This window comes from Ictalurus furcatus, chromosome 6 (assembly GCF_023375685.1).
Source record: "Ictalurus furcatus strain D&B chromosome 6, Billie_1.0, whole genome shotgun sequence".
NCBI classification, from domain to species: domain Eukaryota; kingdom Metazoa; phylum Chordata; class Actinopteri; order Siluriformes; family Ictaluridae; genus Ictalurus; species Ictalurus furcatus.
Genome location: NC_071260.1, coordinates 20623562 through 20753649, shown reverse-complemented (window position 1 = coordinate 20753649; position 130088 = coordinate 20623562). Strand labels below are relative to the sequence as shown.

Below are 130088 nucleotides of genomic sequence, written 5' to 3'. Positions count from 1 at the left end.
CTTCATGGCCACTAAGTGCTTTAGCTCTGAAAGATGATCAGGCTAGCATGGTTATGTGTGTGTGTGTGTGTGTGTGTGTGTGTGTGTGTGTGTGTGTCTGTGTCTGTGTGTGTGTATGTGTGTGTGTGAGAAAGCTGAGGACAGTTAAGGATTCTTGTTTTCCCGATAGATCCTCTCACAGCTATGGGATAAAGGCTCACTAGATGGTCCTATTTGTAGCAGTCAGTACCCGTTTGGCTAGAAAGCATTTCCCCCTTGCCATCATTCTCTTTCTTCACCTGGCCTTAGCTCTCGTCCTCTCTTATTAGTTCTTCCACCAGCGCTTACCCCCCCCCTTCTTTTTCCATCCTCCCACCAGCTTCGGCAACCAGACCCGCAACTTCCGCCTCTATTACGATGGCAAGCACTTTGTGGGAGAGAAACGGTTTGAGTCGATCCACGACTTGGTCACAGATGGCCTGATCACATTGTACATCGAGACCAAAGCAGCTGAGTACATCTCTAAGATGACCATTAACCCCATTTATGAGCACGTGGGCTACACCACGCTGAACTGCGAGCCAGCGCTGAAGAAACCTGCACCTGTCAGCACAGACACACCTGACGGGAAGGAGCCACCTGGGGAGGAAAGCGGCCTGGATGAGAGGGTAAATCTGTCTTTATCACTCATCTATACTGTGTGGGTTTTAGTAAAGACTTATAAAACTGTACTGTATTAAAGGAACATGGGTAAACCTATGATTTCTTGGCGTGCACACACATTAGAAGGTGGGAGCTTGTGTGCTGTAGAGCGCCTGTTCCTGCATTTATTTATTTATTTATTTATTTATTTATTTATTGTTTATTTATTTATTTATATTCCATGGTTGAGTCAGTCATGAATGTCAAGAAAGAACTGCAGTACATATAGTTGTGGCTATGAAGTATGAGGGGTGCACAACAGAAATCTAGCTGACCAGACTAAAAAGTGATCGTTAATATAATGCCTTAGTCAGCTAGTTAAGTGCATTAATTCAGAGTAAGGGAAGCAAACTAATATCTGAGTTACAGTTACTTTTCTAGCACTTTTCAAAGCATGGAGGTGGGTGGGGGGAATCTCCTCAGAAACCACTAGTATGTAGCATCCACCTGGATGATGCGACAGCAGTGCACCAGAACACCCACAGCTATTAGTGGAGAGGATTCAGAGATGGGGATTATTAAGGCTGCATGATAGAGAAGGGGGGAATTTTGCCAGGACATCGGTGTATACACCTACTCTTTTACAATAAGTGTCCTGGGATTTTTAATGACCACAGAGAGTCTGGACCTCAGTTTAACGTCTCATGTGAAAGACGGTGCTGTTTTTACAGTATAGTGTCCCCATCACTATACTGGGACATTAGGCCCCACACAGACCACAGGGTGAGCACCCCCTGCTCGCTTCCTCCCACTTCCAACAGCAACCTTAGTTTTTCCCAGGAGGTCCCCCATCCAGGTACTGGCCAGGCTCAACCCTGCTTAGCTTCAATGGGAAACCAGGTGAGCACCGCAGGGTGATATGGCTCTGGCATATCCAGAAGAGGGGTGACTGTGTATCCATAGTCCTTATCCTCTCCTGAGGACGTGTTTGATGGAGCAACCTCGACAAAATGCAACCAAATTGTTTGAGAAAATTTTGGCTGTCAGATGCTTGGCAGGCAAAACTCTCCTTGAAACTGGTTAGTATAGTCATCGAATATATTCATATGTTTAGCTGCAAGGCCACATATTGTGCCCGTAGTTCTAGCAGGAGAGTTGTACGTCAGATTTGTGCTGCTCTTTATTTTTGCTTGATTCCGTTTGTGTTTCTGCATTCACGCTCCTGATTCTGTCACAAATCATGCACACAAATTAATCAATCTATAAAAAATTCAATCAGTTCAATCAGTCAAATTGTGCCTTGGCTGATGCGTGTAGTGCAGCAAGAAGTACTTACTTCATCAAGATGAGTCACATGATCATGAAGCACATTACATTTAAGTATACACTCAGCAGCCAGAACACCTGGGCAGTTGAAGATTGGACCAGGCAGTGTTTCTGCCAGTTTTCTCCCAAACTGTCCAGTATCGGTGAACGTATCCTGTTCTTAGCTGACAAGAGTGGAACCCGATGTGGTCTTCTGCCATTGTAGGTCGTCCGCCTGAAGGTGCATTCACACATGCAGCAACTCGCAGCGAATTTGGAGCGACTTGGTGCAGCGACTACCGATGGGAGTGAAGAAAGTAGAGCGCACGTGATCCGTAGCCACCCGTGCTCACTAGCAGAAGTAGCGCCATAGTGGCAGTAGCCAATTAGCTTAGCTTAGCTTAGCATTTTTGTGGGTTTCAAGCAAATAATAATAAAAATAATAATAATAATCAAAGAAATAATAATGATAATAATAAATAATAAAGTCCATAAATAAAGTTATGTGTAATAAAGAAGAATGACACAGGAAAAAAGTATTGAACACACTAAGAGAAAATCAAGGTAAGGCAAGGAACCAGCTGAAATCCGTAAGTAATTATACCCCCTATCCAGATTTCTTGATTTAATACAGATGCCTGGTGAAAATGTCATGTGAATAGCCTCACTGGAAATATATTTACTAAAAAAAAAAATGTTGACCCGTCCAATATTTATTTCCCCCACTATACACTGGTGAATTTTATAGAAGATCGCTCTCCTTCCAGAATGTTTAATTTTAGCGGCAAGAAAACTGGTTTGTTGTCAAAAGTGGAATGCTAGTTGTGCCACCCATGTTACTATGGCAACCAGCAGTAGGAACGCCTACTCGTGACTTCATATTACAGCGACTGGTGACTTGCAGCGATAAAATCGCTGTATGTGTGAACGCACCTTCAGAGCTCGACGTGTTGCTCATTCTGAGATCCCAGTCTACTCACCATGGTTGTAAAGAGTGATTATATGCATTCCCATAGATTTCTTGTCAGCTCAAACTAATCTGGCTGTTCTCCTCTGACCTCTCGACAAGGCATTTACACCCACAGATCTGCTCACTGGATATTGTCTTGTTTTTCACTCCATTCTTTGTAAACTTTAGAAAATCCCAGGAGATCTGTTGTTGTTTCTAAAATATTCAAACCATCCCATCTAGCGCTAACGGCGTGTTCAAGTCATGTCAGAAAGATTGTAGTTACGAGTTGAACCACAACGTCGTAATTACAAGTGGATTTTCTTTGCTCTCCGAGTTGGGGGCGTGTCAGTAAGAAAACATGGTGGCACATCTGTAGCTGATGGTAAATTTGTTGATTTCTGAGGAACATGACCAAAAAGAGAGAGAGAGAAAAAGATCTAATAAAATTAAAATATGCATCACACTACTTATGGGTATTTAGCAGTGACATGTCTTTGTTAGGCTTTTTTATTTACAATAAAACAAACTAATTGCCTGCATAAAATACAGTAGCATTGTACAATTACAATATAATATATAACGATAAAGTTTACAGTGGCTTCATAAAGTGATTGAAAACACAAAAATGTGAAACACACTACTTCTGTTTAGAAGTAGAGTTAAAGAAATCCTATATATTGTATCTTGCTATATATATATATATTTTTTTTTTGTAGTTAACTAATAGAAGGTACACCACCATCTTGCGCCAACCAGAGTGACTTGAATGCACCTGACGTTGTAATTGTGACTTCCCAACTTGTGAAAATGAACTTCTCAGGAGCACTTGAACACACAGTAATGACCATGCCATAATAACTGCATGGGCGAGCAGGTGTAGACGTGTTCCTATTAAAATGGCCGGTGAGTGTACATATCAAATGAAAGGCTGTGTTTTGCAAAAGTAAATGGGAAATAGGCTTTATTTACTTTTTCTGGTTCTTGACCCTACTTTCTCCACCGTGCAACTACGTATGAAAAACAGTAATAGCTGGCACACAGAATCAGACTTGTCCAGCCCTCGTTATTTATCTTTACGAGTAAAACAGATCCACTCCATATCTAGTGGATTTATCAACCTGCAGCAGAGATTGTCCTTTTAAACTTTCTTATCAGACAGTACTAAAATGTCTGATCCGAGTATTAAAAGGAATACAACTGATGTGTCATTCTCTCAGTGTTGAAGAAAAAAACAATGTTGAAGTGCTTTTGGCATTTAGATTAGATTGCACAGTAAACATCCATCACGATATTGGCCTTTGCGATTAGTCTAATATGAAGATGAGATTTCAAACAAATAACTAGTGTTTTTGTTGTGTACCGTGAACATTTTGTCCAGTCTCAGCTGTTACTAATGGACACTTAGTGTGGGTGTTTTGATGAGTCACAACATTTCACAATCCCAAAAAAACAAGCCAAAAAAATGATCCAAACGATCTGTGTTGGTGAACGTTTGTTATAAAATCGAGATGAACTACAAATACAAAAAAAAAATAACAAAAAGCATATTGTTGTTCAGAAAATGACCCCTTTTCCATCCGTCTTCCTTCTTTTAGCTTCATTAAAAGGGTTAAGGGTTAAAATGTACAGTTTTTGTGTTTTGTGTGCAGATGTAATTATTGTGTCATTATGCTAATGGTCTTGTGCACTATACTTCTCTTCAAATCAAATGAATTGTTTGTCGATCATGCCTGGGAGTGTTGTTTATCTGCAGGACATATCATGATATGGATTTGCCTCACAGTTTCTGTTATTTTTGCTGAGCAATAATTTCGGCACAAGTCTTCCATTTCTGATTCATTTAGCTTGTAACTTATGAGCCATGTACTGTAGACGTGCTGGAGGAGTTTGAAGTTGTTTACAGTGTTTTAGTCTGGCCTTCTGTCTCAGTGTTTCACTGTTACTCAGACACCGTGAGCTGTCCCTGCTTGGAGAAATGACATGACGTGGTGTGTTTACTTGTTTTGCATGTGTGCGCGTTTCCCATAAACCTTGTTTCCTTTTGTCCTCTTTTGTGCCAGTTGATGATGGTGATATTTCCCACCCTTGTCTGTGACTCAGCTGTTGACTCTGGAATATTTCCTCTGAAGAAAAGGAGGAAAGAATCTTATTTATTTATTTATTTATAGCCTTCTGACATGGAAAATGATGAGCAGGCTTACTGTAAGTGTAAGATGGATGAATAGATGAAAGAGAGACTCAGAAAAGAATATCTTCTTCTACAGTAATGTTTACTCTTTCGAAATAATTCAGCCAAAAATTAAAATCATGTCATTCCAAACCCATAACATTTTCATTCATCTTCGGAACACAAATGACGACTTTTTTTTTCATAAAGTTGGGATTAAACCACTGGAGTCACGTGGATTAACTTTTTCGATGCCTTTATGAACTTTTTGGAGCTTGAACGTTTTGGTTACTGGACTGTAAATGGAGGGACAGAAATCTCCCAGGTTTCATTACAAATATCTTCGTTTGTGTTCCGAAGATGAACAAAAGTCTTACTTGTCTATTCTTAATCTACTTAAGTCTACTCTTAATTGATGACAGAATTTTAATTTTTGGGTTAACTATCCCTTTAATGTAACCCGTGCATGATTTAAAAAAAATTTTTTTTGTACCTCAGCGCTTCTCAGTGGGCCCTGGTGACTGGTTTGAGCTCATCAGGAGCTGAAATGCTGTGGGAAGGGGCACTGCAGCTGCATTACACTGCACAACACAATCGGCTCAGTCGCACAATTAAGCAGCTAACTAAAGAGCAAATTAGCCCCGTTTTAAACATGCTCTAATTACACACAGTCATCATTCGAACTCTTAGCCTGAATTATTAGGGAGTATGAGATTCTAATCATGAGAAGGGAATTTTGTCGAGCTACAATGCCCTAATTGCTGTTTTGCTGTTTGGAACATTATCATTTGAGCTGTTTTGTTGGTCTTGCCAAACACATTTCCCACAGATATTTTAGATGGTGCGTTTCTTTAGTGATGCTAATGACTTGTAATTCATACAAAGATCTGTCTCTTAGAAGCAAGAAGAATTCACACAGGGAAGGACACAGCAGATAAAGATGTTTTTTTATGTCTGGTGCAAAGAAAAGGTAATAAAAATGTATTGCAGGTTGTGCTGACTGCGTGCCGTGTCCTGTACTGTTGTATGAATTGCTTTGTGTCTCTGTAGGTTTGTTTTTAATATAGAGGTGTTATCCCCTGAACAGGAAGTCAGAAAATCCCGGCCTTGTCTTGGCAGCATCAGCCATGTGATACTTCTAATATTACTGCAGTTATTGGGCCAGATATTGGCAAACAAATGCTGTGGGGAAAAAATGTTTTTTCTTTTATCTACTTCTGCAAATAATTTTTTATTTGGTATGGAAATTTAAATGTAACTCTACTAGCATGCTCTACTCTACACACATCAGCCTAGGATTTGGGCCATCAGTAGGAACTACAGTCCCCTCCGAAACTATTGGAATGGCAAGGCCAATTCATTTGTTTGCACTATACACCAAAGACATTTGGATACGAGATCAAAAGATGGCTATGAGACAAGAGTTTCATCTTTTATTTCCTTTTATTTGTGCAATGCCTCTGAGTTCACCGCTTTTCTCAGCCTCAAAATGGCTTGTTTTTCTTCTGTAGACAGCTCTCTGATCTTCATGTTGGCCTTTTTAACAACAAATGCAGTCTTCACAGGTGGAACTGGAGGCTAAAACCAAGCGTAGCTGTTCAGAGCTATTTATTGTATAAACAATCAATTTAACAGGACACACCTGGGCAACAAGAAATACCAAATATTTTTGCTTGTTTACAAATTGGGTGGTCTGATGCAAAATGTTCTGTCTTTTAACACAACTACATATAAATTAATAAATAAATTAATAAAACAAAAGCTGACATTCTAAACGTACTTCTCATATTCATCTTTTGATCTCTGAACCCAAATGACTTCAGTCTACAGCAAAACCAAATGAATTGGCCATGCCGTTCCAATAGTTTCAGAGGGGAATGTACTTTTAATCATTTGTTGCTTTTGTGAATCAGGAACAGTTTCTAAACTGAGCAAAATACAGAAGCGTGGAGTTCAAAACTGTCATGCAACATACAATGGTGGCTCAGAAGGGCTCTAGAGGTCTGATTTGAAGGTTGTGAGTTTGGATACCACCAAGCTGTCACTGATAAGTCCTTGAGAAAGGCTTGTGAGCTTCCACTGCTCAGCTAAATTGCACCTCGCTTTAGATAAAAGTGTCTGCCTTATAATTGAAGGAACGATGAATGGAGCCCTTTACTGGGAGATTCTTGAGAAGAATCTGCTGCTATCCGCCAGGATGATGAAGATGAGACCTTCCAGCAGGACAACGATCCAAAGCATACAGCAAAGGAAACTCTTAACTGGTTTCAGAGAAAAGAAATCAAGGTGTTAGAATGGCCCAGTCAATCACCTGACTTGAATCCAATTGAACAAGATTTAAAGACAATATGTTTAGCAGAATGGGCCAAAATCACACCTGAATACTGCGGCTGATTCATTTCTTCATACAGGAAGCATCTTGAAGCTGTCTTTACAAACAAAGGCTTCTCCATTAAGCATTAAATAAATTTCACTTAGTGTGTTCAATACTTTTTTCCTGTGTCATTCCTCTTTATTACACATAACTTTATTTATGGACTTTAATGTTGTGTATTTTTTATATTTCCGGATTTCTTAAGTTAATACTGATGTCTGGTGAAAATTTCGTGTGAATAACCTGATTAATGTATTTACTGAAATAATGTTGACGCGTTCGATACTTATTTCCCCCACTGTAAATGGAAATTCACCTCCACTAAACAGCATGTCGAATGAAAATAAAGTTGCAGCCAGATTCGAATAATTTGATTTTATATGTAATACGAAAAGACCATAACTCATAGCAAACTATTAGCCAGAGATTTGTTGACTGTAAAAACACGATGTGCTACATCTGTGTAACATCTTAGATCTCATCTGTTATCATGATCGGGAGAGGATTTTGGATGCACAGAGGAATTTGAGTACTCGCTAATTTTCATTACTGTGTATTAATACAATTAATTACCTCGTCATAGTTTGGGGTTCATTTTCATTTGCTGCATGAGACTGGGCAAGCACATCATAGCTTTCCTTTGGTGTATGGGTTATTGACAAATAATTAATTTGTCATGGATATCACATTTATTGAGATTTAAGGTCCATTTAAAATGTAAATAATACAAGGCAATACAAGGTTTATTTAAAATCATGGTTGGATAGTAACACTAAGCTGATTCCCGTTATACCTCATTAGCATAAAGTATGAATCTGTATATAAGTGAATCCAAGTAAGTCTTTAGAGAAGAGGCTAAAAGTGTATTAGGGTCAAATAGCCGTGCATTAGGGACAAAAGTATTATGCCGAAAACACAAAGTTTGTGGAATCAGTGTCTTTTTACTAGCAAGTACTAATTTTTTTCTGTATAATAAACCCCACTGTGTCATGAATGACATTTTCTTTTATCCATTTATAGGAAAGTTGCCTTGATGTCAATGCAACTGGAACTGTGATGTATTTCTGGGAATTTTTTCCCCCAACTCATATACGTAAGACTTGCTAGAAGACAAGGAAGAGTGTCTAGTCATGTGTTTGTCTACGTATTTGGCTATAAAAAGCACATTCACCCAGACACTCGGTAGTTGCAGGGAAGAAAGTGAAGCCTGGTTTCCAGTTAAAATCAGGTCAGACGAATCTGATGATGCTGCGTGAATGCTTTTTTTTTTTTTTTTTTTAGAGCTTTGTGAATAGTGTCTTTAAACGCTAATGGGCCCTTTCCTTCCTGAAAATTCCCCTGTTGATTGTTCTAGCTAAACATTGTGCAAGTGTCTGAGCCTCTAAGCTTGTGGCTTTGCTTTCTCAGAGATTTGATCGTTATAATTATGAAATTTACTTTCAGGAGATATTAACACTGGTGACATGCAGATTGATGTTTGCATGGGGAAGTGCATTATCTAAAAATGTAGACATATAGAAATTGCTATAAAAGATTTGAAATATCGTAATAATTCTTAAATTATTTATTATTATTAGCACAATTGTACTGTATATTAGACATTCACTCTACAGTAAGCTTAATTGAATTTGTTACATTTCATAATCCCTTTTTCCAAAGTTTCCAAAAATAGACTGTTTCATTAGACATGCAAGTCAGTAATGTGGCTTTGTGGTGACTGATATTACATAAAAGACATATGACCAGATCTTTGATTTTTGCCAGAAGGAGAAAACTGACACAGAGAACTTGGAGCATTCCATTCAGCCATGTTGTTGTTGTTGTTGCTGCTGCTGCTGCTGTTGCATCATTTGGGGACATTTGTTTGACAGTAATGTATAGAAAAAACTGAAACTGATGGCCACAGATAATAAATTCATATAATCAGGCCAGCATTGCTGAATGTCCTGTTTAAACTCTTTCTTGAAAACCTGTGAATGAGCGCTCTCATTTTGTTTCATAATTCATGTAACATGGACTTCTAATGACTTGGGCTACTGCTAGTTATTAGCCACTTTGGAAACGTATAAGCTTTCAGAAAGCAGCTAGCGATGCTAAATTTAATAACAACTCAACCTTTAAATCACACAATTTATTTATTTATTTATTTATTTATTTATTAGCAGAATTTAAATGTACAGATGTGTGGTTATAGCCTAATATGGATCTGTTTGGTTTAGGTGAGCTGAGAGATGAAATTAAATTACACATTAATTCATACACAAACATGTACACAAAAGTTACATCCTGAAAAAATGCCATCCGTATGTGTACAAGGAGCATGTTATTAAATAACTAAAAATCACAAAGTTAAATAAACTCTTCAATTGAGAATTTGGGAGCACAGAAAAATAAGAATATGACGTGATATTTTCAGCTGGGAGAATAAAAAAACAGTTAAGGCCTTGCATGTTCTTGCATGTCCTCATTTACATAGTTGAGAAACTTATGTCACATCGCCACTGTCTTTTGAAAATGCATTAATTTATATAATGAGGGAATTTAAAGTCCCCATGAAATCAAAATGGACGTTTTGTGGTTTTTAGTATGAATGTTAGCCTTAAGGTTATCTATAAGCTAGTGTGCTCCAAAACAATGACAAAATTCACATTTAGAAGATACATGCATTCAAAATTTACAGTCTCTCTTACCAGTCTCGCTTACAGTCTCCCACAAACTCAGATCAACAATTTTGATGACATCATTCTGCACTTCAGCTTCTCATCAGATTTTCTGTCCAATCAAATGCTCTCGAGAATCTGACGTGTCCCTCCCCCAACATTATAAAAATCCATGTTACTAAGTACTAAGTCAATTACGGCTTAGCCCGGGCTGTGAGATAAGCTAAATGCTATTGGCTACTTAAAAAAGGGAGCGGAACCTCTCAATATGTCCCACCCTGACTTCCTGTTTCATTGAAAATTGTGTCAATGCATCAAATAACACTGCGCATTTCAAGGTACTTCATGAGAACTTTAATGGTGTTTTCACATATATTTTGGTTTGCCAGTTATCCGAATCGGGGGAAAATGCTTATTTGCTTTTTAGTTTGGTTTTACACTGCACAATATTAAACCAACCAACCAGAAAAGGAAAAAAACTTTAGTCAAGCGGCTTGCAGGGTGAAATCATACTTGTCACTCGTTAGTCACAAATATGGCAGCTAAAAAATGTAAACAAACCTTTGCACATAAAGAAGATGAAGCCAGGGGTGAATATATGATTAATTATATAAATAACTAGTTTAAAACATTTTGTGTATTACATCCAGCATAACTATTTTCAGTTCTTCAGCATTACAGCTGTCCTTTGACTCAGTTTGTATTTGGAGGGTCTACAAAACAAAACAAAAAAAGCCACCTGCACTATAAAGCATCTGATGTAGGAGGTTCGAGTGGGAGGATTTTCTCCAGTGTAGGAGTGTTTAGTTTATGTGTATCAAATCAGTGTGAGTGTAAGAAGGATAAATAATTGAGGAAGCTAGTGGTGTGTAAGAACGTTGCCTTTTAAAGAATTCACCAAGCCCGTTTCAGCAAACAGGATAATCACTGATCCTACGCACCGGAAGCACACACAAGAGCTGTTCCTATGGAAACAGAGTTCCTTCCAGCAAACACCGTCAGACCCACGCACGTTCAGCGCGCACACAATTTTGATGCTTTTCGTCATCATATGGAACCATCAGCTACCGTTGCACTTAAAACACCTAAACACTTTAGAGTGACTCATACAGTTGCAATGAAAATGATTCAACCTGCATTGCAAAGCAGGTTTATTTATCTTTTGCATTTTCAGTTGTATTTGGGGAAACCACTTGAAGCAGTCGTTGTGTTGAACTATTTCAGTTGCTTTTGTTTGGTTTGTTCATTGCAAACAGCTGAAAGTCTGTACATTTTTGACAATAAACCTGATTTGCAACAGAGGTTGAGTAATTTTGATTGCAACTGTATGAGTCACTCTAAAGTGTTTTAGATGTTTTAGTGTGCTTTGTTATGGATGGATTTATTTCCATGTTCCATATCCACCTCCAGCTGCAGTAATCAGCAGTAAATGAACATTCATAGCATGTTAAATAAACACGGTGCTGCTCACTTAACTGAAACATCATCTGTTCTTCCGAAGAGGGGAAATTGGCACTGTAAAGTGTCATGGATCGTTAGTCTCCATTTTTCATTATTCATTTGTAAGTAACATAACAAAAATTATCTTCCATTTATCCCTTTTTCTATACACATGCTTGAATTATTATTTTTTTAAATATCTGAGCTAAAAATGAATTAAATGTTTTCTTTTAGTCGAGTCTATTTAAGTGTTCCCTCTTCCTGTCTTCCTTTTTTGACCATCCAAGCACCATCTAGTGATTTTCCATCTCTGTGCCTATGCAGTCGTTATGAAATGTTATCCCTCATAGCCAGAAATACATTTCATAGCGTCTTGATAAATATAGTGTCCTAATTTCGGCTGCTACTGAAATAAAAGTATCTTAATTAGCCTCTGTAGCCTGTGCGATTACTTATGCTTTCATCTCCTTCAAGCTAATGATGTTGATCTTTCCGTTCAGGTTTTTTACTGGTTGCAGTTTGGAGTTTCACTGCAGTGCTGCAGCTCCTCCTGAATGGGAGAAAGTTTGCTGTTACGTGTTTGTGGTTGTTGTTCTCTCATCATGCGGTGAAGAGAAGAATGCAGCTGGTTTACATAACGTCGATCAGAGATACAGCCTGAAACTCGGGCGTGATGGTTGACCCTTGGTTCTGCAGTGAACAAGAGGAATAGAAGAGTGTCCTGTACTGTGCTGCATTAAGCTTTCCAGCATAAGCACTAAATGACTATCAGCTATTCAAAGTATTTTTCCACCACAGAGTCTCGTGGACACTGTATATATTGTAGTAATTACAATAAGACGCACATAATTATGCCTGTAATCAACAATAATAATCATGGAGCCTCTACTATATGGTCATCATCCATGCGTTCAGTCTGGGGGGCAGTGTGTTAAGGGCAAAAATTAAACTGCTCTATCACAGCTGTCACGTAAGGTTCATTATTTTTGAAGGAAGCATCGTGCTTTTCCTCAAATAAGGCGATTGGTGTAAGATTGGTGCTATTCATGGTGGCCGATGTAACAAAAATATCACATCATATATGATTCTAGAATGCATTTCTATGATAATATATGCATTTGCTCACAAACGGCTGGGAATACAGTAGTGATGCATTTAAAATAACGGTTATAAATAATAATCATTTAGAAAAACTTGTTAAGAAAAAAATTTATAATAATACATATCATAAATTTGAAAACTAGCCATTTTATTATAAATGAAAAATTTAACACTGAAATTCTACCATTTTAAAGATTAAGTACTCAATAACATCACATTCGTTCCATCCTGTCAGTTTGTAATTACTATTTTAAATGTTTTAAATGTTTAATACAAAAAAAATTCACAACGTCCTTGATATCTCATAAAAGCGTATTGTGAAATAATTTATTGTGATATCATATTTTCCAGCCTTAGGTGCTATAAAAATAAAACATAATGTATTATTATTGCACCAATAAGGAAGCGACTGTGACCTGGGCGATAAAGGAATACTACAGCACTTGTTTACTTAATCGCAGACAGGAGTTTTCATACATTTCTCTGTATTGAGAAAAGAACGAAACAACTTGATTCACTCAAAAACTCACTTGTAATGGAAACTGAAAGGTAGAATGTAGAACTGCATAAATTAAAGTATTTAAAACATGTGACTATATTACACAAATTCGAAGGTTTTAGGATCAGACACACATGCACGAGAGATTTTGCTGAGATTTTTCACACCAGAACAATACAGTACGAAAGACTTCCAGTCACTTACACTTTCCTGAGGCTTTATAGTATCCATAAATGTTTAGGTTGAAACTGTTAGACAAATTCTACTCTGTGATTATTGTGTGCTACAGATTAGGCCATAAAATGATGGATTGTTCTTTTACTTTGATTGGTTTGGATTACGTTTACATACCACAACTACGCATATTAGGCAAACCGAAAATAATACAGTTTCTGTAATGTTGCCTTTTATACAAATGAATGCTATTTAAAATATATTAATACAGGCTGTCCCAACATTCTCCATACATAGGGATTATGTTTGCCAGCACCACGTCGGTTGTGCCTTCGTCAGTCTTTTTGAATTTGTTAATAAGTCTGAAAACAGTGTCGTGTGTGATGTGCTCGCCATGTTTCCTGTTAAAGTCCATCGCAACCTTGCGACAGCTTCCCGATCCAGCCATGAGAAGGATTTCAATACGATCTTCTTTTGTCAAAGGCATTCTTAAAGGCTATTTGAAAAAAATATATATCTCTCTCTCTCGATAAATGGATGGATGGATGGACTTAGTATGAAATTTTGGATGACATTTTGCTAAAAAGTGTTCATTTCCTCCATGTCTGAAGACTTTTTGGACACCCTGTAGATCAAAATATATGAAGGTCTGCATCCTGTTGGTAAACACTGGACAGCTGGACAGTGCATCATGCTCAAAGGATGAAATATTCATGTATACAGAGCTGAGCCTTTCTTTGCCTTAACCTGTGTGTGTGCGTGCACACGCCCGCCCGCTCGCACACACACACACACTTTCTAATGGATTTCTAGTGTATTCAATGATATGAAGTAATTATTTGTGCGTATTAGCTCATGTATCATGTATAGAGCGTGTCACCTTTATGTGTGTGTGTATAGGCATGCGCTCAATATGTGATAGTCACACCTCATTTATCATTGTCCAAGCCCCAGACAGAGCCTTATAATCTATTTATTTGGCCAAACAAACATGGTTATTTTTTCCCTTACCTTCTCGTCGAGTAAGTAAAAATGGGGGGAAAAAAAAGATAAAACAGGTAGATGTTTTACTATAAAATACATTTCCTAGGTAATGCAGTTTTTAGAGCCAATGTTTAAAAAGAGCTTGATAAAAAGATGTCACTGTATAATAGTGCTATTGATAATTATGCTTATTTTTTATTACTTTCACAGATAAATTTTGAGCACAAACATTTTTCGCTGATGATATGTAAGGCTTCACAATACTGGCTAAAATGATCATCTTGATAATTTGCTTAATATTGAAATCGTATAGTAATAATTTGATAGCTAATTCAGGAAGAAAATTGTTTTCTGTTTACTTTGTACATCTGCTCCTTAGTTGCATTGACTGGATCAGATGATGATGAATAAATAAGGGAGTTAATAAAATCTGATCTGATGCTATTCATCAGATATCAAATAATATAATTCAATATAAATGTCTGTTCCTTATAGGTTCGGTTTAGTTCATTTAAATGCATCATCCTATGGCAATTTTATAGCTTTCAGTCTTCCTGCTGTTCTCTTTATGTCTTTGTCAGGGTCTTACATAATCACAGGTCTTCAGGCTTTGTTCAGTATATAGAACGCTACTATAGTAACAGTTTCTCCAATACACCGTGTTCCTCTGCACTGTTCTCGGCTCGTCTTCTCCGTATTCAGCTGTGAATTTGAGGAGGAGGAGAATGATGAAGCTATGCGTGTGGATCCAGCCTGTACCTCAGCTGTGCGCTCTTAGCTCTAACAAAAGTAAAGGGATGTGCAGAGCGAGTGAATGGAACTTTCAGAGACCATTTCGAACCAGAGTCCTAGTTCTTTCTTTTTCAGTAATGACTAATCATGCGCTATGACTACAAATCACCAATGCAAGTTATATAACGTTACATAACTTGCGTAACCCAAGTGATTCGGCCCGATTGGTGTTGTTTCGTGGAAGCATAGAAAGCATCTGTGTGTTGATGGAATCGTAGTAGAACATATTTCTGTATTTATTTATTAAAAACCTGAACAAAATGACATCCTTGCTTCCAAGTCATTTGGCTTTTCTTCTCGGTGTATCTGAGAAAAGGCACCAAGAGCTTTGTTTCTGTAAGTATGAAATCATGAGCGGAGGAGAGGAAGTCAGGCCACCCTGGCAGTACTTTAAAGACTTTACAGATCTGCAGTGCATCTTACATAACAGCACTCTTGCCTACTCAAAAGTTCAGCTCCCTCTCTCTTCGTTCTTGTTCTCTCTCCATGTTTCTCTTTTGATCATATGAAATACATTACCATTTTACGTTGATCAGATTTCGGAAGGAAAATGTTTATTTGTCGCTTGAATGTTGCATTCAGATTTGTTTTGCAGAACTTCACCATGGTTGTTATGGTGCAGCTAATAGACACATAACCTGGATGCCTCTAAAAGCGTCAGACTCCTGTTAAACCATCAGGTGTGTTAAGTCAACAGACAAATGAGTAATTACACGGCCAGATGGACTTGCGCTTTTTCTCGCTTTTAGTAAAGGCTGAAAATGGTGTGGGGTTAACAGCACTTTGCTTCCATCCATTTTACGAGTGCAGTTTGGGTCCAGGCGCTGTTTGAGAAACAGGCAGATCAATCAGTGTCAATTAGTGGAGTGGCTATAAGCGGCCCCATCCTGAGAGCCAGACGCCAGCACTGCACTGAGCAGCAGGCTACGCTATTAAACTCCAAAGAGCCTGAACACGCAGCAGGCCGCACTATTACACTAACACAGCAGCAGCATGAGGGGAGGTGAGTATGAAACGTGCAGGGCTGCTGTGCCGAGCCACATGGCGCAGGTTTCTGTCACTGGGTGAGTGTGTCCCTGGGCATACAGCAGCGGCGGCTCCGTCGGAGTCCTGCGCTCACGGCCTTTCATCTCGGCTCCAGCAGTTACAGCCAGTCAGTCTGTGTTCGGCTCATTGATCTGGAAAGCAGCAGGCAGGAAGTTCTCTCTTATCCCAGCCACAATTTTTGCTCTGAACTGGAAGAGGCTAGCTTTAGTGGACTCTTCTGGTATTGATTAGAGGGAACCACACTGAGGGAGTGTCTGAGCATGTGTGTGTATAGGCAGAGCATGCATGCCACTCGCTCTGCCTTCGACTTCAGACCAAGGAGGCGGTCAAGCTGGAGAATCCATAATCATACAAGGATAAGAGAATGAAAGAAAGATGGGAAATGACTGAGAAGGTGGAGCTTCAGAATCTAGGTGAGGTGTCGATCTTCACTCACGGTGTTCAAAGTCTCAGCAAGAAACCAGTCTTTGATAAAGAGATACCCACTGTCATGTCAAGATATCGCTAGTGCTTTGTTTTGTTCACCAGCTTTACTCTTTTGAGCAGTAGTTGGGTTAAAATGTAGAGCGCTACAGTAAAACATGAACATGTGCCATTGCATTTTCATTCCTCCTTAGTAACCGCCTGGTCAGGGTTACTGTGGTTTAAATAAGGCTACTAGTTGTTTACATTCTGGGAAATAGAACCAAATAAATTTGTTGGAAAATATCATTGGCAGGTGCCACCGAAATTAATGGATTTAAAATAATAAAAAAAAAACACCTCTTGAGGTTGAGGAACTTTTAGAGGCAGAACTCACAGATCATGCTGACAGTGCTGACATTTCTATCTCTGGGTTTTTTCCCCCAAATGTTCCTGGAGGCATAGTGGTAGGGTTTATTTAAAAAAAAAAAAAAAAAACACACAAAAAAAACTTTCAGTTTAGGTCATGCCCACTTCAGGTTTAAATTCAAATACACAATGGCTGTGTCCAAAATTGTGTACTGTGACTGTGCCTACTTCATTTGATTCAGTGCCTACTGCTCAGCCGTTGATACAGTACGTACTGATGCAATCCAGACATACTACATCTACCATGTTGGCATTATCATGTGACCTACAGCTTAAAAAGCGCAGATGCGCTGCCTTCCACCATTTTTGATCACGACAGCCCTTCCGCGCCAGTCCAGTTGCCTTATGGGATAGCACAATGTCCATTGCTTCCATACTGCAAAATCTCGGTGGAAGCAGTAGGTCATCTGGGTATTTCTCGCCTCCTGTTTTATGAATACTTCCTATATAGTAGGTTAGCAGGGATATTCGGATGCAGCCATAGAGATATTTGGAGCACTAAACTGATGAATGTGGTGGTGCATGAAGATCCTTGTACAACACAATATTTTGAGCAGTTTTCAGATAATTTACATTTACATTTATTCATTTAGCAGACGCTTTTATCCAAAGCGACTTGCAAATGAGGAAATACAAGCAAAGCAATATATATCAAGCGGAGAACAATACAAGTAGTGCTACCATACAAGATCCATTAATTGAGTTCTAGAAAAAGCAAAGTGCGCAGAGTAAAGATGTAAGAGCCAGAGCAAGGTTTTTTCTTTGTGTGTTTTATTTTAAGTGGTTAGTTAAGTGCTCATGGAAGAGGTGGGTCTTTAGTTCTTTTTTGAAGATAGTGACAGATTCTGCTGTCCGGATTATAATATATAATAGATAATAAATACTAATAATTTTTTTTTTTTTTAAAGCGCTTCACACGACACCCAAGGTCAGTTCACAAATACAACATGCAAATACAATTCACAAAACACTAACACACAATATTATATATATACACACACACTATTATACATATGAATATGTAGACATTATACAATATTGTACATAAAACACATATTATAATGAAGTATTATCTAACCATGTCACAGAGAATATGCAAGCCTGAAGAGATGAGTTTTTAAAGAACCTTTGAATCCTGAAATGGATTCACAGTTGCGGATGTGATGGGAAAGTGATAATAATGTATTTAAGTGTCTGATACACAAAATACTTATAATTTTTATAATAATTATAATTCATTATCTATTTTTTAACAACAGTAACACTTACATTATGGTTGCGTCAATTACTATCTGGATATATTTTACTCGATGTTCATTAATGTAACAATGTATTAGTTATAGTTTATTACTGATTTTCAAATCAGGTTTTTTATTTAAATTTTTTTGCCCGAGTTTACAGGAATCATCATTGGCAGTCAGTCTAACGTGCAGCGTCTGTGAAAGGTCTGTGCTGGAGAGCAAAGCGTCGCCTCGTTAACTGAACACTTTAATTGGGTTTAGTGTTGGAAGCCAGGAAGCTGTGTGACAGGTGCTGCATTGTGTTGAAGCAGATTTAATTACACTACAATAAGCACATCAGACTGGAGCATCTCTGTATGGTCTGTGAGGATTTTCAGGCTGCTTCGATTCAGAAGGACATTCAGTTAAGATCACCCTCGGATTGTCTGCTCTATCAGAGTATTGTGTATTTAAAAATGCTGCCATTTTATATCGATGAAAATGTTCCTTTTTTTTTATTGGGCCACTTGAGTTGCTTCTTTGTTCTTTAGGGGGGGGAAAACGAGCTAATGGTTTGCTGAGTGTTCATGCGCTTGGAAATGACCATGCGATGCTATTAGCAAAGTGTTAGCGCTTAGCTCAGAGGTGATGGATGACTCACTCGCAGGCCGTTACGGGCCCACGCTTGTTCTCTGGTTCCTCCACATTTCTGTGCCTGCTACTGTCACTTTCTCCTCCCACACACTCGCTTACGCACAGCTCTGATGAACGGCCGAGCGGGAGGGGGAAGAGTGATCACGATGATAAAAAAAACCCTGGCCTGCTCTCCTCTGATTGGTGGATTTAAGCTGTGTAATCAGTGCCACTGTCACTGAATCCCTCCCCCACTTCTCTCCTCCACTCCCACCTCCCCGCGCTCTCTCTGAGGCAGTGTTCCAGAGAGGATATCTGCTGCTCACAGAGAGGAGAGGATTAACTCAACCACTCATCTCATCTGCATATAGATGCTCAGACAGACAGACTGAAGGGCTACACTCTCACACACTATTACACTTAACTGCGTTTCTGTTCCATTCCCGTTCAGGACTCGATGCTGTTGTTTTAAGGACACTTTTCCCATTCTTGGAGTTGAGCTCTTAGGGAAGTGGCTTGTTTTTGTTTATGTTCAGCTCTCAGAACTCTCAATACAGCAATGCAGGACGTTCTCAGCGTGGCTAGAGACCTCTGAGCGTCAGTGGCTTTATTTTCATCTCTCTGTGTTAGAGAGGTAGTCGTTCTCCCAGTGTAAAGCCGTTAGCGTGTGTGCGGGTATGCCGTCACGGGAGTCCTACACACTCAGTAAGGCTGAGAAGTCCCTAGTGCACAAGACCAAACAGGAAGGGAAGGAGCAGGAGCTGCTCGCAGCAGCGTTGGCCATGAGGATGCGTCCTCAGAAACCTCCAGCTACCTTCTGGCAGCCTCTTAAACTGTTTGCCTATTCACAGCTCAGCTCGCTGGTGCGCCGGGCCACACTGAAGGACAACGACCGCGTGCCCAAGTACGAGAAAGTCCACAACTTTAAGGTAAGACATTTTTGGTTTCTCTGCTACGTTGACCTACTACTACTGCGTGTGTGCATGCGCTGAAGATGTTCATTCCTTTATTGTTTATTCTGCGTTTATGTTTATAGCTTTGTTTTGGTCCAAAATATGACTAGTATTGGGACATGTATAGAAAGCATGAGCCAGTTGTGCAAATGTTTTTGAAAGATGCATTTTGGTCTGACATGTTAGAACAGAAAGGAGAGCTGGACAGTTTAAGATGTTCACTGAGTGCTTTTCAACAAGAAATGTCTTGTTTGTTTATACGTGTGTGTGTGTGTGTGTGTGTGGGAGACCCCATTGCTTCAGGGTGACAGATGGAAAGATTAAGGATTGATAGGCATCACGAGCAGAGCGTTGTATTCCCATTTGTCTTCTGTCAGCAGAATTGGCCTGCCTCCCTGTCCACCTTGTTTATTTCCTATTTTTTATATATCCTATTTATTTCCTATATATTTCTCCCTCTTCCTGTCTTCCTTTGAATCTTTCTTTCTTTCTTCTCTTTTTTGTTTCTCTTTCTGTGTGTACTATAGTCTAAACATCTCTCGTACTCTCTCCCTATTTCTCTGCTCTCTCTCTCTCTCTCTCTCTCTCTCTCTCTCTCTCTCTCTCTCTCTCTCTCTCTCTGTGTCTCTCTCTTTCTCTCTCTCACCATATCCTTTCTCTTTTCCCAACACTACCTCTCTACTTCTGATGCCTGACTTTCTGGGATTTTTTTTGTGTGTATGTTCAATTGTTGTTTGTTCCTGTTTGTGAAGTGTCCTTGAGCTATAGAGAGGTGCTATAGAAATAAAACATTATTATTATTATTATTATTATTATTATTATTATTATTATCTCACTCTCACTCTCTCCCTGACCTTCTCTCTTTCTCTCTCTCCCTCCCAATGTTGCCCTCTTTCTCTCCATCCCTCTACCTCTCTCCATCTCTCTCTCTCTCTCTCTCTCTCTATCCATTTCTCTCACTCTCCATCTCTGTCTCTTGTTTATTCCACTTTATTTTTTCCCCATCATACAGTGTGTGCTGTGTGTAATGTGACTCTAGAGGCAGTGATATCACACAGGCTCTGAAATTGCTGAATCTTTTTTTTCCTCTCTGTGTGTCTGGTCCTTATCTCCTCAGTCTCAGAGCATCATTCTCTCTCTCTCTCTCTCTCTCTCTCTCACACACACACACACACACACACACACACTCATTCTCTCTCTCTCGTCTCTCTCGTCTCTCTCACATACACAAACACACAGCTCTGCTGGCCTTTGGCTAGAACAGCAAAAGCATGACAAACAAATTAGGTTAAAATGCCAAAGACCAACATTTCATTGCTAAATGAATGAAACACAAATATTTTAATAGCAATTATCTTTATTAATAAAATGAATTCATGTGTCACATAGGTTCAATAACTACAAAAAAAATATTTGCTTCACTGTCCACACTTTTCACTTTGTTACGTTCGTTTCACCTCTGCTGATGTGTGTATAAAAGAAGCAGTTCGGTTGTAGGACCCTACTCGGTGTTCATTGAGGCCAGGCGTCGTTTCCAGCGGCCAGTCCCCCGCGCCTGTTCCCTAGAGAGCAGGCATGAGGCCTCCTGATTGGATGAGCTGTTACCTGGCGCAGAGGGGAACGAAAGCTGTGATAGCTCTGCTTTCTGCCTCAGAGAGCCGTTCGTCCATGGTCCAATGACACACTTGCTTTGTTCTTTCCTCTTTCTTGTGTACACGTCCTCTGTACCTCTGTGTGCCGATCTGCCTGTTAATTGTCTGAGTAGATTGAAACGGCCATTGGATTTGACCTAGCTGTAGCAGTTCTCGTATGAAGATCACAGATAATCCTCCAATTCTGCAGTTCTACATGAGTGTGCCATCCTAAAGATCAAGGGAGCTGTGTGTGTGTGTGTGTGTGTGTGTGTGTGTGTGTGTGTGTGTGTGTGTGTGTGTGTGTGTGGGTATGTGTGTACTTTTCATGGTGTTTTAACATCCCTGCTTTGTTTCTCTCTGCCCTGTAGGTACACACATTCAGAGGGCCTCACTGGTGCGAGTACTGTGCCAACTTTATGTGGGGGCTCATTGCTCAGGGGGTCAAATGTGCAGGTGAGCACACACACACACACACACCACACACACCGTTTCTAAAGCCATTTAAAAACAAGTTTAAACTGTTTTTCATATTTTTTTATATTGCATATTTCCAATTTCAGTGCAGTTAGATGATGACAGTCTAATGATAGTTTGCATGATTAAGCAACACTATCACATCACTTCTTTGTGTTACTCATACTCGTACTTAATTGCATTGAACATTGTATTGTGCAGAAATTGCAGTTAAAAGCACAATGTGTGCTTGTCTTATCATTTGTCTTTCCTTAAATATATATTTTATTGTAGCTACATTTCATTTTCTGCCTAAAATGGCAGTTTATTAGTATTTCATACAATTCAGCCAATGAGCTAGGACTTTTCTATACCTGTACATCACAGTTGATGTATGGTTATTAAGGACTACTTTACTATAGACTATATAACTCCCTCATCTCACTCTCTCACCTCCATGTGCTGAGAAACCTAACTGAAGACTCCCCTCTCGCTTAATGGATGTAGTGTTTATGTACCAGTAGATGTAGTTCATACTCATAATTCAGTGTGTAAGTGTGTAGACCTGTGTGTCAGGGATGAGAGAGTGATATACTGATTAATATCTTACACTGACTTTATTCAAGGCTGTCAAGTCATTCAAGCTAGTGTATGAATGCAGTGAGTGTTTTGTTTTGTTGTTGTTTATATCATGGTTGTGTTTTTTTTGTATGGAGGAGTTGACTTTACATTTGTGTCTGTTATGAGATGTCTGTTATAATATTAATGTGTAACGTGCTACACATTATTTCCTTCTTTCAGCTGCAGGTAATTGCTGCGACTCTTGTCTATATTCAGTGTAGTTAATCGCGTCCCATTTTCCTGATTAAAAGATGATTCTGTATTGCAGGTGTCGGTCAGTTAGTGGAAATAGGCTGCGGCGTGTTTTATTTGTAATGTTTTATTTATAGAACAAAGTGAGCCCCATACATGTTTTCAGGTTCTGATGCCATGAATAATACATGAATCGGTTTTGAAAGCAGCTTGAGTTCAAAGCCATTATTTTAAGATCCCGGTCTTGATTTTGTTTTTCCCCTCTTCTCTCTCGCTCTCTCTCTCTTTCTCTCTCTCTCTCTTGTGCTCTCTCTCTCGCTTACTCGTGCTCTCTCTCTCTCTCTCTCTCTCTCTCTCTCTCTCTCTCTCTTACTCGTGCTCTCTCTCTCTCTCTCTCTCTCTCTTACTCTCTCACGCGCTGTCTCTTACTCTCGCACTCCCTCTTCCTCTCGCTCTCTTTCTCTCTCTCTTTCTTACTCTCTCTCTTTCTCTCGCGCTCTCTCTCTTACTCTCTCTCTCTCGCTCTCTGTCTCACTCACTCTCCTTCTCACTCTCTCTGTCTATATCGTTCCTGTTCTCTTTTTATTAGTGATGCGACTAAGAACTAGGACAGCAAAGTCGCATTTGATGTTGAAATTTGCATTCTCTGCTGGGGGGGTGTTGGGGGAGGGGGGTGGTGGAAGGTTTGGTCAGGTGCCAGAATGCCAACCCCTGTGTCTGTGCATGTTGTGCCACATTGCTTCATCAGGGTACAGCCTCCCTCCTTCTGATACCCATTCCATCCACAAGCTCAAAACAAAGCTGGCATGTCTTCGTAAGAAAGCGTGAGGCTGAGAGCTCGGGGACACACACATTGAAATTCAGTCCCTATAACTCAATATGGGGAACTCTGTGAAATGCTCCCAGTCCTCATTGCGAGAAAGGAAATTCCAAGTGTATTGACTGACTGCGAGTAATAAATAGAGCAGGGATTTTGCCAGATATTACTGATCCAGCAGAGGACACATGCCATCCGAAGCCCAGTAGACGGGTGTTAAATCTAATATTTCAGACAAAGAATTGGCATCAGAAATCTATTGATGTATTGAGAGAGTATCTGTGTGTCCTGGAGTTGGAGCTCAGGTCTCATTCACTGATAAACAAACACACATGCAGTTTACTAATGAGGGTTTTTTTTAAGTATGTTGGTTTGTGTGTGTATATGCAGGTTAAGAGCTATCTGTGTCGTCTCCCCCAACCTGAGGGCTCGAGGGTCATCGAGCACTAGTATTCTGAACACGGGATCAGCAGACCTTAAAAAAAAGCGAATCTATTAACCGGCGCCCTCTATTACTGTGCCTGTCTCCCTCTCTTAAGAGATCCTTCGTTCTCTTTCATACAGTAATTACATTTCTCCATCAATGAATTTAAATGAAGGGAGCAATTCTCAAGGGGCCATTTTCAATCTTTAATGTCGAGTCTTTCGAATTGGTCTCACTATTGCCATATTCAGAACTTTTATTTTGAATAAGGGTGGACCATAACTGCTAAATGTAATTACAGAGGGGGTAATGGGGAAAATTGTTTTCTCCAGCTTTAGTCGGTTTAAAAAGACGGCATCCAGCAGGAGATTGAATTTAATGGTTGTTACGTTCAGTCAGTAAATGAAAGGGGTCGGAGTAATCGTGTTATTGGTGTCTAGTAGATGAATGTGCCGTGGCCATAGCGAGCAGGTTTTCAGCACCCTCACACTAATGTGGTTTCCAGTGTTTCTGTTGTTCAGTCCAGAATGAAAGGGACATGTGGTGCCAGCTATTTATCATGCCAGTATCATCATATAAATAATGTTGATTAACGATATCGTGTGGGTGTTTGTGTGCAAACCTAAAAGCTTGAGTCAGACAGACAAAGCAAAGAAGAGTGCTTTAAGATTCTGTCCCATTTTGAGCTGGAAATTAGGTCTAGTGTCGCCTGCAGCACAGAGAATATCTGCCTGCTTGATTATTGTGTGTGCAGGGTTTAAGGCTATCAGCGTGTGCTGCTCTCTCTCTCTCTTTCTCTCTCTCTCTCTCTCTCTCTCTCTCTCTCTCTCTCTCATATCCTTCAGGCCACATTGTTTTCAACGTAGCTCTAATTCCCTAATTCTCCCAGAGAGCTCTGCTCACACAAAGCAGCAGCGGTTGAGCGTCTGCCCTCAGCTCCAAACACGCCACTGCTCTGGCTTTCACTTCACTCAGCTCTTCTTTATCTTCTCTGTTTTTTTTTTTGTTTTTTTTTTCTGCCCACATGGTACCTGCTCCAGAGCAGCTGGCCTGTTTAGGGAGCCAGGCATCATATATTAATGAAGTCATTTGCCTATATTTGCATAACTCCTAGTACTGTCTGAATTTTGGGGTATAGGGAAGCGCTTCATGTCTGCAGCATTGGCTGTTTATTAACGCTTATTTAACAGGATGTGTTAACAATTTAGGATTTTAAAATGACCCAGCTGACTGATGAGCTGTTTCATGTTTAAGATGGACTGGTAAGATCTTATATTTTGATCTTTGGGTTTTTTTGTTTTTGTTTTTGTTTATTTGTTTTTTTATTTCACAATATTCTTTAATCCAGGTGTGTTTATTGGCTACTGCACACCTATCCATTTCCCGTAATCATATTTTCTGTTATTATAGCCCATAAAATGGGTGAATTAGCTCATGTATTTTTTATAAGATGCTGTTTATAGGACTAGCAGGTCACCAACAGCATGCCTAACAGCAGGAACCAATCAGAAAGTGATGACATCAGAGATCGAGGCTCATCGACAGTTTGGACAGATATTGATTTAGGGGAATGAAACCTCATCACACTCGGTTGAAAAAAATTAATTCAGTCTGCTCTAGGTAAAGGATATGGGGTATTTGCTCTGCAGGCAGTGCAGTTCTTTTAACTCACCCAGTGGTGCTGAAAAATTTATTTGCGCATATTACGCATGCTTATGTGTTCTTGCAGACTTCCTGAAAATGATTATGATCGTTCATTTTCAGGAAAATTATGATCAGTTATGTTTATTTCAGTTCTACCATGGACTTCAAGAACACATTTTTTTTTTCTGTTTTTGTTTGTTGCAGACTGTGGCTTGAACGTTCATAAGCAGTGCTCCAAGATGGTTCCCAATGACTGTAAGCCAGACCTGAAACACGTGAAGAAAGTGTACAGCTGTGATCTGACCACTTTGGTAAAAGCCCATAATTCCAAGCGACCCATGGTGGTGGATATGTGCATACGGGAGATCGAATCACGAGGTGAGCGCTCCACCTTTAAATTCATCCACGCTTATTAATAGGGGATCGGTGTTAAACTAGCACTTCAAGAGAGCTCGAAACAAAAAGTTATAGAGCTCTAAACAAAGCCGATTAATTCTTATTCGTATACCAGCATCACGACACAATGATATCACTTGGAACATACACGTTCATGTAGCAGAATATCTGTTTGTCTGGAATTGTTATAGAGAGTACGCTGTTCATTTTGTATTGCTTTCGAAATTAAATAATGCAGTTTATTTCATTCCAGTGGCAGTTTAGCAGCACGCCGTATTAATGAATGTCATTAAACAGATGGTTAATTGTTTGATTGGCTTTGGTTTACACTTCAAAAGAACTGCTCCATTAGACACACCATATGTTAAGTAATGTACAAATTAGTCTGATGTGAATCAGATCACTAATGAATTTCTGAATAAAGACTTGACGATAAACTCAACTCTGTTTTAGGTCTGAAGTCCGAAGGTCTCTACAGAGTGTCCGGCTTCAGCGATTTAATCGAAGATGTCAAGTTGTCCTTCGACAGAGGTATGCTCTTCGCTTTGTGCACATGGGACGTATTGAAAGCATCGTCAGTTTCATTCGTCGTCTGTTCATTGCATTTAGTTCTGATGAAATGCAGTAATTGCATGTGAAAGCTCCTGCATGCCTGTAAACAGCTCCCCATGCATAATCCTGCTAAGTGTTAAACACCCACGTGTGTTCCCAGTGCAGCTTTTTTAGGTCACGCTTTGTCTAGCAGCGGGAACACTGTGTGTTTTTGTTACCGCCTCGGCCGCCTTGAGCTGCTTTAATGTGAAAGCTGCACGTTTGCGTGAGGATTACGCTCCATCTGCACAGAAGCAGTGTGTGTGTGTGTCCTCTGGAGGCTGCAGTTCTGGCAATAGATACCCACACTCAGGACAAATGGACATCGTCGGAGACTGTTTAGCCTCTACACAGAGAGAGAGAGCATGTTGAGTTCATGAGGAAAGGCTTCTGAGGTGAGATTTGAATGGGAGGGAGAAAATACAGTTTTTCAAGTGGGGAAGAACATAGGTTTATGGTGCGTCAGAGGTAGAAGAAGAAGAAGAAACACCCTAGGTCCCTATTGGCATACTTATACTATGTACTAAAAGTATGTACTCTTTTTGTGAAGAAAAAGTACATACTTTTGACTAGCGCAACTAGCGTCTCGGATACCGATAATACGGATAAGATGCCAATTGGGACGCAGGGACAGATCGAAATAGACATGAAAAGACCAGTGAGAGAGGGAATGAGAGAAAGAACTGGGTTAGCCAGATGTGAAAGCAAGCAGGTTATAACCCACAGAAGTGTCCACTTGGCTTCTTTCTTCCGTCGTGACGAGAGGCCAGAAATCAAGTGGCAGAGAGCCTTGAAATGCAGCTACCACACACTAGTGCTGTCCAGCCGCTGCCAGGGTCACGTGACTTCACACAGAGCTATGCATGACAAATATCGCTCCATCCTCCCATGGTGCTTGGCATACTCTTATCTCCCTGGCCATATTTGTGGAAAAGCACTTTTTCGACAGCGAACCCTTGACAAAGTATGCATCACCAGTCAGTCTCTTTCCTGCTTTGTGTGTAGATGGGGAGAAGGCAGACATCTCAGTGAACACATATGAAGATATTAACATCATCACGGGTGCTCTTAAGCTCTACTTCAGGGAATTGCCCATTCCTGTTATCTCTTATGATGCATATCCACGCTTCATCGAGGCTGCCAGTAAGTCTTTTGTCTTTCTCTGACACTCACACACACACATGCGCACATTTACAGATAACAGTGATAACTCAGTCATTGCTCATGACATGTTTGTGTGCTGTGGATGAATGCAGATATGCTGAGTCGCATTTCTGTACAACTGAATGAGCAGCCCGTCAGTTTTCTCATCACTTCAGCCCGCAATTCACATTTGATTGAATCTTATCTATTGGATAGAATATCGAAAAATAGAGGCTTGAAAGCATTAATATATAGTATAAAGAGCCAGCAGGTCTCCCAGTCAGCCTCTGAGATGAGACGTTCATTAATAACTCTCGGTTTCATTGAAAGCGTGTTCTGTTTGCTTGTTTGTAGTACGAATGTGTAATAGAGCTTGTGTGTGTTTGCGGTCTCAGAACTGACAGACCCAGACGAGCGTCTCGAGGCGCTTCACGAAGCCCTGAAGCAACTGCCTCCTGCTCACTGTGAAACTCTGAGGCATCTGATGGGTCACTTAAAAAGGTGAGCAACGAAAGCCGTTATGTTCGGTGTCCTGCCATCATCTTTACCAAAGTGACATTGTGAAAGCATGTTTCTTATTGCTCCAGCTGGTAATTCTGACACATCGTACTGCGTGTGTGTGTGTTTACAGGGTGACCCAGAATGAGAAGGATAACCTGATGAACGCAGAGAATTTGGGGATCGTGTTTGGTCCCACTCTGATGCGTGCGCCGGATCTCGACGCCATGACGGCACTAAACGACATCCGCTACCAGAGGCAGGTGGTAGAGTCTCTGATAAAGAACGAAGATATCCTCTTCTAGCCTGTCCATCATTCCACCTCTTATATGAAGGAACAGGTTGTTTTTTTTGTTTGTTTTTTGTTTAGTTTTTTTAATCATGGACTGCAGCTTGTGCTGTGTTTCTTTTAGTGCAGAGACTTGAAACTGAATATGAAGGACCATTGTATAATAGTCCATTCTTTCCACATCTGGTGGACCAGGTTTAATTGGTTAACACTCTATTTTTTTGTCTTGTTTAATGGGCGTGGATTACGTACCTTAAATTTGCATGTCTTCCTCCCCATTTTTGTCGGGGGTTACGGTAACTGAACGGCGAGGTCTCTGCAGAGCCAGCATTGTTTATTTTGTGACAGTTTAGGGGTTACTGAGGAATAAACGTTTGCCTTGGCCTCTTTCTGCAGCATGTGTTGAAGCTCGTGAAATCTTTCGCGTCGTGACTGTATTTTTCTTTGTCCCATGTATGTACACTAGTTCCTTCTTGCCAAACGGGTTTTGTGTTTTGTGAAACTGTAAATGTGATCTTTCCCAGTGATTTTTGGTGACACTTTACTTGAAAAGCTCGAATTAAAAGCTGCTTTAGAAAACATCAAGTCATGAACAAGAAACTCCAGTAAACGTATTGTGGGCTTTATAGTTAACAGGTATAGTAGCAGTAACAGCATGTATTAATGTGGTGAAATCCTGCTAATCCCTGTTCTTCAACAGTTTTGATTTTGTACTTGCTGAGTTGCTATATATAATTTTGTATGCCCAGTGTTTTAATATCAGCTCAACTTTTTCCAGTTTTAAATTTGTACTGAGTATCTCATAATTGTCATGTAACCAACAGTTATCAATAGCTCTTCAGGTAAAGTGTCACTGTTGTTTTGTTGGGTTTTTTTTAATAAACTTGTGACTTTTTTTTTTTTTATCCTTTGTCTCTGCTTATAATCTGCCTTTTTCATGCAGTACCTCTTCAGATGACTCTTCAGAGTCTCTTCAGCTCTACTGATGGACATTACAATCTGTTTACTACTCAGTGTCTATCATAGTAGTTTGGCCTTTACAGAAATCTCTTGCACTCCGAACAGAACTGGCTGGTGTTTTTGGTTGTAATGTTTTTGTATTTGATTTGCTCATGGATTAATTTATTAAACGTTACTTTTAGAAGTATGGAGCTTGGAGTTTGTTTTTTTTATCAAGCTTTTCACAGAAAATTGCATAATATTGTATGGAGTGGCATTTTAAAAAAAATCTATGCAAAGGTCATAATTAGCCTTCTCATATGGTGACCTTAATGAAAGGTCTTGTATATACAGTGCCCTCCACTAATACTGGCACCCTCAGTAAATATGAGCAAAGAAGGCTGTGAAAAATTTTCTTAATTGTTTAACCTTTTGATCTTTTGTTCATAAAATCCACAAAAATACTCTGCTCTCATGGATATAAAACAATTGCAAACACAACACAGAATTTATATTTTTTTTAAAATCTCTGTTAAATATAGGTAAGAATTATCGGCACCCCTATGAATTCATATGAGAAAAATATATTTGAAGTGTGTGTGTGTGTGTGTGTGTGTGTATATTATATATATATATATATATATATATATATATATATATATATATATATATATATATACATTATATATATATATATATATATATATATATATATGTATATGTATGTGTGTGTGTGTGTATATATGTATATTTTAGTATACCTATGTGACTAGGAAAAGGAAATTGTTCAAGCATGGCTTCCGGTTTCACAGGGGTATAAATATGAGGTAACATAGGCCAAATTCCCTTAGTCATTCATAACAATGGGTAAGACCAAGGAATATAGCTGTGATGTGCAGCAAAAGGTTGTTGAGCTTCACAGAATGGGAAGTGACTATAAGAAAATAGCACAAGCATTGAAAATGCCCATTTCCACCATCAGGGCAATAATTAAGAAGTTCCAGTCAACTGGAAATGTTATGAATCAACCTGGAATTGGACGTGTGTCTGTATTGCCTCAACGCACTATGAAGAGGATGGTTCGAGTGACCAAAAACTCTCCAACGATCACAGCTGGAGAATTGCAGAAGTTAATCGTGTCTTGGGGTCAGAAAGTCTCCAAAACTACAATCTGAAGACACCTACATCACCACAAATTTTTTGGAAGGTTTTCAAGAAAAAAGCCTCTACTCTCATCCACAAACAAACTCAAGCGTCTTCAGTTTGTCAGACACTACTGGAATTTCAAATGGGGAAACTAAAATAGAGCTTTTTGGCAATAAACACCAGAGGTGGTTTTGGTGCACACAGAGAGGTAGCCATATGGAAAAGTACTTCATGCCCATGGTTAAATATGGTGGTGGCTCTTTAATGATTTGAGGCTGTTTTTCTGCTGGAGGACCTGGACATTTCAATACAATGAGCCATGGTTGGATCTTCCAGCAGGACAATGATCCAAAACATGCATCAAAATCAACACAAAAATGATTTACTGACCATAAAATCAAGGTCCTGCCATGGCCATCCCAGTCCCCTGACTTGAAACCTATAGAAAATCTATGGGGTGAACTGAAGAGGAGAGTCCACCAGCATCTGAAGAGATTCTGTATGGAGGAATGATCTCAGATCCCTTGCCATGTATTCTCCAACCTCACCAGGCATTATAGGAGAAGACTCAGAGCTGTTATCTTGGCAAAGGGAGGTAGCACAAAGTATTGACTAAAAGGGTGCCAATAATTGTTGCACATCTATATTAAACAAAGGTTTTTTTCGGATAAGCCTGTGTTTTGTTTGTAATTGTTCGATATCCATGAGAGCAGAGCATTTGTTAATATTGTTAATATGTTATTTATTAACAAAAGATCAGAAGTTTAAACAATAAAGATGATTTCTCACAGCCTTCTTTGCTCATATTTACCAAGGGTGCCAATAGTAGTGGAGGACACTGTATGTATAATGTTTGCTAGTTTACAGTGACATCTGACGATTGTGCTTTAATCCAGTAAGCCCTTCAGCCTGGCGTCAGTCACACTGATTAGCATAGAAGCAACAACACCTCAGGCAGCATCCATCCCCCAAATCACTGCAGTTGCTGGATGCATATGCAAACCGCATGAGGGAGGGATTCACATGTTTCATTTTTAATTACTGCTGATGGGTTACCCTGCCTGCAGCATCCAAAATACTGTAATGACTTTTCACACTCCGTCAGTGTTGCTCTGTTTTCAAACATTTTGCTTCTCTGCTATTATAATGCATATATTTGCTGAGTTTGGACATTCCCAAAGAAATTCCTTATCAGTGGTCCCAGACTGTGTGACCTGATTGGGATTTATTGTGATTCTGGTTTAGGGAGAAGACACATTTATTCATTTCCATGTTAGAAGCTGTTAATTTTCCATAAAATCTCATTAAATTGCTCCACACTGTTCCGTCAGTTACCCATAAAAGCAGTAGTCTAGGTTAGGTTATTAAAAGCCATGAAGCATTACAAGCCCTGACCAGTTCCCTTATTACTGACTTCGTGTCCGTTTATTCTGTCTGACAATCTACAAGGTCTCATGCTGATGCTGTCTGTTACTTTTTCCCCTGAAACTCTGAAACTGATCGATATGAATGTTATTTTCTCTCTGGTCATTTTGGAATGAACGAGTTTACTCATTGATTGTCCGAAGTCAAACCACAGATATTATCCAGATTCTCTAAGAGGAAGCCAATATATGAGTGTGTATGTGTGTGTGTGTGTGTGTGTGTGTGTGTGTATATATATATATATATATATATATATATATATATATATATATATATATATATATACATACACACACACACACATATACATACATATATATATATATATATATATGTGTGTGTGTGTGTGTGTGTTATGCTGTGTGTATCAGTTCAGATTTCCTTATTTAACACCATAGAATGTATGTATTATATATATATATATATATATATATATATATATATATATATATATATATATATATATATATAAATTTTTAATAAATAATGTTGGATTAACAATTAGATATCAGTCATAATACAATCCCTATCCTCGGCACCTCGACATCCACTGACATTATTTTTGATTTTCCAGTTTCCTCCTCGTTCTGTGTTAATATGCCCCCTGGAGCTTTGTGGCTTTGTGCTGCACTCCATTGACTCCTGAGTGAAGGCTGAAGCTTAGGGGGAAAGAAAATCACAGCAGTCTCATTTTTGAGAGAATGATTTATTGTTATTGTGCATCAGTAATCCATCTGTATTAATACTACGGGACGACAAAGCTAAAAGCCCATTTCAACCAGCCTGCCGCTGCGTCAATGCCACAGCGACTGAACACTCATCCACAGACATCTAATAACACACCAGATTAATTACAGGTCTACTGTGTCTTTTCACACTAATGAATTGGAATGCTGTGTTTGACGGCTGGTGTAACTGACCTTTTTGTGTCGAGTACATATGGAATTTCTATGTGCAGAGAGCTGCCCTAATGCTAATGTGGACTGAAAGGTTCGAACGAATCTTTGCATAATGCATTCTTGACCTCAATTGCTCCATTTTATTCCATTATTTATTAACGGAGTATCCACACATTTTTCTCCCTAATCTCTATCCATTTAACCGTTAGCATTTTTACTGCACTGAGAAATGAACTGAAAACCTACTTACTTAAAACTCACGTGTAATGGAAGCCTAAGCGCTTTATCCTGGTTGTGGTGGATCCAGGGTCTATCCCGGAAACATTAGGCAAGAAGCGGGAATCCATCCTGTATTGGACGCCAGTCTGAAAGACCAAATTATACAGGTTTAGTACTTTATTAACAAATATGTTTGATGAAAGTATTTTACAGTATTAAAATACAGTATACCGTGTATTGCATAAACATTCATTGTAAGTGATGAAATGAGGTTTCTTTGATTTCGCAACGCAGGGGAAGTATTACAATGTAATTATATATAACTGTATTTGGTTTTACATAGCCATAAGGGATTTGAGGCAGGGTAGAATTCTTGGTAATTATATAAAATATATGATTTCAGGGTCCTAGGCACAAAGCGTTAGGTATCTATGACTTTTAGTTTTGAGGGAAATAATGAATTTTGCCACATGTGAACGTTCTCTATAGGCTGCATGACGCAGGAAGTCCATGCTGGTGCTTTTCCTAGCAGAGAGGTGGAAAAGAGTGTCAGGATGGCGTGAGTTGGAGGTTTGGAAACACCAGCAAAAGTTACATTAGAGTGTCTGTGCTTGGACCGAGCTCTACCGTGACTATCCTGCATCAAGCTGAGACAGAGCAGGATTGGGACTCGGGCAGCACTGGATGGGCTCAGTGTGTCTGGACGAGTGTTTAGTCGTGCTGGCTGCACATTCTCATCATGGCTAGACTTTCACAATAGAGCTCTCCTCTACCTCTGCTCTCTCTGTCAAGGGCGAACGGGTTTAATCCTGCCAGGAGAGACACATGTGGGACTGAGATTCAGGTGGCAGTGTGTATGTATGTCTGTGTGTCTATGTGTGTGTGTATCTGTGTGGGTTGGGCAGTGGGTGTGTGGGATACTGATCTCTCTTAATTCTGCAGTTGCCAGATCTGCCACTCTGTCTCTAAATAAGATGAATGATTCAGGGCTGTGAGTAAAGGAGTGAAGGGGGAGGGAGGCAGGGGGAAATGGAGTCTGCTAGAGCATGGAGGGGGTCTCTGTGTGGGGAAATTATTCCTGTCTGTAGAATGGAAGGTTGTGTCAGGACAGGGGCTGTGGTTCAGCAAGGGCCGGGACTATTCAGAAGGAGCTAGCGATTAAATCCAGCCAATCATACCCGAGACACAAATGTGTGTCTGCTTGAAAATACTCTACAAACTGAATAGATAAAATGTGTTGAATCCTTCAGGAGGCATCAGAACTGCTAGAAGGGATGGGGCATTAAATTTGTGGATGAGGCAGGTGTGAAACCGAGAAAAGGCACAGCAATGTCAGGCTCAGCCATCTGGAAAAGTCAAATCCAAAGCTGTGGCCTCTCAGCACCAGCTTGTGAAAATTATGGCGTAGGTCATGATCTAATATAATAACCTCATGCTGACTGGGACTTTTGGCTCTAGTGTTTAAGTTTTAAGTTGTATTAATACAGCTGAAAAGATACCGCTAATGCAGGTGTGCAAAACTGTGACCTGGAACTGGTGGAACAGAAATAACACATTCTCAACCAGATCTGATCAATTCTTTCTTTCTTTTTCTTCTTTTTTTCTTTTTTCACTTTCTTTTAACAAATTTACAAATTGATGTGGTTGAATTGTGTTTAGATCAAATCTGAATTAAGTCATGAGAAAAGGTACAAACACTAAGCCTAGCCCTAACCCTAATTTGAAACTTTTTTTCATAAATTTAAGTTTTAAAAAATGCCAAATATTTCATATTATTACAAATTATTTCCCCAAAGGCAGATATTTAATGTATTTTTTTTTTCCTTTCTATTTTAAAAAGCTCAAATAACCATGTGTAAGAGTAAATAAGTTTTTTTCTGTGTTTAAATGTCACTTTATTATTTAATTCAGCTTGCATGCATATGCATATCCACCAATCAGCCAAAACAATAAAACCACCTGCCTAATATTGTGTATATCCCCCTTGTGCTGCCAAAACAGCTCTGACCCATCAAGGCATGGACTCCACAAGACCTCTGAAGGTGTGCTGTGAAGGATCCTTTAATTCCTGTAAGTTGCGAGGTGGAGTTACTTCTTCCCATAGTGCATGGGAAGCACGCCCCAAAGGGACGCTCACTCACGCAGTCATCCACATGATGTGGAAGAAAACATGATTTATCAGACCAGGCCACCGTCTTCCATTACTCCAATGTCCAGTTCTGATGCTCATGTGCCCATTGTTGGTGCTTTCGGCGGTGGACAGAGGCATGGGGGCAGCCCCATACACAGCGAGCTGCTATGCAGTGTGTTCTGACAACTTTTTCAGAAATTTGTGCCATAGTAGCTCTGTGGTATCGGACCAGACGGTCTGACTTTCGCTCCCCACATGCATCAATGAGCCTTCGGCGCCCATGACCCTGTTACCAGTTCACCACTGCTGGTAAGTACTAACCGCTGCATATCAGGAACACCCCACAAGACCTGCCGTTTTGGAGATGCTCTGACCCAGTCGTCTAGCCATCACAATTTGGCCCTTGTTAAAGTCACTCAGATCCTTATGCTTGTCCATTTTTCCTACTTCCAAACACATCAACTTTGAGAACTGACTGTTCACTTGCTGCCTAATATATCCTAACAGGTGCCACTGTAACAAGATAATCAGTGTTATTCACTTCACCTGTCAGTGGTTTTAATGTTATAGCTGATCTGTGTATGTGCTATATGTGAGTTACACAAGAGAGTCGGATTAGAGGTATTTGTCTCTGGTTTCATGTGCTACACAGCGGCTGAGTTTGACCCTGCAGTAGCATTAAGCAGAGCAGAGAGCTCAGTGAGAAACAAAGAAGCGACAGAAAGACAGGCAAAGGACTCGAATATCAAACCATCCAGACTAGATATGTAAAAAAAAAAAAAAAAAAGAGGCTTGAACATAGTAAACTAGTGTTTTGTTATGAGAGAGCAGGTTTTTCTATTTTTACATGAATACCAGTGACATGAAGTGGCTTCATTTGGTTTCTCTGCTTCTCGCTGTCTCTACAGGTACATTTTGGCATGCATTTATTAATCTACATTCAACATGCTGTGATGTAAATAATGTGCATGCATGATTGCATTTAAATGTACTGATTTTTTTTTAATGGTTGCAAAAATTTTACGGGTGTTCTAAACACATTTTTAGCTGTTTGTTTATAACTAATGGAAGCCCAAGCATATCAGATTTAACAAAATGCATCAAAAGCATAATGTGTGAATAATCAAACAGGAAGCTGGGGTCTAAACATTTTGTCACGTAGTTCATAGAATAGAATTATTACACAAGCTTGATCTTTTCCTCACATATTTCACATAACAGTAACTCTTTATCTGATGATCCATTTGTAGATATTAACTCATCTTCAACTAAAAATCTCTTTACATAATTACTTTTTTCATTTATCATTATATTACATACATACTGTATATCATGACACATTTATGCTAATTAATCCAGACATTACATTAACACAGAACCATAGTATTTACAATGTCAATGTGAGAATTTATAAACTCAGAGGTGAAAGAAGAGCTGTAATGTCCGTTTGCAGCACGAGAGGTGGAATATCACTCTGTTTTTAGCCTGCATGACATATTCATTTGATTGACAGCTTCAGATGTCCAAGTGACTCTTAGCGACTTTCTTTACTGCCCTTGTGGAGATTATTGCACATCTACAGACTGCTGTGACTGATTTATGTGAATGAACAGATCTCTTGATTAAAGAACAGGCAGTTAATAATAATGTAATCGTTTGTGCTTAATAATTAAATTGAAATAACCTTATTTAAATCATTTAAATCACTGCTTTATGTAAATGTATTTCATATAAAGGTAATTATTCAAATGTCACATTTGTCCCTGATCTAGTCAGGGAATTGAGATAAAAATGTTAATGGTATATTAAGGCTAGGAATTGCTGACATGAGATACCACTGGAAACTCAGAGAGCTTTTCCAGTAACTCGAACCCTAATGGAATTCTCACACGTTTGTTTTGGGCTCGTCTCCAGCGGCGTGAGAAATCAAGATGCCAGAATATCATCCATCATACACTAAATCTCCACCTCTGCTTCCACTTTACTTTGTTTACAGGGTCAAGATTAGCACTACCTAAATCTTACCCAGTAATATTTCTTTTAATCCATCACTTGCAGTTTTATTTGCATGACACTTTTAATAGACTTCACCAAAATAAACAGGTTTACAGAAATTCGGGTGGCATGAATAATGAATTAGGATCGGTTGCCTGATTCAGACAACTTTCCAGATACAAACGTATAATACTCTTTAATAGATTGTTGTTTTCAAAAGAAATGTGTCAGCCAGTGGTTATATAGCGTTGGTGTGTTTTATGTCGAGCAGGACTGGTGTGTTGCTCGGAGGACGAGACTCGTCTAGTGAAAAAGCTCTTCACCGGGTATAATAAAGTGGTCAGACCTGTCAATCATTTCAAAGATGCTGTGGTGGTCACTGTAGGACTGCAGCTAATCCAACTTATTAGTGTGGTATGATTCAGTCATCAGAATTGCACACTTACTCCAATTTCCTATACAGTTTTATTATTTATAGTACCATTATGAAATTTCAGAATACACTGTAGCTTGTAATTTATAGGTCTGACATATAAACCTGCTTTCCAAGCTTATATATGGAAATAAACAGTAAACATACTGACTTTTCTCTGACAGGATGAGGTAAACCAAATTGTTACAACCAACGTACGGCTGAAACAGGTACCTGTGTTTTGATTCGAATAATTTTCTATTTAGTAAGGAGGTCACACTTAATAGAAATGCTCTCTTCCAAGGTTTCAAGAATTTGTGCTCATATATGTGTGTGTGTGTGTGTGTGTGTGTGTCATGATAATTAAGCAATCCTCTCACTTTCCTTTAGCAATGGAAAGATGTGAACCTGCAGTGGAACCCAGAGGAGTACAGTGGAATAAAAAAGATCAGAGTTCCCTGCACTGATATCTGGAGACCTGACCTCGTTCTCTATAACAAGTACGACCTTAGATATGTTTCATTTTAGTATTCTTTATTTGAGCAATAAAGTGTAAAAAATTAAAAGGGGTTTTAGGCTGATTTAGCTGTTGCTACCAGAGTTGTGCTACCAGAAACGTCCATTAAATCTCATTCAGTCATCTTTTTTCTCTCTTTTTCTCAGTTTATTTCAACATGTAGGAGTAGGCATTTCCCACTGATGACAAGTGCTGGTAATTTTCTAATAAAACCATAGACAAATAGAAAAACAATTTGTGCACTACAAACACTTTAACATGTCTTAAATCATACATCTGAAATCAGCTTTAACAAATCCAATAAATATGTAGGATCAAAGAAAAGTAGACATAACTAGAATTCAAAGCATGCAGAATATCAAACACCACACTTGAAATCAAACAAACAAACAAGCAAAGAAACTTACATTGTCAACTACTCAACAATTCCACACAGGCCATGTCTGAATCAAGGAGAAGTAGCTTCTTACATCCATCCAAACACTGAGACTAGGGCTTAATTAGTAAGAAGCCACAGGTGTTCTCATTAAGATTTGGCTGGCCAATCAAATCACATGCCAGAAGCAGAATTTTCTACAAGCTGTGTGAGTCTGAGCGCTGTGATTGTTGCTCTGGTGGAGATTTGTGGATGTGTTTGTGTACATTCAGCCTGGGTTTGATGTACTGTATGGGTAGAAATGAAGGAAGGATCTCTCATATAGCATCAGTCTAAATCTAGACATTTACTTTTGCAACACTTAGCAGACACCATTCTTCAGAACAACTTACAGAAGTGCTCCATCAAAAACAAGAGCTCATGGTAGTACAAACAGGTCAGAACCTTAGAATAGCATCAGTTACGTCTGTTCACCATATCCTCTACTCTTTTATTCGCTTTTCATTTTCTTCTCCTCTCTTTCTACTTTCTATTATTTCCCAGTAATTGAATCTTACAGATTCATTTTGGATCTGTTTTGAAAAGAAAGTATAGAACCTCACGCCTTGTCACTATGCTAACTGTATAACTAATGTATAACATAATGTTTGACTCTAGAGCCTATTGGTGTAGATTTCTTTCTCTAGATGGCTGCTAGAGATTGTTAATACTGTTTCTTTCACTCTTTTTGTACCTCCATAGTGCTGATGGTGACTTTGCCATCGTGCATGAGACCAAAGTTCTGCTCGAATATACAGGAATGATCACCTGGAACCCGCCAGCCATCTTTAAGAGCTACTGCGAGATCATTGTGCTTCACTTCCCCTTCGACTTGCAGAACTGCAGCATGAAACTCGGAACATGGACATTTGATGGAAATCTTGTCGTCATCAATCCTGTAATAATATGGCATTATATCTTACTGATAATTTGTAAATGCACATCATTCATTTGCTTCATTTATTGTAGTTTAAGGAGCAATAGCAAAGCTGTGACAGGAGGAAACATCTCAGTGTTCTTGGGGTGGAGTTGTGGTGGCTTGCATTTGCACATGCAAAACAGTAAAGCAATTATTAAAAATAAACTAGGAAGGAAAATGATTATTATTTTATGTATTGGTGCCCTGCATGGCCAGCTCAAATAGCATTGGCGTCCTATCTGTCCGGCTCTCGAAAGTATTGGTGCCCTACATGGTCAGCTCTCGAAAGTATTGGCGCTCGATCCGAATTTTGCCACAGCAAGCACCACTCACATTTTCTTCAGACAATGTACTGGTCTAGTTATTATTATTATTCATAGGAAGGAAAGAGATTGAAAAAAAATACAATATATTATAGCTTGACAGTGAAGAACCACAGATTGTAATGCCAATTTGCATGATGTACTGATGTCAAATAAGCCAACATTATGGACAGACATTTACTGAAAACATATAAAACAGATAAATGCAGACTTTGTACAATAGCTGATTTTATCTGTGGTAAAGTTCAGTTTTACAATTGCATGCATCAACTATTGTATAAAGATGTTGTGATCTGAATTATAATGACAGCTTATGTTATTGATCAAAACTTCAGATAAGTCAACCTTAATTAAATCTCAGTCGATCACATTCTGATCTATTCACACCTTGTCAGTTCACTGCCTCATAAATTAAATTACCTTGTCTGTGGAGCCTCTCATACGATCGATCGTCTTCTCTGTCTCTTAGGATAGTGATCGGCCAGATTTGAGTAACTTTATGGAGAGTGGCGAGTGGGTGATGAAGGACTACAGGAGCTGGAAGCACTGGGTTTACTATGCCTGTTGCCAAGACACTCCGTACCTGGATATCACCTACCACTTCCTATTGCTGAGACTGCCGCTCTACTTTATCGTCAATGTGATCATCCCGTGCATCCTCTTCTCTTTCCTGACTGGTCTGGTCTTCTACCTGCCCACAGACTCAGGTATGAACTTGCCTCTAACACAAACTTGGGTGGGTGGACGAGTACACAGAATAGGCACTGGTTCAGTGAAGATGACTGACACAAACAACCAGCATCAGATGTCTGTGGTACTGATGTAACTATGAGATGTGTGTGTGTGTGTGTGTGTATGTAGAAGTGATGCTCTATGTCTCCTCATGTCTTCCAGTCTGACTCTGCTCTTATGTATTATACATCACACATCGCTCTCAGTCTCATGATTTCAGAAGTGCTCGTCTAGATGCCTGAGTGAGATAAGGGCTGTTAATTTGGTAGATCATCAGATGAAGCTTGAGTTAATAATCTGTGGTATGATCCTAATTTTTCTTGGTGCTCCATTTGCCATATGCTTTACGCATGGTTGTGTGGTTAGGCATTGTTATGTGGGTTTATTTTAGAGATGTTTCTGATTAGTGATATGAATAAGTGTTTCAGTGACTTTGGCTGGAACAGTCACCAAAACGGCACAACACACACACACACACACACACACACACACATACACACACACACACGTTAGTGTCAGTGTTGATTCATCAGCTTAAGTAGCAGTCTCCTTGTTCAGTGGACCATGATAAAGGCAATAGTGCAATCTCCATAATCAGCGCACAGTCCTTTCTGTGTAATAGCTCATGCTTGGAGAATCCTAAACAGCTGACCAGAGCAGAATTGAACCCCTTCCTGAATTCCCAGGACTCATTGGCTCATGCACAGTTCCTTAATATTTATGACTGCATACCTTTTTTATTATTTTCCTTGCAGTCACTTAATAATTCATAGATGTTAAGATGTGTATCTGAGTAATGCGTTGAGTTTTGAAGAGGGTTTGAAGACAGGTCAACTAGTATAGCATATACTGTATATTATAAACAATGCAAATCAGCAGACAAACTAGGGGGCAAAAACAGGCAGGGGTCAAACATCAGGCCAATGCAGGGCAGTCAAATCAAAATCTAAATGGCAGAAGCGAAAAGTAAAAACCAGGAAACGACACAGGAATGCACACTGGAATGGCAAAGCCTCAAAGATACACAGAAATAAAGGAAATCGAAAACAGGTGAGTTTAGTAAACATGTGATTGAGTTTGAAGTGGCTTTTGTTTAGTGTCTCTTGATATATTTCACAGAACGTCATCATGTTACTATACTACAATATGCACAGACCTGGATTATTGTGTATGATTAAAGTAATGGAAGTGTATCAGTCAGCCAGTTGAGATAGGAATGGATTATATTGATTATGTACATGTACAGAGGTAGCCTTTCTTTCTCATTTTTATGTGCACCCAAATATGCACCATTGTCATGATAACACATTTAAGTGTTTGCCATTGTTAGTTTTCTTTTATTTTTTGCATTGCAAAACCCCCCTATATATGTGTACACACATACTTATATACTATATATATATATATATATATATATATACACATACATATATATATATATATATACACACACATGTATATACAGTGTGTGTGTGTGTGTGTGTGTGTGTGTGTGTGTGTGTATATATATATATATATATATATATATATATATATATATATATATATATATATATATATATACATATATACATATATATATATATATATATATACACACACACACATATACACATACTTTGTATATATCTAATATCGTAAAGCCTCTGACACTGTCTCTGACTTCACCCTGACCTTGAGGCTTAGAATATTGTGCGAACACATTAAAAGGTTATAAATAGACCACTGTGAGGCACCACTGGAGTTTAGAAGCCTCTTGTATATATTTAGCCTGACTGATGGCCACTCTGCTGGTAATATTGATGATCAAGACAGCTGAAAAATGTTTCTGTATCTGATATGACACCACAAGTGGTGAAAACCTAGAGCAATGTGAAATCCAGCCAATGATTTGTGTGCATGTGTGTGTAGGTGAGAAGATGACCCTCAGTATCTCTGTCCTGTTGTCTCTGACTGTGTTCTTGCTGGTGATCGTGGAGCTCATCCCTTCTACCTCAAGCGCTGTTCCTCTCATTGGGAAATACATGCTCTTCACCATGATCTTCGTCATTGCCTCAATCATCATCACTGTAATTGTTATCAACACACACCACCGCTCACCTAGCACACATACCATGCCTGCCTGGGTTCGCAAGGTGAGTACAAGAAGCGAAGCAGAATATAATTGTGTGTGCTTCTGTTTCATCTCCTCTACAATGTATTACACAGAGGCCATGGTGGCTTAGTGGTTAGCACGTTCACCTCACACCTCCAGGGTTGGGGCTCGATTCCTGCCTCCATCCTGTGTGCATGGAGCTTGCATGTTCTCCCTGTGCTTCGAGGGTTTCCTCTGGGTACTCCAGTTTCCTCCCCCAGTCCAAAGACCTGTAGTCCAGATTCCCCTGGGATGGGCTCCAGGCTCCAACACAACCCTGTGTAGGATAAGCAGTGCAGATGGATGGATTTATTGCACATGTAATCCCGTACATATGAGATTTAAATGAACACTTGAGTCTGTACTCTTCTAGTCCCCTGCCATATTGACATTTCATGCATTCACCATTCACACTGGGCGCACAGTGTGCCCACAGTGCACTCAGCGCACACAGTGCGCACAGTGGTTTAGCGGTTAGCACGTTCGCCTCACACCTCCAGGATCTCGGGTTCGAGTCCCACCGGGGCTATGTGTGTGCGGAGTTTGCATGTTCTCCCCGTGCTGCGGGGGGTCAATCCCAAAGACATGCATGGTAGGCTGATTGGCGTGTCTAAAGTGTCCTGTGTATGAATGGGTGTGTGTGTGAGTGTGTATGTGATTGTGTCCTGCGATGGACTGGCACCCAGGGTGTACACCCAGGGTGTACCCTGCCTTGTGCCCAGTGCTCCCTGGGATTGGCTCCAGGTTTCCCCGTGACCCTGAAGAAGGAGTAAGTGGTAGAAGATGGATGGATGGACCATACACACTTAAAAATAAGTTGACAGAAAAGGTCATTTAAAGTGAGACTCCAGAAGAATCATTAAACCAAAGCAAATTAAACATTCCCAACATAAATATTACCACCATGCAGTTAATTATGCAACAAAAATGATTAAAGAATTATGGAGCAAGGTTCTTTTCTTTGCAGCCAGGCATCCATACGGATGGATAATGATAACTCAAAAATGTGTACAGTATATTTTGGAGCCATAATGCATTTTATTTCTGAATTTTCCACACATAGAACGTATTAGCCCTCTACTGCATGAAGCATTACATTTACATAAGAAAAAAGTTTTATGGATTTTTATTATTGAATTTGTTCCATTAATAAAAATATATTTTAAAAAATATGAAAAAAGTGCAATGGAGAAAATATCACTTTGTATGAGTTGTAATGTATGAGATTACAATTCCAGTTACTGCGTTTTCCAGTCTATATGTTGCAGAGGGGATTTTTTTGCTACCTATGTAAAAGTTATATCTTCTAGAAAGGAATTAAAGTTGTTAAAAAATAATAATAATGTGGATGGATTTACTCACTCAAAATACATACAGAAAGTAGATCCAAGTGTGTTTTGGGTGACGTATCTTTTGAATTCATTCTCTTGAATTCTTTATTCTTTCTCTTGAAATGTAAAATTTAGAAAATAAGGCGCAATTGCAAAATGTCTGAAATTACAACAGTTTTTCTTACTTTGAATGTCAAAAACAAACTAGAGAAGCCTAGTGTCTTTCATGCTGTGTAGGCCTGTTTCAGGTCATGAATGCAAATACCACAGTTCCATTATCGCATGTTGTTGCCAACAATTACATTTTACTATTTAAAAGAATACTCAAAGTATATAAACTTGTTTAAATGACAAAAAAAATATGTTAACATATCTTAGTTAGTGTTTCACTATTTTCCTTTAAGTAGTTTTGCCTAAATATTGAAAAATTCATCAAATTTTGAGAGTCTTCTAGTGATGTCCTTTACCAGCCACGTAACTGCAGAAAAGGAAGTGCAAACAGCACTTCCTGGTCATGTTACATGGCATTTTTTTATGTCACGTCAAAGTTTTTATGACCCCTTTTTCCAGTTACATAAGAAAATAGTAGTTTTGTAATTTTGTAAGTTTTGTAATAAAAAAAATTAATTGTTGCCATATGGAAACACCATGCAGTAAAGGGTTAGATCCAAGTTGACAGTATTTATAGGCTGTCATTAAGGGTTGGACGAAAATCATGGAAGTTACCAGTCAAATAGTACAATAACTACTCAATAATACATTAAATAGCTTTGAAAAAGTTGGGTTTTGATAATAATATTTAAAAAAAAAAAAAAAAAAACACACAAACAAACACACACAGATTACCTGGCTACTGAATGGTACATGGAATACAAAAAACACTTTGAGATTATTAAAATATTCAGCCGTGTAGATTACAAATCAAATACCTAAGAATACAGAATACAGGAAAGTTATAACTAATCAGAAATGACAAATAAGACATTTAAACATTCAAAAACGTAAACATTTCTCTCAGGTGGTCAGAATGGCAGTTATCGAATGCCTCATGGATCCCTGAGAACTTGAAATAATTCTAGCCTAAAATAAACTAGTTCTTCTATGGCATAACAATAATTTTCTGGTGCAATTTATTTTTAAGAGTGTCCAGTACACACTATTACAATAATTGTAAGATCAGCAGCCTGAGGTGTGTTCATGTTTACATCATGGAACTGTTGTTATATCTACTGTTCTACCCAGTGCTGCCACCTAGAGATTAAAACAGTGTGTTCTCCCTGACTGAGGTACACCAACAAACTGACTTTACCTAATTTCCTTTACCAAACATTAAATACACTTCCAGAGGTATTAGATATTTTGATCATCAGGATCAAATGACAGCTACTATCAAGACATATTTCTGGTTACTATGAAGACATATTTCTATTGCCAAACCAAACTTCCACCATAATTTATTGTTTTTCAAATTACAACTTCAGTTCATAGGCCCAAAGTTATCATATGATTTACATTAATTATTAACAATAAGATTATTTTTGCTCAAGATATGTTATGCTAAGAAGGGAGCAGGGTGATTCCAACCTCCGGGGTTGGTGGTTCAAATCCCACTGTTTGCTAGTAAGTTAGTAATTGCATGATGGGTGGAATACAAATGGGTGTGTATGTACAGATGGGATATCCGTCCATGTAGAATACAAATGAAATGCCTAAGAATATAGAATACAGGAAAGTTATAACAAATCAGAAATGACAAATACAACATTTAAATGTAACTTATGTTCATTGGGAAAATAGGACTAAACCAGCTAGTTTTGAATTAGCTCGGCTTCATGACTAGTATTTCCTATTTAATCCAGGCTAAGCCTACAGCTTTCAGAATAAATATAACAAATACAAAGCTTACCTGAGTTTTAGCAGCATTATCATTTACAGATATCTGCTAGGAAGGAAAATTGATCTACCACAATCTGGTTCAGTAACATTACATGAAAAAGGATACTGTAGGCTAATATTCACTCATCTTCCATAATCAAAGAAAGAAATGTGATGGAAAATATAGTTACACCACAGCAGGGTGATTATTTATTGATTTATTGATAATGATTATTTATTTACTTAAAGGTAAGTGTAAACAACTAAAAGTAGTTTTAAAAAAGAAATAAAAAAAGTGAATATGTATTTAATTTACACTATTATATATTAAACAGAATTCCTTATTTACTTCATGTGACTTACCTTTTGTCACTTCTTCTTCTTCTGCCGGATCTAGATTTTTATTGAGACCATCCCCAATTGGATGTTCTTCTCTGCTATGAAGAGGCCCAGCATGGAAAAACGCTCTAAAAACATTTTCACCCCTGATTTGGACATCTCTGATATCTCAGGGAAGCCGATGCCCACTGCTGTGCCCTTCCAGTCTCCCATAACCAAAAACCCAGATGTACGCAGTGCTATAGAAGGAGTCAAATACATCGCAGAGACCATGAAATCAGATGAGGAGTCCAACAATGTAAGACCATAAAGTGTGATAAAGTGTTCGATATTACTATGATTCTGTATCTTTTTAAAAAATCTTTATTACAGATCTGTCTCTGTCTCAAAATGTATCTCTCTCTCTCTCTCTCTCTCTCTTTCTATATAGGCATGTGATGAGTGGAAGTTTGTTGCGATGGTTCTGGACCACATTTTACTCTGTGTCTTCATGGCAGTGTGTATAATTGGAACATTGGGTGTCTTTGCCGGGAGACTCATTGAGCTCAGTCTTTTATAACATAGTTATGATATTATATTAATAATTATAATATAAGGTGTCTTTGGAGGGATAAATATGCATGTAAATTCATAATATATAGTATGATGTGCGTCATTAAATGAAAGTTGATGGGAAAACATGGCCTAATGATATATATTTATATATATATATACATATATATATATATATATATATATATATATATATATATATATATATATATATAAAATCATCATATTATTGTTTTATAAGAAACTTGTGTCATACACATTCAAGTCACAGTATGCAAAACAGTGCCTAAATATAGGCTGATTTGTATTTACTATCAATACTGATTTTTTTCTTAGAAAATGCATACTGCTTGGGTATGAATAAAAGTATATCCTTTTTGTCTTAAATGCACCTAATTTTGCGTGGTCTTCATTCATTCCTGTGTATGTTTAATTTCAATTCTTGCCGTTCTTTTCTGCCTGGCTCAGTGTAGATTTTAATCAGTAGCTCTTTGAAATATTTAAATGATCATATCTCAATTCCTCTTCACATAGGTCCTAATTTAAAACTTGCTCGTGTTCCTTCCTCATACTGCAGTTGAGACATTCTACTTTTACTTCAGCATGAAGTAAACAGAAGCAAGACTTACTCATTTCAAAAGACCTTTCCTAAAGAGGAAGCAGTCTTCTTCAATTCGTTTGGCTTTCCTTCAGGTTTGATTGAATCTCTCACATAAATGCTACTACTCTCCAGTGACCTGCAAATCTAATTTTCACAAAATCTGACCTTGCACACACTTAAAATATCATCTCAATGTTTGGCCCATAGTATACATATGTTCTGTGCAAAATTGAATTAAATCATATCAGTTACAAATCAATACCAAAGTGCTGCTGAAGATAGCAGCATAATGCAATGAACTGAAAGGATACCCCCACCCTTTTCCACAAATGCAGGTGCTCAGGCATTTATTAGCAAGGTTTATGTTTTTGACATCTCCTTATCTCTGCCTGTATTGCTCCCTTTGTTCCTGTTTCTGTACTGAGTTGACCTGCTACATTTACTGTTCACATACTCATACAGAATGAAGGGGTGAGGAAATGTGTCTGCTGTGGTAGAGTTCGTTTGCATACCCCACTCTTTGTGTGAAGCCTTGCTTTCACATATACACACACACTTAGTAACAACACTTACTGATTGGTCGGCTGCATCAGAGACAGGAAGTGCAATGGAACAGTGTGCATGACTGTGATATTGTACTTACTTCTCTACAACTTCAACTTGGGTGAGTCCATCTTTTCTGTGAATAGATTGAGGGGAAAATCAGGAGAGAGCAGGGAGGAAAGGGAAGCTTTGGAGGACAGTGAGGGGATCCCTGCCTGTCAAAGGTTGTTGTTGTTGGGTTTTTTTTTTTTCAAGTGAAGGTGCCTGCATTGTTTGTTGGGCTGCAAAGGAAACTCAGAGGAGGAAATATGACTTCTCACAAAGCTACTGAAGCAGAAGGGTGGTTGCTGGGTTGTTGAACGTTAACCATGCCGTCTGTTTTCCATAGTGAGAATTACTTGCCATGCAAAATACATTACCTAGAAAATGAAGGCATCTGAAGAAGTATGAGGTATGAGGTGGTAGAAATAGTGTAGAATTTATGAGTGAAATATACATATAGTTTTGTGAAAACCCTAAGTTATCAGTGGTGGACTATAACTGTCAGCAGCATTATGTTAATATTATATTTTATTGTTTTTATTGTATATTTTTCAGTAACGCTCTGACAAAGGTGTAAAAAGACATTGGTAATGACCTGTTTTTGCATTCGCATGCCACACTTTCACATCTCACGTAATACAGTACTCACATAGTAAATAATATCACATTTTTGTACCCATGTTTTTGTCTGATGGCAAACAATTCTGCTTCTTGACTATTTATAGGTCCCTTTAAATTTTTAATAAAGTGTATTATTTTTCCAGAGAAAAAAGGCATTTTATTGTTTATGTTCCTTGCTCTGTTAGAAACATATCCATTTATCTTTTGACTGTTTTTTCTTTTTAAAACTTCAAAAACAGCAGGTTCCTGTCTTTCCCTTTGCAGTTAAGTAACCTTTGCTGCAATAAAGTTCACAGATTAAGAATGAACAGCTGACACCAAGTATATTTTTCAAAAGGTGTCAAAAAATGATCAAACAGCATATAAATAGGCCTCTTTGCTCAAGATCATTTTTAGGGAATCATGCTGAACCTGCTATTGTGTATCATACTCTCAAATTCACAAATGTGATCTGAGGCTTAGTGATCTAACTGCAGAGGAAAGGAAGGGGCCTGTATTAGAGTCTCTCATTAACAGCTCATGTATCAGGAAGTTGCTGTCACCTCTGTTCAGCAAAGCATACAGATTCGGCTGACAAACAAGGTCATAATTCTGCTGCTTATACTAAAGATACCTATTATGTTTGATAAATGACTTCTTCCAGAAATTTATTACAAAGCTGCCTTCTATGAGAACTGAAAACAACCCTCACATGGAAGGCCTACTGTAACATCAAGATAGCTACCAGAAGCGGAGGAACTAAGAGTAAATACATCACTTTTGAGCTATACATTATAGACCATAAGCAAACAAAAGTGAAAATAAATGTAAAATGTGAAAGAGGGTTACAGCTTCCTGCCATCTCTGTGAGGTAGCATGTCATGCAGGCCTTACACTAGTGTAAGTTGGCTTCAGTTCCAAGTCAGATTCCACTGGAGAAAAGCTAGAATCTGCACAGATTTCTATGTTCATTTAAAATCATATGGCCAGGACTTATGTCTACATTGCTTGTGATGAAATGCAACAACATTATGATTGACTTTGACCTGCTAATTAGAAATAAATACAAAGCAGTTGTTCTGAGAAGAATCGTAAGAGTCGAACATTTATTTTTCTACAATAAATTAATTTTTATTCTAATTAGAGAGCAAGAACCAACTTGTAGCGAATGTCCCCCTCAACCACCGTCAGGGTCCAATGCGGATGTTGCCTCTGGCCTGGGCTTGGTGTGGAGCAGGCCTACTTAATCAAAATGCTTTGGTAAAAAATTAAAGTTTTGACCCAGGTCTTTGCATCATACATGGCCAGTCTGGATCCCTAAGACGTTCTACTGAATGTGATTTCGTTTTGAATACATCGTTATTGCTATCAAGCTGAATGCTTGAATTCAGACCTAAGAACTACATGAGCACAAGCGTCATTTAGAGAAAGAGGAAATATAAGAATATAAGTCTGTCTTCTTTAGGGGAGTAAGATTTTGAGTTTGTTATAAAGTTCTCCTTGGTTAAGCCTCCTTTGTTTCCTTTTTCATCCGCCGGAAGAATAAGTGTGAAAAGGGGTAGGGGTGTGAACATTAAGATGATATATGCTGCTAAAGGTTTAAAGACACTAGTCCATTCTAGTTCTCTCCTCTTTTTTTCTCTATAGGTGTGTGTTTGGATATTCAGATACAACGTGAGTGAGTAAGCACACCGGACAGAATATGCCTGGTCCTCCACCCCCACCACCACCCCCTCCTCCAACCTTAGCTTTGGTAAGAGACATCACAGTTTTCAATACTGCTCTGTCCTCTTCAAATTGTTGTAAAGGTAATGATATCATCCCTTACAGAAAAGTTAAAAGAACATCAATTGTGAATAATCACTGGTTTTCATGTTTCGCACATTTTTGACATGTAGTGCATATGTTTTTATTCTTCCACATGATTACATATTACTCACATAACCACATGTGAAAAACATATGATTAGATGTGAAATGTTTTTTGTTTGTTTGTTTGTTTTGTGTGTGTGTGGGTCGGGGTTCACTTCAGGTTAGCAAGTGATTCCTGCTGGATATAACAAAAAAATTAACAACTAAGCTGTGCATTAGGTTATTAAAATAAAAAAGGAGATCACTGACACAGTTTTATTTGCATCTGACCGTGAACCGTTTCTTTTCTTTACTGCACTTTCTTCATGTGTACTGTTCATCTTTACTTAGTCAGGAAGAACACTATCAAGCATTTCTTATTGTAGGGAGCCACCTAGTGGTGACTTTATTATCAATGCTCTCTTTTTTTTTTTTTTTTTAAACAGGCAAACACTGAAAAACCATCACTGTCCAGATCTGAGCAACACGGGAGAAATGCTTTACTCTCAGATATCAGCAAAGGCGCCCGACTGAAAAAAGCTGTCACCAATGACCGCAGTGCTCCAGTACTTGATAGTAAGTAACAAATTTCAAAATTTCTTCAAAGTTTCTTCTACTACTTCAGCAATATCTACTGCTCACTATTATATTAAAAAACAATAAGAGTATGGCTTCTTTTTTTTAAACTATAATAAAACTGTTTTACAGAGCCTAAAGGGGGTGGGGCTTCTGGTGGAGGTAGTGGTGGTGGTTTAGGAGGCGGAGCTTCAGGTGGACTTGGGGGACTGTTCCAGGGTGGGATGCCAAGACTAAAATCTGCAGGAGGTGGCTCAGGTAATTAACATTTTATTTTTAAAACAAATACATGAATAACTGCCCAAAATGTGTCAAATTAAACATATTCGTCTTGAGTTCTTAACATATAGCTGTTTGATATATATCTTTAAACAGCGAGGCCACCTATGCCACCCACCGGTGGGAGATTCCCAGCACCAAGTGGTGGAACTCCTCCTCGTCTCCCTGACTCTCCTTCTGGGCGATCGAACTTGAGCAGAGGCAGTGTTCCACCTGTGCCTTCCTCTACATCTGCCTCTCCACGCAGTTCACATCCTGGTGGCCCTCCGCCCATACCAGGAAGTCGATTCCCAAGCTCCCCTTCTACCCCACCAACAATGCCAGGTCGGCGCCCCAGCATTCCTGTAAACCCTGCTCCCCCTGGCCGCCAAACATCTTTACCACCACCCCCCGTTCCCTCTAGTGCCCGTCCATCTCCTAACGCAGTTTCCTCTGGATCCTCGAATGATTTCCCCCCTCCACCACCACCAGTAGGAGGAAACAGGTCATCGTTTCCACCACCCCCTGTTCCCTCTAGTGCCCGTCCATCTCCTAACACATTTTCCTCTGGATCCTCGAATGATTTCCCCCCTCCACCACCACCAGTAGGAGGAAACAGGTCATCATTGCCACCACCCCCCGTTCCCTCTAGTGCCCGTCCATCTCCTAACACATTTTCCTCTGGATCCTCGAATGATTTCCCCCCTCCACCACCACCAGTAGGAGGAAACAGGTCATCGTTTCCACCACCTCCTGTTCCCACAAGTGCCCGACCAAATTTTTCCACAGGCAGCTCAGATGATTTTCCCCCTCCTCCTCCATCCACAGGAGGACATAGGGCATCTTTTTCATTACCCCCAGTTCCCCCTAGTAGCCACCCTCCACTTCCTACACCTCCTTCTGGGTCAGATGATTTTCCTCCTCCACCACCACCTGTTGGAGGAAGCAGAACATCATTTTCTGGTGATGGGTATCCACCACCACCCCCATCAGGAAGTAAACCAGGACCAAGATCTATGGGTAGTGCCCCACCACCACTCCCTTCAGGAAGAGGAGACCTGCCACCACTGCCTCCTACACCAGCAAAGGAGCCAACCGGTACAACTCCTCATAGAAATTCTTTTAGTAACCCACCACCTGTCCCACGACCTGGGGGGTCTGCCCCACCACCACCTCCACCCAGTTCAAGACCACCACAAGCAGGAAAAGCCACATCTATACGATCTAGTATGACCTTGGTCAACTTTATTTATTTATTTATTTTTATTCCCCATTTCTGTGATGTTTCACCATGTGATTCAACATATGACATTTGGATCTCTTATTATAGGTCCTCTTCCACCTCCTCCTCCAGGGGACAGCCGAGGAGGTACTCCACCTGCACCTCCTCCTAATCACCCTATTGGTAACCGAGGAGCTGGCAGACCTCCCCCTCCTCCGGATAGGCCTGGGGCAGGAGGGTTCCCTCCTCCCCCGCCCCCTTCCATGGACAATGGCTACCAGAGCTCACCTCAAAACAGCACAGGTATGGATTTTTTCACACTTTAGTAAGTTTAAAGGTACAGTCAGTGATTTGGGCTAGTCAGAAGTTAGCTAGTGTTAACTATGTTGAAATTTAAAATTCAAACACATACATTCTTTTTCATTTCAGTGGTCCCCCCAAAACCATATCCCTGAAGCACATGCAAACATGCAGTCTAGTCTAGAACACCGGTATGTTAAAATAAGAGGGGAGTTAGATGTTGCAAGTAGAAATGCCTCCTTGGCCTTATTGGTTAGATGTTGGTGTTCAACATCATTTGTTTTTACTCATGTTTGCAGAGCATGGGGCGCTTATCTGTCTAGATTCTAAATACATATTGATAGCTGCGAACCTGTGGAAAACCACCTTATTCCAAAAAAGTGTTCTGATTAGTAAATCAAGGATTTTTTTTAGCACACTGAAGCTCAGCTAAGAGCAATTTATCAATAGATCATTTGAACCAATGATAAACCAAAGTTATATAAAGAATTGTTGTCATGATGTATGGCTCTTGAAGAAGACCATGAATCTCCTTCCCTTTGTCAAACCACAGTGAGCAAGTAAACGTTTAAACCACTGAATACCATGGAAGGCCCTATTTGTTACATCATACAATTTAGTGGATTTATGCTGCATTTTCTGTGTTTATGTAGTGTGTTATTATTGTTTTGTTTTTTTTTGGTAAGCAATGGCCTAAAAGGTAAACAGTAAGAATACTTAGTCTGAGTCATCTGTCTGTGCAGACCTGCTAAGCTCCTTTTTTTAGTGCTACACTCCACTAGGCAAATACTTTGTGGTCAGAATTGCTCTTTATATCCCCACTTACTGGATTTAACCTAATTCTGACTTATTATGCACATTGTTTCTCTACAGCTCCTTCATATAGTTTGGTTGTAATAGTAAATATCTGTGGAACAATCAGACACTAACTAGAAGTGCTACAGCTCAGGACATTATGTCAAAATAGTATTAGTGTGCCAAAATTAGCATGACAGACCTTAAATCTGTCTAGGCAAGCACTAATTGAGATACTGGATTCATAAACATGTCTATTAACAAGTTAATCACGTGGCTGAAAAACACAGTACTGAATGATTTCCTGTTAAATGTGATAGGTTGTAGCAAACTACAGGATCATAACACTTTATTATAGACATAATTTGGCCTCAACCTTATAAATGGCTTAATGCTACCCATATTGCTTTTTGCACTTAAAATGTTAGAAGCTAAAATAATCCCAAAGAGTGGATTAATAACCATCAGAGATTATTAACAAGGTTATATTAGGGGTTACCAATCTAATCTGGAAAGGGCAGTGTGGCTGCATGTTTTCCTTTAATAAAGCAAGAGCTTATTTAATGAATTGATCTGGTCTTCTTATGACTATTAGATGTGGATTTGGCTGAATGTAAAAGTTTCAGCCTGACCATCACTTTGTTGATAACACTGGTGACACCTAGGCTGTATAAAGATTTGGTGAAATTTGACCCTGATAGTAAACCCACAAGGTTCTCCTTTTTTAGATGAATGGGAAATGAGGTTTTCCTTCCATGCAATTTCTGAGCTGCCCCCACCTGAGCCTTACATTTCCATCCCTAAGACGTACCCCAGCAAGGCTGGTAAGAATGATGGCAAAGGTGAGGAACATTGTATTTGGTTTATCAGTTATTGCCATATTTCATTTTCTGGGTGTCTGAATATTGTGTTTTATTCAGATAATGTAAATGTGGGCATTCCAATAAAATGTTTACATATACATTCAGAATCCATTACTATGAAACCTTGTGTTTTCTCAGCAGGAACAGTACAGAGGGAAAGAGGAGCTCCTCCACTGCCTCCAATACCCAGATAAAGATAAACAAAAATCAATTATGCCACCGTTGTATTACTATTCATTTCTTAAGCACAGCCTCAAATGTATTTTTCTGAATGTTGCAGAATTTTTAATTCCACATGTGAGAGTGTGCACTCTCTCTCTCTCTCTCTCATACACACACACACACACAAATAGATGTATTAAACATTATGTATGTAATATGTAAGTATATACATTAATAATACTGATCATTCTGATGTAGGCATATTGCAGTTCAATGTATTCAAATTATATTTTGAAAGGTAGTTATCTGGCTACATTTCGTTTTATTTCCTTTTTTTTAGTATATTGCATTTTTAATAAAGACAAATAAAAACACAAACGGAGATGGAAATAATATTTTTTGTTCTACTCTTTTTGCTGAGAAGGCTAAAATAAAACACCTTTTAGAAGACACGCTGGTTGAATGGTGCAGTGAATTAAACTAGAATTAAGAGTATGTCTAGTCTGTAAAAGAAGACTTTGGACTCTGAGCACGAAGTGATATCTGAACAAACCTTACATAGCAGAGCATTCTGGGCCAGGTACATACGAGGCAATTATGGCATTCAAGGTTTGCATGGCATTTAGAATCTGGGTGGAAAATTGCACTCACTCAACGAATTCTTGTGCAGTGTTTAATTTTGGGCTGGAAGTGGCCCTGCTGTAAAATCTGCTCCTTATCTTTTGCATGACACATGGGTATCATCAGGGTTAAGTTGTGGCTGTGTTCTGGCAGCCAGATACAGATGAGTTCATCACCATCATTACACAGCAATATGACGCCAGATGAGCTGCCAGGTGTGGGTCAGCACCTACATGGTTTACAGCTGATAGTATACAGTCGTAGAAGAGTAATGATTTGTATTCCAGTATCACCCAGAAGAGGATAAGTTCCTTTTTGGGTCTGGTTCCTCTCTATTTTGTTTCCTCATGCCATCTTTGTGGTAATGTCTATTAGTGGTGGGAAGTTCGGATCATTTTACTGACTCGGATTTTTGAATCTCGTTCAGCAAAAAGAACAAATCTTTTTTCGGGTCATTTAATTAATTTCAGGAGAATATAATTAAAAAGTTACATGTTAAGTTCCCCAACACATCTAGTACTTAATAAACTATTAAATAAACTATAGGCTAATGCAGCCAAGGCCGAATTATGAGAAACAGAAATGATTAATAGCTTAGCTGGTCTTCAGGCTTTGCAGTCTATTAGTTTGCCTCATCTCCTGATCCGAGCCGTTCTTTCTTTTGTCACGTCACGTTTGTCACTTCTGTTCCGGGGAAACAGAAATGATTAGTCCACCGCTCGAGTCTTCAGGTTTGAGTCGTTTGTTCATCACGTGATCGCCCCATAGGCTGAATGCAGTGGGGTGACGTAATGAACGAACAACTCGGACCCGGAGACTCGAGAAGTGAACTAATCATTTCTGTTTCCGGTACAGAACCTATGGGGATGTTGCAGCGCATGCGCGGTCAAAAATGTACGAATCACTCTCTGAAATAACTCGTTGTTCCGAGTCATATTAAAGATTCGATCCAAATGAACGAATCGTTCATGAACGACAGATTACTAATGTCTATGGCTAAACGCTCTATACAAATAAAACTGCACTGAACTAAACTTTGATCATGAAAAGCAGACAGCAGCCAGTTGTCACTGTTAAAATAATAATAATAATAATAATAATAATAATAATAATAATAATAATAATAATAATAAATTAGTAACATTTAGAGAAATAAAGTCGTAGTGTCTGATGTTAAGAGGGGAAAAATTTCCACCTCAAATGCCAGCCGACCCAGGTACAGAAAATAGGAGTCTTCAGTCAGTCCCTCTCTGCACATAAGACTAACTAGCAGCAAATTTTGTTTTAATGTTGTTTTAATTCGTGTATTTTAAAGTTTTGTAACAATGACGCTAAAACTCCGTCGGTGAAAACTTTTCAGTTAAGAATAAAAAGGACTTTTATTAAAGCCCTATTAAAAATATGGTTCCTGTGTATGTTTCGATAACCCCGCCCTCCGCTCACTGTGATTGGCTGAAGTAGCTGTCAGGCGGTTTATAAAGTCAAGCCTAAGCGGTGAGAAGATAAGTAGAGAGTCTGGGATGTGTGGTGTTGCAACGTGTGTATCACGTTTCCTTTTGGCATGGATCTGTTCTTGCTGACATTAATAACGCCTCGCTTTGAACAGTCTCTCAGCAGGGACGAAACTGGTTAAAACAGGAGGGAAACTAGCTTTGTTTTCTTCGTCTGCTCGCCATGTGGGGCTACAGTGCTGTTTCATGACCGTCACATCTGCAAGGTTCAGCACTTCACTACAGCCAGGTAACAAGTCTAAAATGGGTGACTGTAGTGACCTTCAGCTTTATCAGAGTCTTTAAGTAATGTCATAAAGAAACTGTCTTTCTTGTTAGATTGGATTGTGTAATGTTAATATAGCTGGTATGGCATACTGACCTTCTGATCCAGTGTTTTTCACCCTGCTATATTGAAGTGTCTAAAATCAGTGACCATTCAAACAGGGACCATTCCTTGTCTTCAGATATAGTTTGTATAGTAAATATTCCCAGTCACTGATTTCTTTTGCTAAACACTCTGCACTGGTTTTTTGCATTTTTAGACTTTAAGCCACCTTCCATCCACATCTGAAGGCTTCAGACCTCCAACAAGATGGATGTCCTTTCAAACACTGTCTCCATGTCCAAGCACATACATGGAGAAGGCCACTCATCTGTCTCTCCTCCTGCCATGTCTATCGATAAACTCTTCCCTGCTCTCCTTGAGTGTTTTGGGATCATACTGTGTGGCTACATCGCTGGTCGGGCCAATATCATCACCTCTACCCAAGCCAAAGGTCTGGGGAACTTTGTGTCAAAATTTGCCCTACCAGCACTGTTGTTTAAGAACATGGTGTTGCTGGACTTTGGCGATGTCATCTGGCCATTTCTGTGGAGCATCTTGGTGGCCAAACTGAGTGTGTTCTTTGTTGTGTGTGTATTGACCTTACTGGTAGCCAGCAAGGACAGCCGATACTCCAAAGCTGGACTTTTCTCCATATTTGCCACCCAAAGTAATGACTTTGCCCTGGGCTACCCTATAGGTAAGTCACTTCTTATTTTCCATCAGATCTAGATATTTAGTTGGCTTTTATTTTAAAGAGAAAAGTAAATGGTCCAGCTGTCCAAGTTAAATGTATTCGCAACACTCAAAAGATAATGAGGTGCTCTTATTCATTAAGGATGCACAATCCAAATTTTCCACTTTGTATATTATCTTGATATACTGACCTCCTTTTTTTTAATAAATCTATCCAACTTTCTATTGGCAAGTTATGCAAAAAGCAAAATGGCAGTGTGCTTTAAGACGTGATGTGGGTGCTGTATTCATTGTGAAAGATCAGAGTTGTCCTTCAACACTGCCCATTTTCACAGTGTAAAATACATCAGTAATTCAAATTTGTAAATCTAACTCAGCATTTCAGGCTTACAATGCCTCCAATATAGTGTTCTGTATCACCACATCCTTATTACCCATAGATTTCCACAGCCATGTTGACTGGAGTGTCAGTGCTTACAACATGCAGATCTAGTTAATCCCTGTGGTTGTTTGCTTGGTTCATGGTTAATCTGTTAGATTGGTCTGAATCCAATGACTCAACAGTTTCATGTGGTTACTGTACCTTTTTAAAATATACCTTCCATTTTATGGTAATTCCTACCACGATAATAAAACAGGATGTTGCATGGAATAATTTTGCCACAGTCAGATAAATCATGTTTGACATATGATTGTTCTCAGTTTTGCACTACTTCCTTATCATGCTAACTGATGTATAAAACCATCCTCCACAGTTGAAGCTCTATACAGAAACACCCATCCAGAGTACCTTCAGTACATCTACCTGGTGGCACCAATCTCTCTCATGGTGCTCAATCCTATTGGGTTTGCATTCTGCGAGGTCCAGAAACGGAGACGTGAGCAACAGCAGCAGAAGAGTAAACTGCATGTGGTCGGGGTGGTCTTTATTCACGTTGTCAAGAATCCCATTGTCTTTATGGTGGTAATCGGGATTGCTGCACACTTTGTCCTGGGCCCAAAGATCCCTGAATTCATGCAGGAGTTTGTGGATGGTTTGGCCAATGCTTTTGGAGGAGCAGCTCTGTTTTATCTGGGTCTGACCATGGTGGGGCAGCTGAAGAAATTAACTAGGTCCACTGTGGTGGCTCTCATACTGCTCATCACTGCCAAATTGTAAGTGTATTTCATGTTTAGGCCTAGTCAGTCCCTCCAGGGTTTCAGGATTTTGCAGTCACGGAAATGGACACAGTCAAGCAAACTCCACAATATTCGGAGGAGCTTGCAAATTTTCAAAATTACCGCGGATTTTCTGCAGATTTGGGCCAAAGTGTCATGTGACGTCACCACAAAATGCATTCAGTGTGTGATTTCGTGTGTGTTGAACATGATTACAGCTAAAAGGTTTCATTAACCAGCAAACATCACTGTGAAAGACAGTGGCTAACAATTTTGTGCAACTGCAATTTCACAAATTCAAGTAGTTTTCTGAAAAGGGAAAAAAAAGCACAAAAAAACTCCACAAATTGCAATCACATAAACTGCAAAATCCTGTGTGAACTGCCTAGTGTTCTATATCAGATGCCCAACATCTGACTTGGTTTTTGTGTATGACCCATAACCATTCCAGCTTTTAGAGCACAACTTTTTTTTTTTTTTTTTTTTTTAAAAAGTCATTGTGCTCATTACCATTAAAATTTACTGTTTGTACATTATTGTGCAATAACAAAATTGTCTTTCAGTCTATGCAGTTTACAGCTTAGTGGATTTCTGTTTTGTATTTGGAGATTTGGCAAGTTTCAAATTTAGCAAGTTTTATTTTGGTCTGGATATGTGCAAAATTGTAGCAAAACTCTAATTGTGACCCTCAGGATAATTTGTTGCCATGGATTACGTGTTTGTGTGCTGAGTCCACACAGTTATTATTAGTGTTTTGATTTGGTGAGGATGTTCAAGCAGTGGGTTTGCAAATGCAAACCTGCTACTATCCGCAAAGCGTAATTTTCCTAATCCATGTAATTCTGCTGATGTGTGATTCAGGCCAAGGTAAGTTATTTAGATCTCCGCCAAACCGTTGACCAATAAAATGCAGAGTATTGTATTTTATATTATTTATATCTACTTATAAAGAAATAAAACACACTCTAGATTGTTGAGTATTTTTAGATTCATCAACCAAAACCATTACTAAAATATTTATTATAAACGTTAAACCTGTTGTATGTTTATTTTTCAAACGTGGTTTAAACTTCTCAATTTGAGAAATGCATGTCTTTCTAACTAGACTGTCTACCTGACACAAACACTGCACTGCCTTTTATTTGTACAGTTGGTGGAGTTTTTATTTGTTTTTTATTATTGAAATGTTATCAATGTATTGGTATTTTGCATACCGCAATGCTTATAACTGATTCATTTGATTATACAGTAGTTTTGTGTAGTAATCACATCAGTTTTACACGGCACAGAAAGAAGTATGACTATACAGTATGTCATGAATCTACATAAAATGGTTCATAATGAAGACCACTAGCTAGTCTGTAGTAATCTGTTGTATTTTGAACTTATCAACAGATAACCAGCATTTATGAGGATCGTGATTTTCAGAGATATAACATGTGATGTGTAGAGATTAGTGTTGTAGAAATGTAAAACTTTGTGTGTGTGTCCCGTAGACTGGTGATGCCACTCATTTGTAGAGCTATGGTGGAGGTTTTGGACAGAGGGAATATTAGCTCTCAAAACCAGAGCAGTCTCTCCAATTATGCTTTCCTGTATGGCGTTTTCCCCACTGCACCCAGTGTGGCCATTTATGCCAGTCACTACAACATGGAGCTGCAGGTGGTAAGTGCTTGTGTGTGTATTTGGTACTTTATAAGACCAAAAATGTGTAGCTGAATTTTTATATATATATATATATATATATATATATATATATATATATATATATATATATATATATATATATATATATATATATATATATATATATATATATATATATATATAAATGTAATGTAATGTAATGTAATGTAATATAATGTAATACATTATATTATATTATAATATAATATAATATAATGTAATATAATATAATGTAATATAATATAATGTAATATAATATAATAAAAAATAAACTTGTCTGCTTCTAGGATAAAGTAGACATAAATATAAAAGCTGTGGTCTATACTAAATGCTGATGCCACCAGTTAATGCATTTATGGCTAGGAAGGTAGATGTGCATTTTGTAGGCTAACCTTGGGCCAAAGTGCCCCCTCATGATGAATACCATGTGATGTGTAGAATAATAACTTTAGTTTTGAAGGTGTGTAGTTATCTTTGAATGTACATGACTTTCATTTTTCCAGATGACATCAGGGATGGTGATCAGCACATTCCTCTCTGCCCCTATAATGTACGTCTCTGCATGGCTGCTGACTATTCCCTGGATGGATTCCAAACTACTAGAATCAGCACTACAGAACATTAGCTTTAACATCAGCATTGTCAGCCTCGTTGCTCTAGTGAGTAGTTCCCTTAAACACAAAGTGCACACTATGCCTTTTTCTGTACCTGTTTTCACTTTGTTGCTTCCTCCAATTCTGTGAGGGTTTTTTCAAGCCAATTGACTCACTCTGGTTTTGAGCTCTGTAGCCTTGTGTTATGATATAGGATTATATTAAATCAGTGTTACGATAATTACAGGAGCATAAATAACAGTCTAAATTTTATTCATCAAACCATGTCATGTTAAACTAGCATTATAAGAGGCTATGATAAGGAAAATTAAATAAATGCATACTGTCTTTTGGACTGTGAATTTTCTCTCTCTCTCTCTCTCTCTCTCTCTCTCTCTCTCTCTTTTTGTTTTTTTCTTTTTTTTTGTTTTTTTGTTATTTAAGAATTGTATTGTATTACATTTAAAAATTGTATTGTGTTCACTCAGGTTTCTGTTTTATCTAGGATTGTTTCGGAAATTAAAACAATGTAGTATGAGATGCACAAAAACAGAAGAAATCAGAGATACTTTTGTGTGTGTTTGAGCTTTGTTGTGCAGCTGTAAAGAGTGTTTCTAATCTGGGGGATTTTGTGCACTGTGCTAAACCACAGGGGCCCTACACTTCCTTCCTCTTTATATTGCACTCTAAAGTCTAGGTCCACACACAAGTAAACAGAAATGGTTTAATAATAAAGAAATGAACTTAAATAGACCTCCACCCTAAGTGGAGCAGATTGTGCCACACAGATTCATCACTTAAATGTTTGAGTCTGATTTTCTGCTGACACAATCTGTGTTGCATCATGATGGGGGCATGGGATGGTTTGCATGGTGTTGAAACATGTTTGTATGGTTTTGAAACACTTTGAATGTTTTTCCAAGATATACTGACACCTGTAAAGAGATTAATTGAACCTGAAATACTTGTATCTTCTCCAATGCGTGTGATGTGTTGCAGGTGTGGTGTGTTGCTGTGAGTATAATGAGTAAGAAGTTCTGCAGACGTCCACAAATGTTTACCATCAATCTGTTCATGGCACAGGTGAGGTAGTGATTATCACTGACACACATTTAAATTTGACCTGCTACTCTATTTGCAAATCGTAGACATGACTAACATGTGTTTGTGAAACAGAATATAATAGAAATTTGTTGTGAAAATGTGACCTATAAGAGAGATTAGAATTATTTATACCACAGTGCGCTGTTGAATTCTTAATCCTGATTGGTCAGAACGGAGGTATTCAGACTTTTCCCCATAAACCCACTTCCCAGTTTTTTGGAGAACTTTCACCTGCCTTTTAAAATCAATTATCTAATATCTGTCCTGAAAACCATAAATGGTTACTGACTGTCATAGAAGAGCAAATTAAACAGTGTTTTAAATCAGTCCAATTATAATTGCCATCAACATTGAAGAGTGTTAGATTTTATACTTCGTTATAGGCCTGTTAAATGTCCAAAATTTCAGTCTTATCTCTTTTGGATGCAAACCCAAAAAAGCTGATTTTGACTATTTTTGGCTGAAATATTTTGGTGGCATCCCTAATAAACAATCAGCTGATGTTTTATATGCTTATGTAATGATAGTTAATTCAGACATGCATCGATTAGATTTTATTTCGCATTCACAATGAACTGTATAATCTCCATTTACCATCAGAGGAAGTGAGGAACACCTGCGCACAACTGTTAATCAATTTGGATTCACATGTCGATTGGCTCCTCTGCCCATTTTATTGTATGGAAAAAGAAGACCGCTTGTATGGATTATATTTGTGTTCCGCTGTGAAAATTGTAAGCTCCTACCAATATGCATTAAGGTTGTCTGTTTGAAACATCCTTTTAAATATTTTTTTTTTGGTATTTTTCATCTGCTCACACCCCATAGTGTGAATCTGTCCAGTTCAGAAGGTGCTGATTAAGTTTCTATAACAGCAGTAGTTCCAACTGCAAGGCAAATAACAGGTTTATATTAATGTGCTCATTCTACTGTTATTGTTTCTATAGTAACAGGAGAGTGAATAGTATGGGAGATGTACCACAGAAATGGATTAAAAAACACTCCTCATTAAGAAGTTTTGTGTAGAGATGTATATTTAGCATTTATTGGTGGAGTCTCCAGTGTCAGTGCTTTGAAACGGTCTGACAGGACAGGGGGTTTGTCTGATAATGACATTTTTGTGGTATAAAAGGAATAAAACACTGTGGACCATGCTCTTATTAGAAAACAATCAACTTTGGGGTGTTTATGGTACTACTCTGCAGTTGGGCAGCAGAAAACCACCCTGTCATTGATTGATTTGCTATAACAGCATGTTCCATTATGTTTTATTTCTTACATAAGTGCTTATGTTTTATATATGGGGCAGTAGTGGCTTGGTGGTTAAGGCTCTGGGTTACTGATCAGAAGGTTGGGGGTTCAAAGTTCACTGCCAAGCTGCCACTGTTGGGCCTTTGAGCAAGGCCCTTAACCCTCTCTGCTCCAGGGGCGCTGTATCATGGCTGACCCTGCACTCTGAACCCAGTTTCCTGACATACTGGGGTATGCGAAGAAAGGAATTTCACTGTGAATATGTATGTGATCAATAGTCTCATTATCATTATAATTACATTTGTATGGTTCTTATCTTTTTGTTTTTACCTCAAATGTGTAGCTGATGGCATGTATAGGTATGATCGCTTGGAAGTTTGTGGTGGTTAAGGATAACTTTGTTGGTCAGGTTTTGACCTTTACTCTATTCTATGGCTCACTCTACAGCACTTACATTTGGCCAGGTAAGACAAAAATCATGCATACGAATGCTTGTTACTCATTTAAGGAAGGAATATCATTACAACAAATGTCTAAATTTTCCACAGTTGATGTTAATGATTTCTTTCGATTTTCTAAGGTCTAATAGCTCTCTCTCTGTTCTTGCTGAGGAGGGATGAGGAACTGAAAGTGCAGCCTGGAGTTTTAATGCTGATTGGTTGGGGGTGAGTTTTTTTTGTTTGTTTGTTTCTCTTTAGAGCTGCTGCTACTACTAAGGCTTGTACAGATTTGACTTTTATTGGCACATAAAAAATAATTTATCTAGTTTGTTTTGGGTGGGGCTGGCAGATGTGTGAAACTGCTAGGCACTACAAATTGAAAACATTACCAAAGTGATTTGATTGGCTACAAGCAGTCTGTTGATTGGACATTGAAGTTGGTGTAGCAACCAAAGCAGGATCAGAGATGTGGTATTACACTAAAGTGTGTGTGTGTGTGTGTGTGTGTGTGTGTGTGTGTGTGTGTGTGTGTGTGTGTGTGTGTGTGTGTGTGTCTGTCTTCCTACTGTGTTTAGAGATGGTATAAACATTAGCTGCGTTTACATGGACAACGATAATCCACTCTTAATCCGATTAAGACCATACTTTGATTAAGATACTACCATGTAAACAGCAATTTTTACTTACCTTAATCTAATTAAGGTCATAATAGAAGTAAGCAATAATCGAATTAAGACAGATGGAGTACTCCTGTTTTAGTCGCATTATGGATGTGTATTACAGACATGTAAACACCTTAATCACATTATGAACGTCGTGTGAGTTTTCACCGCATTTTACGACATGATCACACACGGCAGTTTTACGTTTTACAGCGAACAGGAGAGTTTGGCCGCGTCCCAAATCGCATATTTGCCTACTATAGGCCTGCGGTGGGGAAAAATACATGTATCTCAGCTACTATGTAGACGGTAATTACGCGATTTGGGATGCAGCCCACGGCTTCAAGCAGTTGTCTGTTTGCACGTATAGCATGATAAATAATTAACTGCACTTAAAGTGTTCGTAAAAAATTTAATAAAAACACCCAAAACTGTATACGGTACCATAACGTAGACGAACTGTATGTTGATATGTGAAATTCTGGAGGGATGTCGGACGCGTGGCACGGTGACGTAATGACGCGGGCTGTTAATCTAATTATGTTCTAAAACATGTAAAACGGGAACATGACAGGAGTATTCTAAAAGCGACTCATGTAAACACCTTAATCACATTATCTTAATCAGAGTAAGGTCAATAATTAGAGTAATGCTGTCCATGTAAACGTAGTCATTGTGACACTTGTAATGATTCGAGAATGAGGAAATGGGAGACAGGGTCTAATAACACAAAAGGGAACTATTCGCAACTCTCTTCTCAGCTTTTTTTAATTTTATTTTAAATTAAACATACACCATGCTCTGTGCTGGTTGTCTCTCTCTTTCTGGCTCCTATGGGAGGCAAGTAAGAGCACAAAGAAGCACAAACATTAACTTTCACTAATTACACGCAGGTAAGACTCATCATGCATTTCCTGGTGGTTCGACCTGTGTCCTCCCCGTCCACAGCAGACACTTGACCACACCCCCGCTGCAATAAACATGTTAATTTTACTGGAGCCCATAATATTTTAGTGTACACTGTTCACTATTGTTTGAACAGTCAAAAAACAGTGAACATTTTAAAAATGATACAAACCACCACATCACTGGTTATAGAAATATTACTTTTATTCTTGGTATAAATGTTAGCAACTACAAATCACAGATGCAACATGTAAATGCATGTTCATGTTCCTGTTCAGACTCTGCGACCTTTATTAAAAAATAACACCCCAGCAGTTTCCTAAGGTGCAGTGTGTTTTGTATAATGGCTGTTTTTGTGTGATCAGTTCAAGGAGAAGCATGGCTGCTTATGTACAGTAGTGTCTTATGTCCCCCATTTACAGAGTGCCAGGTGTAGCAATAAGTATCTTGCTCATGGTGGGAGAGAAGATGCCAGACACCATTGACTCTGCCTTCTTTTTCGGTCCACCACAGGTAAAGGATTTCATCTTCGATAATTACATGATCTTGATAATGGTGCACATTCAACCAACACAGAGTATAGGCAGAGTGAGTGTGTGTTCACTCTCTAGAATCATGGACTGTGTTTCAGTAACTGTTCAAGAAACGTTAGCCTACTGGTATGACCCATAGAAACTAGCATTATTTAGAGAATACTACATGTCTTACCTTAAACTGATTACAGGTCACAGGAGCTGCTGTGACTCCACTCATTGTTTGTGTAGTGAAATAAAATGTATTTTGTACAGTTCTTACAAGCTCCCCAAGAAATTTCCAAATTTATTTCCACATGAAGAAATATATTTTTAAAAGCCCTAATTCCCATTCCTCTGTCTCTCCCTTTGTGCATGTAGGTTGTGTGTACAGTGGTCGTGTTGGGTGTAGGTATAGCTGTAGCTGGAATCTCCCTCTTGCTGCTCAGCAGAGGCACACAGGAATATCAAACCCTTGAGCATGGCTCTCTGAATGCCACTGCAGAGGACCCCAAGACTGAGAACAGTACACAAACCCAAAGCACTATTGAACAGCCCAACATAGAGGATGGTATTAGGAGAGGTAATACACATTACCATTGTTAACTTGTCACTGTCTGATTTAAATCACTTCAGATACAGTATTTTACCTAGTGTATTTTACACTAGGTAATTAGATGTGCACATTTTACTGCAAGAGTACTTATTACATATTTCTTTTTGTTCTTCCAGGGTGTCAGGAATGTGTGTGTAACTGTACTTCAATTCAGACTGTACCTAATATTTGCAACAGCAGTGTGAAGGACGCACCATCTATACAGCCAGGTAAATAATCGACTTTTGTTTGGGGGGGGGGTGTTTTGCGCCACACACACTCTTGATAGTTATTTATTCCTATCTTGTATTGCACTTAAATAAATAATTTTAACTCCAGCTGCATGTCACCATATCTAGCTGAGGTAAGATGTGCTAAGTGAGATTGGTTATATAACGCACAGTGCTGTGAAAGTATTTGCCCCATCCTGATTTCTTTTGTTTTTGTCTCTCATACTAAATTGTTTCAGAAATTAAAATAAAATCTAATATAAAACAAAGGCAACCTGAGAAAACACACAACAGTTTTTAAGGTTTTTTTTTTTTTTTGGCTTCAATAAATAACATTATCTAATACCAACCGCCCCTGTGAAATGTATTTGCCCCTATATTTACGGATTCCCAAATCTATGAAACTGCATTCACAATGGAGTTCAGCTGGATTAGATGTAACCAGGCCTGATTACTGCAAACCCTGTTCAATCAAATCAGCACTTAAATAGAACTTTTTTAACAGCATGAGGTTGGTTAAAAGGTCTTACGCAGTAACACACTGTGCCAAAGTAGAAAGAAATTCCAGAAATTATGAGAAAGACGGTGATCGAAATACATCAGTCTGGGAAGGGTTACAAAACTGTTTCAAAGGCTCTGGGACTCCAAAGAACCACAGTGAGAGCCGTTATCTCCAAATGGAAAAACTCTGCATGGTAGTGAACCTTCCTAGAAAAGGCTGACCTTCCAAAATTCCTCCAAGAGCACAGCGACTGCTTATCCATGAAGTCACAAAAGAGCCAAGGACATCAAAGGAACTACAGGACTCTCTTGCATCAATAAAGGTCACTGTTCATGACTCTACTATCAGAAAGACACTGGGCAAAAATGGCATCCATGGAAGAATGGTGAGGTAAATACCACTGCTAACCCAGAACATTAAGGCTCATCTGAATTTTGCCAAAACACCTTGATGATCCTCAAACCTTTTGGGAGAATGTTCTGTAGACTGATGCCTTGAAAGTGGAACTGTTCGGAAGACAGGGGACCCATTCCGTCCGTAAGTTAAAACTCAAGCGCATCTGGATTATGCAGCAAGACAATGATCCAAAGCGTGTGTGTGTGTGTGTGTGTGTGTGTGTGTGTGTGTGTGTGTGTGTGTGTGTGTGTGTGTGTGTGTGTGTGTGTGTGTGTGTGTGTGTGTGTGTGTGTGTGTGTGTGTGTGTGTGTGTGTGTGTGTGTGTGTGTGTGTGTGTGTGTGTGTGTGTGTGTGTGTGTGTGTGTGTGTGTGTGTGTGTGTGTGTGTGTGTGTGTGTGTGTGTGTGTGTGTGTGTGTGTGTGTGTGTGTGTGTGTGTGTGTGTGTGTGTGTGTGTGTGTGTGTGTGTGTGTGTGTGTGTGTGTGTGTGTGTGTGTGTGTGTGTGTGTGTGTGTGTGATTACTTTAGTTCATTGATGTTTGAGGGCATTCACGTATGCACAGCTCTCTTAAGATCCTACCACAGCATGTCAGTGGGGTTGACTTTGGGTTTTTCGTGTGTCCTTTCATTTATTTATTTTTCTAGCAGCAGTGTAGGTTATTCCCAGTGCTACCTTCAGCAGGTGTTCAGTTAAAGCCTGAAATGTAATTTATTTTATACCACGGTTCATTTGTATTCTCAAGTCTGATTGGCTAGAAATTGTGGAATTTAATTTTCTTAATGGAAACATTGGCCATTTATACTAATACCTTATCGTTTTCTATAAGAACAGTTCGTTCACCGGGACTTGTATGGAGGATGCCATACACGAAAGGAGTCCAATAGTAAATGGATTAAACACTTTTAAAGTGTTATTTTAAGGTACATTAGGTAAGATTTTGAGAAAAATGTCTTTAATTGTTAAACAGGAAGTTGAATAAGATTTTAATTATTATTTTTACTTATTGAGCCTTCTCCCATTTCCACCCATGTACACAAAGCTCTGACTGCAAAACTTAGGGTGGTTCAACTACAGCTAGCTAGAAGACTGACAAAATACACAAACATTCTGGACCGGAAATTTCCCCTTTTTTTTTTTTTTTCCCCCCCTCCCAGCTACGCAACACTTGTTCTGAGACAATGGCTTAAACTAATTCTAAAAAATTTTCATAATTTCTACATAATTTTGCTGTTGTACCTTTTTTAACAATGAAATTGTATAATCCATTAATATGGTTAAGACCTTTTTAACACTTTTGGTTAGAGATTGATCGATATTTTTCATTTTATATATATAAATTTTTAATCCGGTCCAACAATAAATGGTGCCATCTTGTAGGTATATTGAGAATTGTGTGCAGGACTGCTGTAACAGCCCTTAATGTACAAATTAGATGTTGCATAAAGGCTTGATATGTAGTTTAAGCAGCTTTTTGCTAAGCGATAGAGAAACTTTAGTAACAGTGCACTTTTTATAGATAAGATTTGTTTTGTATGCAAGGATGAAGTGAAATTGACAATTGTTTATACAATTGTAAATAAAACTGTTTGACACAATGATGAACACCACTGAACAGAACAAAAACAGAAGTAAAACAATAAATATTGGTTATCAGGCACTTAAACATGCAAGTATCGGTTATAAATAATTTTTTTAAAAATCAGTATCAGTCGATCTCTATTTTTGGAAGGAGCCTCCAGTGTCAGCACTTAAAGTCAGAAGTGATTCTGTTCCTTTAGTTTTTCAACCATGGGAAAGTCTGAGGATGGTGTGCTTTTTGTTTTCTTTGTAACAGAACAAGATTTTATTTATTTATTTGTTTGTTTATTTTGGTTTCATGACCTTTTAAGAGTGAAACAGTTAGAAGCCAACATCAACAGCGTCAATGGGGATGCCTCTGCCACCAAGTCTAGTCCTTCTTGTTACTAATTTGTATGCCAGAAATTCCTTTTAAAATATACTTGAAATAAAAGGAAGCTTTAGAAGCAAAATGATTTCAGATATACTCTAGGTATATATTGTATCAGATTGTTATAACAGTATTTATGTATGGTGAACTTTGATTACAAAAAATACATGTTTTAGATCTTGGTGTTAAAGGGCTGATCAGTTGTGTCCTCTAAATGAACTATACTGTAATATTTATGTTGGAAAACATGTCGCAGATGTGACGCTAAGCACGTCTATTTATTGGTCCTTGCCATGGTTGGTGTGAGATGTGACTCTGTGCACAGGTCAGTGTGGAAACTGCTGTGACTCCTCTCATTGTTTGCTGGTAGAAGAGGAACAGAAACAGCGGAGTGCAGACAGACAGATGGCTAGACATGTACTTCTCTGTCTTCTACTCACCGTCAGCCTTCTAGCTGTAAGTATAAATAACATCTCTGTTGCACTTCATTTTCATTTTGCAAGGAGAAAGCAAATCTTCAGCTAAAGGTTATGGCTTCTGCTATGTTCACACACCCTGTTCCTGGAGATCTACTTTCCTGAAGACTTCCTCATGCCCACCTGATCATCTAATAATTGCCTTAAGAAGTTATTTATCAAATAAAACAAGTTTGTTAGACTTTGGTTGGAGATTGTACCTGCAGGAAGGTAGATCTCCAGGAACAGGGTTGATGACCACTGCAATAGACAGTCAGGTGACATGGAGATGGTGGATGCTCAGTCACAAGCACAAGTAAGATGGGAATTTACAGGAAGTTAATCAGGAGGAAGGTGAGTCTTCAGTCTTTCTTCCAAAATTCTGTTTCATAATTTCATTTACATTAATTTCATTTTCACTTTGGGTCTGGGAAAAGATTGTACATGTTTTAGTAGCTTTTATCGCTGATTTGAATACTTGATTGATTTTTTTTATTTTATAGGAGAAAAATTTAACCTGCACAGTTTTGGATAGACTTTAAGTCCTGTAAGAGAATTTTAGTTGTTACAACTGCCAAAAGGCGAAAGAAACACCAATACAATTCAAATTTTGAATACATAGTAACTGAGTAATTGGCATTAAATACAATTGGAGATAAGTTGAAATAAAATAAAATCAAAGCAAATAAAATAAGTGGTGGTAGAAATAATTGTGGAAGAAAACGGTCTATGGCTCTTTGCAAAAGTTCAATGTACATTATTCACTTGAAGTAAGAGGCTCTAGTCTAAAATTTGGGGTGCACGGATTCGTTACTGATAATCCTGAAATGCTGGATCAGTAGTGGATCCAGCTTGAATTATGCGTGTAATGTTTCCAGACATAACACTGTACTTGCAGTACATGTGAACATGGCACACACAAGTAACATACTTTTCAGAAGGTTGACATTTCTGTATTATAAATTCTTTATTCTAATATTGAGATACTCGATTTTTGACTTCTGTGAGCAGTAAGCAGTAATCAAGATTAAAACAAAAAGGTTAGAAATATTTCACTTTGTATAATGAATCTAGAATATATGAAAGTTGTACTTTTTGAATTAAATTACAGGAAATAATTAACTTTTCCACTATATTCTAATTTTTTGAGATGCATGTCTGTGTGTGATCTATACGTGTGTGTGTATATATGTATATGTGTGTGTATTTATGTGTGTGTGTGTGTGTGTGTGTGTATGTATATGTGTGTGTATGTGTGTATATATATATATATATATATATATATATATATATATATATATATATATATATATATATATATATATATCTATCTATCTATCTCTGATCACTAAATTATTATTAAGTATATTATTAATAATAATATTATATTTTTCAATTCAGTGACAACAGGGCCACAGTAAATTAGTGTAGGGTGTCTGCAGTTAATGAATTTCAATTTTGTAGTATGGGAACCAAAGACTGAAATTACAAATGCCAAAGGCAAATAAAACTAAGTACTACTAATACAGATTTACAATTCTTTCAGATGGATTTATGGTGCCATCTCAATCCTCTTACCTACCATAGCAGATTTACATTCCATTTACTCTGATCTACTCACTGTCCTTAGTGTCTTGATCATGTCGCTCACCCATGTTCTCCCTTCATGCTGTGTGTGCATATGTGTTGTAGAATTTCTCCAGCTACCTCTGGTGGCTCTTCAGTCCAGTTCCAGGCAGACTCTACTTAGAGCTGCAATTCTTCTGTGCTGTGATCAACTTTGGACAGGTAAGAATGTCTGTTTTCAGTCTTGCATCAACATTTTAATTTTCCATCGTTACTTTATAGTTAACAAGATATCTGCCTCTCTCCCCCATAGGGCTTTATATCTTTTGGCATTTTTGGCCTTGACAAACATTTAATCATTATACCATTTAAAAAGAGGTATGTTTTGTTCACGTTGGTGAGATCTCCATTATAAGTGCTGTTAATAGTCTGTGTTGCTTGTGTTGGTTAATTGCACTGTTTTATGTATGTAGGTTAGCACGTCTGATGCAGACTCAGAAACAGGAGGCAGCAGGATCCTCTGTGTCTGAGGAGATCAGACTGGCCTGCAATCAGTTTCTCAAGTACCATAAAGAAAAATGTGTCCAGGACATTGTTCAGGAAAAGAGGTAGGTATTCGCTGTAAGATGGCTAACTCTGAAAAGGTCTTTACTTTATTACTAGGAGTCAATCTGTTTAATACAGCGCTGTTGAACTCTCAAATCTGATTGGTCAGAGGCTGTTACTGAAAATAAAATTAACATAACAGCTAACAAATCTTGCTTAACAACAAAAAAGTCTAATCGTTGATCTGGTGAAGTTTTCTGTATGGTGATGTTTCTTTACATTTATAGACTGTATCACTAGTGAACTTAAAGTTAAGCAATCTTTTTTATTTTGTAACACAACAAGCTTTTTTTTTTTTAAGATGAAGCAAAAAAGGTTGGTAAGGGGATACCTGTGTTATAACAGGAAATAACTTATCTTGTGAACAACGACCCATGCAAATTATAACGTTCACTGAAATAAAAAATTGTATCCTTTGGCAAACTGCTGTGGTATAAGAGGAATTAAACATTTTGCGACATGCTGATTTAAGAAATTAATCGACTTCAGGTTCGTAAGGCATCACACCGCCCGTCATTATTTTTCTATTACAACATGCCCCACAGTGACTTATTCCTTACATAATGTACAGTATGAGTCACTTTTTAAAAAAAAAAAAAAATTCACATGCTGGAGAAAAACAAAAACACCACTATTTTGTAGCTATGGAGTAAACCTTTTTCATGCTTCCTCATTTTTAGTTTCAGTTCTGCACTGCAATTAAGAGCAGCTTGTTCTTAATCACTATTCTCATACCTACCTCCATCCCCACTTATGTATGTGTGTGTGTTTGTGTGTTGTGCAGGTGTGGGGAGCACAGTGTAGCACATACGTTTCTTGGCAGTGAAATGGTGCTGTGGCTGCAGACTGTTGGATTGGCCAATGACCAGGGGGAGGCACTGCTCTATGGCTCCCGTCTGCTGGATGGCGGAGTCATCCATCACATCACTCATGACTATGATTTCCAAGATGACGACTTGCATTACTGTTTCACAGAGGGCTGTGTGGTCCCTAATGCCTGATAATATTGTACCAACAAAAGACATAACACCTGACTTAACCATTAGTGTGATTTATGGCTTGTTATGAGTTACACTTACCATAAACTGACTTGTTTACAGGAAGAAAAGGTATGCAATTAACCATGTGATGCTTTGAGGAGTACACTATATGTATATAATAATAATAATAATAATAATAATAATAATAATAATAATAATATTTATTTGTACAAGGGTACAATGCACTGAATATTTCAAATACAATGCAAGACCATCAGAGCTTTAAGAAAGCCACTAGACATGTGTATATACATATTGGTATATGATTTTAAACATTATCAGTTGCACTGAAAATAGATGTCTTCCTTTAGGGTATGTTTTTCAGCTAATCTGTCCCTATTACAGATCTTCTAACAGATTAACATTCTATATGAACATTTCCCTTGGCGCAGATTATTAAATTTTTCTTTTGGACTATTCAAGCACATTTTGTGGTATACACTTGCTGTCCACTTTAATAGGAACACCCAAACATCTGCACATTCATGCAGTTATCTAATCAGTCAATCATGTGGCAGCAATGAGCCTGTGCCCATGATAGCTTCAGATTCCTGTTCTTAGCTGACAGGAGTGGAACTTGATGTGGTCTTCAACTGTTGTAGCTCATCCACCTCAAGGTTCAATGTTTTGTGCATGCTGAGATGTTGTTCTGCTCAAAACGGTTGTAGAGTGCTTGTTTGAGTTACTATAGACTTCCTGTCACCTCAAACCAGTCTGGTCATTCTCCTCTGATCTCTCATCAACAAGGCGTTTCAGGCATGAATGTACAAGTGTTCCTAATAAAATGGATGGTGAGTGTATTTGTATACTTGCGAAGTATTTCTGAGGTCTTCTGTTCATTTGTGTGCATCATTTAAAACAACCCTCTTAAATGATCGACCCTTAACAGTACTTGCAGGGATTCTGCCCACATGTCAGTTGTCTAATGTTAGCACTATGTAACACCAGCAACACTGTCTGTAAAAACAAAAGAAAGAAACCAAAACATGCTTATAGGTTAATAACATTTTGGTACTTTATTTATTGGAGGTGCAGTTGTTTATGTTTACATTGCATATCCCTAAAATTTAATTTGATTTTCATATAAACCTTTTTTTCCCCCCCCAAAGTGCACTTTTTTGTATAAATTACATATGCAATTTATAAGGGGGGGGGGAGTGTAACCGCCACTTCAACCTTGTCTTTGATCTATAAAGCAAATTAGTCTTGCTGAAATCTGTGCTTGATAAATTAATGATCAGAAATCTTTGTAATGCCTTTTTTAAAATTACTCATACAGCAATTGTTTGTTGTTGATCGTCTGTTCTTGTTGATCGGGGGAAAAAGATCACAGGTTTTTATACCTGTATTTAACTATTGTCATCATGCTATATTTGTATAACCAGAGTAATTTCACACATGAAGGAATGGCTGTATATTGAATTATGTGCAATTTATGCGCATTTAAATTACATGCAATTAAGTACATTTCGACTTTTTGTTTCTGTTCATAAATTAATTGTTTTAATTATATAAGATCTAAAAGTCTCTCCAGGCTGTTTCAGGCTTTGCTGTAAACCTTCAGCTCTTCCTCAACTGTATTTGAGAAGAGATGAACCAGCAGAGTCGAGTCCTCCACACCTGTAGTTAAGTACGTCTCCATTTCTGCCATTTTTTGCTTCTCCACCTCTTGCATTTTCTGCACGATCCTCTGACCTTTCTCCTATTTAAACAAGGAAGAGATAAGACTTTGGATTGCAAGTAACTGGAAATCTGAAAGTAACGGAGAAGGCAGGGCTTTATTAATGTAGGCAAACAGGCTGTTCCTTGCTTTTGTTCTATTTTAATGTACATTTAAAGGACATTTATTACCTTCAATTCAACAAAACCATTAAGCAACATTGATTAAATGTGGGAATATTATACTCAAACAGTCCAATGTATAGATTTTTTTACTTTAGTCAACTTAGATACTACACATACATTTGTTTCATAGATTATTATTCAATGCTATAACAGTCATTTTCCACTTTCACACAAAACATTTGAACATAAAATCAATAATTGATTTTAATTGCACTATGGCACACATTAAAGACTGTATGTGTATTTAGCATGGACGTTTAACAGTTATCGTGAAAGTTTTCATTTTTAACGACTTACCCGTGTGCTGTCGATTATAGCAGCCACCACCTCATGTTTCATGAATAGGGGGTGTTTACGGTTGGGCTTGGTCTGAAAGCGAGGTTTCTTCTTCACTGGATCGTCCTCTCCGAAACACGGAGAACAGGTATGATTCATTGGCTTTATGTCTGCTACAAAGATAAACGGCTTGAAAACAGACCTGAACAAAAAACCAAAACAAAATTGGATTAGTTTAGAAAATCCATTTTCCCGTACCGCTTAACCTACACAGGGTCGAGGGGAGCCTGGAGCCAATCCCAGGGGACTCGGGGCACAAGGCAGGGGACACCCTGGATGTACTGCCAACTCATCACAGAGCACAACTCACACATTCATTCATACACTATGGACAATTTGGAAATGCCAATCAGCCTACAATGCATGTCTTTGGAGTGGGGGAGGAAACCCCCGATGCATAAGGAGGACATGCAAACTTCATGCACACAGTGTGGAGGTGGGATACGAACCCCCAACCCAGTAGGTGCAAGGCAAATGTGTTAACCACCCACCAAAAAAAGAACTCTCTTTTGGCCTTTATGTATCGAAATCTTTATACAGAATCTTTATGTATATAGTGCTTTTCTGAGCATAAGTTATCAAATGTTTGATAAACAACTACTTTTGATAAACAACAAGTACTTCTCGTGTATTTATATCATTAGGTACATTTTTGTAGTGTATTTACAATTATACATTCAGCTAGATATTCTCACATCGACATCAACACGGGGATGCCTCCGCTGCCAAGTCTAGTTCTTGTTCCTAATTTGCATGCTTCAAACGTGCTTAAAATAGACTTGAAGAAAAAAAATTCAGACATTAAAATTCATCTGCTGGTTACAAGGGTAATTCCATATAAATCCTACAAACATTCAACCACTCATTCGTGAGTTACTACGGTAACGGGAATCTCAAATGGATGGATGGATGGACGAGCGACCCATAAACACATGTTTTGTGCCTGTGGAATAAGGCAGAAGTAGTATAAACCCACCTTTCTGGGTCAGGGGTTGCAGTGAAGTAGTGAACCCCAGGCAGTGACTGGTCCTTAGGGAGCACAGATACCATGCTTCCTGTTGTCATGAACATGCCTTCCATATTAATTCCACTCTCTTTATCTCTCAGTATATCCATCATGGTCTCAGCTGTGATGTGACCTGTAAGTGTGGCAACCCAATACTCTTATTAACATAGAATTCACTCTCATCCACTCCATGGAGATAAAATGCTATTATGATTTGATGTACAATATAAAATATACAAATATAGTATTCTTCCCTTTGACAGCATTCTGAAAATCATGCTGAAAATCATGGTTTTCTGCACTGAGTTGATCTTTAAAGCTGAGGCTTACATATAGATCTTGTGCATTCATTTGTTATTTATATTATCAGGTGTAATAATAATTTATACATTGATTAAATGTAAGCAACAACAATTTACTCTAGTATAAGAGAAATAAAACCCTCTTGAATATCACACCACTCCATTATTAATTAGTATCCTATAACAGCATGCCCCATCGAGCTTTATTCCTTACTTAAAACACATCAATCACCTTTGATTTTCTCCAGCAGCCTGCGTCCCTCACAATAGCGACCCCAAGCGGCCTCTGTGCGTGCTGTAGTCATAAAGGAGTAAACCTCTGCAAAACTGAATGCCACCTTGCCGTCCCACCAGCCTTGCTCCCGCGCATACTCCCGCATCCTCGGGTGCTCCTTGTCGATTTTTGTGGTGATGGAGTACTGATTAGAAATATTACGATAGCCATCTGTATAGGAACAAACCAGAGATGTTGTTTAGAATTTGCCAGGAGAAATGGCCAAAAGTTTGTGGACACCTAACCATCACACCCATATGTGCTTGTTGTATATCCCAGTCCAGATTTAGTCCCCCTTTGCTCTTATAATAACCTCCACTCCTTTGGGAAGGCTTTCCACTGGATTTTGGAGTGTGACTGTGGGGATTTGAGCTCATTCGGCCACAAGAGCATGAGTGAAGTTGGGCAGCGGTGTTCAGTGGGGTTGAGGTCAGGGATCTGTGCAGGCCACCAGAGTTCTTCCACTCCAACTTTCGTAAACCATGTCTTCATGGACCTTGCTTTGTGCACAGGCACACTGTCATGCTGGAATAGATTTAGGTCCCTTAGTTTCAGTGAAAGGAAATTTTTATGATACAGAATACAGATAAAGACATCCTAAACAATTGTGTGCTTCCAACTCTGTGGCAACAGTTTGGGGAAGAACCACATATGGGTGATGTGTTTGGGCATCTACAAACTTTTGGTTATATAGTTGGTTACCTTGTCTTGTTCTTGATATGGCCTATAGGTTATTTGTGGAATAGGAACTAGTGGAATATACAATGAGGAATTAAACCAACCTTGGCCTTTGAGTAGACCTGCACGATAAACCTGATTGAACAGATCAGCTGACTGGTTTTTGATTTGTGAGCTCAGTCAGGTTTGTTAGAGCACAGAAAACAATTTAATTTGTGTGTTCCAGAAAAGTCTGCTAATCTGGTAATTTCTACTAATCTAGAAAGTTTTTATTTACTCTCTATTCTCTCTGCAGCCCAGTATTTCCCAGAGGTCTCCAGCACCCAGGCCTCAGTGCGGTCACATATGAGGAAGCTGTTATGGTAGATATAAGTGCATTCATCCTCCATACAGTTGCCACCCTGCCCGTATTTTTCCAGAAGCTCCACAATCACATTCAGAGCCTTCTCCGCACTGTCTGCTCTCTCCAGAGCCAATCTGAAAACAGAACAGACCACATATATCAAGTGTTGACAGAATTATTGCTGTGGAACATTAATGAAAATTGTAGTTATCTAAAAGAAATTATCATTGCCAAAGAACAGACAGGAGGTCAAATATTTTATTTGAATATGAGTAAAAAGATCTGCGGTGTTAGGAGTTTCTAAATACAACTGACTGAACTCTTCACCTGATTACTGAGTCAGTTGTTATGGTTGTGTGACTTCTGCTAAATCCTCCATACATGGTTGATAGTGCACTGATTAAAAACTTTTTAAAAATCTGATGATCACCTCACTAGATCCATGCCCAGTAAAGCCTCTTCGCTGGTGGCACTTTCTCTCCCCCACACAGCCTCATTTCCGACGCAGACCTGGTGTTCGTTGGCTCCCATTTCAGCTCCCCAGAGCCATGCTGGTCTACTCAACACTACAGCATGAGTATGGGCAGCCTGCTCTATCTCTATGTACGTGCACTGTCCAGTTGGAAATAAAAAGATGACAGAGAAACAATTTTATCAGTAAGCACCTGGAAAGAGTGCCCCATCACAATATTATTTTTTTTCCCCCTGCAATATTCTTGATGTTGATGCATGGCGTCCACATACATGGGCAGTTCAGTAACATATACATATATATATATATTCAAAATGCAGTCTGCCTTTAATGTATGCATTAAATGGTTATTACGGTAGTTAGTAGTGGAGCACAATAATAATTAATGGTAATTATAAGAATTACATAATCCTATAAATGATTAATTGCGGTACCTCGACTTTGTCTCCCGGACTGTAGTCTTTGGACGGGAAGTAAACCACCTCTTGCACCTCATCGCAGGGTCTGTCCGAGTTCTTGCCGAAGATGACGCGCTGTCCCTCTGAGGCTGGAGGTAAAGCCACGAACGTATCGCAGGACGATGGCGTCATAATCCTGCGCGCTGAAAATCAATCAACATGACCCAATTTGACATTTTACGGCTAACTGCATTTATTCGTGCTTAGAATGTATGCATTTTACATTCCCAAATGCACTTATATATGGTTAAGTAATTCAATTCTTTAGCCAAAAATATTATCTGTGCAATGTCTCTCTCTCTCTCTCTCTCTCTATATATATATATAATGTAGATATAGATATATGTATGTGTCACGAAAATCAGAAAATGTCATGTAAACGTATTAATAACGTCAAAACACTCACCTGGATCAAATGCCATATCAACTACAGTACAGAAATAAGCTACTATGGAAGGGGCAGTAACCGGGGCTCTCTTGGAAGAATCGTTTCTATAATGGCTACTGCCAGACTTTCTGTTTTCATTTCCCAACACATTGAACTCAACTCGACTTTTCCTAAACCCGAAGGGCGACGTTAACGGATAATCTGAAACTGAAACATTTGGATTTCCTATGAGCGTATGAATACATTTCCTCCGGCTTCCGTGTTTGTGCTAGGGATCTGCGAAAAGGTTCACTAAAAGCTAAACGTTACCGCCCACTTAACCTGGAAGTAAAAATTGGTCTCCCTGTAAACAGTAGTAGCAGGAATTCCGGTTCTTTTCAGTGAGTCGGTTTATTTGATACAGAGCCGTTTCATAGCTTATTATTATTATTCAAATATTACTCTGCATTCTAATGAACAAAAAATCGTTTTATTTTGTATTCGGTATAAAATCTGTTTTAATAAACTACAAATGTGCATTGACACAGTAAGCACTCTTTTTCACAGCCTGTTGTCTGTGCTTTTTTTAATGGATAAAGATCCATTTATTCTGAGAACTGATCGCCTTCCTGAATAAATCTGTCTGCATACAGTGTCTCTTCGTCCAGACACTGCAACAGTAACAGCATTTCCTACCCCATAGATATCATCTTAGAAATAATGATAAAGAGGGCTCTTTTAAAAGTAAGCCATAGATTTTATAGAGCAAATCATTTTCTATAGAAATTTTAAAAAGGTATAAACATAAACTGTATTTTCTACAATTACTATCATGAAACCACTTTGCATGCATTTATTTTGCCATTGTTCTTATTCAGTTGTATTGTGGTGTAGCATACAGAAAATTATTAAATAAAATATTCAGTGTTCAAGACACCTCTCACTTTTATGAGAAAATGTACGTTTTGGCTTCAAGTGATTTTATTTAATTTAGTTGTTCATATTTTTGACCACATTTCACATTCATAAATGTAGTTTTAACTAATTAGAAACCAAACTTTATGCTTTTGTTGACTGAAGTAAGTCAACTTTTGTTGACTGACTTACTCTTTGAATAAGAAAGCTATAAAGAACTTAAAAATTTGTTAGCTTTACAAAGTATTTATTTGAGAGTTATATATCCAGTTGTATTTTTATTATATACTTTATAATATTACCTTTCCCTGGCACCTTTTTCTTTACCGTGGTTTATACATGCTTAACTGTATAATGTTTAATATTTGCAATTGAACGAAGGTGTATAATCATGTTTCTTGAATAAAAAAAAGTAACATAATTTCCTACATATTCAAATAAACGGCTCATTGTGTATATGTGAGTCGGCTCTCAACTTTCATTGAAAAGAGCTGACTCAAAGAGCCGACTCTTTAGAGAACGATACGTCACTAGTAAACAAGCCGCTGTGTTTGGTGGAAGTTTGCGACTGTTCTTTTTGTGTCGTTTGTATCCGCGTTCAGCCATGGGGAAGTCGTTTGCTAATTTTATGTGCAAGAAGGATTTTCACCCAGCCTCAAAATCCAACATAAAGAAGGTAAATAAAGTTCAGTGAATTTTTTAAAGCAAACTAGTTAGCTAGCTAGCGAGTTTGCTAACTCTAGCTTGACGAGTTTATTAGCATGGTACCAGTCAGTACGTTTATTAATCCGATATTATCCCGATTAAGATAATACTCTGATTAAGAAACTACCATGTAAACAGCGCTTATTGATGACCTTAATCCGGCTAAAGTCATACTAGAAGTAAATATGTGGAGTATTCCTGTTTTAGTCACGTTATCGAAGTGCATTACAGACGTGTAAACACCTTAAACACACTATTAACGTCGTGTGGGAGTTTTCACCGCATTTTGCGACAGGACACATACACGCACGGCAGTGCTCAACCGTATGACGGCAAACAAGAGAGCAAGGCTGCGTCCGCAACCGCGTACTTACCTACTATATAGTAGGCGAGATACATGTATTTCGGCTACTATATAGTAGCTAAATATGTGGTACCATAACGAAGACGAAATGTATGTTGACACGTAAAATTGTGGAGGGAACGGCGTGGCGCTGTGACGTTAATCGATCTATGTTCTATAACAGGTAAAATGGTAACATGAAAGGAATATTCTAAAAGTGACTCATGTAAACACCTTAATCAGGATATTATTTTATTTAGAATAAGGTCAGTAATTAGAGTACTGCTGTCCATGTTTGTTTCAGAGACGTCACTATTACTTATTTAATCATGTTGACTTTTCCCCCCTCATACACTGTCTGGAGAGCTTGGGATTGTCCTACACGTTGACTATTGACAGATTTGACTATTTTCACCAGAGAGCCTTTAGCTTACAGTCACTTCTAGCTGAAGTTATTTAATGCAGCTTATTCCCAGGACAGTGAGGTCACCCTTCAGTTACCATGGAATCAGAAAGACCTGTATGGTGATGAAAAGAATAATAGCCTTTAAATATAATGTTTAAACAATCCTAAACACTCATCCTCCAATCATGCAGATACAGGTCAAAATCATCTGATCTTAGTGACTTTGATTCTGGCACGGTTGTTGGTTCGAGTTTTTCAGAAACTGCTGATCTCCTGGGATTTTCACACACATCAGTCCCTAGAGTTTACACAGAATGTTGTGAATGACATCCAGTCCGCAGCAGTTCTGGTTGTAGAAACGCCTTGTCGATGAGAATTTGCTGACTGGAAGTCTGTGGTAACTCGGATAAACACTGTTCGCAACCGTGAAGAGCAGAAAAGCATCTCAGAACATTCAACATGCCAAGCCTTGAGCCAGACAACAACAGAAGGTGATGTGGGGATCTTCTCTTGTCAGTCAAGAACAGGAATCTGAGCCAACGGCAGGCACAGATTCACTGAATCTGGACAGTTGAAGACTGGAAACATGACCTGTGAAACATGACTATCCAGTTTTGATGAACTGGATTGTGGTGGTTTAGGTGTATAGTGTTGTCTAGCTTCAGTGTGAAATTAAAGAATCCAACTTCAGATACTAAACATCGACTACATTCAGCGTAAATGGAAGATTGTGTATGTTTTTTTGGGGTTTTATGGCTATGTAAGAACGAGAATAATGTATATTTTAGGTATGGATGGCGGAGCAGAAAATAACCTTCGACAAGAAGAAGCAGGAGGAGCTGATGCAGGCTTACGTGAAAGAGCAGGAGACCTACAACAACAGGTTAGTCAATAGATTTAGCTGAATCTTGTTACTAATTGTGCAAAACTGCATGCTTCAAAATGGTTGAATAAGGTGGACAGGTTTAACTGGCACAGTGTACAAGCTTTCATGCTATTTGGGGTGAAACCATCCACTGACATGGTTGTGTGTGTGGGTGGGGGGCACCAGTTTGGTTGTGCATGGGCTTCAAACACATCTTGTTCATACATATTGTACAGATTTCCTATGCACAAGTTTGTGTTAGTCTTTGCATTGCATTGTTTGCTGAAGGAATTTCCTTAGATCACATCAGCACAAGAGATTCTTTAATAATATGCTGACAGGTAGAGTGTGTGAGCACAGGAATATTGCAGTTTATGTCTCATCCCTTGTTAAATACCTGATGTTGCCTGGAGGTGGCAGTGTTTTCCTTCTGTAGTAATGTTCTTAATCGTTTCAACCTGATGTGTTTTAGACTGCTAATGGGTGACGACCGGGTGAAAAATGGCCTGAATTTTATGTATGAAGCTCCTCCTGGTGCATCCAAAGGTAATTAAATTCTGATCATTGGGATGATGAAGCTGCATTTTTTTAATAAAGTTTTGTGTACTTACTCCCTGTCTTTCTGTCTTTTTTTTTTCATGAACTGTCTGATCTTTGAAGAGGAAACCAAAGAGGTAAGTTGTGTCATGCTACTAAGTAGGAATTGAAGTCTTAAGTCCTAAAAAAATGTTGAAATGCTTTAGATGGAGTGGTTTATGTAAGTATTTAAACATGATTGGGTTGTGCTCTTATAGGAAAATAATCACAGACAGGATGGTGGGTTATTCATGGATGATGCATCATAGTTTTTGTTTTTGTTTTATCCATTTGTAGTTATATTTTATGTCCTGAAATGTCCAAAAGTTATTTCCTGTTATGACTTGCACTGTAAACAGTTGTTTCCACACCAGCTTCTGTGTCTTCATTCTCTCTCTTGAATTTAACACTATAAAAGGCTGGTCACATCACCGAGAAGCTGCTAAATGTAAAGTCCTCTGTCTTAAACTTTTCTGTGCTGCAAAATGTACTGACTGTAACAAAGTGCCGACAGTTAAGACTGTTTCACTTAACGTTACATGTTTTTGTCCTTACAGAAAAATTCACCGTGTCCTCAGTCTGATATTTTTCTCTGTTAAATCACAGCACTTTTTTATTTGGGCTTCAATTATGTGCCGCTTCTGCCATACAAGTCTCTGTGAATGAGAAATGATAACGTATTAGATTGAGTACACTAATATAAACCTGTGATTTTCACAGTACTTGGAAACATTTTCACAATGCACGCTATGCCAGCAAAATTGTAATGGCACATTTACAAATCTTACCAAACAGTGTTGACTGTTGAGTTGGTTAGTGTTATAAAAGTACTGACAATCCAGCAATTTACAGTTGAGGTCATAAGTTTACATACACCTTGCAGAATTAGCAAAATGCTAAAAAAAAAAAATAATAATAATAATAAATTGTATAAAGGTGTTTTTTTTCCATTTAGTTCTGCCCTTCAGAAGCTACATAAGATATTTACATTTTTCCCAGAAGACGAAATAATAAGTTTACACCGACCAACCTGTTCAAAAGTTTACACCCCCCCACACCCCCCCGGCTCTTAATGGAGTGTGTTGCCTTCTTGAGTATCAGTGAACGTTTGCACCTTTTGGAATAGTTCTGTACAAGTCCCTCAGTTGTCCTAAGTGTGAAAAGGTTATATAGCCACCATTGGAAAGGGGTCAAATATGCAGAACATACTGGAAAACCAAATATCGTGCAGGACCTGGAGGATTTTTCAGAAGAACAGTGGGCAGTTTAACTGTTCAGGATGAACAACGGATTCATAAACAAGTATCACAAAACATAAAAACAGTCGTTGATCGTCCAGATAACAACACATAGAATTAAGAACCAAGTGTATGTATGGTATGTATTTTGAACTGGTTCATTTGTGTAAATTCAGTTATTATTGTTTCTTGTGGACTATATGTAAACATTTTGTTATGTGAAATAGCTTATTCAGGGCAGAACTAAATAAAAAAACAAAATACAATTTTTATGGTCCCTCTTATTTTTTAATTATTATTATAATTTTGCAGATTCTGCAAGGCATATGGGACTCCAGCCATATCATAGAAGTTGATTGTTACATCATTCCTCACATTATCCATATGACAAATCCATATCCCCGTGCTATATTGTTTTTTATCGTCTTGACAGGAAGGAGAATCTGAGTATAAGTTTGAGTGGCAGAAGGTAGCTCCTCGTGAAAAGTAAGTTGTTGTTGGTTTTTGTTTTTTTTTGTTTTGTTTTTTGAACTCTTTGTGTGTGTTCAAATGAGTAAGACTTATCCTAATACTGATAACGTCGTCCTTCTGTTCTCTTACTTCCTGCTCTTTAGGTATGCTAAAGATGACATGAACATCAGAGATCAGCCTTTTGGGATCCAGGTTAGACTTTATTTTACCATCTTCTCTCCGATTTTTGACAGTATCAGTACTTTGACCTCTGTCACTGCACTTTATTATAATTTAGATTCATATAGACATGTAAATAGAGCAATTAGTGAATTTTTAACATTTATTCTGTAGGTGCGGAATGTACGGTGTATCAAGTGTCATAAGTGGGGTCATGTGAACACAGACAGGGAGTGTCCTCTCTTTGGCCTGTCAGGAATCAACGCCAGCTCTGTAACAAATGATGAAGCAGGTAAATCCTTTTTTTTTTATTTAATTCGTAGTATTTTTACATAATCATCGATTATTACATATCAATATGCTTTTACATAGACATCATAAACTGACAGAAACAACTGCTAATCTTTTGCTGTCTGTAATGTTACTAATTCATTATTAACTGAAATGCTTGTGAATGGAAAATCTCTGTGCTGAATTTCTCTGGCCCTGAAGATGGCAGTGTTGTCATCTTAGAATACATTATTAAAGGTAGATACTACATTTCCTTGAACCTGAGAAGGATTCATGGCATGCTTACTGTTGTTGAATTTGTGCAAACTATATTTATCACTTTAGACTATATCTTTAGACTATAACAAGGCACATATGTGCATACTATAAATGAAACCCTTACATCACAGCAAAATTTGCATCAGGGATTATCAGCAGTGCTTTTACTTGGGGCAGTCATGATCCAGAGTCTCTTGAATGCCTCTCAGTGCAGGAAGCAGTAGTTGTGTGCGCTGAGGACTGTAATCAGAGCGTATAGCAGTACAGTAATGTGTTTACTCCTCCTGGGTCCAGCGTGACAGTTCTCAGACTGGCCCTCCTCCTGAGCTGCCAGAAAAATGCAATTATTGTGTATTCTGATTTGCTCTAACCACTGCTTTGGCAGAATAATACAGTGTGATTTGCCCAGTCAGGGGACGAGTGAGTTGATTTGGTGTCCCTTTCTGTTAACAAAGCTGCTGCTGTGCTCCCCTCTGAGGGGGATGCACACACACATCAATGTGACCATGATGTTGTGTTTTGTGCAAACAGGCCCGTCGATGCACCCCTCCGAGTTAATGGCAGAGATGCGGAACAGTGGGTTTGCGCTGAAGAAATGTGTCCTTGGGAGGAACGCCACTGTTTGTGATCCAGCACAGGTAATCTCCAGGTCCCCCCCCGACCCCCTCAGGCTCAAATAAGACCAATGATATCCATGCCCAGTTCCGAGCAAGGAGAAGAGAGAGTGTGATTGCAGCAAAACGGCCAATTATCAGACAGCGGCACAGCGATTCCAGTCACAGCAAGTTTAGTCAAGAGAGCAGGCTTGATGAGACAAACTACCGAAATTATAGGAAAGCAGGGGAGCAGGAACATTGCTCATTTTACAGCTTATAGAGCTTGTGGCGCTGATGTTTATTGGCCTTTACATACACATTCTTGTTTTGTTTTTTTGTTTTTTTTCCAAAATATTTTTATTTAAAAAAAATACCTCCTGTCACAGAGATGCAATACAACTCACATTTTTTGTGTGTATGCATGTGTGTATATACATGTGTGTGTGTATACACACATTATATACACATTATATGTATATATATATATAATATATATATATATAATATATATATAAAACAAAAAAAGGAGCACTCTGCACTCTTTAATTTTTCTCCTACACTCTGTTCAAATGCACTCTCCCCCCCTACTAAGGATGTGAAAACTATATCTTTTTGTATAGAGCTTAATGGAACTGAGGCATTAGGAATCCCAAATATAGCAATCAATGGGCAAGGTTTTAGATGTACTCTGAAATTATTGGGCATAATAGTAAAGAAAGCAGTCCAAAACCCATACTGCTCAGAGCAAAGGAAAAATATATGGCTAAGATGACAGGGAGAGCCATGGCATTTATCACATTTGTCTTCCACTTCTGGATATATCACAGTCTCAACAAGTGGACCCTATGTAAAACTTTCAATTGGATGAGTCCAAGATGGGCACAAGAAGTGGTAGACTGTATCCTATCCTATCTATAGCATGTTCCCAAAACTCTTCACTTATTTGTATTCCTAATTCCATTTCCCATACATTATTTATTTTGGTACTCGACTGACTGCTTAAAGCTGTGTGTCTGTGTCTGGGTGTAGGTGTAGCATACTTAAGCTCAGTGGCGTAAGTGCTAATATGATTAATTACTGAACTTCTACTACAGGAGTTTGTGGCCAGTGAGGAAGAAGATGATCCTGAAGTCGAGTTCCTTAAATCTTTAACCACAAAGCAGAAACAGAAGCTCCTCAGGTGTGTGTAAATATTTATGGAACCGAATATGCTATGTGTCTTAATTTAATCTTAAATTAAATCTTCATCGGGATTTGTAATTATTCCACTGCTATTAAAATGGTAAAATAATATAAGAACTGTAAGAAATATATATAAATATATAATATATTGCATTTTATAGTTAATCTCTAATGAAAGATTTTATATTCAGCTGTTTAATTTTCTTATAATTTAGTTCTCTTAAATGCCTAAATCAATTGCTTCCTTTTTTTTTTTTTTTTTAAAAAAAAAAAAGAAAACTTGACCGGCTAGAAAAGAAAAAGGACAAAAAGAAGAAAAGTAAAAAGGAGAAAAAGAAGAAACGCAAACACAAGAAAAAGCCAACTGAGAGTTCCTCCAGCAGCACCTTGGACAGTAGCAGCTCAGAGTCTGAACCCGAAAGACACAAAGCTAAAAAAGAGAAGGGGAAAAAGAAGAGAAGGATAGACTCATCCAGTGACAGCAGTTCTGATAGTGAGAGTGACGGAAGACAGAGAGGAAAAAACAAGGAGCATTGCAATAGAAATCACGTTCCAAGTCTTGATTCTAAGCGTAGCCGAGACAAGCACGCACGCAGGCAGTCAGACGAGCAGGACAGACGACGGGAAAAAGCTGCGAGGTCACCACATAGAAAAGAAAGCCTACAGAATGAGAGCAAAGAGACAGAATGGAGGAACAAGGACAAGGAGAGAAGAGGAGGTGGAGGAGAGAAGAGTGAACAGAGAACCAGCAGCAGAGATAGTGAGAGAAATCGGAGTTTGAGTAAAGAGAGAGGAAGGAAAAGGGGGGATACAAGTTTGGATAATGAAAGGGTAAGGGAGAAGGAAAGGAGTACCAAACAAAGAAGTGTGAGTAATGACCGAGGTAGAAATGAAAAAGGAAGGAGTCAAAGCCGGGATAGACAGAGAGAGAGCAAGGCGATTAGGAAAGAGAGGAGTGATAGCTTTGAACGAAATAGATGTGGAAAAGGAAGAAATAGGAGTAGGGAGAGAGTAAGGAGCAGGAGTAGGGAGAGAATAAGAGTGAGGACTGGGAGTAAGGAAAGAGTCATGAGTAGGAGTAAGGAAACTGTGAGAGTCGGGAATGAAAGGAACAGAAGTCCAAGATAGGAAACTTGAGCGAGAGACCCAGAAATAACATTTTCCTATTGGTGTAATTATATGACTTGTGTTTTAATGTGAAACTGTATTGGGAATACACTGACCTGTAATGAGTTTGTATTTGGTGTAGTAAAAGTAGTTTGTATGTCTGATTGACCCTTTTCTTTCATTCCATGGTTAAAACACTCATTTAAAATAAATTCCCAGAAGAGGGCGCCAAAATACTTTGACAAACAGCGAGAACTCTTCTCATACATTCGTATGCGTATTTTAGCTTCTTCACAATGTTTTACTTTTTTTTTTTATTTGAGCATGAGATAATATCCAACTCAGTATTCAGACACGATATGTTTTGCACTAAAGCGTAGTCGCGTTCAGATTTGGCAGTTCTTTTACAAGGAAGCATGGGAAATTCCTACACCCATCATTCATTGTCATTATCCTTTGAAGTTCATTGATTAAAACCCCAGGAGTTTCATAGAGCTGCTTTACTTGTATAGTAGCTCTTTCAGCATATTAGATATTATGCCTTAGTAATTGAAATATTTCCAGCAAAATTGCATGAATTACCGTAATAATCACAGGTATCCTACTCCATGCTTGCATTGACCTACTGGTATAATTCACATGTTTTTGTGTTAAATTGATTGGTTTCCATTTAATATCAACCAAACATGATATTACTAGAAAACTCAAATTTCATATTTATAAAATCAGAATGGTTCCATGTTAAACATGAACGCTTGTGTGTTTTCCTTTTGAAAGTTTCCACAAGTAGCCTAATTTCCAACTAACACAGCACTAATATATCTCTTTAGGATTTTATTTTAAAATTAAAGCAGAACAACACTACAATCGTTTATGTTTAATATACTTCTTTGCAAAAGTCACCAGTGCACTGTGTTGAAATAAGGTCTAGGTGTTTTGTACTTTCTCCTGACCTTCATGTTGTGGAATGAGATGAGCGTCACTCGAAATCAGCTCTGCTTTCGTCTGGCCCGGGGAGGAAATGTGGAGCGCTGAGAAGGCTGAGAGCTTCTCCACACGACGACATGCACTTGTACGCTGTCTTCAGTGTTGTTCACAAAAACACTCTGAAAGGCTAAGCTTTCAGCATTTTACCATGTAATCATTTTTACCTTTATCTTCTGAAGTTGTTGTATGCAGTTGGCCAATATTCACAGTTGTTCTTCCACTTTAATCAGAAAAACCACACTTGAGCTCGCCTACTTAAAACAGCATCAAAGCACTCAAGTACAAATGTCTTTCCTGAAAGCACTACAATAGCTTCCTGTTCAAATCAGCAATGCTGCCTATTAGGGAAGTGACCCAGTGATCTTATTTTCAAGAATATTTACGTGCATTGTTAAAAAAAAAAAATCCGGAGATGACGTTGATATATGTATATATGTTTACGTAATTGTTGCTCAATTGTTCTGAAAAATCCTTCTGACAATTTATACATGGATGAGTGTGGAAATCTCATGGGGAGGAAAAATATGTCAGTGGGATACATCTAGGAGTATAGGTCCGTTTGCTTGATTTGGTGATAATCACCACTGTTAGCACAAGATTGAGGAGAAAAGATGAGTAAACTACTGAGCCAAGTATGTCTGAGTTTATTGCTAAAATTATATAGCCAAATATTTGATTCCTGTCCTGCCAACCACCTATATTCTTATTAATAATAATAATTTGCCCCATTAGAGATTTGCACATCTTCATAAAAGAAGGTATCTAATTTTGTGAAGATAGTCATTATAGATGGACACCTTGTTTTGACCCTGGACAGCGGTGTGAGCTCCTTGATCAGTGTTATGGTGCTCGTCCTGCTTGTATCCCGCACAGACCGCGGCTCTTTGATCTGTCTTTATTGTGGTGCGCGAACAAAGCTTGACTTTTTGCCTCTCTCCCAGCAAGAGCGCATTCCGCCAAAGCGGAATAAAGCTCTGATTGACGGCGCTCTCTGTCCAGGACCGCAGGCGAGCCGCCACCTCTCAATGATTCATTCTCGTCCGGCTACTCTCCCGTTTGTAAATCTTAATGAGACCATATAATTGTAAAGCGTGCTTATGAATGCCTTCACGGCCAAACAGCGCTCATTTCCGCAGCACGCATTTTGGAGTGTCCGCAATAAAACCGCAATCGGCTGTCCGACATTACATTTTTAAAAGGCTGAAAATCCAATTCAGGCATCTGTTGTTTGTTAAAATAAAGTAAACCCTTCTCATATAATTTACAAGACAACAATTTTGCTGCTGGTTATTAAATACAGCACAACACTAACAGAATTACAATCAGATGCCGACTACATTTTAGACTTTCTTTTTTGTATTCATTCACTGCCGCCTGTTTCAAGCCTGTAAAATGTCAAATTATCTGATAATGGAACGATTTATTTTTGTGTATTTTGCCCTCATTATTACTTCTAAGACCAGCTACCAAGCGTAGCCTACTACAGGAAATGAAAATTATTTTCATCTATTGCCTTCTGGTCAATTTAACTTCCTTCCCCACAAGGCGCTTTTCCTGGCTGAGACGTGTAGCCCTCCTGGGTTCCCAGGCTGAGCGGCAGTCTAATTATACCGCAGCTTCTTTCTTTCAGATCGGACGCTGCACTGGATAAACACAAAGGAGTCAGAGAGCATCCTTGAACCCTTTCAGTGCGCGGCCACTGATATTCAAATAACATCCAGCGACCATTTGACTGCATCGCAACAAGAGCATTTTAAAATCACGATTTGCATATGGCTTTTCCCATTTTCCTTCTCAAAAGTGGCATCCAGAAAAAAGGGGGGAAATGTTCCCATAACACCAATCAAGTGCTGCGCTTATAAAGGCTAAAAGCTGCTTTATACCATAGCCTCCTCTTAAATGGACATTTTCCGTTTGACATGCAAATGTAAGCAGTTAATTCGACCGATTAAAATAAATATTCAGAGCCCTTTTGTCACCGAACCCCCTCGGAAAAGCGCTGATAAAGAGCGCGTGAACAAATGATGTCTCGGAGATTAATTAGATATTTGATAAGACACGAATCCCTAATCGCGGATACAAGACACATGGGGCTGCGATGTGCTCCAAGTCATAATTAATACTATTTAACAAGATTTTCATTTGGGCGTAAAATGCATGTTCCAGGGCATTAACTATTGATTTATTCCATTGGGAAACTGTGTCGGTTTGCGTTGGCGCATTTAAGAACCGACATTTAAGTGTTTATAAAAGTACACACGTTATTTCATGTTCTCGGTTGGAAACACCAAATAACGTTCAAATGATCTGAGTAACTGCTGAAGACAATTTAGGAATGGGTTAATTATTCTCTCACAAAAAAATAATAAAGAGATAATAATAATAATAATAATAATAATAATAATAATAATAATAATAATAATACTTAGTTATTATTCTTCTTATTAATAGTATTATTATTATTATTATTTTGAACCACCTGCATCAAAACCACAACAAAATAGCTTTTGATTTTAAATACCTTTAATTACAAAATGAAAGCCTTATACGCGAGACTTTACAATTAAACATTTATATATTTTTTAGCAAGGTAAAGAAAGGAGTAACTGAATTTTAAATAGCTGTGTTACATACATACTGACATCCACAAAGTGCGTCGAAAGTAAAGAAAACTCCCTGAATTTCAGGATCCACCACGAAACAGTAATAAGGAACATTTACAGGGAAAAATATCATGTTATTTTGTCAATATATCTACACAGTTAGCTCAACTCGTTTCCAGCCGTGTTCAGTTGGATCCTCTTTCTCCTGCGCACCGAACCGATCAGAACTAGATATCACCTTTCAGAACATAGTTTTTAACAATCGGCCTGAAATGTGAAATAGGAATAATCAGTTTTAGTTTTGTAATAATCATATCCCCAATTAATGGGCCTTAATAAAAAGCCTCGTTTTTCCTATCTCAAAAAAAAAGCCTAAAGTGTCACCGAAACAGTTCATCCAACTCCTGACCCGTGTCTTTGTCCTTTAATTATAACCTACCAGGTTTTGTTTTTTTTGTTTTTTGGAGAGAAGTTTTTGTATCGATAGCATTTAATGTCATTCGCATGTTGGCGGGATCAGGCCGCTCAGGACTCGTGATGAGGAGACTGCTCTTTGACCGTGACCCTCGGGTTTACACCCTCCAAAATCAGTTCCGGGGACTCGGACCTGGGGGTCTCCAGGTTACTTGTGTCGGTGTCACTGTCGCTGCCTTTTTTGCCCCCACCTCCGGCCGTATGCGTTTTGATGTGCTTGCTCAGATGGTCGCTCCTCATAAAGCGCTTGTTGCACACCGGGCACGCAAATCTTTTCTCCCCTGTGTGGGTGCGAAGGTGCCTCTGGAGCTCGTCAGATCTGGTGAAGCGTTTTCCACAAAAAAGCCAGTTGCACACGAAGGGCCTTTCTCCAGTGTGCCATCTGAGGTGCGCTTTGAGGTGAGATGTTTTTCCGTAGACTTTGCCACAGCCTGGGATGTGGCAACTGTGGAGTCCTTTTCTGCGCAGACTGGCACCAGCAGGCCCGAGCCTTTCTGCCTCCTGGCAGTTCGGGCAGTCGCACGTCGCCCTGCCTGAGTATCTCCTGGAGGATCTAGACGAGCTCCCGATTCCTGAACTGGCACCTGATATCATGGCATTGGTCGCCGAAGTGTCTGTGTACGTGGGGATGACGGTTTTGAAGCCGTCCTGCGTCAACAGGTGCTGGCTGGTGGACAGAAGGTGGGACGCCGTTGGGCTGATGCCAGTCGAACTGAAAGCCGAGTGTGTGAGGCTCGAGAAGTCGGGATTGTAGCCGCCGAGCTGGGAGTGGATGGTCTGCGGCGTGCCCGAATGCAGCGAGCTCTGCAGCGTGCCAGCTGGATTTTGCACCTCGAGCCACGAGCCCGGGTTTGTGTGCACGTCCCACCACGAGGACGCGCCGTTTGCCACCTCGCCTGAGATCGTGGAGTGAAAGCCGGACTTGTACCACGACTCGTACGGGTGCGCCATGCCCACTCGTGGGTACAAAGTCTCGGCCGACGTGTGCACTTTGGAAATGAACGCCGACTGTCCGGATTCTTGCGAGGTAACGCTCGCCGAGTTAGAAAACAAACTGCTGTACTCGGTGGAGAAAGCGGAGGAAGTTGGCGAGGTGGACGCCAGGCAAAACGCGCTATTGCTGGTGCCCGTCGTGGTTGTTAGTCCAGAGGTGCTGCGGCTCGTCGCCACGCTGAATCCCGGCAAACCGGAGCCCAAGTTGCAACTGGACGAGGATCTTTTCCAGGGATGAAATCCGCCTTTGGAAAACGCGCTGGAGTCGGGTAAAGTGGTAAGAGGACTTGTGTTGCCGATTTTATTACAGGTCGCAGCCAACATAGCCAGAGGGGTAGTTCCGAACCGCGGCTCTTCCTGTAAAAAAAAAAAAAGTAAAGTTTGTTCCTAACTATGCAACAATATTTCAATATAAGAAAACTTAAACATCATGCTTTGAGAAGGTTTTAAAGAATCCGAAGTGAGGAAAGTATAGCTTCACATGGACACTTAATAGGTTTAATCAAATAAATAAGAAATCTAGTTAAAATACATATAAACAATTTGAACAGACGTCTTTAATTGAATGTAACTTACAAATAAAAGGCTATTAGATCAAGTAAATGCTTTGCTATTTTCTAATATTCAAAAACGCAACAAAAACAGTATAAAGTTACAGGGAGCTCAGTGTTGCCTAATGAAAACAGAAGTATGAAGAAAGAAGGTCATAAGCAAGCTTCCAGTAAAAACTGCCGACTTACCCCAAGTATAGAAGTAGCCATAACCAGTGACTGCTCTATGCTGAACTTTTCAGGACTACAGTGTTATTATGTTCCACTTTGACTCGGACAGGACGCGTTTTGCTGAGGTCTCCACTCGGGTCGCTCGTCCCTTGGCTGAGGCTTCACACTCTACCTAGTTGTAGAGAGCGCCTTCTTTGAAGTACAGCTGCCTGGGACACTCAGCCAATCTGCGCAGCGGATACTTAAACGACGAGTCGAGTTCAGCCAATAAGAGACGTGTCCATGACAGAAATACTAAAGTAGAATGTCAATCAATAACCGAGGTACCGGATCCCACTGTCAGGCGTCAAGTGATCTGGTATTTTTAAGGATTTTTTTTTTTTTTTAATATGTAGGCTATATGGCCATCAAGACGCAGTCACTTCACTTATAACAGAGTAGAGCTCATATTGGTGTATAATAAGTCTGCGGTCCTCTCTGGTAAGCGACTGATTTGTTGTTGTTTTTTGTGCATGATGTCTTGATATGTTTGATGCCGTTTCTGACGTTCTCCTGTGACAGCTTACAGGCTATATGACAGGAAAATATCTCTAGGTGACAACAAAATTTTGAATTTTAAATGTTTTCATTTAAAAAAAAAAACATGCAGTCTGCACACACAATTTCTGCTCAATTTTAACTGAATATCCTAAATATTTCAAACGTTTTGTTTGCATCTTACACACTAATGTTAACTGTGATACTAGTTTGAGTTTATAGACTTTTTTTTTCCTTCCTTTTGATCAATATTTGCGAAGGGTTCAAATAATTGTACACTGATCGTACATTTTGTAATTTGCAGTCACCTCAAGACAAGCCTGGAGGAAGAAATCAGACGGGAATTACAAATCTCACAACAGGTGTGAAAGATCACGGTGTGTGTGTGCGTGCGTGTGTGTGTGCGTGCGTGTGTGCGTGTGTGTGTGCGCGGTTGTGGGGGTAAATGCGCGCGTGCGCCCACAGCAGCGCTCCGTTTAAATGCCTTTGGAAAAGCAACGCGCGCGCGTCTTAGAGGATGCGATTTTAAATCCACCGCACACACACACGCACGCTTTTCCACTGACGCTTTACACAATTTTAGGCATTAAAAACATTAAAATCTATAATGCATTATGAGGAAAGATTTAGAATGATCGGTATCGTGACAACAGAATAGAAGAATACTTATTACGCACATATCTCGGGGATTTTCCTTGTTGTTTAAAATACAAAGATAAATTAAATACAGGTATTTTGTCGCCTCTTTATTGCGTTTTTCTTTTTACCTTTCAATGATGCTTCTTTTTTGTCTTTTATATGAAGATCAATCCATCATACCAATGTGTGTGGTGTTTTTTGTTTTTTTTTAACTTCTTAAAACATTTAAGGGTAATGGCATAATTTAACAATGGCCTGCTTTAGAGTGAATCATCATCCTTTTAAAAGTTAAAGCAATTTTCTTGAAAATGGCCTCGCCGAAAGCTGTGCATTACAGTATTCAAAATTGCCAAATAATGCTCCATTATAGAGGCTGAGCGGTGCCAGGCAGCCCGGCCGCAATTTGCACCAAAGCGCTTTGCTTTAAATCCCTCCTATGGAGAGGGGAATCTAAAAAGTTTATTCAAATTCGCATGACGGAGGCTCGAAAATTACTTCATTTCTGTAATTACAGTAAATTGACAGGCAAACAATTAACGCCATTAAATATCTGTTGTTTTTTTTTTAAAAATAAATAAACGCATTTGGCTGCAGTTAAGAAAAGTCTCCCTCTCGTGTGCCTGTGCAACTTTCTATCTTGCACTCCATATTACAGTTGATTGTTTTATTTGTCTGTAATGCATTGAATCATATTCATATAGATTTCCTAAACGAATGTGCTCGTACATTTTATATAGCAGTTTTGGGTATTAGACAAAGGCGATGCTATTTTGATTCGATCTGATCTGATATTGTCCTATTTGTCTGCATGCACAAGTATACACGTAATTGTTAATTAATCAGGACCATCGGAACATCCTGTAGATAAATTAGACTTCTTATGCGATTTAACAAGAGGCTATTTTTCCCCCGGGATATTTACAAAATGTCAAAGCCAGTGTTGATTGATTTAAAAAAGAAATAAATAAAAAGTAAAAAAAAAAAAAAAAAAATTACAATAATTAAACATTGTAGTACTTCCATGTATTATGAATGCTGTGTATATTTATAGCATATTGAATTTATTTAAATGAATGCATTCCTTTTAATTAGTTTAGAATTGTCATGCATATTATTTATTAGGCTATCTGTGGTATTTTCGTACCTAAATATTGAAGTGCTTCTTTTATAAAGACTGTTTGGTTCACGATTTGAAACAGTAGAGCCGTCAGCTGGTCTACCTGGCGAGCAGATTTCTGCGCCAATTAGAAGCCTATTACAAGTCATTAGACTGATCAATGTACCTTAAACAATGCGGGTGATTTATTTGGCAAGAACAAAACGTTGTGCATCTATTGTGGTGAGGCTGAGTGACGAGACACATCCATCACTGCTTTAAGCAGCTAAAGATAAATGATTAATCCGGACCTATTCGTTAAGGTGGCCTCTTACAAAAGATCCCGTTCTTGCGCTAGATCTGGATCATTTCAGCTCCGCTCGCTGCGTGTGTGAAGATGCGGGCTGGTGGGGGTTTTCACACAGACTAGGGTTTTTTTTTGGGTTCTGTTGCCGCTGGCAGTGATGTGTCCCCACCCTTAAGAGGAAAAGCGCATTTGTGGATAATTAACTAATCTGTGCAAACTTAAATCCTTGTTATCCACAGGTCCTTTAGTGAATCACTTCACACCCACCTGCTTGTTCCTCCTCCTAACGCACGAGAGAAGTACAATATAAACCTGAACAAGCAGTTCTATATAGCCTATTGTTGATCAATCAGTATTAAACATTTTAATTTCATGAGGATTTAAAAAAAAAGAGAGAGAGAGATGATGATGATGATGATGATGATGAATTGTAAGAGCAAATGGTCAAATCCATGAAGTGTTCATGCGTTTGTTCAATTTGAGTCTCACACTGGCCTCACCGCGATGCTCAGCTCTAATGAAATGCTTGATTGCTATGATGATACATTTCGTCATCTGTGTGCACCATATCACGAGTCTGGAAATGTGGGAAATCTTTAGTGTTTACAAACAACCGAAATTGTTGCATCACACTTTTGCTAGTACATTCACGCAACGGGGAAAATCTGGCACATTCTGTTAAAAAAAAAAGAAAGAAAAAAAAGGCAACGCGCACTTGTCATACGTTTATCTAAATTAATATACTGCGCAATGGCTTTTTTAAGGTCATCAAATGTCAGTGGTAAATTATTAATGCACACATCTGAAAATGTGTTGGAAGCATGCATTTCAGCACAAATTGTTTTGAGCCGAATAAAGAAAGGTTTACGCGCTACACGGTGAATGCGCGCGCTCGTGAACTGCAGCGCATACGTGTAGGTGTATTGTTTCATACCATTTTGGTACAAAGAATATGTTTGTACAGAATGCATGAGGTTTAAGCAGGGTTACCGAATATGTCTTAGTTGTCCATGATGCGCATTAACTCCACTGTCAAGTGAGATCTCTGCCTATACGTCTAAAGTACCACACTAACTAGTAGGCCTACTAATATAACGTACACAGCACAGAGTGCACATAGTAGTGGCAAAGTATTTATAAATGGTGGTCACTGGGCCAGAGGTGCTATACACTCTTAGAAAAACAAAATGTTCTTCAAGGGTTGTTCAAGGGTTCATTGCATGATTAAGAGTTCCCAGCTTCCAGCTTGAAACTTCTGATGATAGGGAAACACTATTATGTAGGGTTCCAAACAGGAACTTTAAGGGTTCACTCAGAAAGACAAACTAAAAACCTTTAAGATTTCTAAATATTCTGTTCTGACACCAAATATTACTAATAGGTGTTCTTTCTTTGTGTTATATTGAAGACACATCATGTACTGGCTTTGTTAAATGATTTACATTGTGTGCTTAATTACATGTAGTGTTTGTTAAAACTTTGAGGATCTACTTTACTTTTAAGCTGACATGTTGTGTAAGCTTTGTGTGATAAATGTGTGAGTGTGAATTTATGTTAAAGGGTGTGTGAGGCATGTAAAGGCTCTCAGGCACGCTATAGTTTAGTGTTTAAGGTTGAGTCATGTTGATGAACATCTGTTAGGTCTGGTCGGGATGAGACTCTACCTGTTCCATACTCATGCCTCACCTGACTTCATGGAGAACATAGCACTGGTTTCAGTGTTGGTGCTTCACACTCGGTGAGTGTGACTCAATAAGACCTTTCACAAGTCTGTTGAGAATCACAGCTTTGAGTCCCATCACTGAAAGTATGATGTAATTTGATTACAAATTAAAATTCCAGCTGATTGTCTTCATTCTATTGTTTACATGTCTACTGTCCAAAACTACTAGTGTACTAAGAAATATAGTGACTATAAGGCTTCTTTTATACATTTACAAAATATGTAATGTACTTCAGATCTAAAAAAATCTGAATGTCTGCAAGCACACAATGTTCTATTCTCAAATGAAACAGATCAACAGTGTGACTTGAAAAGATCAATATTTGTGAAAGGCACCCATTTCAGTTTGAATGTTGAAAATAAAAGCGATTGTTTAGCTGCCGATAAAGTGATCTAAGAACACAATTATATATGGCATGTGCTTGATATGCTCCTAACTGCATTTCTTTTATCTTCATTAAGGGAGTGACATTTGCAGTAAGTTGAAGACAAACAGTTTGCCTGTGTCTTATTATGGCCACTAACTGCAAACTGTCATTTGGCATCAGCAAAGCAGAATGCTTATCACATGTCATCTGTGCATGGCAGCGCAGAAATTACATGAAGCTCCTGCTTCACTCCCAGCTCCTTTGTACTCTCGACATCTTCTTTGTCTTACACAATTAAGGTGTTACACGGTAGAATAATTTAAATTGCCAGTTCTAAAATGGAGACCAGGGCTCTTTTTTAAAAATAGCAGAATTTGTTTACTGATTGTATGCAGCTATTGACTTTCCCATTACATGAGAAGAGCTCTGATTAGTGGCTGTGCAATGTTCAGAGAGTGAGGCAGAGCGGGCAGGGTTACAATACCGAGCATTTATTCTTATTGTTCTCTGGGCCTTTCTACCCAGGATTAATGCTGGACACAGTAATGAGGGTGCCACGGCAGGTCTGAAGCCATTTTCCAATAGTCTTCACAGACTTTGATGAGGCTCCCTACCACTGTGACATTTCCATATGTTGTAGGGTAGTATGGAAGGGCATTTGTTTCATGTTTTTCCTTGGCTGCAGGTGAAGACCATTATTATGGTGCCGTGTGTAACATAGAGCTCAGGCAAGAAGGGATTGTTTTCCCCAGAGTAATATACATGCACTGGAACTGGTAGAGGCAGACATGCTGAATGATTGTCCAAACCCAACAAGCAAATCACAGGAGGGATGTTCTTGATTTTTTCCCATTTGATTGTTCTGTGTGTGGCAAAATAAATACTCTTAGTTTGTGTCTAAATAACGATGTTGTCAGCAGAGTGGATATTTAAATAAACCAGTGCCTTTTTATTATAAACACTTCTCATGAATACCAGCACATAAAACTGATACTTTTTCCTCATGAATTTACAGCTCTCTGTCTTGACCTGCCATTGTTTTCCTAAAGTGGATTCCATTGAGAATAAGTGGTTTCACCACCACTTAACCATTAACCATTTCAATCTTTGTTTTGTAATTATAGAAATGTTTTATCCGGTGTCAGATGGTACATGTTTCCACATCCAGGGAACGTCTTTTATTTTGTCTGATTACATGGTAGTGGGAGCATGCTTTTTCTTGCTTCAGATGTTTGCCAGAATGTGTGGAGTGTGTTACAAAGAACAGAGAGATGACTTATAGCTCAATTCCACTCGTGTGAATTGTGTGTTTTGGCATGCATTAATTCCTGCCACAATGGGGTTTTGCTTTTATTGGTTTGTGGAACCAGCATCACATGAACCAGAAATTTCATTCCTTGATTGATTTTGATTATGAGCTTGATTTTGAGGATATATTTATGATGTTAAGAGTACAGTACAATCTACACTCACTGTCCACTTCATTAGGAACCTGCACATTCATGTGCACATTCATGCAGTTGTCTAATCAGCCAATCATGTAGCAACAGCTCAATGCAAAAAAATAATAATAATAAATCATGCAGCTACAGGTCAAGAGCTTCTGTTAATGTTCACAACAAACATCAGAATGATGAAAAGGTTGGGGGGAAAAAAAAAAACGTCCCTTGTGCGGAGGGTCTGAAGGCTGAAACACCTTGTTGATGAGAGAGATCAGAGGAGAATGACCAGACTGGCATGAACTGACAGGAAGCCTATAGTAACTCAAAGAATCACTCTTTCACCCACAGTGAGCAGAAAAGCATCTCAGAATGTTCAGAAAACTGGACAGTTGAAGATTAGAAAAAGACCAGATTTTTTTTCTCCTAGTCTTCAACTGTCCAGTTTTGGTGAGCCTGTGCCCATGTAGCCTCAGATTCCTGTTCTTGGGTGACAGGAGTGGAACCCAATGTGGTCTTCTGCTGTTGTAGCCCATCCACCTCAAGGTTCAATGTTGTGTGCATGCTGAGATGCTTTTCTGCTCACCACAATTGTAAAAAGGGTTATTTGAGTTACTATATCCTTCCTGGCAGCTCAAACCAATCTGGCCATTCTCTTCTGTCCTCTATATCAACAAGATGTTTCCATCCACAGAACTGTCGCTCACTCAGTGTTTTTTTCTTTTTTTTCTTTTCACACCACTCTGTGTAAGTCCTAGACACTGTTCTCTGTGAAAATCCCAGGAGATCAGCAGTTTCTGAAATACTCAAATCAGCCCCTCTGGTACCAACAACCATGCCACGGTTAGTCACAGAGATCACAATGTTTCTTCCTTCCAATATTTAGTGTGAACATTAACTGAAGCTGTTGACCTGTATCTGCATGATTTGTTTTGCATTGCACTGCTGCCAAATGGTTGGCTGATTAGATAACTGCATGAATGAGCAGGTGTACAGGAGTTTCTAATGAAGCGGACAGTGAGTGTATAGTCCAGTATGAGAGTGTCTGTCACCTGCATCTCTTTAGTGGCAGAGTGAATTGCTGATAAAGTAATGATAAAAATGTTTATAATAGCACAGGAAAGGACTGAAGTTGCCTGGCAAACAGTATGTCTGTGTAAAGTACTCCAAGTTATTTTAGGTGGCTATACAGCCACGTTTTCACAGACACTGTGGATCAGAAGTCTGATTGAAGCCAGACAGCAGTCAAACTAGATCTTCAGCTTCACATTCAGCTGTTTGAAGTCAGGGAATCTTGGGTTGCTCAACAGTCCTGCGAGTGCCTCACATATATTTTTTTTCCTTTTTGACCATCTAATGACTTTGAAAAATCTGTGTAAACAGTGGATTTATTTCAGAAGAAGCTTCCAAAAACTATTAGAGGGGATGCTGAAAGCTGATGCCTCAGCATGCTTCATGTTCAAGAGCTTGCAGAAGGGAAAATATTCCTGCATAGATGCCCCAAGAGTGACTGGGCGACTGGACCGGTGTGTGCATGTGTGTGTGTGTGTGTGCGTGTGTGTGTGCGTGTGTGTGTGCGTGCGTGTGTGCGTGCGTGTGTGCGTGCGCGCGTGCGTGTGTGTGCGCGTGCGTGCGTGCGTGTGTAGATGATGTGAGGTGACAATAGAGATACAAATTTTTAAGAGACTTGTCTTACCTTACATTTTCCATTCCATACTTTCTATTCTAGTCTAGTCTATTCATCAATTCTGTTCTGTGTTTTATTCTGTTCTACTCTATTCTATTTCTATTCTATACTGTTTTGTTTTATTCTATTTAATTCTATTCAGTTTGGTTCTTTCTATTCTATTAAATTATATTTTGTTCTGTTCTACTCTATGTTTCGTTCTGTTCTATTGCTCTATTCTGTGCTATTCTATTTCTATTCTGTACTGTTTTGTTCTACTTAATTCTATTTGAATTTGTTCTATTCTATTAAATTATATGAAATCTATTTAATTTTGTTTTGTTCTATTCTGTGTTGTTTTGTGATTTGTCCTATTCTATTCTATTCTGTACATTTTGCTTTGTTCTATTCTATTTTAGTTTATTCTGTTTTGTTCTATTCTGTTCTGTTCTATGCTATTCTATTTTTAATCTGTTCTGTATTGTTTTGCTTTGTTCTTTTCTATTTTGTTCTTTTCTATTCTATTCTATTCTATTCTATTTTGTTTATTTGTTCTATTGTATTCTCTTTTGCCTTTCTATTCTATTCTATCCTGTTGTTTTCCCTACTCTGTTCTGTTCTCTTCTGTTTCTGGAAGCCTCTAGAGTTGTCACTTGATTTGTTTGTTTTTCTTCCAATGATGAACACCACAGCTTTGCCCCATTTCCCCACTTTTTCTGTAGGTCTGAGTGGTCTAAACCCTCTCCTCCTTTCCCAGTGGCCTCAGTCTGGTACACATTTACAATTTCTTTTCATCCCAACTTGTTATTCTTGCTCAATATCTGCAGCAGCCAAAACACCCCAGCACAGCACATTTTAACATGGCCTGGATGTGGTTGATCAATTGAACCACTGCTGTTATACTTGGCTCCTCCAAACCCTCCTACTCACTAATCGCTAGTGACACTGGCACCTGTGTGAGGCTATTCAGAGCAAGAAGCATGTGGACTAGTCGCTTCAAAATAGCTTAGCCTAACAGAACAAGGTTGTTATTTTACAGCACCATATCCCTGATAAAGCTGCAGAAATGTTGTTGGACAATCAGGCAAATCCTGCTATGTTTACTCAGTGGATGGAAATAAAAACTATGTGCTGTATAGAGATGCTTTGCTGTGATTGGTTGGAGGCATAACCACAATTTCTTGAATTACACTGAGTAGCACCTCTAAACTGTCAGAGGTGGCTCTGACATTTTTTCTCTGTTGTGGCTGTAGAAATATTATCATGCCTTTTTATATCCCTGGCATGATTACATGATCTGTTTTGATAGATTTCTTTGTATCGCTTGCAACAATGCAGTGGTTGTCTATTTATTGTGGAAATACTATTTATTGTGCTTTATAATGAAGGTTAACAAGTGCCCTGTGTTGCTGTGTCATGTAAAGTGTTGTCAAGCTATAATCCCAGTTTTCCCTTTAGTCTCATTGAGTGTGCTCATCAACTTGACTACCTAAGTGAATTGTCACTTGGCTTCATTCTGAAACACTGTTCAGCACTTCAAGGCACCAGAGACTTTAGAGAGAATCATGTCTTGTATAATGTGTCAAGTAGTACAAAAGAAACACACAGAGTTCAATATTAAATCAATGCTATATGGAGAAGTTGTTAAATGTGAGAGAAAATATAGGTTATGAGGGAACCAGTATGTTGTAGGATTGTTATTAGATGTGCTCTGTACTGTACATATGTAGGCATGGATATTACTTTATGAGTTTTGTTAGCCAGGGAGCTGACAGAGGCCTTTGGACAGTGAGTTAGATGTACATAGAAAATCTGTCCAATTTACAGTACACAATGATGCATTTACCCTCGCCATATTCATAATAAGAAATGTGATTATAGTCACTGAGCAAATCTACTCTATTTTAGGATCCATTTGCAGACAGACAGAGACAGAGGCGGGGGTCCAAATCCAGCGCTGTGTGTTTGTGCTTTGTGTTGAGACAGTCAGTGTTTAAAAAGAGCATTTTGATTCGCCTCCGATCGAGTAGGCTCTGTCTGCCTCCACTCATCCTGGGTGATTAGACTAAAACATTTGCTCGTCTTGACTGGAAATCGAAGCAGCTTCACATAACGCTGCTTGATTGAAGGTCGAAATATTTTGAATTCTAATGGAGACTGTGTACATGAATTGCCTGAAATAGACTGTAGAATTTCAGCACTTCCTCCCCCTCAGGCAGGCTCCCCCCCACCCCCCACCCCACCCCACTCTTCTCTTCTGTGGCCGCTCTGAAAAGAACGGTTGGGAATGGCTGTGGCTGATGATCATAGAATTACTGGATGGTGATTCTAAACCCCTCAAAGAGGAGTTGCTATGGAGATCTCGTTCCAAACTGTGAAATGATTCCTCGTCTGAAAGGCTGGGGAGAAGAGGGCTGAACACATCATTGTTCAGGTGGTGGTTGGTTAGGAAATTGCCGGTGCCTGAGCAATCAGTGCTGCTACTATAGTTAAGGTTCTAAAACGGTTTGTTCTCTGAATGATGTGGGGCAACAGTGATGTGCATATGATGGTTCCTTTCAATCAGACTCCACTCAGACTCATGGGGTTGGGAAAAATGACAGAAAGAGTGGGCTCGAATGAAAGAGGAATGAAAACCATTATTGTCTCTCAAAGCTAATGAAATCTAGGCCTGTCTTGATCTATCTATTCCTTGCCTGCATAAATCTTGAAGCTAGTTTGAAAGGTTATGTTCCCTATCAATGTATAACCAATTCCCACTGTTTCCCCCTTATAATATTATGTTAATTATGCATGACAGAAATTGACCTTGGCAATCTTTGTAGATTAATTTGTATTTTGATATGAGATTTTATAAAGATTTGTCTGTCAGAAATGGATGAGACATTCTGTAGTTATAAATGTTAAGATGTGTTATTGATTAGCATTATGCCGGGTGATATACACCCAGTTAAATTGAACTAATTTTCTCTTTATATCATGAGGCTTCAAAGTGGCATGACATTGATTAATTTTATTTTCAATATCAAATACTTCTGTAACTCCAACACAAGCCAGTCCACTATAGTTGTGTATTATCTTATTATTTTTCTGCTCTGAAGACACAGCTGAATTGCTTCTTCTGACAGACTCATAAAGTAGCTTTTATGGCTGTGAATACCAAGGCAATTGCAGCCGTGTATTTGTGTAGAACCTCTTAAAAGCGAGCCAAGGAATGCTAGTGATATAGATGTTCTCTTCCTTTTTTTTTTTTTAAACGTGTGAATACTTGCAAAGGAAGTTGACTGCCACAGAACACTGTAATTTGAGTGAATGATGTTGATCACATGATCTTCTAGCCATCATAAACAGACGATAGGAACGTTTTCTGCATCAGTCGTAAATTTGTTGTTTATCATTTTTTTCCCCACAAAATAGGATTCATGTTTATTTTTATATATTAATTTAGTTTAACATTTATTGATATTTAAAAGATTGAATGTGGAAGATTTTAATATTGAATTATTTATACTCCCACTTACAGGATATTATATAAGCAAATTAATTATTAATTCAAACTAACCATTCCATAAACTCTTCAAGCAGATCATGTCTTTGTATATGTACTTATCTACTTATCAAACTGATTATTATTACGTCATTATATTTGTTACAGCACAGAAAAATGTGTCTAAGAGCATTTTGTGAATGTGTGTTTGGGTGTGTTTATACACACACGCACACACACACACACACACACACACACACACACGCATTAAAGTCTATAGAAATCCATGAGCGAGGAGTGTAGGTGTGTGTGTGTGTTCTTGCACTCACTTGCCAGCAGCTCTGTTTTCATTGAGAAATGATCCAGTCAGGCAGACTCTTTTAAACATAAAGGCCTTTGTTAGGTCAAATAGTAAAGACACACCTGCTAATGGGCTTCCCAAACATACAGTGACTAATAAACAGCAGTAAAATATTAAGTGCAAGATAGAATTGACTTCTAAAGCTCCCCCTACCTCCCCTACTTGCTTTTACAGTCTTACTTGTGGCTTGCCTTGGCGCCGCAGCCTCATAAGAGCAGTCTTTACAGAGCTCTATTCAGTCCTGTTGTTAAAGGATTTTCCGTTTGCTTCTGTATCCTCTTTGCCTGCTATCTCTGTATGTCCTGAGGAAATACAAGGTCCTGACATGTTGTAACTGATGTCTGGTAAGACATATGATAAAAGGGTATGACTCAGAATTGTTGAACTGTTAAAAAAAAATCTTAATAGTCGTGTGACTTCATATACTAATAAGCATGTTTGATATGTACAGAGTGAATGCTTCAAGCCGAGTAACTTTTCGGTGTTGTGTGCTTGTTACAGTTTCATTTCTCAGTAAAAAACAACCAACAACAATAATAAACAAAAAAGAAAACCCTTACATATGTACAGCTTGGTGCTTGTGCTGTAATAGATCTTCTGTTTCATTCAAAGGACACAGAAGAAGGTTTGACAATAAGCACAAAATTAGGGGAAGCAGCAGCAGCACCTCAACAGCTATCTATAGCTGTATATACATGGCTCTGTAGCTGTCTAACTTTCTTGGACACTACAACACAGCACTGTCAAGGGAAGTGAGCCAAACACCATCCATTGTTCCCAAAAATGCAATGATTTACACAAGTCATGTTAAGAATTGCTCCACTGAGCACTGCTCCATTTATCTTGCCACATACAGCCTACCAACAAAGCTAACATTTGTTATCCGTATCTTTGCTATCTGCTAGAGCTTTGGAGGACAGTAATTAGAAAATCAGGATCAAGAGACATGGCTATTTGATCAGTTCATAGTGCTGTTTGAGTATCCTGCAGAGGGTGGGGAATTTAAAAGACAGCTGCTTCAAATGAATCACGTCAGCTGTTGAGGATGCTAGCAGTTGCACCATGTTCTGTCATATATTGTGTTGATAAGGCCATTGTATCTACATTATACTAAATCTGTAAAGTGTTCTTTGTTAGTGAAATACTTTAAGACATGTATATTTCTAAGATTTTATAGGTTGTATATTCAAAGCGCACCTATTATGGTTTTGAAACGTGCCTAATTTTGTTTTAGAGGCCTCCTACAATACGTTTAGATGACTCCAAGGTCAAAAAACACTTTAATGTGCTTGTTAGAGTTCCATGTATCTCAGGAATCTCAGAGTATGCCTTTCAGATCTTCCGTAATGCCTTTCAGCCTGTTCTACAATTACTTCTAACTTTTAGTTCTGTGCTTAGAAAGTGTGGTTCTCTTCAGAGCATTTCAGATCGATCTGGGGAGCCTAAATGAATACACACTAACACATGCATGCTCAAATAGACATCCGAGTTCATTCATGCAAACCAAGAGTATTTATACACATTGATAACAGCAGTGCGTGGACAGTTTCTACTGGTGCAGGAGCCAGACAGATAGACAAAACACACAGCACCCAGGGTCATACTACAAAATAAGTCTACTATAATAAAGATGGCAAGTAATCAGCTTATTCAAAGAAGTAATTAAATGTATACATTCATCATAGGTATTTGAAAGCAGTTCATAATATAAGAGAGTACATGATATAAGAGAATTTCCTTTCAGTGCTCATAATAAGAATTGCAGCATTAACTTTTTTCCCCCTCAGTGTCAAAAATGACTCTTTAAATGATCTGTTCTAAAGGATTCATTCTGAACTCCTCCTTTCAGAGAGCATACTCTGCTCTGATTGGTCAGATGTCCCAGTCTGTTGTGATTGGTCTACTGCTGTCAGCGAGCAGCCAATGAAGACCAGAGGCGGGGCTTTTTATTACAAACCTACATAGGTTTTTGCAGGAAGTAAGTTTGGAATTACTAATTAAAATGGCAAGTTTTTGTAATGAAAAAAATTAAACCAAGATAAATCATGTCAGAACTTTTCCCACTCTCAGTGTGAAATTACAACGTATAAAAAATTAAGTGAGAAACAATCAGAAAGATTTTCTGGGGGGAAAAAAAGTTACAACAACCTGGTTGTTAGTGTGAACACCCATTTATAATTAGGGAAGTGGTTGTGTTCAGAATGAACCAATCACATTCAATCTCATGTTCAAAAGTAATTATTATACAGCTGTCATCAATGAAATTATTCTGATTAACCCAAAATAAAGACCAGCTGTTTCTATAGGATTTTATTTACATCGTTTTGGTGTCATTTGACTGCTGAAGCCATGATCCGTAAAGAGCTTGCAAAGCCTGTACAGGGTCTCACTGTTGAAAGATATCGATCAGGAAAGGGGTACAAAAATTTCCAAAACATTAGATGTAGCATGGAACACCATGAATGCCATCATCAACAAGTGGAGAAAATGGAGCACCACAGTGACATCACCAAGAACAGGATGCCCCACCAAAATTTACAAAAGGACAAGACAAAAACTTACCAGGGAGGCTGCCAAGAGACCAACGGCAACATTAAAGGAGTTGCAGGAATATCTGACAAGTACTGGTTACTCTCTGTATGTGACAACAATCTCTCCTATTCTTCACATGGAGTAGGGTGGCTAGACGGAAGCCGTTTCTCCAAAACATCCACACCCAAATAAATCACCCCAAAACCATGTGGCAAAATGTTATGATCTGATGAGACCAATTCCAAAAAGTTATAATAATTCCATAATTCCCAAAGATATATTTGAACTCCATACCCACGGTGAAGCATGGTGGTGCTTGATCAGGTTTTAGGGCTGCTTTTCTTTAACCAGAACTGTGGCTTTTATCAAGGTGGAGGGAATCATGAATAAAAACCAGTCAATTTTAGTGTAAAACATTCAGGTGTCTGTTAGTAAGCCAAAGTTGAAAAGGAATTCCACCTTTCAGTACAACAATGGCCCAAAGTATACATCCAAAGCAACAAAGGAATGGCTTAACCATTACAAAATATCAATGTTTTTGAATGACCTAGCCGGAGTCTAGACCTGAATCCAACTAAAAATCTGTGGGGTGACCTGAAGCATGTTGTGCACAGGAGATGCCCTAACAATTTGGGAAAATATTGCCAAGTCAAGACTCTTACACAAAAAGACTGAGTGGTGTAATAAATCAAAAGGTGCTTCAAGAACGTATTAGTTTATGGGTGTGCACACTTAGGTTTTTGTGTTTTTTTCCCTATAAAAGTTTCACATTGTTTTTCATTGTTTTATTTGTATACTTTGCAATTACATATTAAAAGTGAGAAAAGAACTGGAATGATTTACCTTAGTGTCAGTCTTTTACTTCACAAAAACCTGTGAAGCACAATTAACTACAGATCAAGCCCTAAGAACGTAAGCCTTATGGGCTTGGTCCAAACCCAGAATTGATTCTGTTAGCAGGAGGTAGTTATCACTGTAAGTTTGCTTTCACACAGATGAATTTCACTCTTCACTTCTGTTGTATGTGCCATTTTCGCAAATGGGAAATTTTTTGCAAATGCTACGTCCCATTATTGTTCTAATTAATGTTTATCTAATTCATATTTTATTTAGCTTTTCAAGGATTTAAGAGTTGCTTTTTGTTTAAATGCCATCTTTACTCCAAATATTGGGAAGATCTGTCTTTCCACATCATGTTAAGTTCAACCAATCATGGTATTTGCTTCTTGGCCCTAAAAGCAGATCGCTTTCAGACATGGTCTGTTCCACACCTGAGCACTTGAAGCAAGCCCTAGACCTCAGTTTTCAAGCTCAGTTCCCAGGAATGCATCCATGTTCAAAAACAACTTTCACACTTGACCAAACACACCCAAATGGTGCAAAATGGCCTAGCATCCAGAATAAGGTGCAAGTGTGAAAACATCCCAAGGCTGACGGCTTTTCACAGACTTTCCAGATAATGCTCAGCTATCCCCGAATTCTCCAGGATTCCATCCACCTGCATTGTAATTCCAGTTCTCTGGTAGAAAATGATGCAGCATCAGACCAATGGGCAGGCCCAAATGAAAAACCTTCGCAGACTTATCACCTGGGTTCACACCACCCATAGTTATTTCTTGTGTAAAAATACCGGTAGCTTTTGGCCAAAACTGACTGCAGGAAATACTGTATCATTCATGCACAGTGTGTACCCAGGAAACTTATCATACCAGAAATATTTCATCAGCCATCTCTTGGTGCACTTTGTATAGAGCTCCCAGTGTCCAAGAATAATATAAGTCATGTTTTAGCAAAGCCTTTTTTATCCTATTTTTTAGTTTCTCTCTCTCTCTCTCTCTATCTCTCTCATCTTTGTGTCTCAGATGTCAGAGGTGCTAGAAAAAGTTTCACCTTGGGGAAGGACAAATCCTCTTTAAAAAAAAAGAAAAGAAAAAAGCTCCAGACAATATGAATCTTCTGTCTAAGGGTGAACATTTTCACTCTTTGTTTTTCTAACGTTGATTGTTTGGGACAGGGATTATTAATGTGTCCCAAATCTCAAAGACATTCATGGAATTAATGGACAAAGTCAGACTGAGCCAGGAAATTGCTTGGTGTCTATAGCTATAACCGAGAACACAGATAAGGTGAATGGAGTAAGTGTCTTTCCTAGGCTGACTATGCCCAGAGCACTTGTCCTTTAGTCTAGTGCATTTCCAATGCATCATTGGTTTCCAGTCCCATCTTTTCATGGATTTTTGTGCATGGGAGTGACTGGTTCTGATACACTGAGGAAGTCTGTATTTGGAGAAGTAAAAGGAACAAGGTGATCAACTCTAGTGTAATTTCCAGAAGAGAGAGACAATTTGTCTCTAAACTAGTAGAAATAAAATTTAAATCAGTGTCCAATAACATGCAGAACATTTTCATTCCAGGGTATAAAATACATAACTTTAGTTACTAATTATCTTTAGTTAATCCACCAGTATATCTCTTCTCACACCTGCAGAGGAGAGATCCTGGAGGCCTTGTTTTATATCAGACCCCATGCTCAAGGCATTTTTCCATCATTGCTTTCATCCCCGTAAACGTCCTCCTGCTTTTAGTTGGATGAGCAAGAATGTTTGTGTCACAGATGTGTTAGGTTTATTTCCTGCTTGTGTCCATTCTGAAATCTTGAAAATGTTTCTTGTAATTTTAGTTCAGTTGTTCTCCTTTGCCTTTTTTTGGTCCTGTTGCATTTCTCAATGCATGTGCCTGATAGTCTTCAGATTTTCTTGAATTATTAGATTAAAAAAATACAATTACCATTCTCTACAGAAAAAAAAATACATTAATACAATGCAACTTGAATTCTGTTATTCTTTTTAATTCATACATCTCTTATCATCCAGGAGTGATTCACATAGCATTATTTTCACTTGAAGTTCAAGCATGAACAGGGCACACAATAGCACATTTTCATCCCAATCAGTGCCGAACTCGTAGCTGGCAAATTGGAGCAGCAAAACAATAATTCCCTTGATTAGCCCCTTTCTGTGTGCAGTAAGTGAACTGTTTATATTGTGGAGTACCTCAGAGAGACGAGAGCAACCAAAACAGGCTGATTAGGCACTGAATAATTGGATAACGTCATTTCAGCAGGACAACCAAGAGCCTGATGACAGCTCTTTCCAGATAGTTCAGCCTCAGATGAGGAACAGGGTACTTTGACATGAAATTCAAGGCTGTAGGTTGTATGTGTGTTGTATGCTGCACGTGCTTTATTATTGATGTTAAAGGTCTTCTGTTTGATGATATCATGAGTGAGGAGCAGTTGCATCTTTTAATCTGAGAAAAATTTGAAGTAGATGAGTAAATGAACAGATTTATTCCAAGCCGTGACGCACTACTTGGGTGCTGCTTGTGGTTTCATGAATGAGCACTTTAATCCAAAATTAAATTTTGTTATAATGTTTTATAGCAGCATCATTATATGAGTGTGTGTGTGTGTGTGTGTGTGTGTGTGTGTGTGTGTGTGTGTGTGTGTGTGTGAAGAATTGGACATAAAGATGAGTTGTTGTTTTTTTTGTGGGGTGTGTGTATGTGGGGTGGTGGTGTTGGAGGGGGGGGGGGGGGTGGTTGAAATCCTGAATTATTTGTTTACACAAATTGCATTGAAAGTTCAATGTCAAACACATTTCAAAATTTTTTTTTTGCACTTTAAAGTCTCCTGTGCGATCAACAATTTTAAGTCAACTCTCCTCATATTTAGTTAAATAGTGATAGCATGAATCATCAAGAGTTTCTCAGTGAAACATTTCTGAAACTTGTTTGCCAACATTACCATGGCTCCTGTGATGAATGATTTTATATATATATATATATATATATATATATATATATATATATATATATATATATATATATATATATACAACTCTGAAATGTTAATGTACATTTGAACATCTGTAGTAAGTGAAATATAATGCATTAGAGTTACTGCAAAGTGACAGTAAATGCTGAAATGTTTGCCGCTGTGGATATGAATGAAATGGATTCTGTACAGTTCACAAAGGTGAGAGTGTGTTTTGTAATGCAGGGGTCAGATAAACAGCTTACTGTATTGTAGTGGAATTAGAGATGGTTCCTCTTCAGTAGCAAATTTGCTAGTTGACATTTGTTGAATTTTACTCTAATGTTTCTCTTAATATTATAAATAATTGTACTTTAATGAATCTTAGATAACTTTAATTAAAACTAGCAAGTTGTCAGATAGGTTAGTTCAATAGTTGATGTGTTATACGTATAGATTCAATGCAGGCTTCCTATTGACTAGCTCATTAGTAATGATGCAGCATTCACAAACACATTGGCTCTTTGAGCTGGCCCGACTCTCTCTCTCACACACACACACACACACACACACACACACACACATACATATGTATATATATATATATTTCTTCTCTCAGAATTACGATCATTCCTCATTAGTCCCCCAGACCCTGAGGTCTTTGACTCTCACGAAATCAGTAACATAGGTGACTCTGTTTCCATGCTGTTTGCTATTTGCACATGCAAACACATGTAGCTTTTGCTCACAGCTCTAGAGAATTAGATCTTAAGTGTTTAAGAGCTCCATTATCTAATCACTCCCCTGATTAGGACACTTTACCATTTGCTCAGTTAATCTATTGCACAAAATCCAGATAGAGGTGATAAAAGTGGTACCATTAAGTGATTTTGTGTTTTACATTACAGGATGTGTATGAAGTAATGATACATTGTAAGTCCTTATAATTAATCATATCAGTATCAATTTTATTCAATTTCATTTCATTTGTATGGCACTTTTAACACAAAGCAGCTTCACAGAAATCCGGACAGAAATTTAAAATTAAACGTATCCCTAATGATGAATTAAAATTTATCACAGGGGACGGTGGCAAGGAAAAACTTCCTGAAGTGATCAAAAGGGACCCCATCCTCATCTGGGTGACACCGGATAGTGTGATTATCATTTCACTCCTATAACTGTATACTATCAACCATCCATGCAACACATCCAAACATCCCAGTTTACCAAAACACTCTATGCCCATGAAACCTCCAAATCTGCAGGGAAAAGTAGTTTGGATCATGGATATATTTTAAATCAGAGACTCTATCAGTGCAAATTAATTATAATTTATTATATTTATGCTGTTGAAGAATCTTAGTATACAAGGTGGGAAATGATTCTGCAGGTTGGACTTAACCATCGTCTGGGCTGCTGATCCCCGTGTGCTGTTATATTCAGAGCAGAACATTTCTAAAGCATAGGACACAATCAACTTCCCAATTAATTGGCCCAGTTCAGCCTCCTCAATTTTTCTTTGCCATCTTTGGAAGCCCCATGAAAATATTTAATAAACTTAGGTGAAGTTTGTTAGATGATCCCATGTAGATCAGAGGGATTCGACATCAATCAAAGGAGCAGAACTTGTCCAAAAGGAACTGTAGATCTGATGCATTTCCCCCCCAAACACTAAAGGACAGAAATATAAGTAAGAGCAGCAAATATATAGCAAAGAGAGTTCAAAAATATAACATTTGAATTTCTACTTCCAAATTGAACTCTATGTAGACAAAGTCTCAAAAACACATGACAGCTGATATTAATATATTTTTTTGCATTTGAAAAAGCTTTATTCTTCTGTGTAGTTAGCAAGCTAGTTGATTAGATTGTTAACTAATTAGCAGAACAACTAGTTAGCAAGCAGAATTGATGCTATAAATAGTTCGATGACTAGACAGTACAAACTATGATAGAAATTATTTATGGATTAAAACACAAAATGAGTTGACATTTACAGTGGTTTAGTGGTTTTGACATGCATGTTCACACCCTATTACCTCAATCTAGTTCTGGATTATTATTTATTTTTGTAAGAAGGTTAGACTGTAACTTTCTAATAATGCTGTAAAATGATGTGCTGTAAGATTAGCTTCACAAAGTGATTAGAACACTGCTAACACAATGTACCAAGATAGACTAAAAATGACGTTCAGGAAGCATTCGTGTTAAAGTTCCTACAACTGAAATGTTGCAGCAACATTGAAAAAAAATTTTAAGAAATGTTTCGTAAAAACATTGTCAGAACACACAGAAAACATTCTGAAAACATTTTGCCAACCTGCACTGTTCTAATCTGACAAACGTACATATTTCCTCCTCTCCTTGTCTCCCCGTCCTCCCCTGCACTCCTCCTCCTCCCCCTGGCCCATTTCTCTCTGTTTCTGTAGCGAGTGAAAGTACCAGAGGGTCAGGGGGTTTCCTGCTGCAGAATTCATTAATAGAGAGATACTTAATCAGAAGCTGAACCCGGGTCACCACGCTGCACTAATGAAAGTGTTTCCACCAGCAGCATTTCATCTCAAGTAATACTCAAATCATAGCACTACATACGCTCAGTGCAGCTCCCACACTGCACACAGCATGGCATTGTGGGAAAGGGCTGTTCAATGGCTGACCCACAATACCACAGTAGATATTAATACAGTAAATGTTTAGAATATTCTTCAGCAGAGTTCAGCTCATGTGCCTTTTGTCTTTCTTTCTTTTCCTCGTTTCACTTCTACCTTCCTCCATTCTTTCTTTTCTTTCCTTCCTTCCTTTCTCTCACTCTACAGCATGGTGGTTTTATTATACTCAATATGTATGTGTCACTGTCACAGTAGCACAGTAGTGTGTGTGTGTGTGTGTGTGTGTGTGTGTGTAATGAAGCAGTACAAGCTTCTCCAGTTGTGTGCCTGCGTCTTAGTCTGTTTGTGTTCAGCCGCTTTGGCTCTCGCGTCTTTAAATGCACAGATAAAAACCCCAGCCTGTGTTAGGTCGTGTGTTAGCCGTGTTGAGGGCAGCGTCTGCTGTGACCCCGTTTGTAGATGGTAGCGGAGAGCGTGTGTGAGTGGGGGCTGGGAGGGCTAATCCTGCTTTTCAGCCACCCCATTTGAGGCCAGGCACACGCAAACCCTGACCGCTCATTATCCTAACAAGAAGGCCATTTCACCTGCGACTAGGGGCCCTGCATGGCCCCTGTTAGTGTAATCTTCCTCACACACACGCACACACATAAGCACTCAGACACATGCACGCACACACACACACACAGACACACACACACACACACACACACAAACTCCGCCAGACCCGACGCCATTCAGGACAAGCAGGTGGCCACTGACGCACATAATTGCAGACAATTTGAGGCAATGAATAAAAATGATCTACATTACTTCTTGCCGAATGTTGTATGTGCTTGGTGCCAATAGAAATCTATGGAAGGGCCTCTTTTAGATGCTGAAGAAAAGAGCCTATCAAAGGCAGTTCAGGAGGAAAGGGGGAGTAGGAGTGATTAATTTCTTAAAGAGTGAAAGAGAGATTTAGTACATTCAGCTGACTGGCATCTAGGAAGAAATGAAAAAGCCTGCAACAGAGAACATCTTTCATACTGTTTCCTCTATATAATCTTCAAACTCTGTGCATTACTTCTTCTATAGACTTTGCACAACTTTCTATAATGTTAAGAGGCTGCATCAATAGTTACTAATCTTGTGAGTGTTCATAGATGATCTCAGTGTATGCAACTTATTTTTTGCCATATTTCAACAACTTTTCCTACTGGACAGATGTGCACATCTATAATTAATGGATTAGTGCATGCTCTATGTGTGTATACAGTTTCACATCAGCCCAAGCCTCTGTTAAGTTGATTGAAAAGTATGATGTGCCCAGTGTCAGAGCTGATTGTGTGCGATGAGGCGTGAACAGATTCGTTAATTACTGACCTGAATTTGCTGATAATGCATTCACAGCTATTTATTATAATACGTCCAATTACAGCGCCATACAAAGCTTCTGTATTCAAAGTCAAATTAGAGGGTGTTTGTGTCATGCCAGTCTATTAGAGATAACATGGAGGGAGAAATAAAATAAAGAAAACCACCAAAAAAATGCTTGTTTCAGAGCTTCTGTCCGCTGAGAGGGTGAAGGCTCAGTCCATTACAAACAATAAATCCCTTCAGAATTCCCAACTTCCTAGCTGCACGTGAGTGGGTTTGTGTGTTTGTTCATCAGTGTATGCGTGTGTGAGGATGTGTGTCTTTTATTAACACCTGCCTAGCTGGGCGGTGCTGCTCTGTGTCGGCTAGCTGATGAGCGCAACCTGGCACGGGTTCAGCCTGTGTCACCGCCAGTTTGCTGTTTCCATTTCACACATGATTAATTTCTGAGAGAAAGAGAGAGAGAGAGAGAGAGCAATAGAAAAGACAGAGAGGGAGCTAGTTTGCAGTGAGAAAGGAAGAGAGACAGAAGGAGTGAGGACGTGAGAGAGGGAGAGAGAGGGTGGCCCATGTTCGGCCCACGTGGCTAAAAGTCTTTTAGAATTCCTGCAGAGAGGGCTGAGGGGAGAGTGAATGCAGCCAGCCGGGGATCACTGAGCCTTTGTGTAATTGAGGCAGCAGCAGTCTTCCTTTCCTCTTCATTTCAAAAGGAGCAAGGGATTGTGAAGTGCAGGGAAGGGCTGAGGGGAGAAGGGGAGGATGGAGGAGGGGGAGAAGGGAGGGAGAGGGCTGTTTCGGGGGCTGGAGGAGGGCTCTTTTTTTTTTTTACGAAGGGGGAGGTTAAGTTGACAGGAACAAAAAGAATGTGTTCCGCTAATTTCTGCAGAGCTGCATCAACAATAATAGGCTCAATTTCTTTATTGCAAATTTTATAACTGTCTCCCTCCCCTATTTCCCACCCATTCCTGCTTCCAGAGCCTTTCACGGCTCACATACGCCTGTGGTCTTAACTCACAACAGGTCTGAGTAGCACTGTGTAGGTCTGAGACTTGCTTGTACAGGACTGTTAATTAATATCTTACTGTAGCATATAGTCTGTCTGACAGTACACTGCAGAGAACCAGAGGGGAACTGAAGCCTTAACAATAACTCCCAGTCCTCCTTAATCCTTTTATTCAAAGCCTCTTATTCAAACCATGTTAACGTTTAAAGTGCACCTATTATGCTTTTTTTTTTTTTTAGATATTACCTTTCATATAATGTGTTATAGAGCTGTTTGTGAATGTAAAAAAAAAGTCTGCAAAGTTTCAAAAATCAAAGCGCACGACAAACGGGGTTATTGACTCCCAAAAGAAGGAACCGATTCTGAACAGCTGAAACGAGTCGTCAGTAATTCCAGACTTAGTTCCTGTACTAACCTAAGTAGGTTTGTAACAAAAATCCCCGCCTGTGGTCTTCATTGACTGCTCGTGAACAACGTGTACTTTGACCCGCCCTTAAACACGACAGCTGAGGTTGTGTCCTGAAAGAGTTCGGTTCGTGACAAGAAAACGTTGTTTTCTGCACTGCAAAAGCGAAACCACTTTGCATGGATTTAAAGTGTCAGTGGTTAGAGTTCATTTTAAAACGATACCACTGACTTTTGTTTGTGTTCAAGTCATTTCACTAACGACTGCTTCTCAAATCTAGCTGAAGTCAACACGGGATTTGCTAAACGATTATTCATTAAAGATGGAGCCATACCCAGTTTATTTGGACCATCTTGCGCCTTTGGATCACAACCTGTATGTATGATTAATTATTTAACTGTGTATTTTCTACCAAGTGTTCCAAATGTGTGGTTTTGTGTTGTATACGTGTACAGCCAGTGCACAGCTGTTAGCCTCTGCTAACCGGCTAACTCACGTTATTGCCAAACTACATATAAACTTACCAGTTAAACGTCCTGTTCTTGTCGTGCTTGCGATGCTGGTTCGGGTTGAGCTTCCAATGTATCGCTATCGGACTCGGACTTAAATTGATAAGGTAACACCGACATTATTACTGAGCTGAAATTCAGATACGGTAGTGGGCGTTTCCTTTCCGAAACGCACTGTAAGCAGTAAACCAATCACAACAGACTGGGACATCTGACCAATCAGAGCAGAGTAGGCTCTCTGAAAGGAGGAGTTTAGAGTGAATGGATCGTTGAGTGAATTGTTTGTGACACCGAGAAAAGGAGGTGATGCTGCAATGTAAATTATGAGAAAATGAAAGTGTTTTTTGACCTTGGATGCATGTAAACCTATTGTATGAGACCTCTAAAACAAAATTAGGCACATTTATATAGCATAATAGGTGCAATTTAAAGAGAGTTAGTACACGTGTTGAGTGTGTGTGTGTGTAAGTAAAATTTTAGGCACTGATGGGAATTCTCTTATATCATGTACTCTCTTATATTATGAACTGTATTAAGACACCTTGGATACGGGGAATACTGGGTTATAGTTTCTGTTTGTGTGTCTGTGCTATCAAATACCTATGATGAATGTATTCATTTAATTACCTCTTTAAATAAGCTGATCAACTGCCATCCTTTATTATAGCTGACACATGTAAACTTATTTTGTAGTATGACCCTGTGTGCTGTGTGTTTTGTCTAAATCTGTCCAGCACCTGCACAAGCAGAAACCCGCCTACTAAGCAATGCTGTTATCAATATGTATAAATACTCCTGTTCTAGACGAAATAAACTGGACGTCTCTGTGAGCATGCATATGTCAGTGTGTGTTCATTTAGACTCGCCAGATCTGAAACGCTCTGAGAAAAACCACACTTTCTCGCTCATAGCATAGAACTAAGAGTTAAAAGAAATAATAAGGCTGGAAAGGGCTGACAGAGGACTGAAAGACATAATCTGAGATTCCTGAGATACATGGAAATCTAACGGGCACTCAATTTTTTTAGTACAAACTTTGTTATAGATTTTTATTTTATGAATTCCACATTATCAAGTCAGTACAAAAAACATTTTAGATTTCCAAACATTACTTTTCCAGCACAAAATTAAAGTAGAAAAGTGTTTTTACTTTTCAGAGAAAAAACACAATGAAGGCTGCTGGGTTTTTGCTGCAAAAATAAGAAGAAAGTGCGACAGTCAAAGTCTCCAGAAGAACCGTGGCTGGTTCTGCAAGATGCTCAATAAAACTTTCAGCTCATTTCCTTATAAAACTGCACTAATTCTACCTGACACTATTAATATATATTTTTTAAAGCAAATGGTCGACACACCAAATATCGACTTTGTTTCATTTATTTCTGTTTACTGCTCTTTATAGTATTTTTTTTAATGTAGAAACATTAAATTGCATTAAGTTTGAAGGCATCTTTGCTCCACAGCATTTCTTTGCATGTGCCTAAGACTACTGCACAGTACTGTATATGTACACACAAGTGCCCATTAGCTGTTTACATACATGTGTATTTTGTACTGTGTGTGTGAGTGTGTGTGTCATTCCTGTTATGCTCCTGGCCCCTCTATGCTGTATACAGCCAAGTGAGCAGCATTGTTCAGTACTGCATCAGCATGCCGTGCATTTAGGAAATAATTACCCAGGATCCTGCTGTTTTTATATTCTGTTTCATCTTCTTTAATGGCTGCTTCTTCATTCACCTTTAATCCCAAACAGGACATAATGTGCAGAATCAAGCACCGGCCTTCGGATGAAAAGGAACACGTTCGCCACTGTCCCCAGCAGAACAGAAAGGAGGTAGGCCTTTAATCTTCGATTAAATGTATTCATGGTCCTGTGTCCTGTCATGTCATTGGTGCTTGAAGCAAAATCTCCAGTTTGGAGCCTCTGCTCTGCAAATCACCAGCTCAAGTGCATGGTGTTTTTTTAGGGATATTTTCTGCATTATTTTGAGCAAACTAATGACATCTGTGTTGATACTGATCTGAAGAGTTTATAGGCACTCCTGCCGAGCCGAGACAACGTTTTCTTTTGGCTTGGCCTCGATTTTTCTCCCAGCGTGACCCTCGAGGGGAGGGGGAGCTGTTTGGTCGAGGGTTTTGAGATGCTCAATTTTGAAAACAGCTCTTCTCTATGTCTATAACAGATCTAAATGTTTTTCGCTTAACATACATAAAGGATTTGCTTACACAAATCTACACTACCCGAGCCCAGTATCTCACCTCATAAAAATACAGTACTGCTGCTCACATTCTATCATTATATCACATCATTATATGACATAATGTAGTTCGTAATTCATGTTTTTACCTCTGTAAGTCATTTATTTAAAATAATCCATTTGGATATTTATGAAGTTACAGAGGTACAAAAATAGTATTTTGTTTTGTTTTTTAAGTAAGGTGGTACATACATGCATTCACTCACTGCTCTCATTAGCTTAATGCCTGGAGCTGTACAACATATTATAGAGTTTCTCTTGTTTAGTTGCCTTAGGAGTGACTCCATCTCACCACACTGAGCCATCCCTGCCTGATATTCTGTACTTCATTATAGTTCTGTGACCACATGTTTCCTATTCCCCCATTAAAATGTATCATTTTCTTATGATATCAAAGACCAAAAAAATATTTGTAGACTGGAAGTCAACATGGTAAATGCCAGTTGCTCAAAGGAAATGTCTTTTTGAGGTATTCTGACAGCTAGGACAGGCATCTCTTCACAGGTAAAGTATTTTGTTTTCAATTCCTATGCTGTATTTGAGTGACAGGTTCTCAGCCCTGAAGGCTTATGGGTGAGAAATTAGTTTCTGTAGTGTTTTGTTGTTGTTGTTGTTGTTGTTGCACATTATTTAACCATTATGAATATACCATTGTGTCTTAGTGTGTCTTTTTTTTTCTCCACAGGTATTGGATATTGGATTCTGCAGAAAATATTACAAATATTACAATATTACAGATTTTATTAAAAAGCATTATACATGAACCTGAAACCTAAAGTTAAACTTAACATTTTTCATTTTAGTTCACAGTTGAAGACTGGATTTGCCCAGAGTTTTCCTCCACTGGCATGATGTTTGTCAGATGCTTATAACTATATACCTGCCTGTGATTGGCTCATCTGTGTCTCATCACCAGCAGGAAACGACTTCACTTCCTTTAATAATGACTTCATACAGAATTATGTGCCGCCACAGTGTCTCTCGGTTTTATGGCATTCTTCTATTGTAAATGGTCCAGTTTATTTTGATGTCATCAACACACACACACACACACACACACACACACACACACACACACACACACAGGTTTTGAGACAGACTGCTGTGTTCAAAACACTATGTCCCAAATGTCCACTAACAGCTGGCCTTAGGCACTGAATAACCAGTGACTTATCAAAAAAAAAAAGTATAGTTTTAAATGGAGGAACAAATCATAACTCAATATTCAGATTTGACATCATATATTTCCTTCAGATTGTGACATGGACCGTCCTATCTCACGTTATTAAATGGTGTCACCTTTTAACTCCTGATATTCAGTCAATTCATGCTGTTCTGGGTGTTATACATTGAAGAGGTGTAGAACAGTTTCTGTTTTAAATCCCTGAAAATAGCCTAATAATATTTCATAAATGTAATATCTATCTATCTATTTATTTATTTATTTTTCAATTATGAAATTCAATTAGTTCCTAGTAGTCTACACATGCTTTTGGACACTATATATATCCTCTGTATTTGTGAACTGACGAAACGTCCATGCTCTTTGTGTTTACATGTAGGCAGTTTGTTTTTCTGGCTGGCTTTTTATGTCAAACAAAGGAAGTTGTTTCCGTATGACTCCTCATGCCACTCCTCAGAGCCTCTCTGTCTCTGTCATCCACCGCAACATAAATCAGGTGATTCATGACTGCTAGATGATCAGTCACCAATGAAAAGGCTTCTACATGTAGCGTGCATGTGCGTATTTGTGAGTGTGTGCTTCAAGTTGTATGACGGGCAATAAATCTCTTCCTTTAGCGTTTAGAGTGCAGGAGTGCGTCTCGGAGCCGGAGAGGCCTGAGGCGCTCTCATAGGAACAATGCTGAGATCAAAGCACTGAGCTCTGACAGCCAATGAGTGGCTTCCCGTGGCCGAAGGAACAGAGCGAGGCTCACACCTGTACCAGGTGATTACAGGTAAATGTGCCTGCCTCTAATTGGACAATAAATGCAGCTCTCTGCTCACTAATAGAGGCAGTCTGCCTCACAGACGCCATACTGCCATTTGGCCGTCGCCAGCCCTACCTGAGCCTCTCTCTCTCACACACAGTTCAGATGATGACATAGCGAAAGGCCATTCAGAGCAAACAACAAGATAAATTACAATCCAAGTCTTTAATGTGAACAGGACTGACAGATACACAGTCGTGCATGCCTTAAGCTTGCCTGAAGCTGAAATTTACTGAAAGTCTTTTTGACATGTCCAAAACTATATATAGCTTTGGGTATACAACTCAGATGTATGACTGAGACTGAGAAAAAAATAAAACAGTAATAATATATATTTTTTCTCTATGTTGAATATAAACCGTGGTAGACTTCCTTTAACACTACTACCAGTGTGATTATTACACATTTAGACTGTGCACAAAGTTGCCTGTTATTTATTTATTTATTTATTTATTTATTTATTTTTTCTAATATCTAATCCAACTCAAAGAAGAAGACCTTACTCCTGCATGTGACCTTCAGGATGTCTGACAGAATCCTGCATCATGTAGCGAAATGATCGAGAAAGTCTTTCCCTCCCTCAGACGCTTGGCCGATTACTTGCTTAAGGGCTTGAAGCCATGAATCTCAGCTGAATGGAGCTGAATCTGAAGATCATGTTTTTGCAAAAATGCCATTTTCTTCAGTTGTGTCACTGTATTCCTTTTTTAATTGTATAGAGAATTGTGAATAATTGACATGGAAAATCTTGTAGTAAAATAAATCTGTTCAAACCATTTACAACATGCTTTGTAGTTGCATTGCTCATTTGAATGCACATTTTTTAGAAAGGAGCAAGACTATTACTATTCTTATGAGTCCCTAGTCTCAGTTTCTCTTGACCTAGAGCAAGAGGGATGACAGGAAGTCAGGAGTTTGCTGTCGAAACCTCAACCACTCACACCGCAGCTCAAAACATTCACTAGTGCATCAATTTAGCACAACACGCCCCACTGACCCCCTACTCCAGTTAGGAAGTATTTATGTACTGTGTATATATGTATGTATGTATATATATGTATATATAATATATTGTGTATACGTGTGTATGTATGTGTGTGTGTGTGTGTGTGTGTGTGTGTGTGTGTGTGTGTATATATATATATATATACACACACACACACACACACACACACACACGCATATATTCCCAGATTCATTAATGAAAGGATCAGAGAACCAATACAGCTGCCTTTCATTCTCGTTCTCTCTGCTGGAGACACTCCGTGTGTGTGTGAGTGTGTCTAGTGGTAGTACAGTAGAGGGCATGTGTGTGAGAATGTGTACATGTGCATGTTTGAAGTCTGTTGGTGTGGCGACTGGATGCTCGTTTGGATGTTAGTGTAATTGCGGTGGGAGATCAAAGCCTGGCAGGACAAGTGATGTTTCAGAGGTAGTCTTTAACTGTTTCTCTCTCTCTCTCTCTCTCTCTCTCTCTCTCTCTCTCTCTCCCTCCAGCCACTGGATACCCCCCGCACATCTCTGCTTGTAAAAATGATTAAGGCCATGTTTGTCATGCCTTTACATACGACATTGCGTGATAGGGAATGGCATCTAGTGCACTCTGCCATGAGCTCTTGTCCCGCTGCACGGCCTTCTACAAATTACCTGCTCCGATTTAGGCTTCCACAAGCCACTGCTCGTCAGTTAATTACACCACAGCCATCTCTCCCTTAACCACACTAATATATTTATTTAGCTATTTATTCACCTCATTTGCTTAACTTGTATTTATTATAGTAATGACATTTCCATCTGATTTATTGTGTTCAATATGAATGGATGCAATATAATAGCTGGTCAGAGATTTTAGTGTAAATTTTAAGAATCAGTCGTTTTAGAAGCAGTTTTATAATGCGCTCTTAAGTCAATTGGAGCCTCTTGAGTAGGTGTGTTGACCTTTAAGAGAAAGGAAGCGTTACTGCACTGAGTCTAGCCAGAATGCCGGAGTGCTAATGCCACTTACCAAGCATCATGGTAAGGTGCTTTTCCTAAGTGTGTGTGTGTGTGTGTGTGTCTGTCTGTCTGTCTGTCTGTCTGTCTCTGCATGTGTTTGTGTGTGTGTGTGTGTGTTTGTGTGCCCATGTTTTTATATCTTTGTGGGGACCAAACATTCCCATCACAATAGGAGTATCTTACAATTTTGACATTATGGGGACATTTGGCTGGACCCCTCAATTTATTTTTCCCCCAAAACTGTTTGTTTCTTTGTCTATCTACCTGTTTATTTACAATCTCCTTCAAAACTATTGGAACACCAAGGTCAATTTATTTGTTTGTGCCATACACCAAAGGCATTTGGGTTTGAGATCAAAAGAGGGATATAAGATGAAGTTTTCGGATTTCAGCTTTTATTTCCTGGTTTTTATGTCTAGATGTGTAACATAAAACATAAAACATAGAACCTTTTGTATCAGACCACCCAATTTTTATGTGAGCAAAAGTATAGGACCAGATAAGTCTTGAAGTAAATTAAAGTATGTCTTTGTATTTTTCTTCACAGCTCTCACAATGTTTCTGTCATCAGCTGTTGTTGTTTTCCTTGGCTGACCCATTCGGTGTCTGTTGCTCAGCACCCCAGTGGTTTCTTTCTTTTTCAGGACATTCCTGAAATTGTTGTATTTAAATAGTTGTATTGGCTATACCCAATGTTTGTGCAATGTCTGTGATTGAGTTCACCACTTTTCTCATCTTCAAAATGGCTTGATTTTCTCCTGTAGACAGCTCTCTGATCTTCATGTTGGCTTTTCCCTTTTAACAACAAATGCAATCTTCACAGGTGGAACTGGAGGCTAAAACCAAGAGGAGCTGTTCAGAGCTATTTATTGTTTAAACTGTCAATTTAACAGGACACACCTGGGCAACAAGAAACACCTGTCCGCAGCATATTCCAATATTTTTGCTCGGCTACATATTGGGTGTTCTGATACAAAATGTGCTATATTCTATGTTGTTTAACACAACTACATATAAATACCAGGAAATAAAAGCTGAACTTCTGACCTCTCTTCTCATATTTATCTTTTGATCTCAAACCCAAATGTCTTCAGTCTGCAGCAAAAACAAATGAATTGGCCATGCTGTTCCAGTAGTTTCAGAGGGAACTATACTTATTTGTTTGTTTGTTTAAATTAAATATTCAAAATGTTTCCTTTTGCTGAGTTAGAGTTAGGTGTATACACAGCATTAATAATTGTCAGAAGGCCCTCACAAGAATAGCAAGACAAACATGCATGCAAGTGTGTTTTTTTCCTTCCAGAATTCACCATTCAGAAAGTGTTTAGGTCTGCATTGCCAATACCGGTCCTAGCTCATTTGGTGCCCTAGGCGAGATTCATCCTCAACCACGGATGAGCTGCGCGTTGAACTTAATACAGCCTTGCACACACTGCCGCTTATTTACATCGGCACTAGGAGGCGCCAACAAACCAATTTGACCGAACAAATTTTTCTGAGGTAATAAAAGACATGAGGAACGTTAAATGTGGCTCTGTACTTTTAATCGGATTCGGTGGGGCGGCGTCCTAATTTGAACCTAATAATTTTATTGGTTTGTACACTTAGGGGCGGTTTACATGACATTTTCAACTTAAAACAGAAAACTTTTTATGTGGTTTGGCTGTTTGTTTACACGACAACGGCGTTTTGGGGCTTGAAAACGCAAACTTTGAAAACGGATTTCAAAGTGCAAGTTTTTTGAAAACGATACCGTTATCGTCGTTATCGTTATGTGTAAATGTGCAAAAACTAGAATCTGTGAAAATGATGCTGTCATGCGCACACATATTACGTGTTCAGTCTACAGGCATGCGCGCAAGTACTTCAAGACAACACGTGAAACAACGGATCGTTTTGACAATGTTGTCATCTGTACGCAAAACTTTTCAAAAACATTTTTAGTACATTGTTGTCATGTAAACGTACCCATAGCTTGCCTCAGCAGTCCAGAGAGTTAAAGTGCTGAGCATTCATGTGTAAATGAATGATAAAAGATACAAGGGACAGCTAATGAATCAGGGATTTTGTTCTTTATTCTTTATTTGTATTTTCTAGACTGAAATACAGAGCTTCACAAGATTAGCTTTATGACACGCAAATTCTGGAGGGAATTGTAACTGGAGAGGCACATACTGATGACACCAGATCACAGTGATTGGTTAAAAATAATGCTGAACCAGGAATTTTAAAAAGGATATTGATTCAGAACCCCGTTGGAGAAATTAAGTTTGCTGACCTACCACTAGTGCCATGTTGCATTAGGAAGTGTTACCGCCTCATAGGGTTTGACCCTGAGCTCAGACTCTGTGTGGAGATTCTGCGCATGTCCTCCACATGTCTGTGGAAGCTTTCTCTGGGTTCTCCAGCTAAATTGCCCCTAGTTGTGAATGAGGGTGTGTGCATAGTGCTCTGCAACGGACTGGCGTCCCATCCAGGATGTCTTCCTGTCACACAGTGTTGCAGTGATAGACTCCTGATCCATTGCAACCCTGACCAGGTTAGAACAGTTACAGAAGATGTATAAATGAATGAAGTACCACTGCTATGAAAAGGAGCACTTTTAGTCTCCATAAGAGGCAACTGGACCCTAACAAAAAATAAATAAATAAATTTGTTTATGTCCCCCTATAACATACGCTATCCTTATGGAGGAAATAGTCATGATCATTATTTATATTATATATATATATATATATATATATATATATATATATATATATATATATATATATATATATAAAGTGAATTAAGGATGTTAAGGCACAATTCAGTCACACTGACACTTTATAGAGTGCAAAACCACCAGCTCCGTTCATGTTTTTGGAACTGCTGGCATTTAATCAATGTTTGGAGGTTTCAAAGTGATTCTGAACTGATGTCTAAGGCTTGAGTTTCCATAATGTCCTACGCAGGAATGTTTCTCTCAGCCTCCATCTCTAGGGAACTGTGGCATTTTGATTAAAACAATACAAAAAAACTATTTTTCCACAAGGAGAGTTCCTGTTGTCTGCTGGAGCAGCTATTGGGAGCCTGTAGCTATAGGTTTAGTAATGAGTGAGAAAGAGTTGAGTAAGACTGAAGAGTTTAAACAGAAGCAGATGCCACTAATGAAGTTCTCTCTCGTGCTCTCTCTCTCTCTCTCTGTGTGTGCACAAGTATAAATGTCTGTTCTTAAAGAGTTCCTATTGTCGGTAGGTATCTGTGAGATCTTTTTGTGTGTGTGTACGTGTGTGTTTATTTTGTCCATCTGAAAGTGTTTGTACCAGCATTATCAGTAATGAGATCTTAACTAAGAGCTTCAGACCTGCTGTCTTTCCCTAACAGGACTCATTTGATGAGCGACGGTGCCTGAGGCCTTCTTGTTGTTCTGAGAAATGCTCCGTCTGTGGGATAGAGACATTGATAAATGCAGTGTGCTGCTCATGTATTACCCGCACTACCACTGGAGATAGTGATCAGAGGTTAAAGGCATTCAGTGGGATCAAATACAACCCATTAAATGCTTGTCCTCACAATGATCTTTGCTCAGAATCTCTTTCAAATCTTTAACTCTTAATGGGTCAACCTGTCGACAAGCTCACATCACCTTCTTTTTGTTTCATCCAGAAATGTAGCCTTCTCATGGTAAACTCTAAGGTGTATTGGGAAGAATTTTCTGGGGGAAAAATTGACGAAGGTTTACAAAGGTCGTGGGAAAACTAAGCTTGACATCAGATTTAAAAAATACAAATAAAAAAGCAAATCCATCTATTTGACCTGTGGCAAAACACATGTTCTAATATCTCTGTGACTCACCTTCTTTCCTTTATGGGTGAATCTTTCATTTTTCAAAAAGGAAAGTCTTGATGACTGATCGTAGAGCTCTTCCTGAAAATCACCGTAATTCCCATCCTCTCTTTTTTTGATATGGAGATTCCATGTGTTTTTAATCAGGCTAATGATAGCGTGCAATCGCCAGCGCTGTGGTGAGCAGCTTTGTTTATTAGCTTGGTGATAAGGGTTATAACAAAATACACATGTCACAGCCTGAGTCCTGCGGCCTGCCAGTCCTAATGAGATAAATAAATGAATTTAGCACCGCCACATAGCACTCCTGAAAGCTTGTTATCAGAGCGAGAGCTGCGCACTAGAGCAAGGGCTGGGAGGGCGACAGTAGGCCTGATGTACACATGTCCTTGATTACCGTTCATTCCTCTGCCTTTATTCTAATAAGTGACATTCTTTATACTCCGTCGGACGACTCGACAGTCTGACAGTGGATGAGAATAAATATTGCATGTGGTTCACATTAAGCTGTCAGCGCCGGGGCCGGGCGAGAGACGGAGAAATGCGTGCTGCAACACTTTCCCTGCTCTTGTCACAATTGTCACATCTTGATGATTCCCCTCCTCTCTCCTGCTCTCTCTGCCTCACCCCCCACCCCCCTTCCTGCCACCCCGACTCTTTTCTTTCCTGCAGTCACTTCTGCTGAGTGACAGCACGGTTGCCCTCGGTACAGAATTATTTTGGGAGAGGTATTCTTGAGAGGGTTATTGTTTTATTTCTTTTCTTTTTTTATCCCCAGTTCATTTTTGTCACAAATTGCGAACAAGCCACACTCTGGCTATGATAATGTGGCTCCGGTCATTTAGAGGACAACGTTTTACAGGGAACGCTTCAGTGTGTGTGTGATTTTAAACCACGTGTGGGGGGGGGCATACATTTGCATGTTCAATTCCATTCAGAGTGGCTTGTATATGTGTATATAAGAACATTAACAACAAAATTGACAGAAAATACCAATGGTAATAATATTAAATACTAATGGCAGCAGAAATATCAATAATAACAATACTTATGACAGTGGTCAGAATAATAACTATATTAAGAATATTAATACTAACCGTAAAAAAAAAAAAAACCCCAATAAAATCAGTATCAGTAATAAGGGCTATAATAAGAGAAGGGATTGTGGGGGTGGGATGGAGGTCGGGGGTTTAGTAGGAAAGGGGAGGTGTCATATGCTGTCTTTCAATGAGTGGCATGTTGTTACATATTTTGAAGCAAGTGATGCTGTGTGCCCATCCCCAAATTACTCAGATTTGTAAAGTCATGAAGTTGATTAGAGATTTGGGCCTGAAAATGTCATGTGTGTTTTGAAATGAGTTGTGCAGCCTCTCCTCTTAGGACAGCTAGTTGTTTCTCTGTCTGCCCTTTTCGATGGTGAGGCACTGACTCTGAACCAGGTCAGGATCTGTATCTGTCTGTCTCTGCTTTGTAAGGAGACACTCCACCAGTGGGGATCTTTTAACACTTCTGGGTTTTTTGCTACCGTCTAACATTACCTTATCCTGATGGCTGTGAATGAATTCTTCCATGAAGCATTTATATCTTTTATTGAGCTTGGAATCCTTTATTACTGTGCGTTCTCCAACAGTTCTGGACAGGTTTATTCTTTGAGGACTAAGATGGAAATTTGGGGAAATTGGCCCATTCATATCTCTCATAACGATCTGGTAACATTATAATCCAAACTCTGCTTTTTTGTTGGTGATCTGGTTGGTATTTGTATTGGGCTATAAAGCAGTGCTGATCTGGACTCTGTGTTAGAGACAGGGTCAATGAGGCTCAGAACCATCTGACTAGGG

General features: G+C 38.8%; 7 protein-coding genes across 9 annotated transcripts in view; 5 read left to right on the top strand and 2 right to left on the bottom strand.

Moving 5' to 3' along the window:
• Nucleotides 1-29925, top strand: part of chn1 (chimerin 1) — a 52310-nt gene extending 22385 nt beyond the window's left edge. The window contains exons 6-13 of the mRNA XM_053627054.1: nt 359-647; nt 19652-19729; nt 21756-21840; nt 25743-25916; nt 26388-26465; nt 27531-27668; nt 28064-28169; nt 28300-29925. Of these exons, the coding sequence (XP_053483029.1) occupies nt 359-647; nt 19652-19729; nt 21756-21840; nt 25743-25916; nt 26388-26465; nt 27531-27668; nt 28064-28169; nt 28300-28471 (1120 nt within the window). The 3' untranslated portion in view covers nt 28472-29925. The remainder of the gene's footprint in view (nt 1-358; nt 648-19651; nt 19730-21755; nt 21841-25742; nt 25917-26387; nt 26466-27530; nt 27669-28063; nt 28170-28299) is intronic.
• A 5973-nt stretch (nt 29926-35898) lies between these two features.
• Nucleotides 35899-46884, top strand: LOC128608889 (acetylcholine receptor subunit alpha). Its single transcript, XM_053627053.1, has 9 exons — nt 35899-36122; nt 37481-37623; nt 37807-37851; nt 38012-38121; nt 39256-39451; nt 40265-40502; nt 42439-42662; nt 46265-46504; nt 46637-46884. Exons 1-9 carry the CDS (start codon nt 36062-36064, stop codon nt 46763-46765), a joined length of 1386 nt encoding a protein of 461 aa, XP_053483028.1. The 5' UTR covers nt 35899-36061; the 3' UTR covers nt 46766-46884.
• A 699-nt stretch (nt 46885-47583) lies between these two features.
• On the top strand, nt 47584-55885 carry wipf1a (WAS/WASL interacting protein family, member 1a). 2 transcript variants are annotated; one of them, XM_053627051.1, is made up of 8 exons: nt 47584-48023; nt 50192-50297; nt 50841-50970; nt 51103-51228; nt 51346-52455; nt 52559-52753; nt 54274-54387; nt 54550-55885. In XM_053627051.1, exons 2-8 carry the CDS (start codon nt 50247-50249, stop codon nt 54600-54602), a joined length of 1779 nt encoding a protein of 592 aa, XP_053483026.1. In that variant the 5' UTR covers nt 47584-48023; nt 50192-50246; the 3' UTR covers nt 54603-55885. The 2 variants fall into 2 exon arrangements, with proteins under 2 accessions (XP_053483026.1, XP_053483025.1); XM_053627050.1 differs by having other exon boundaries at nt 47585-48023; nt 54547-55885.
• Nucleotides 55886-56378: 493 nt separating this feature from the next.
• On the top strand, nt 56379-75261 carry gpr155a (G protein-coupled receptor 155a). The gene is made up of 16 exons (XM_053627048.1): nt 56379-56931; nt 57227-57706; nt 58458-58857; nt 60357-60525; nt 61050-61205; nt 62139-62222; nt 63838-63958; nt 64075-64159; nt 65925-66015; nt 66396-66597; nt 66747-66839; nt 70010-70140; nt 71832-71927; nt 72019-72083; nt 72179-72313; nt 73096-75261. Exons 2-16 carry the CDS (start codon nt 57277-57279, stop codon nt 73310-73312), a joined length of 2475 nt encoding a protein of 824 aa, XP_053483023.1. The 5' UTR covers nt 56379-56931; nt 57227-57276; the 3' UTR covers nt 73313-75261.
• On the bottom strand, nt 74630-79987 carry scrn3 (secernin 3). The gene is made up of 8 exons (XM_053627049.1): nt 79472-79987; nt 79042-79208; nt 78566-78747; nt 78070-78269; nt 77073-77285; nt 76509-76671; nt 75494-75674; nt 74630-75053 (listed from the first exon to the last, which is right to left on the bottom strand). The coding sequence occupies exons 1-8, from the start codon at nt 79485-79487 to the stop codon at nt 74892-74894; spliced, it is 1284 nt and encodes a 427-aa protein (XP_053483024.1). The 5' UTR covers nt 79488-79987; the 3' UTR covers nt 74630-74891.
• An 880-nt stretch (nt 79988-80867) lies between these two features.
• Nucleotides 80868-88705, top strand: cir1 (corepressor interacting with RBPJ, CIR1). Of its 2 annotated transcripts, XM_053627046.1 has the most exons (10): nt 80868-81023; nt 82590-82684; nt 83139-83212; nt 83327-83340; nt 84914-84966; nt 85095-85143; nt 85285-85402; nt 86191-86297; nt 87350-87435; nt 87713-88705. In XM_053627046.1, exons 1-10 carry the CDS (start codon nt 80952-80954, stop codon nt 88563-88565), a joined length of 1521 nt encoding a protein of 506 aa, XP_053483021.1. In that variant the 5' UTR covers nt 80868-80951; the 3' UTR covers nt 88566-88705. The 2 variants fall into 2 exon arrangements, with proteins under 2 accessions (XP_053483021.1, XP_053483022.1); XM_053627047.1 differs by lacking the exons at nt 80868-81023; nt 82590-82684; nt 83139-83212; nt 83327-83340 and adding an exon at nt 84182-84619.
• Nucleotides 88706-92084: 3379 nt separating this feature from the next.
• On the bottom strand, nt 92085-94934 carry sp9 (sp9 transcription factor). Its single transcript, XM_053627045.1, has 2 exons — nt 94342-94934; nt 92085-93958 (listed from the first exon to the last, which is right to left on the bottom strand). The coding sequence occupies exons 1-2, from the start codon at nt 94360-94362 to the stop codon at nt 92660-92662; spliced, it is 1320 nt and encodes a 439-aa protein (XP_053483020.1). The 5' UTR covers nt 94363-94934; the 3' UTR covers nt 92085-92659.
• Nucleotides 94935-130088: the final 35154 nt, after the last annotated feature.

Excerpts from the sequence above, each read along its gene's own strand:
- LOC128608889 (XM_053627053.1), top strand. The coding sequence starts at position 36,062 with ATGAATACCAGTGACATGAAGTGGCTTCATTTGGTTTCTCTGCTTCTC. Across the intron at positions 37,852-38,011 it reads CCAACGTACGGCTGAAACAG|CAATGGAAAGATGTGAACCT; the intron begins GTACCTGTGTTT and ends ACTTTCCTTTAG. Across the intron at positions 38,122-39,255 it reads GACCTCGTTCTCTATAACAA|TGCTGATGGTGACTTTGCCA; the intron begins GTACGACCTTAG and ends GTACCTCCATAG.
- wipf1a (XM_053627050.1), top strand. The coding sequence starts at position 50,247 with ATGCCTGGTCCTCCACCCCCACCACCACCCCCTCCTCCAACCTTAGCT. Across the intron at positions 51,229-51,345 it reads ATCTGCAGGAGGTGGCTCAG|CGAGGCCACCTATGCCACCC; the intron begins GTAATTAACATT and ends ATCTTTAAACAG. Across the intron at positions 52,456-52,558 it reads AGCCACATCTATACGATCTA|GTCCTCTTCCACCTCCTCCT; the intron begins GTATGACCTTGG and ends CTCTTATTATAG.
- gpr155a (XM_053627048.1), top strand. The coding sequence starts at position 57,277 with ATGGATGTCCTTTCAAACACTGTCTCCATGTCCAAGCACATACATGGA. Across the intron at positions 61,206-62,138 it reads TTGTCAGCCTCGTTGCTCTA|GTGTGGTGTGTTGCTGTGAG; the intron begins GTGAGTAGTTCC and ends GATGTGTTGCAG. Across the intron at positions 62,223-63,837 it reads TCAATCTGTTCATGGCACAG|CTGATGGCATGTATAGGTAT; the intron begins GTGAGGTAGTGA and ends TCAAATGTGTAG.
- scrn3 (XM_053627049.1), bottom strand. Across the intron at positions 78,270-78,565 it reads CTGGGCATGGATCTAGTGAG|ATTGGCTCTGGAGAGAGCAG; the intron begins GTGATCATCAGA and ends TTCTGTTTTCAG. Across the intron at positions 75,675-76,508 it reads GCAACCCCTGACCCAGAAAG|GTCTGTTTTCAAGCCGTTTA; the intron begins GTGGGTTTATAC and ends TTTTTTGTTCAG.
- cir1 (XM_053627046.1), top strand. The coding sequence starts at position 80,952 with ATGGGGAAGTCGTTTGCTAATTTTATGTGCAAGAAGGATTTTCACCCA. Across the intron at positions 81,024-82,589 it reads CAAAATCCAACATAAAGAAG|GTATGGATGGCGGAGCAGAA; the intron begins GTAAATAAAGTT and ends TGTATATTTTAG. Across the intron at positions 82,685-83,138 it reads CAGGAGACCTACAACAACAG|ACTGCTAATGGGTGACGACC; the intron begins GTTAGTCAATAG and ends GATGTGTTTTAG.
- sp9 (XM_053627045.1), bottom strand. The coding sequence starts at position 94,362 with ATGGCTACTTCTATACTTGGG. Across the intron at positions 93,959-94,341 it reads TGGCTACTTCTATACTTGGG|GAAGAGCCGCGGTTCGGAAC; the intron begins GTAAGTCGGCAG and ends TTTTTTTTACAG.